Source organism: Anabrus simplex, chromosome 2 (genome assembly GCF_040414725.1).
Source record: "Anabrus simplex isolate iqAnaSimp1 chromosome 2, ASM4041472v1, whole genome shotgun sequence".
NCBI classification, from domain to species: Eukaryota; Metazoa; Arthropoda; class Insecta; order Orthoptera; family Tettigoniidae; genus Anabrus; species Anabrus simplex.
The window spans coordinates 732,727,675-732,871,853 of NC_090266.1; the positions used below are offsets into that span (position 1 = coordinate 732,727,675).

General features: G+C 40.7%; 1 protein-coding gene across 4 annotated transcripts; it reads left to right on the forward strand.

Moving 5' to 3' along the window:
- Positions 1-8,339: 8,339 nt before the first annotated feature.
- On the forward strand, positions 8,340-88,103 carry LOC136864412 (ninjurin-1). 4 transcript variants are annotated; one of them, XM_067141380.2, is made up of 3 exons: positions 8,340-8,621; positions 39,530-39,703; positions 86,655-88,103. In XM_067141380.2, exons 1-3 carry the CDS (start codon positions 8,583-8,585, stop codon positions 86,853-86,855), a joined length of 414 nt encoding a protein of 137 aa, XP_066997481.2. In that variant the 5' UTR covers positions 8,340-8,582; the 3' UTR covers positions 86,856-88,103. The 4 variants fall into 4 exon arrangements, with proteins under 4 accessions (XP_066997481.2, XP_066997479.2, XP_066997478.2 ...); XM_067141378.2 differs by lacking the exon at positions 8,340-8,621 and adding an exon at positions 34,070-34,154; XM_067141377.2 differs by lacking the exon at positions 8,340-8,621 and adding an exon at positions 34,090-34,163.
- Positions 88,104-144,179: the final 56,076 nt, after the last annotated feature.

A 144,179-nucleotide genomic window follows, 5' to 3' on the forward strand; every position in this document is an offset into this window, starting at 1 on the left:
TGGATTACAAATTATACAGGTAAGAATAAATTATAATATTAATTTAGAGGTATTTACATTAACTGAACTGATATGAATATTTATATATAGCACATATTTCATGACATAACCTCACAAACAGCGCGATCATATCGTATGTACATATGATGTAATAATAATACTAATACTAAATGGATGTAAGACTTCCTAGCTATACATACAAGCAATAATAATAACCATAATCGTTAAATAATAATAATAATAATAATAACCATAATCGTAAAAGAATAATAATAATAATAATAATAATTCGAGCTCGATATCTGCATTAGTTACCCATGGGTGATAGAATATTGTTTTCAAGTTATACCTGTTATCGCACTTGCGTCAGTTTGACAGAACAAGACATGCCACTTTTCCCACTGAAGAGGTTGGATGGGAGAATTGTGTACTAAAAACGTGCATATTATCACCGAATTTAAAATGTCGTTGATCTAACATTTTGTTTCTATGTGAATATATTGTATGTAAACACTCCACTGGTTGAAATTTTAAAAAATGCCTGGAAATACACTGCTAATTCTGGAATTATTATACGGTGTAACCAATCACCGTAAGCAAGATCAGCACATGTCTTACTCAACCAAATATTTAGATGCCAGATCTCCCTTTATTGCAATATTACCATCAATCCGGACCCCATGGAAAACTAATTGAAGACCCCTGATCTATGCTAATATTGATGTAAAGTCGCGTCGGGGGAATATCATAATGTATTTTGCTGCAAAAACCACCGTAGTGTACTAGCCCAGAAATACATATCCTAGTATATATTCGATATGCCAGCTAAATTAAGCTCTATACTTGCAATGTATGAACGTTATGCCACTTCAGCGTGTTTTTAAATTTTAGACACACTTAGCTTCTGGTACTCTGGCGTGTCTTTATTTTACCATACGTATTTCGAGCCATTATTAATAAGAGGACGCAGTAACAGAACCGCAATGTTGTTTCTTATTTTCAGTTATAATGGTAATTGGAGGGGTAAGGGTGTATTCTGCCCGAAGGCAGGTCCGAACCTCCGCAGAGGTATGCCTGAGCCGGAGTTTACGTACGGTAGGGTAGCCAGTTCCTTTCCACTCCTCCATTCCCTTACCCCCACCAACAGCGCGTGGCGACCCATCCAAATCTTGACCACGCTCAATGTTGCTTAACTTCGAAGATCTCACGGAATCCGGTGTTTGAACACGGCTACGACCGTTGGCTTATAATGGTAATTAGATATACTATACTTGCAATGTGCGTGGACGAAATGTATGCTATGTTCTAAGGAAGTGCGGGGAAATGATCGGTATATCTATAGCGATTCTCCTCACGTTTGTCTTTTCCACACTCTTGCCTTCAGTGCCTTAGTCATTCCCCAGCTGCAGTGTCCCCACCACTTTCTTCTTCACAGAGGAGTGCTCACCTGTAACTACATGGGCTTTACGGGATTCCACTGGTAGGAAGTCATACCCACACATGCAGTCATCCGGCTCGACTTTCAGTGAACATCTTGAACTGTGCAATTCCGTCAGCGAATCCCTTCTTACATCAGACATTATTTAAAAAGGTTATGACGTAGGCGATCATTGTTCAAGGGATATTAATATCAACGTCGTCAGACCACTAACCAAAGACTGAAGGTAATAAATAAATAAATAAATAAATAAATAAATAAATAAATAAATAAATAAATAAATAAATAAATAAATAAATAAATAAATGCAAGAAAAAAAGTATACATTTGTTAACTGTCATGCATCAATAAATGAAGATAATAGCAAGAACCCAAGTAAAACTGAAGAATTCTGGAGTCTTCTAGATGATGAAATGTCAAAAATTCCAAAATCAAACGTTATTATTCTACTTGGTGATTTTAATGCACAGGTAGGCAAAGAAAAAGTTTTCAGCAAAACAGTAGGGGCATATCCGGCACACAAAAGAACAAACAAAAATGGCATGAGACTAATTAATCTCTGTAAATCCTTTCACCTAAAATTAATGTCGACCTTCTTTAAGAAACTTCCAAGAAAGGCTAAAACATGGGTGTCGCCAAATCCGATGTTAGGTGAGTTTCAGCTTGACCATGTAGCTATTTCTCAAGAAAGTATTAAGGAAATTATGAATGTTAAAGTAATAAGAAGTGGGGAGTTTGACTCCGATCATTACCTCTCTAAAATTAAGCTAAAGCTTCTACCTCGCAGGAATCAAAGAAGGCCGAGAAAATTAATGAAATACAACATAGATAGGCTCAACATTACACAAGCAACTATAGAAAACTTTCAGGAAGAAATTAAAATAACTCAGCATGGCAATGGCCAGAATTATCTAAACAGATTAATAGTGCAGCGAAGAAAGTATTTGGATCAGTTAAAACTAAAAAAAAAGTATGGTGGAATAACATATGTGAGGAAGCACTTATGGAAAGAGTGAAAAAGTGGAAAAAATGGAAATGTTCCGGAAAGAATGAACACTATGAGCTATTTAAACAACAAAGAAAGGAAACAACAAGAATAATAATGCAGGTTAAAAGATCTTTTGAAAAATCGCAGCTAGTAGAAATTGAGAATAATTTTGTAAGAAATAACTCCCGAAATTTCTATCAGACCTTTAAGAATAACCTGAAAGGTTATCAATCCCGGAGCATTTGCTTCAGAGATGCAAATGGTAATATTGGCCTTAACAATGCTGAGAATTGTGAGATTCTGGCAAAACACTTCGAACACCTGCTGAACTGCCCTGAGCCAAATCATAAATTAGAATTTTCAGAAATTCAGGAAAATCTAGAAGTTGATTCACCTCCAACAGCGGAAGAAATAAAGGAAGCAATAAAAAATCTTAAAAATAACAAAGCTAGTGGGGAAGACTCCATAACAGCTGAACTTTTAAAATGGGCTGAACCAAAAATTATAGAAGATCTACAAATAATCTTTGAAAAAATTTGGGAAACAGAAAAGATCCCAGAGGATTGGAAAGTGGCTCTAATACACCCATTACACAAGAAGGGTAACAAGCAGGATGTCAACAACTACAGAGGTATATTCTCTTGCCAGTTGCTTACAAGATATTCTCAACAATACTACTAAATAGAGTAAAATCGACACTGGACAGTCAATTGGGTGAATATCGAGGTGGATTTAGAGAAGGAAGATCTTGCTCCGAACAGATTTTCAACCTGAAATCTATAATTCGACACAGATTAATAAACTCAAAAGACATAGTTGTAACATTTATTGACTTTAAAAAAGCCTTTGACTCTGTTGATAGGGAAACCCTAGATAAAGTAATCCGTGAATTTGGAGTTAAAACTAAATTGGCAAACCTAATTCGTGAAACACTTACAGACACTATCTCGAAAGTAAAATTTATGGGTGAAGTATCTCGACCTTTCAAAATAAATGCATGTGTCAGGCAGGGCGATGGTCTATCTCCCCTCCTTTTCAATTATGCCATGGAGAAAATTGTAAGAATTTGGAATGAAAAACTGAAAGAATCTAAAATATTGCCACTCATGCTGGGGAAGAAGAACAAAGGTGTTGCAATAAATTGCCTAGCATTTGCAGATGACTTTGCCATACTTTCAGAAAGCCTTACAGATGCAGCAATGCAGGTCAATCTCCTTGAAAAGACAGCCAACATGACAGGCTTGAGAATCTCTGCCGAGAAAACAAAATTTTTGACGAATATAAAAAGTGACCCAAAGTTTTTAGCAACGGATATTGGTCGAATAGAAAAGGTAAAGAAATTCAAATATTTGGGTAAGACAATTCAAGAAAATGGTTTAGAAAAATTTGCTATAGAGGAGAGGATACAAAAGATGGAAAGAGCGTACTGTATAACTAAGAATACTTACAACAAAAAGTGCTTATCAAGAAAACTTAAAATAAAGCACTACAACACAGTAGTGAAACCAGAATGCCTTTATGCCAGCGAATGTCTAGCACTGAACTACAAGCTTGATAAATTAGAAATATTAGAAAGAAGAATTATAAGGAAAATATTAGGTCCTCCAAGAACTGCAGAGTTTTGGAAATTAAGAAGTAACAATGAAATTTACCAGAACGTAGAAAACATATCAGAAACAATAAGAAAAAGGAGATTGCTATTTCTTGGACACATTTACAGAATGGATGACAATAGACTAACTAAACGAATCTTCAAGTACCTTTGGGAAAAGAAATCAACTACCACCTGGATTCAAGAAGTCAAGAAAGACCTGGAAAGGAACAACATACGAGAAGAAGAATTATTGGAAAGAAAGATTTTTAGGAAGAAAGTCTTACAAATGGAAGGATTCCAAGGGAGGAAGGAAAAGAAAACAGGCACAAAGTGGACTGAAGACAGGAAAAAGAAACACAGTGAAACAATGAAAGAATACTGGAAGAAAAGGAAAGAACAACTAAGGAGGAACAATTGAAATTGTAACGTGGTCCTTAGAAGGCCGGAACGCAAGAAGAAGAAGAAGAAGAAGAAGAAGAAGAAGAAGAAGAAATAAATAAATAAAAATTAAAATAAATAAATAAATAAATAAATAAATTAAATAAATAAATAAATTTGAGGATATTTAAATGCGTCAGTTACATGTCATTGATTCCCTGCACGTTAAAGAAAACTGCGGATGAAATTCCCTGTACCTTATTATTATTATTATTATTATTATTATTATTATTATTATTATTATTATTATTATTATTATTATTTGTGGAGTACCTGGAAGAGAGCAGTGAGTGGACCCTCTGCCGCAGACGCAGCGGAGATATAAACAGCCCTTCCCATGTAATCGGCAGCTGTTTTCATACTGGGTCACTTGTTAACTCTCGTCACCATGCTGTCAAACAGAAACTCAAGGAACTAGAGGCTAATAAAGGATTTGACTCCTATGAAGAAGTCTTCGGAGTGGATTGTGATTGATACCGTCGGTTCAGAGATATTGTAACTTTTAACAAATGTGGCTCTGAAGCGCTCATTGTGGACCCGACTATTCGTCTCGAAAACAATGATACTGAACAGTCTATTTCAGCTGAAAGAGAGAAACGGGCAATGTATGGACAATCTGAAGACTATTACTCCAAAACACTTTCTCATTTTCATGGAACTCGAAAGGATGGCGTTTATGGTCTTCTTTTCGGAGCAAGAGGAACAGTCTCAGACGCTGTTCTCAATTTCTTTTAAAAGTCTATGCTTGATGAACAGGAATTGATAGGCATTTGGGAAACCATCTTCATAAATTTATCAAAATCATCGACCACCATATCTATGGGACTTAAAATCAACTCTAGAGATCAAATATAAACCTGTTCGTAGTTGCAAACTGTAAAGCAATGTAAATATATTTTTTTAGTTTTCTATTTATTGTTAGATATTTTCCTGATCAGTAAGCAGATAACATTGTTTTCTTCAATGGAACAGCTTCATTTTATTTCTGAATAAAGTTGTTTCACCGAGCTCGATAGCTGCAGTCGCTTAAGTGCGGCCAGTATCCAGCATTCGGGCGATAGTAGGTTCGAACCCCACTATCGGCAGCCCTGAAGATGGTTTTCCGTGGTTTCCCATTTTCACACCAGGCGAATGCTGGGGCTGTAACTTAATTAAGGCCATGGCCGCTTCCTTCCCACTCCTAGCCCTTTCCTGTCCCATCGTCGCCATAAGACCTATCTGTGTCGGTGCGACGTAAAGCAACTTGCAAAAAAAAATATTGTTTCTATTATTAGTATTCAATAAGTGAATGTATGGGGTAAAGACGAGCCATGAATGATGTGGTGCTGCTTGCCATTTTAAAGGGTAAGCCAATGTGATGTGTGTCGATACGATGTAAAACAAGTAAAATAGCCAATGAGATCATTCGTCCCCTTGATGACGACTGAAGGAAAGCTTGCACCCCTCAAAATATGAGACTATTAGATGAAGGAAAAATAATAATAATAATAATAATAATAATAATAATAATAATGTGCTTTCCTCATCGAACCAGAAGGAGCTATCACATATTAATCTGTCAAGCCCGCTGAAACGTATACACAGACTGGTCCCACAAGCCATACTTTCACACTATTCCATGACAAGGACTGGCTGCATAATGTTTTACCAGCATCACTCGCGAAACTAGCAAACTTCTTCAAGTCCATGCCAGAAGATAAACTGCACTGTAAACTCCATATTTCTCCAGATATAGATCTAGCATATTTTACTTTTTTTTTTTTTTTTTTTTTTGCTAAGGGCTTTACGTCGCACCGACACAGATAGGTCTTATGGCGACGATGGGATAGGAAAGGCCTGGGAGTTGGAAGGAAGCGACCGTGGCCTTAATTAAGGTACAGCCCCAGCATTTGCCTGGTGTGAAAATGGGAAACCACGGAAAACCATTTTCAGGGCTGCCGATAGTGGGATTCGAACCTACTATCTCCCGGATGCAAGCTCACAGCCGCGCGCCTCTACGCGCACGGCTAACTCGCCCGGTAGCATATTTTACTACTAGTAGTGATATTTTTATGGGGTACAGCATTTTCTCTACTGTACATTATATCAAATCCATGCCATATCGAGCCGAATTTCTGTGTACTTCAGACTGATTTATTCGCCTTAATATATAATGTATGCTGTCATCCCAACTACCTTTATAAGAAGCGATGACTCAGCTCATGAACTTCTAATGCGTTATCAAATATCAGTTGTTCAGTAATGTCGCTATTATTGGTTGAGATCAGAAGGCAACCTTGTGTGTGCAAAAAGTATGAGAGGTTCCTTCTCACAATGGTTCCTTGATATTTATCCAAAAATCTAGCAAGTTTGTAGGGAAAAGAACTTCTGGAACACAACACTTCAAAATGCATTGATCGAGAATTCAACCACAAGCGCCTTAGTGAGAAGTCACATAAAGCTATAACGTTGCTCACTTGCTTGTTTATTAAAGTGGGTAAGCAGAGAAAACCACTTTTAATTTGAATGAGATCGAGATTTGAACTAAACTTTTATCTCAGTTCTCACCTGAGGCTCACCTCCTTAGATTTTCAAAATAATTTGAATCCATCAGACAAAAGATGTTATAGATTAGTATTATTCTCAAAATTATATTCTCGAAAATGACAGAGATTGGAATCGAAACCGCGCCAAACTAGCAGTAGCCTAATACACTCTTCTTACCCCTAGACATTTCCTTTTAGAATTTATTTTACGTCGCACCGACACATAAGTCTTATGGCGACGATATGATAGGAACGGGCTAGGAGTGGGAAGGAATTGGCCGTGGCCTTAATTATGGTACAGCCCCAGCATTTCCCTGGTGTGGAAATGGGAAACCACGTAAAAACATCTTCAGAGCTGCCGACAGTGGGGTTCGAACCCCGCTATCTCCCGGATGCAAGGTCACACCTGCGTGCCCCTAACTGCACGGCCAACTCGCCCGGTACCGCTAGACTACGTCAGCTGCAGTTTCACTCTCTGCCTGCACAAAAGTGATCTTCAAATGTCCGGTCCCTTGACTGAATGGTCAGTGTCGTGGTCTTAAGTTCAGATTGTCCCGGGTTCGATTCCTGACTAAGCCAGGCCGGGAATAATAGGCGTGTCTGATTAACTGGCTCGGAGACTGGGAGTTTGTGTTCGACATAGCTTTTCATAAATACACAACACTACGTACTACTAACTACAGCAGAAATACCCAATAGTGAATACAGCCTTCCAAATAGGGCTGGCGTCAGGAAGGGCATCCGGTCATAAAGCCGTGAGTATACAGATCCTTCTCGCGACCTCACCAGAGTGTGGGGAAATCTTTAGAAGAAAATAAGAATTTAACGTCCTTCGATGGCTATTGTTTTTATGAAATATTAGGGAATTGGAATTTCGTCTTTCTACAGCAAGGGAGCGAGGCGGAATTGTTACGTTTAAATGCCATCCGAAACCACCAACCCCAACCAGGATCAAGCCCGATATCTTGACAAGTGAAGCACCATGAATAACCGACTACGTCACCGACAAATTGCCTGGTATTACATCTGAATGAGTGGCCATTGAACCGGAGGTTTTCCGGATCCTGTACTAGACTTCGCGTGATCTAAGATAGCCTCCTTCCCCTTTTCTCCTTTTAAGGTAGTGTTCCGGGACTGTGTATCGAAAGTCCTTGCCGCCAGCTAAGATCGAACTCGCGACCTCCAGATGAGACACTCTCACTGGTCGGAGGGTGGTTCTCAAGGTCACCGGCTGATAATGACCGCCGCACTCCTCATACATAAGTTGGATATAAACAACGCGCGACTAATGTGCTTTAATTCGATGTGGGTGTCTTCTATAAACTGTCGTCCCAGTTCGTGCTGAAAGTGATCGCAGTCTGCACGCCAATCTAGTGTAGCTGTTGGAAGGAGTACTCGTGTTTCCATTGGCTCATGCTCGCTTTGTGACGTAATCTACATCGATTTCTCTCACCACATTTTTGTTCATTGTAGTTTGTTGCTAGCTCACATTCCTAGGTGAGAGTGAACAGCATGTCGTAGTTCAGTTGTTTAACTTCTCTGCTAGAAGCTGTTTGTTAACATTCTGCGGTACGCAAGGTGACGCTTCTACCATCTGCAATGTCTACGGCAGCTATTTCTCCTGAGGGCGGCAGAGGGGTAAGTGTTTGAAGAAGAGAAGATCTAAAATACCTTCAAGTTCTACAGTTAATTTTGTTTTGTGACATGGTCTTTAATCCAAGCTGAGCTTTGTGCAGCCTGTGTGTATAAAATTCTTGAAGTGGTATATGCACACAGTGGGATATAGTGTCCGATAGTGTTAAGCTCAGTTATACCGTGATGGACTTCTCACTAAGGTGCTTGCAGTTGAATTCTCGGCCAATGTATTTTGCGGCGTTCTGATCCAAAAGTTATTTTCCTTGCAAACTTGCTAGCTTTTCTGTTAAATATCAAGGGACCACAGTATTCCAGCTAAAGGATGTACATTTCGAACTTCTGATAGCGAGGACATTTATCTTTTCCTCCACCGCCCTGAGTTGAACTTCTGTTCAGCCCAGTCAGCTACCAAATGCTGAATGCAAGGAAAGTTTCTTCTGGGTAAAATAGTCGATTATATCGCCCTCATCTCCTGTTCTGGAGTTAAGAAATGTTTGAATAATAATAATAATAATAATAATAATAATAATAACAGAGTCTCCGTGGCTCAGGCGGCAGTGCGCCGGCCTCTCACCACTGAGTTCCGTGGTTCAAATACCGGTCGCTCCATGTGAGGTTTTTTCTGGACAAAGCGGAGGCGGGACATGTTTTTCTCCGGTTTTCCCTGTCATCTTTCGTTCCAGCAACACTTTCCAATATCATTTCATTTAATTTGTCATTCATTAATCATTGCCCCAGAGGAGTGCGACAGGCTTCGGCAGCCGGCACAATTCCTATCCTCGCCGCTAGATGGGGGCGTCATTCATTCCATTCCTGACCCGGTGAATGACTGGAAACAGGCCGTGGATTTTCAATACCATCATTATCACCATCATCACCACAATGCGAACATGATTAGCACAGTGCCTTTGCTGCTGGTTTTCCACCCGGACGGCCAAAATTCGAATTCCGGTGAATCTCGGGTTGGAATTTTCACTGAAAAATCGCGTTGTGTCAGGAACAACATCCAGGAGTACTAGAATTTTCTGTATAAAAATATTTTCTCTAATATTTTTCTATCTGACAAGCCTCCGTGGCTGAGGCGGCAGTGCAGTAGCCTCTCACCGCTGGATACCGTGGTTCAAATCCCGATCACCCCATGTGAGATTTGTGCTGAACAAAGTGGAGGCGAGACAGTTCTTTCTCCGGGCACTCCGGTTTTCGCTGTCATCTTTCATTCCAGCAACACCCTCCATTAACATTTCATTTCATCTCTCAGCCATTTATCATTGCCCCAGAGGAGTGCGACAGGCTTCGGCAGGTGGCAAATTTCCTATCCTCGCCGCTAGATGGGGGCTTCACTCATTCCATCCCTGACACGATCGAATGACTGGAAACAGGCTGTGGTATTTCATTTTCATTGTTCTATCTGGATCGGAAGACTAGTTTTCTCACATGGAAAAGGTGGAATCTCCCGTAAACCTATCTCAATTTCGTGGTAACACAATCTCCGATCGCTGGTAGTACAATTCATGGCTAAATTAATGTGCAAATGAACCTAAACAATACCCGCCCAAAACCGAAAATGAGCCAGGGTGGATTCAATGACCCCTGAAATACCTTACATGAGCTTAAAGGGGATAATAATAATAATAATAATAATAATAATAATAATAATAATAATAATAATAATAATAATGAAATCGTGATTAACGCAGTGACTTTGCTGCTAGTTTCTGCTCAGATTACTCTTCTAATATCAGTGATAGGATTAAAGGAGCTTGTACACTAAAAACACTATCGTGTTTCTGCTACTTGTGTTTGGAGTCGAATCTGCAACCTTGAGTACAGGAGGTGAATGCACTACCCATTCGAATCAAGATAACGTAATGCCTAACTAAGTGCACTACCCATTCGAACCCAGATAACGTAATGCCTAAGTGCACTACCCATTCGGTCCCAGATAACGTAATGCCTAAGTGCACTACCCATTCGGACCAAGATAACGCAATGCCTAACTAAGTGCACTACCCATTCGGTCCCAGATAACGTAATGCCTAAGTGCACCACCCATTCGGACCAAGATAACGTAATGCCTAACTAAGTCCACTACCCAATCGGACCAAGATAACGTAATGCCTAACTAAGTGCACTACCCAGTCGGACCTAGATAACGTAATGCCTAACTAAGTCCACTACCCATTCGGGCCAAGATAACGTAATGCCTAACTAAGTGCACTACCCATTCGGGCCAAGATAACGTAATGCCTAACTAAGTGCACTACCCATTCGGGCCAAGATAACGTAATGCCTAACTAAGTGCACTACCCATTCGGACCAAGATAACGTAATGCCTAAGTGCACTACCCATTCGGACCAAGATAACGTAATGCCTAAGTGCACTACCCCTTCGGACCAAGATAACGTAATGCCTAACTAAGTGCACTACCCATTCGGACCAAGATAACGTAATGCCTAATTTAACACAGTATGTAAGACAGTATTTACCGTCTCCCATAGCATGTATTCCCTACTACTAATACTGTAGAGATATACAGTAATGTAACATTTTCATACATTCTGTGCCATTACGCTAATACACTTCCTCCGTGTATTTTCATTGACAGTTAATAGAAACCTGCAGTTTAATTCAATCCTAGTGGTGATTCCTGGATCTTCCGACTCGTTGGCTGAGTGGCCAGCGTACTGGCCTTCGGTTCAGAGGGTAACGGGTTCGATTCCCGGCCGGATCGGGGATTTTAATCGCTTCTGATTAATTCTTCTGGCTCGGGGACTGGGTATATTTGCCTGTCCCAACACTCTTCTCATCATATTCAGACAACATATCACACTACCAACCATCACTGAAACACGCAATAGTGATTACTTCCCTCCATATAGGGTTGGTGTCAGGAAGGGCATCCTGCCGTAAAACAGGGCCAAATCTACATGTGCGACGCAGTTCACACCCGCGACCTCACAGGTGTTGAAAAAAGCGGTAGCAAAATAAGAAGCAGAAGAAGAAGAAGAGATGGTTCATGGATCGTTCTGGATGATGATGATGCTTGTTGTTTAAAGGGGCCTAACATCTAAGGTCATCGGCCCCGGATCGTTCTTGTGATGCATATGTTTTATTGTGCTAGTTGTAGTTTCAATATATTTTAATACGAACGTAATGCTCTAAATATCATTCCTATGACTTGCATGAAAATTAACCCAAGAATACCACGCCATTTTTTCTAGCCATAAATTAACAGCGGCGATCAGAGGAGATTGCATGTAACCAACAAATTAAGCCAGGTTTACGTGACATTTTACCTTTTTCATGTAAGGAAACTAGTCCCTTGACCCGGTGAGGACAATATTAGAACAAATATATCTATTAATATACAGAAAGTAGTAATACTCCTCTGTTCGCAGGGGACAAATGTTTAGAACGTTTCCCAGTAATTTCACTTATCACTTTTACTGTAATCATCTGTACACATCGACGACGCGACGATATTGTTACTGTTTCCAAAATACATATCTCTCGCAGACAACACAAATTATGGCTGTTTAGTTGATGTCATTGTACTGTACTTCTATACTACACGGCGCATCTAATGTGCTAATGTCCTCTTCCACAGTTAACTTCCTTGACTGTGACCGATAGTTTGAGTTTGCAACCCAGTATAACCTTCGTCGCTTGCGATGTTTTTACAGTTTGCTTTACGTCGCTCCCACACTGATAGTTATTATGGCGACGATGGGACAGGCAAGGCCTAGGAATGAGAAGGAAGCGTCAGTGGCCTTAATTAAGGTGCAGCCCCAGCATTTATCTGGTGAGAAAATGGAAACCACGGAAAACCATCTTCAGGGCTGCCGACAGTGGGGTTCGAACCCACTATCTCCCGAATACTGGATACTGGCCGCACATAAGCGACTGCAGATATCGAACTCGGTCAGATAGTTCTTATGGCGACGATGGGATAGGAAAGGACTAGAAGTGGAAAGGAGGCGAACGTGGCCTCATTACCTGTAAGGTACAGCCCCAGCATTCGCCTGGTGTGAAAATGGGAAACCATGGAAAACCATCTTCGGGGCTGCCAACGTTGGGGTTTCGAACTCACTATCTCACGAATGCAAGCTGATAGCTACGTGATCCAGACCGCGGAGCCACTTGCTCGGTCGCAGATTGTGAATTCCGATTGTGTTTGGGTGTATTCTTGAATACATACGATACTTTTAGTAGTCAAGTCGTTTAAGTACAGATCTGGTTGTCTGCATGAATACTTCTTGTAGTTTGGAAAATAGAACAAACCAACAAAACATTGGAAAACAACATGATAAATAAAAATGCAGTCCATACGAGTTAATAACATGTCCTTTGAGAGGCTTAGTAAATATATTATACCGCTAATGAAAATGAAAACCCACGGCTTGTTTCCAGTTTCAACCGGGCCAGGAATGAAGTGAATGAAGCCCCATCTAACGGCGAGGATAGGAATTGTGCCGGCTGCAGAATCCTGTCGCACTCCCCTGGGGTAATGATTAATGACTAACAGATGAAATGAAATGATAGTGGGGAGTATTTCTGGAATGAAAGATGACAGGGAAAACCGAAGTACCCGGAGAAAAATAAATCCCGCCTCCGCTTTGTCCAGCACAAATCTCATGTGGAGTGACCGGGATTTGAACCACGGATCCCAGCGGTGAGAGGCCGGTGTGGTGCCGCCTGAGCCACGGAGGCTCCAATAATAATAATAATAATAATAATAATAATAATAATAATAATAATAATAATAATAATAATAATAATAATAATTTTGATAAATAGACTGTGGGAGTGTGGCATATGTACTGTCACAACTAGAAGCGTTAACATTGCTGCCTCACAAAATTCATGTGGCTTGGTTGACCTGGAAGACCTCGGCTTCGATTCCCCGTCAGGAAGAAGAAAAATTTAGAAATGAGACATTCAATTCAGGAGAAGCACATAGTTCTGAAGTTCACAAAGCCTAAACCAGAAATGGGAACCAGGTTAATTGCTGTGTGTGCAGGTGACCAAACATAGATTTGGGGCTGTACCTTAATTAAGGCCACGGCCGCTTCCTTCCAACTCCTAGGCCTTTCCTATCCCTTCGTCGCCATAAGACCTATCTGTGTCGGTGCGACGTAAAGCCCCTAGCAAAAAAAAAAACAACAACATAGATTTAACCACCCTCTCCCACTTTCCACCGAGGTTCATAATAATACAAGCCTTTACTTTCCGTTCTTCCAGGGATCTCCGTGGCCTGTATAGAAGTGACCTACATCCTTAATAACGAAAAGGAAGAATAGAATACATTTTGCGTTCCTTCGAGCACTATTCATCATAAGAGAGAGAAGGAGATATCGAGGTGCCTGGATATCACCATGAAAAGGAATTCTCAACGTCCCAGTAAAATACCTGATATGGCTTCAAATGAAATTTCCTGCACTAGGTGGCAGTGGCAATAGATTATTATTATTATTATTATTATTATTATTATTATTATTATTATTATCACAATTGGCTTTACGTCGCACCGACACAAATATGTCTTACGGCTACTGGGATAGGAAAGGGCTAGGAATGGAAAGGAAGCGGACGTGGCCTTAATTAAGGTACAGTCTCAGTAAATGCCTACTGCGAAAATGGGAAACAACGTGAGAATATCTTCAGGGCTGCCGAAAGTGAGCTTCGAACCCACTGTCTCCTGAATGCAAAGCTCACAGCTGCGAGCCCCTAGCCGCAAGGCCAACTCGCTCGGTATTATTAGTAAAAGCAAAGTCATCTCCGTACAGGCCATGAAGGCCCTTGGAGGGGTAGAAGGTAAAGGCCTCCAGTATCCGTAACCTCGGCACTTCATGGGGTAGAGTGGTTAGTTCTACGCCCGGCCGCTTTGCTCCCAGGAATTAACCTGTTACTCATTTTTGGTGTAGGCTGAGTGAACCTCAGGGCCATGCGCACCTCCGGAAGTGGAAATATTCGTTTCTTAAATTTTTCGATTTCCTGACGGGGAAGGAAACCGAAGGAAACACGTGCAGTAAATGCTTCTCGTCCACCGCCGCGGTCTACTGGTTAACAGAGCAACTTACAGTCCGGCTTACCCCACTCCATGCGTTTAAGAATGTTATGTGGTGAATGTAGAAGGATGTACTGATCCTCAGGTAACACATTTGAGATGTAGGTTTTCCGTCGTCTTTCACTTCAACTCAGATGAACACCAGAATGGTACCTATCATGGCCGCTTCCTTTGTAAACCTAGCCACAGTTAATTACAAATACAGCCACTGGTACAAATGAATACACTAATTATACGGGACTTGCGATCTAGATGTCCAAAGCCCCGTACATGAAACAAAAGAATGTAAATGCTTCTTATACAAGGCATTATTTTCTTATCTGTTACTTCGTGTTGTTTCCCACGGACAGCCATTATAAGGGAGGAAGTTGCGAGGAAAATGAAGGGACACTTTTAGAACAATAGTTAGTAGCAAAGAAGTGTAGAGCTTATTTCCGGCTCGGATTTACAACGGGAAATAAAATCTCAGTTAAGCGTGAAGCCGATCGAATCACTTCCCAGAGGAGAGAATTTGAACTTTCGTAATGTGACAGAGCCTGTACAAAGAGTATTCGAGTGGTAGCAAGTCGGCTAAAATCCTCTACTTCCTTGTATTAATAAGAGTGTTCCTTAATAATAGAGTATGTAGCCTATGCCTCAAATTGTTACTGCATTAGTTTTATTTATCCAACAAAAATTAAAATCATATTCCTACTTCCGCTAGAGGACTCGGAACAGTCACAATGTATGAAGTATGGCTGATATCTACGTGAACGAAGTATCTGTACTGATGTCCGTATTTTAATTAATGCTGTTAGAATATGGATGGGGAGAGACGAGGCCTAAATGATAAATCGTACTTTGGCATTGAACTGAAGTGCGAAGTTGTAGGAATTGACTTCTGGAATGGTCAAAACTAGAAGTTTAAATTGAGCCAAAGAAATCCTCTTCCAGGATGGTCAAACGTGGAAGTTTAAACTAATTATCTTCTTATATGTGTTCCTGAGGCTGGTTACACCCTCTTCCAGAGCCTCAAACACGTTATAAATTCATGCCAGATCCGGGAATCGAATCCCAGTCAATTAGGTGGTAAGGTACTTGAACATAGCAGCAGTTATGATGAAGAATGTGACGGGTACATGATTTACACACGGAATATTCATAAACTTAATCAATTGTTTATGAACCAATTCTGGTATAATTCTCATAGCCGAGCTTACGAATTTCTGGAGCTTTGTTTCAGTGTAAGAACACAGAGGGTACTTCAAAGAATATCTGGTGATAAGCATCTAGAATAGAATGAAACCTGACGTATTTTGTTATTGTAGTTGGCCACTGAACCGTGGTCTCGTATGATAAAGCCTCTGTGTGAAAGTGTCCATAAATAGGCCTATTGTGTCGGATTCTAACCTAAGTTGATTAATTCCTATGACTCGGGTTTGGGTGAGTATGCCGTCTTCAACATTAGAATTCATCTTAGGTAGGGTCCCATCTTTGCAGACACGCGGGTTGCCTATGGGTGTCAGGCTTCTCCGGAGGCCATACGCCATTAATGTCCTTAAATATTGCATTTAAGTTTAGGATAATCGCCATAAGGCTTGCTCCTGGATTGGATGTGATCGCTGTGATATTTGGGGGAGAAATCTTAAGCACCAAAAGCATCGGATATTAGAACGAGGCAGTTTTCCGGATATATTATCTCTATAAAGGAGTTACATGCTGTGTAGTTGTAAGCTTGTATCCAGGAGATACATAATTCGAAAACTTGCATTCCCGTTTTAACATCAGATAATTATCAGAGCTGTACCTTAATTAAAGAAACAACGAAAAGCCATTATCAGGGCTGCCGACAGTGGGGTCGTAACTCACCAACTCCTAAAAGTAAGCTTTCAGCCACACGACTCATATCTCTCGGTATTACTTGTAATACGAAGCACGTTATTAAAATTGTACCGACTCTCTTCATCTCCTGACGAGTGCTCTATTTTTACATCTGTAGACGCAGGCCAGTGCAAAAGGTAGGTTTCATTGATGTCTCTGTCTTTTTACTGACGGCTATGACACTACAGTAGCTGCTGATGTCAACATGGCACTGAGTATTGGCAGTTAAAGCATGATTAGAGAGTAACGATGCTTTGAAAAGTCATACTTTAAAACCAGTGGCCAGCCCCATGGTGTAGGTTTAGCGTACCAGGCTCTTATCTGAAGGCCTTGTGTTCGATTCACAACAAGTCCATGGATTTTTATTCTGAAGTGAGGGAGTAAAATTGAGAATCTGTCTGATGTGAGAGTTAGCGGACCGGCCACGAAAAGCAAGCAATGCGGCTGAGAATATCGTCATGCTGACCACGTGGAACTCCAATATATGAAGGCCATCGAGGAGCTGGGCATCAGTCACTTCACTTGCAAATGTTTACAACAATCTGTGGGTTTACGATAGAACTTCCTGGTTCAGTTCAGAAAGCAATGGTAAATGGCTCATTACAGCACTGTTTCATAACTTAAGGTGATGCTTATCGAGGATTCATCCAGCCTACATGCTGAAGACTTAGCTAGCAAGTCGAATAATGTGGCGTTAGAGAACAGACATTCCCTTGACATCACACGTCACGACAAGATGTGTGTGGCAGAAGATATTGCAGACGTTTACTTACCACCTCAAGCTTAGCTCGTAATGTCGAACCGAGCAAGTGGCCGCGTGGTCTGGGGCACGAAGCTGTCAGCTTGCGTTCGGGAGATAGTGGGTTCGAATCTACCGTCGGCAGGCCTGAAGAGGTTTTTCAGTGGTTTCCCATTTCCAAACCAGGGAAATGCTGGGGCTGTACGTAAATTAAGGTAATGGCCGCTTCCTTCCCAGTCCTAGCCCTTGCCTATCCCATCGTCGCGGGAAGACCTATCTGTGTCGGTGCGACATAAACCAAATTCTTAAAAAAAAAAAAGGAAAACTTTAAAAATCGAAATATCGGAGAGAGCTGTAGAGACATATGGACCTTTATCTCAATAACATCCAATTTCAACTAACAATCGTGTTCATGGCAAAGTGAAACGTATTTATTTTACTTTCTTTCTTTCTTTCCTTCTTTCTTTCTTTCTTTCTTTCTTAATCTGTTTACCCTCCATAGTTGGTTATCCCTTGGACTCAGCGAGGGATCCCACCTCTACCGCCTCAAGGGCAATATCCTGGAGCGTAAGGCTTTGGGTCGGGGAAGAAACTGGGAAAAAGGACCGTTACCTCGCCCAGGCGGCCTCACCTGCTATGCTGAATAGGGGTCTTTTGGGAGAATGGGAAGATCGGAAAGGATGGACAAGGAAGAGGGAAGGAAGCGGCCGTGACCTTAAGTTAGATACCATCCCGGCATTTGCCTGGAGGAGAAGTGGGAAACCACGGAAAACCAATTTGAGGATGGCTGAGGTGGTAATCGAACCCCCTCTACTCAGGTGACCTCCCGATGCTGAGTGAACCTCGTTCCATCCCTCGTACCACTTTTCAAATTTCGTGGCAGAGGCGGGAATCAAACCCCGGCTCCAGAGGTGCAGCTAATCACACTAATCACTTCACCGGAGATGCGGTAATTATGTTAATACTTTTAATTATTTATCTGTTCTAAATAAGGAGTGGCTACAAAGATCCAGAACACGAGAAATGTAAAAATGAATAGCCAACAACCGCTATGAAAGAAGAAAATATAAATATCGATACCAAACAAAGATTTTTTTGGTTCGCGTCGTATTGAGTGTGCTAACATGAGGATGAACGTAAATGATGTCTCAGTATCCTGATTGATCCCTTCAGTGCTGTGAGATCAACGGTATAGATGGCATTCTGAGTCTGTTGTAGAAGTCGACGAAGAAGGAAGTAATCGTGCCTCTGACTCCCTCCGCTCGACAACAAAGAAGCAGCTAAACACAAGTTATGTAACAAGCACATGAATAGACATATCTGTAGGATAGCGTTGGGACTCGGCCCGGAATCGAGCCCGGGACCCTTCTGATCAAAGGTCAGTTCGCTACCCATTTAGCCATGGATGGAGCCGGACACGTTGACAATAGAGGCTGTTGTGTGAACTCCAGTACGTCATACCCCCTCGGTCTGAAATGAACTCACGCGAAATAACATGTCATGGCGTAGCGTGTACACCGAACCATTCATGACGTGTATAATCGATGTTATACCTGCATTCTGTACTAAGCGACGATCATTCAGGGAAATACGGACGGGGGGGTGGGGTTGGCAGCCAGGTAGCTATGACACAGGCTTTGGAACAAGACAGCTGAGGTTCCAATCCCATTCAATACATCTGGGATTTTTCAAATGAAAAGTCACGTCCACGTGGTTTGAAATAAACCTAAAAGTGAAGGTCCCGTGGCTATGATCAGGGTATCAACAGTCACATCGAACTACAAACCTGCGTGCTTTTGAAAAGGACAAAAAAATTCTGATGGTTTTAAAAGGATTATGAAGGACTGCTGTGAATGAACGTTTAGTTCTAGATCATGTTTCCTAATCAATACCAAGCTATCGTGGGAATTTCTGTGACCAGTACATCCTGTGCGACGTCAAAGTGGGTCAGACTGCGTGGGAGATTTCTGCTGGCATTAGGCAGTTCGTGAAATTATTCAGTTGGTAACTATAAGGTAGAAGGTAACATACCGGTCTGATTTACCTGGACGACTGTCTCGTGAATTTAAGGAGACATAAAGTTCCAAACCTGTATGACTTATTAAACAGATGCACAACTCTTTGCTCAGTAAATTCTTCCCTTCTTAATCCATTTACCCTCCAGGGTTGGTTTTTCCCTCGGACTCAGCGAGGCATCCCACCTCTACCGCCTCAAGGACAGCGTCCTAGAGCGTGAGACATTGGGTCGGGGGATACAACTGGAAAGGAGGACGCGTACCTCGCTCAGGCGGCCTCACATGCTAATACTGAACAGAGGCTTTGAGGAATGGAAGGGGGGGGGGGATTTGAAGGGATAGACAAGGGAGAAGGAAGCAAACGGTCGTGGCCTTAATTTGGGTACCATCCCGTGACTTGCCTAGAAGAGAAGTGGGAAATCACGGAAAACCACTTCGAGGATGGCTGAGGTGGAAATCGAACCCCCGTCTACTCAGCTGACCTCCCAAGGCTGAGTGGATCCCATTCCAGTCCTTGTACCACTTTTCATGTTTCGTGGCAGAGCCGGGATCGAACCCTGCTCGCCGGGCGTGGCAGCTAATCACACAAAACACTGTACGCCAGTGGCGGGCTGTTCAGAAAATACTACTGAAAAGTAGTGATGGTCAGTGACGTCTAGGATCCGAATATCTCGATGTATAGGATACGCTAGTAACAGTCTGTCACTAACGCGAGTTGTTTGAAAATACTCCTGGTGTTTATCTTAATGCGAAGGACAATTTCTTGTATATTCGACTACAGAATTAGTCTGTATGTACACTATCCTCTCCCCCCACACCCTTGTCGCCGGGCTGAGTAGCTTAGGCAACAGACCGCTGGCCTTCTGAGCCCAGCTAGCAGGCTCGACCGTGGCTCAATTAGGTGGTATTTTAATACATCAGCCTCGTGTCAGTAAATTTACTGGCACGTAAAATAACTCGTAAAGAACAAATTTCTAGAAGTCGTTAGTGGGACGTAAAATCAATATTATTATTATTATCGTCCGCCTCTGTGGTCTAATGGTTAGTGTGATTGGCTGCCATTCCCGGAGGCCCGGGTTCAGTTCCCGGCTCTACCACGAAATTTGAAAAGTGATACTAGGGCTGAAACGGGATGAACTCAGCCTCGGGAGGTCAACTGCGTACAAGGGGTTCGATTCCCACCTCAGCCATATTCGAAGTGGTTTTCCGTGGTTTCCCACTTCTCCCCCAGGCAAATGCCGGGATGGTACCTAACTTAAGGCCACGGCCACTTCCTTCCCTCTTCCTTGTCTATCCCTTCCAATCTTCCCTTCCCCCACAAGGCCCCTGTTCAGTGGTAGGTGAGGCCACCTGGGCGAGGTACTTGTCCTCCTTCCCAGTTGTATCCCCGACCTAAAGTCTCACGCTCGAGGAAGTGCCCTTGAGGCGGTTGAGGTGGCATCTCTCGCTGAGTCCGAGGGAAAAACCAACCCTGCAGGGTAAACAGGAATTATTATTATTATTATTATTATTATTATTATTATTATTATTATTATTATTTATTTCTTAATCTGTTTTACCTGGTATGCTGAGCATGGACCTAGAGGCGGGGGTGATTGTAAGAGATAGACAAGGAAGAGGGAAGGAAGCGGCCGTGGCCTTAAGTTAGGTACCATCCCGGCATTTGCCTGGATGAGACATAGGTAACCACGGAAAACCACTTCGAGAATGGCTGAGGTGGGAATGGAATCCACCTCTATTCAGTTGACCTCCCGAGGTTGAGTGGACCCCGTTCCAGCCCTCGTACCACTTTTCAAATTTCGTGGCAGAGCCGGGAATCGAACCCGGGCCTCCGGGGTTTGCAGCTAATCACGCTAACCACTACACTACAAAGGCGGGCATTATTATTATTATTATTATTATTATTATTATTATTATTATTATTATTATTATTATTATTATTATTATTATTATTATTGCTTGATTTTTCATTAATATATCTCTCCTATACTCACAATTGTTGAGAAGGCATCTTTGCTTAATCGGAGACTAGGTCGGCAGTTTGAGGCCGGATGCTTTTCGTGGTACCACGTGCTGATGTGATTGAGAATTACATTTGGTATCACCGGAATTTCTGAGGACTCAAGACGTGGATGCTACAATTCAGTGCTGACTAGCCTTTTTGGGGTGGGGGGTTGTTATACGAACTGCATCGTGTATGTGGATTGGCCCTGCCTGTAATGCACTCATTATTACGTATTTCAGTGGCGTGGTGTGGTGTTGTGTAATGTGTTGAGACTAAATAAGCAACCAGTCCCCGAGATAAACGAATTAACCAGACGCGGCTAAAATTCCCAGTTTGGTCGGAAATCGAACGTGAGACCCTATGAACAGAAGACTACAACGCTGATCATAAACGCAAGGTGCCGATCTGCTTCTTGCTTCTTTCCTTTCTTAAACAAGGTGGAGGTAACAACTGATGTGTAATGTACTTCATTTGGGTAGAAAAAATAAAGTGTAAAACAATATATTATGACCTTCGTAGATGCAATCATTGGTTATGTTGCATTTTCTTCATGATGGGACTCATGGTCAAAAGCCCCGTTTATTGACAGCATGTCTGATAACCTGTGCGGATATGACATTTTGTATTAAGTGGGAGGAAGAACTGGCCCCGTGGTGTGGGGGTAGCGTGCCTGCTTCTTACGCGGAGACCCCGGCTTCGATTCCCGGTCAGGTCAGGGATTTTTACCTGGGTCTGATGGCTGGTTCGAGGTCCACTCAGCCTATGTGATTACATATGAGGAGCTATTTGACGGTGGGATAGGGGCGCCGGTCTAGAAATGCAAGAATGGCATCCTAGAGAATTCGTTGTACCGACCACACGACACCTCATAATCTGCAGGCCTTCGAACTGGCAAGCGGTCGCTTGGTAGGCCATGGCCCTTCGGGGACGTTGAGACATGTTGGTCTTTAATTCTTTGCGGGCTAAAAATGTGAAGGAAGTGGCCATGGTCTGTACATATGTTACAAGTTAAAGTGGAAAACCACTTTCAGAACAGTCCATTTCGGTGGCACAGTCGGTGAATCGTCATTCTTCTGTTGCCAAGATTGCGGGTTGGATCCCGGCTGAGTTAAGTAAAATTTAAGCATGTTAAATATCTACGTCGGGGCATCTCTAAAAATTTATAGGGACATTAAACAAGTACGTTATTATTATTATTATCTGGAGCATACGATTATAATATTTTTTACAAATTAGCTCCACCACTAGACAATAAAATGTTTTTATTTATTTATTTATTTATTTATTTATTTATTTATTTATTTATTTATTTATTTATTTATTTTGCTAGTGGTTTAACGTCGCACTACTACATTGAAGGTTTTCGGCGACGCAAAGATGGAAAGGGCTAGGATTGAGAAGGAAGCGGTCGCGGTCTTAATTAATGTACAGCCCAAGTTTTTGCCTCGTGTGAAAATGGGAAACCATGGAAAACCAACTTCAGGGCTGTCGACAGTGGGATTTGGACCCAGCAAGCTCACAGCTACACGGCCCTAACAACACGGCCAACTCGCTGGGTTATCTATATGTATATAAAATAACATGTCCTGACTGACTGACTGACTGACTGACTGACTGACTGACTGACTGACTGACTGACTGACTCATCATCGCCGAGCCAAAACTACTGGACATAAAGAAATGAAAGTTTGGGGATATATTCATATTACAATGTAGGTGTTCACTAAGGGAGGATTTTTTGGTATTCCGTCGCAAAGGGGGTGAAAAACGGGGTGAATGTTTAAAATGAGTATATCTTTATCTCGAAAATGGAACAGTTTAAAGACGTGAAAATTGGTATTTCGAATCTCCTTTAAAAATAAAGTAATATGTTTTTTTTGTTTTCGGAAAATCTTGTTAAGGGTGGTGAAATAAAGGGAAAAGGTGGTTGAATTCCTTTTATGTGGATACTTATATCTCAAAAACTGAAGATGTTACAGACATGAAAATGTGTATTTGGAATCTTCTTTAAAAATAAAGAAACACGTATTTTTTTGTTTTCGAAAAATCCACTTAACGGGGGTAGAGTGGGTGAAGAGAGGTTAAGAAAGAGTTAACACGCATTATTTGTTGGGGGGATGAGGAAATCAACTTAAGAGGGTGTAAAAGGAGTTGAATTCTTTCTATGAGGATACAAATGAGAGGTGGACTTAAAACAATACACCCCTAAGGAGTTTTAACTGGGGGATGAGGAATGATAACAAAAATATACGTTTATATGAAACCGTTTGAATTACGAAGTTAAAATGTCAAATTATATCCCATGTGCTAAATAACAGGAGGTTTGAAACAAATTTATCCACTCAGGGAGTTAAAGGGGGGTTAAGATCCGAAAACAAATATATTAGTTCCTTCCTCCGAAACAGTTTAACGTAAGAATACAAAATTCCAAATAGCGGTATATATTTCAAATCCTAGGTGTGAAATAGGAATTTTTAGACGTACCACCGCTATAGTGTTAAATGAGGTTAGCTCCGTAAACTAAATTATTCATCCCTCCACAACCCATGGGCGTACAAAGTTGTAATTTTACGAGAAGGGTCTTCTTTTATGACCTAGGTGTAAAATAACGTATACTTCAAAATATTTTCCCCTAAGCGGTTTAGATAGTAGTTGACAATCGAAAACACAATATCCATTCTTTCGAAACCGTTTCAGGCATGAACATCACTTTTTTTATGAAGGGAGGTCTTCTATACACTTGACGTTAATACGTATTTCAAACCATTCACCTCTTAGAAAAGTATTCATTCCTCCATTACTGTTCGACGTACAAAAACAAAATTTCACAGGTTGGTCGCTTTTACGTTCTAGATGTTAAATAAGATATGGTTTAAAACACTCAAATTCTTCCGTACGGGGTTCAAGTAAGTGGTAGATTATAAAATAAATAATCATTCCCCCAAAACCGTTTGACGTACGAACTGAGGACGTACTTTACAGGCTCATCTGACAGTGGACTCTCCAAAATGTAAAATTTTGAATAATAACTTTCAGCCGTAGCGAAGCACGGCTATCTTGCTATTATTCTATAAATAACTTATAGTACATTGGAAAATTGTACTGGTCTATGAAATTTCCTAATGTGGCACGTACATCAATTTAAAAATGAAATATTAATGTTAAGGTATATTCCGATGTTCTTCACCTACTACTACGTCTACTACACCTACTCAACGCAGCTCAAGTGACTAAAGGCAGAATGACCCAAACTCGTAGGTTTACGTGACTACTGTTGCAATTATAGCAATGTGACTTATTCGCTTGCCTCTCACCAAGGCCACCTTCCTTCGATCCATGGCCAATGAATTTGAGATTTTAAAAATGAATACGTATTTCCCAAAGGTCCAGATCCCACGTTAAAATGACGATTTCAGATTAATAGGCAAGTACAACTCTTGATTTGATTTTCTTTTGTGATTCTTACTGATAAGTGTTAAGGTTCTTCTGAAAACAATTTCATTTTAAAATACCTTTCTTTCTTTCTTTCTTTCTTTCTTTCTTTCTTTCTTAATCCGTTTACCCTCCAGGGTTGGTTTCCACATCGGACTCAGCGAGCGATCCAATCTCTACCGCATCAAGGGTAGTGTCCCGGGGCGTGAGACAATGGATCGGGGGACACAACCGGGAAGGAGGACCAGTACCTCGCCCAGGTGGCCTCACCTGCTATGCTGAACAGGGGCCTTGTGGGGGATGGGATGATCAGAAGGGATAGACAAGGAAGAGGAAAGGGAGCGGCCGTGGTCTTAAGTTAGGTACCATGCCCACATTTGCTTTGAGGAGAACTGGGAAACCACAGAAAACCACTTCGAGGATGGTTGAGATGGAAATCAAACCCCCCTCCATTCAGATGACATCCCGAGGCTGAGTGGACCCTGTTCCAGCCCTCGCACCAATTTTCAAATTTCGGACACAACCGTGAATCGAAACTGGGCCCCCGGGGTGACAACTAATCACACTAACCATTACACCATATAGGCGGACCCTTGTTTTCTTTTGCTAATCGCATTTCAGAAGCATCTAACGTTGGATTAAGATTTGTCACCTTGAACCAGGAGGCTTATCTCTCCTATCTCATACCTTGAGATAATTATAAAAATACAGTTAATGTATCTCACAGAGGTACTTATTTCATATCCCACCTTCTGTTTCGAGTGTTTCATGAGAGCTGTTTTTTGGCTAATAGCTGTTTTCGGCCGTGCTGGTACAGAAAGGGGCTATGAACAGGGAAGGCTTTGACATTTCCCTGGTGTGAAAATAGGAACAACAGAAAACTATCTTCAGTGTTGTCGACAGTGTGGTTCTTTTTTCTTTGTCTGTTTACAATTTGTTTTACGTCGCACCGACATAGACAGGTCTTATGGCTACGATGGTACAGGAAAGACCTAGGAGTGGGAAGGAAGCGACCGTGGCCTTGATTAAGATACAGCCCCAGCATTTGCCTGGTGTGAAAAATAGAAACCATGGAAAACCATCTTCAGGGCTGCCGACAGTGGGGTTTGAATACGCTATCTCCGGAATGCAAGCCGATTGTTTGTGAAGCAAACCGCGTAGTCACTCACTCGATGATAGTGGGGTTCGAATCCAGCAACTCTCCCATGGAAACTTACAGCTAAACGACCCGTACCGCGTAGTCCAGTCAGGTTTATTTTTATTTCTTTCAATATTACCATCAACAGTTTCGTGTGCTAAGTACTTGTGATGTCTGCTTTATGAACTGTGTGACTCTGGTGTTCGTACTGGCATTTGTAGTGAGTTAGGTGTAAGATAGCGAAAGGCTGGCTCGGAACTGTACTTTAAATATCAACCCAGTATCCACTGGATTTTGCTAGACTCACGGTCCAGGGATTGCGAGCCTGATACTTACCAGGAGGCTCTGGGTTCGATTCCCAGCCTGGTCATGGATTTTTACCTGGATCTAACGGCTGGCACGAGGTCCACTCAGCCTCATGGAAACAAGTAAGTGAAGGGCTATCAGACGGTGAGAGCGGCCCAGGTCTAGAAAGCCAAGAATAACGGCCGAGTGGGTTCGACCTCATAATCTGCAGACTTTCAGGCTGAGAAGCTGTCTCTTGGTAAGCCGAGGCCCATCAGAGAGGTAGTACCAGGAGGGGAGGCTTCACTGGAGCTGAAGTGGAAAGCTGAAGAAAATGGCGAAGCGTGGAACTCTTTTTCGTTGTTTTCGTGAAAACGTATTTTACCACAATGTAGAACATGTTTTTGCTAGTTGCTTTACGTCGCACCGACACAGATAGGTTTTATGGCGACGATGGGACAGGAAAGGCGTAGGAATGGGAAGGAAGCGGCCGTGGCCTTAATTAAGGTACAGCCCGAGCATTTGCCTGGCGTGAAAATCGGAAACCACGGAAAACCATTTACAGGGCTGCCGACAGTGGGGTTCGAACCCACTATCTCCCGCATGCGAGCTCACAGATGTAGAATTGTAAAGCTACCACAGTATACTGTACAAAACCAAATGAAAGCGTAGACTTCGGTATTTATTCCTAGTAGAAATGGTAGAGTGCCTCTGTGGTTCAGTGGTTAATGTGATTAGCTGCCACCCCCGGAGGCCCCAGTTCGATTCCCGGCTCTGCCAAGTAATTTGAAAAGTGGTACGAGGGCTGGAACGGGGTCCACTCAGCCTCGGGAGATTAAATGAGTAGAGGGGTTCCTTTTCCCACCTTATCCATTCTCGAAATGTCTTCCGTAGTTTCTTACTTCTCCTCCAGGCAAATGCTGGGATGGTACTTACCTTAAGGCCACGGTCGCTTCCTTCCCTCCTCCTTGCCTATCCCTTCCAATCTTCCGATACCCCTACAAGACCCCTGTTCAGGATAGCAGGTAGGGCCGCCTGGGCGAGGTACCTGGTCCTCCTTCCCAGTTGTATACGCCATCCAAAAGTCCCAAGCTCGAGGACACTGCCCTTGAAGTGGTAGAGATGGGATCCCTCGCTCAGCCCAAGGGAAAAGCCAACCCTGAACGGTAAATAAGTTAAGGAAGAAAGAAAGAAAGAAAGAATTCTTGTTGAGATAACTAATATCAGATCAATATAGTCGGATATAGAACAACCCAGGAACTTTCTGCGGGTGATCAAAGACATGTGAGATCTTGCATAAATATTGAAGGTTTACAACACGCTTGTTGTTCGCAAGTTCTGTACTCATCTGTTAAATGTAGCTGTAGGCCATGGTAAAGAATTGTTTTGAAATCAAATCAGATAATAACCATGATTAATACTCAGACCACCTCCGAATTGTTGAATAGCATCATATGCTCGAAATGCAGTGCATTTCTGGCGGAAGACTTCTTCGAGCGAGTGAACGAATAAACGGGAACAACAGAGAGATGATATGACGGTCTGAGGGCGCTGGCCTTGAGAGCCGAAGCCAGCGGGTTAGATCCCGGCTCAGTCCATTGGTATTTTAAGTGACGTACGCCCCTGCCTCGCGTCAGTATCTTTACCGGCACATAAAAAATAACTTCAGAAGAATACAATTCCTATACTTCGGTATTTCCGAAAACCATAAAAGTATTTAGTGGAACGTAAAACACCTGACATTATTATTATTATTATTATTATTATTATTATTATTATTATTATTATTATTATTATTATTATTATTATTAATAAAATTGATGATGGTAATGAACACCCAGGTTACCGGACCTATTGTTATTATTATTATTACTCTTTCTTTCTTTCTTTCTTTCTTTCTTAATCCGTTACCCTCAGGGTTGGTTTATTCCTCGGACTTAACGCGGGATCTCACATCTACCGCCTCAAGGGCAGTGTCCTCATCTGCTATGGTGAACAGGGGCCATGTGGGGGACGGGAAGAATGGAAGGGATAGCAAGGAAGTGGGAAGGAAGCGGCCGTGGCCTTAAATTATGTACCATCCCGGCATTTTCCTGGAGGAGAAGTGGGAAACCACGGAAAACCACTTCTAGGATGGCTGAGGTCGGAATCGAACCCACCTCTACTCATTTGACCTCCCGAGGCTGAGTGGACCCTGTTCCAGCCCTCGTACCACTTCTCAAATTTCGTGGCTGAGCCAGGAATCGAACCCGGGCCTTCGGGAGTGGCAGCTAATCACACTAACCACTACACCACAGAGGCGAAAGTCAGAGATATTCGAAACCATGTATTTGGCAAAGGGCACGAGACGACTACGTTAGACTCTCTATATACTGTAGGTTCCTATGTTTTCGTGTTTGGATAGCAGGCACAGCTAGCACTCACGTTATGTAGATAGTGTAACCTGGAGAAAGCACGTAGAACCTCAGTCCATTTTGGGAACTGGGCCACAGAGTCAATAGTCCGTCAAGAATGAGAAGCTACACCGTTCGGAGATTAGGTGCTTGAAGTGTGTCCCCAAGAGCAGGGACACAGGGAATTGCTAATATAGGGTTCATTCATATTGCAGGGTGTTTGTTACTTACTTACTTACTTAATCTGTTTATTGTCCAGGGTTGGCTTTTCCCTCGGACTTAGCGAGGGATCCCACCTCTACCGCCTCAAGGGCAGTGTCCTGGAGCTTCAGACATCGGATCGGGGGATACAACTGGGGAGAATGATCAGTACCTCGCCCAGGCGGCCTCACCTGCTATACTGAACAGGGGCCTTGGTGGGGGATGGGAAGATTGGAAGGGATAGACAAGGAAGAGGGAAGGAAGCGGCCGTGGCCTTAAGTTAGGTACCATCCCGGCATGTGCCTGGAGGAGAAGTGGGAAACCACGGAAAACCACTTCCAGGATGGTTGAGGTGGGAATCGAACCCACCTCTACTCAGTTGACCTCCCGAGGCTGAGTGGACCCCGTTCCAGCCCTCGTACCACTTTTCAAATTTCGTGGCAGAGCCGGGAATCGAACCCGGGCCTCCGGGGGTGGCAGCTAATCACACTAACCACTACACCACAGAGGCGGACAGGGTGTTTGTTACGATACTTAAATAATCACCATTGCACAGATTACGACGACAGACTTCACAACAATTTAGGTTATCAGATCGTCTGAACACTCACAACTAGATGGGGCTGATGATCAAAAAACGTCGCAAGCCCCAAATAATAGCAATAAGAAATAGTAAAGTTGTGGGCTCTCGTCTTTCTAAGGCAGCGATTTCAGAAACACCGAGCGACTGGCTGTGTGGTTTGGATCATGCAGCTATCATCTTTCATTTGGGAGATAGAGAGTTCGAGCCCTACTGTCTCCAGCCCTGAAGATGGTTTTCCGTGGTTTTCCACTTTCACACCAGGCTGTACTTTAATTAAGGCTACGGTCGCTTCCTTCCTGTTCCTAGCCCTTTCCTCTCCCATCGTCGCCATAAGATCTAACTGCGTCGGTGCGACGTAAAGCCAATTGTAAAAAATATATGTGTTAAAGTATTGATTTCAGAAACCGCCTCTGCGTTGTAGTGGTTAGTGTGATTAGCTGTCACTCCTGGAGGCCCGGGTTCGATTCCCGGCTCTGCCACGAAATTTGAAAAGTGGTACGAGGACTGGAACGAGGTTCACTCAGCCTCAGGATGTCAACTAAGTACAGGGGGAGGGGGTCGAGTCACCTCAGCCACCCGCGAAGTGGTTTTCCATGGTTTCCCTCTCACCTTCCAAGCAAATGCGGGGATGGTATCTAACTTAAGGCCGGGGGCGCTTCTTTCCTTCCTTCTTCCTTGTCTATCCCTTCCTAACTTCCCATCTCTCCCCAAGGCCCCTGTTCAGCATAGCAAGTGAGGCCGCATGGGCGAAATACTGGTCCTGCTCCCCAGTTGTATCCCTCAACCCAAAGTCTCACGCTCCAGGACACTGCCTTTAAGGCAGTGGAGGTGGGACCCTTCGCTGATTCCGAGGGAAAAACCAACCCTGGAGGATAAAAGGGTGAAGGAAGAAAGAAAGAAAGAAAGAAAGAAAGAAAGAAAGGTTTCAGAAACAGAGGAATGTTACAAGTGAAATACGAGATAATGGACAAGAGACAACAGATGTTCTTCGATGGCGGTGAAGACGGTGGTTTCTATGTTGAGAAGCACACTGCGACTGAATATCAAACATACCCTGAAAGAATATAATGTCTGCACGTTTCTTACTTCGCAGCACACTGCTAACAATATTCTTGTGCCAGTGTCGCTTTCCACGGGTGAAACCATTCCGACTGTGGTGAAGAGCGATTGTAGGGTGCATTTCACTCTCTCACTTGAACCACAAGGGTGGGACAAGTAGCTCAGGCAGTAGAACGCCGACCTTCTGAGCTCAAGTTTGCGGGTTCGATCCCGGCTCAGTCCAGTGGCATTTGAAGGTACTCACGTAGTCAGCTTCGTTTCGGTAGTTTTATTGGCACGTAAAATAATTCTTTCGGAACAAAATTGCGACACTTCTGAGTAACCGTAAACCATAAAAGTAGTCAGTGGAATGTAAAACAAGAACTGTTATTATTATTATTATTATTATTATTATTATTATTATTATTATTATTATTATTATTAGGAGGTCTATTATTATTAGGTCTATTATTATTGAACCGTACCGGGCGAGTTGGCCGTGCGTGTAGAGGCGCGCGGCTGTGAGCTTGCATCCGGGAGATAGTAGGTTCGAATCCCACTATCGGCAGCCCTGAAAATGGTTTTCCGTGGTTTCCCATTTTCACACCAGACAAATGCTGGGGCTGTACCTTAATTAAGACCACGGCCGCTTCCTTCCAACTCCTAGGCCTTTCCTATCCCATCGTCGCCATAAGACCTATCTGTGTCGGTGCGACGTAAAGCCCCTAGCACAAAAAAAAAAAATATTGAACCGCATACTAGTATCCAAACTTTTGGTTCCTTCTTCGTATTTCAAAGGGAAAAGAACCATTATTCGAGGAGTTAAACAACTTATTTCTTACAACAGTAATAATAATAATTGTTTCGCACAAGGGCAGTAGAGGGAAAGAAGTGGGAGGGCCTAGGTTCCTGGGGAAAATGACCACCACACAAACATATTAAATTTTGAATGTATTTCGTAAATATCTTTTAAATTCCGTATTGTGTTTCTCTTTTCAAAAAACAACAAGGACGACAATAATCAACACCAGGAATAAACATTTAGATAATGTTTTAACAAGTATTTAGCAATTCAAGCTTTAGACCTTTATTAGTAACCGGGGAGAATGTGCTACCAATTCTCAAGACTTATTAGCCTCTTACCATGCTAAGACTAATATTTGGTATAGAGCAAAACCCAATTGATAGGTGCAGTATAATTTACACTGCATGGGGAGATCAAACTCCCAACCTTCAAGACCCTAAGAGCCTGGTACCCATATCAAGGCACCTTCCTAACATATTCCCAGGGGGAAACGATAAAATGTTTAAAGCTTACAAGCTTTTGCATCGTTTGACACAAGCTGCCCTTATTTTACAAGGAAGCAACCAAAACAACACTTATTTATAAGGGCGAGCTCGGCGATAATTGGTTGACTTAAATTTGAATTTAAGAACAGAAGAAATAATCCAGAGTGTGCCAACCCCTATCTATTACAATACTCCACTAAAGGGAGTTCGTTCAAAGTCCCTAGGTGGCGCCCCAAACCAAAGCAGTGACATATGTTAACGACCTTGGAAAGTATGTAGTTTTATCCAAGTTCAACTTGTCTCCGTAAGACTTCGCCATACTAAGGTGTTTAAGGTGTTGTCTACCATTAGGGAGAGACCTTAGAGTTGGCATAGTGGAATTCTATTGTACGACTCCTATGAGTAAGTTAATATAATTATGTCGAATGGCTCTACGTGCGTCACCAGATAACTGCTTCATTTTCCCATTATTGTTACAAAAAGCAGAACGTACCTACAACAATGATATTCAGTGTCAAGAATGTTTATCATTCAAAAAATGAACTACCTCGACGAGATCAAACCCTTGAACTGAGTTGGACACTTCCCCACGGATCCACCGAGGTAGCTACTTTTCTTATACTTTGATAACCCTGGAAGATTACAACAGTAAAACCTCCGTTAACTGAACCTCTGTCAACCAAAAATCGGAAACGTGTAACTGAATTTCTACCAAGAAATTTGGAAGTTTTACTACGGTATGTAATGTGTATATGATATACAGAATTTATACCTAAAGTACGGTATGCTAATATTATAGCAAAGCCATCTCCGTACAGGCCATGGAGGGGCTTCCACTATCCGTAACGTCGGCACTTGATGGGGTAGAGTGGTCAGCTCTACGCCCGGCTTCCTTTGCCCCAGGAATTAACCTGGTACTCATTTTGGGTGTAGCCAGAGTGAGCCTCAGGGCCATATGCACCTCCAGAAGTGGAGATCTCGTTTCTTACATTTTACGACTTTCTGACGGGGATTCGAACCCACGTCCTTCCGGGTGAACCGAGCACGCCTTTACGGCCTCGGCCAGGCAGCTCCTTTGCTAATATTATAACTTATTTTTAATTCCAAAGCTTAGTGGGAAAATAGATGGGAAAGGTGGAAATGTAGTTGGGACTAAGCAGTTCAAAGAAATGCGCGCGATGTCAGCATCACTTGCTATTATTTCCGCGAGCCGGCTACACCCGCCTCTTGCCTCCCACGTTAGAAGAGCATTCCTCCAAAATATCCAATAAGACAATTACGAAATCATCTCAGAATGGTAAAGGGAAGGAAGCTATGTTTGTAAGGTTTACATAACAATGGGACAAGGAAGCGACAATACCAGGGCAGTAACTCAAGAAAAGGCTGGAATAATTTCAGAAAACATTTATGAAACTGAGTTTAACCTACAGCAGTTTTAAAACGATGGATGTTACAAAAATACGTGAACAAAAACTAGTCGGATATGTCCTTAAAGAAATAGCGAATAATTAACGTTTAGGTTTGGTAATACTGTACCGTGGCTACTCTGTGCATTATATTAACCATTCTTTGAAACAAAAGTGCACGTAATTGTTTACTGTGCCTTCAATTTATGAGCTAGTTTCTAAAGTTTTAACTCTGAACATGAGTGTAGATTTATTTTCCAGAATCTTGCTTATCCGAAGTGCGATCAGCCCCTTTTATTTCGGTTAACAGAGGTTTACTGTAGCAGGAAGATTGTCGTGTGGTTCACAATCAATATAAAAGCAATGCTGTAATCACCAAAAGGAATCTGCCGCTGTAGTCTACCAGTCTCAATCAGTTCAGCTCGGGAGAACGAAATTGACAGCTTTCGAGGTCTTAATTGGTGTGCATTCAGGCTTGGGGGGGAAACGTGGGTTAAAATACCACTATTATCGGCCATCCTAGTATGGCAGCTGTATTATTCGTAATCCTGGTCATAACTAATAACAGAAGACCGCTTCAGCACCTTAGCTTCACCAGTGGTGATTGTTGGGCAAAAGAGCGTTATTATCAGCCCCATTTACACCGATATTCTGTCCGATTTCACACGGGGCCGTTGAATATGACGTCCCAAGTTACAACAATAACAACAAGGAATCCACAGAAATACAGACAAAGCCCATTCTCTCAACATGCTGCGTGTAGATAACACAACAGCGCAAGCCATTGTTCCTTGTCAATTCCAGGTGTAAATAACATAGATATAGGTTGTGATAAGAATTTTGTTCACCGTCCTTGTCCACTTATGATGGATGATAAAGACTGATGTTATAACCCTGACAATTTCTGAACTATACTCTTAGAGACAACGCCATTATTTTTTAGATAAGCAGATTGCGTTATCAGTAATTCTATTGAGAACTTGCGGTATTAAGCTATTTAGTGTAATACGGATAGTTGTCAGGAAGATGTCTTCGGCACAAGCTAACACCGGCAGCCAAGAGCCACTCTCCTCCGACTGCTGTGTAAGTGAAGTTAGTACGCATTTATTTTGTTTTGTTTAGCGGTCGATGCGTGAAACGAATTACTTATTTAATAATGGAAAAGGCAAAGAAAATTCTGAATCGTCACTAACTTTTCACTAAGGTGGCCACCATTCGAATGACAGCGAATACATGTTGAGTTTAAAAGTTTAAAAATACGTTCTGAGGTTAGGATTTCACGTAAAACTGTAGGTTCCATGACTGTATTCACGAAAAAAATACAATCAATCTCCATTGCAATTACAATTGGCTTAACATCGCACCGCCACAGATTGGTCTTATGGTGACGATGGGTTAGGAGAGGGCTAGGTTGGAAGGAAGCGCACGTGGTGTTAATTAAGGTACAGCCCCAGCATTTACCTTGTGTGAAAATGGAAAATCACGGAAAACCATCTCCAGGGCTGCTGACAGTGGGGTTATCTCCCGAATGCAAGCTCACAGCTGCCCGCCCCTAACTGGAAGGCCAACTCGCTCGGTCAGTCTGATATAATTGTTGTTGTTTCTGTTATACTCGGGACATCTTGCCCAACTACATCGATAGTTTGCTTCATAACCTACGATGCTGTAGTGTCTATACTGGTGTGTGATATTGTAATTAATGGGATATGATGAATTGTTGGTTATGAACACGCTTTGTGTGCTCTGGGTTACACGATAGAATTTTAGCGTAGTCCGTGGACATTTAAGAGTACTTGAATGTGAGTAATGTGTGTCAGTAGATTGACTAGAACGTTAATAAACCCTTTTACAAGCAAAATTTGGGTACCCGCCGTCTTATGAGACAGAGCGGTTGAGAGTATTTTTTTAACTCATAGAGTAGCTGATATGGTAGTAACGCTGATCTTCTGAGCCCATGTTGGCGAGTTTGATCTCACATCGGTCCAAAAGTACGGCAGCCTCGTGTCGGTATACTAACCGGCTCGTAAAGGTACTGTGGGTCAAACTCCCGACAATTCGGTGTTTCCGAAAACCGTAAATATAGTTAGTGAGACTTAAAATTATTATTATTATTATTATTATTATTATTATTATTATTATTATTATTATTATTATTATTATTATTATTATTATTATTTACAATAGACTTTACGTCGCACCGACACAGATAGCTCTTATGACGACTATGGGATAGGAAAAGCCTAGGTGTTGAAAGGAAGCGGCCGTGGCCTTAATTAAGGTACAGCCTGGGTTTGCCTGGTGTAAAAACAGGAAACCATGGATAACCATCTTCAGGGCTGCCAGCAGTGGAGTTCGAACCCACTATCTCCCGAATGCTAGCTCACAGCTGTGTGCTCAGATTATTATTATTATTATTATTATTATTATTATTATTATTATTATTATTATTATTATTATTATTATTATTATTATTATTATTACGAGTTTACCTGTGGAGAAGAAAGAGGTGAAAGAAGGTGTGGACTTGAATGGGTCTAACTACGACATCAAAACTGAATTGAAACTTTAAAGGGTTATATTTCTTTTCCGAAAACGAACTTAACAATCTTTTTCACTGAGTGAACATAACAACATGACAAGTACAAATAGCAATAATGAAACATGATAAGGAAGATCCAAGATAGTCAATTTTACAGATTATGGGCTTCAAGCCCCAAGTTTTACAGTTCCCGAGATACCGGATCCAGCTTACAAAAACTTAAATTAAAAACAAGGGATTATTAGTTTATGGGCAGAAATCCCCTCATTCAAGAGCACTTGCACCCAAAATACAATACCTAGCCTTCCAGAGGCACTCGTTAATCTTACAAAACTTTGAAAAAGAGCAAACAGACACTTTTTTTTTTTTTTTTTTTTTTGCTAGTTGTTTTACGTCGCACCGACACAGATAGGTCTTACGGCGACGATGGGACAGGAAAGGGCTAGGAGTGGGAAGGAAGCGGCCGTGGCCTTAATTAAGGTACAGCCCCATCATTTGCCTGGTGTGAAAATGGGAAACCACGGAAAACCATTTTCAGGGCTGCCGACAGTGGGGTTCGAACCTACTATCTCCCGAATACTGGATACTGGCCGCACTTAAGCGACTGCAGCTATCGAGCTCGGAACAGACTCTCAGTTACCTCAAAATTTACAATCTCTGGCCTCTCAAGCCACCATTTACAAAATGAACTTACTTTTACAGGGGTATTTAATACCCAACCTACTGGACCTTCATGGAAAAAGAACAGGTTAAATAACTGGCCCGAACGCAAAATGAATAGAGGCGTACACTGCGCTCCATGAAAATGAAAACGTAAAACCTTCAGGGCTCTAGGCCGATGAAACAGGGGCTATTCCCATAACAAAAGGTTGCAAAATAGCAGGCACCTCAAACCAAGATGAAGGGAAGTTCGAGAGGGTAACTCACTCTAAATCCCAATTTACAATTAAGATTTTATGAAGTTTTTACATTAGCTAAAAGAAAAGTTACGTTTTAGAAAAGTACTGTTACATACAGTAGTTAAAGATTCGGACCTTCCCCTCGGAATAATTTGCGGCTACAGCAAGAAAGATGGAATTATGTGGCCATTACCTTGTAGATGTTCTAGCTGCCGACGAAAGAGGCCGCCGCCTCCTGCTTAAACACACACACTCTTATAAAGACGACGATCAGTTGGCAAGGAAACGTGAAAATCCGCAGTTTATAAACCCTCAGGGAAGGTTCGAGATCATTCAAGACTAATCAAGACACACCCTCTTAATTTTTATTGGTTAACACAAAGTGAACAAGAAATGCGTGATTGGCTGGATTCAAAACTGGCTGAAAGAAAAGGAAGTATTGCCAACCCAAAAATAAATGAACATAGATCAGTTATGGAAAACCTAGGAATATGAAACTTCTTTAAGTTATACGTTCTTTCCCCTTGCACCAGGGTGCATGATCATAGTTTTTAGTAGGGTCATCTGTAGAAAAATCTCCAAACTTCTTGATGTATATCAAAACAAAACAAGGAGAAATTCAGTCAGTTTAGGAAACTTCACAATAACAAAATTACTTAATATTTCAGTGGAGATATTTTCTGATTAAAGTTCTAAATTGTTGTGTTATTAGTTTCACTTTTTGAGCTGTAGAGGAGTTCATTAAGGCGCTTATTTTGAATGCGCGGCGTTGAGGTGTACCCCCGGTATTATTATTATTATTATTATTATTATTATTATTATTATTATTATTATTATTATTATTATTATGTTCTCGATTGAGGTAAGCTTTTACTCTTTCTTCCGAACAGGAATAATTGTCTAATTGTCATTTCTTCTTCCATGGGATATAAATTGTGGTTTTTAAATTATGTACGTATTACGTAAAGTTTGATCAGTTGAGTGTTAATTGTTTTTGCCTTTATGCCACTTTATTAACCGATGTGGCCACAGTTTGGGGACATGAAAAGTCGAGTCAATTTGTCGGTTAGTTGTATTTCTGTTCCTCGGACAGCAGGTTCGATCTCGGCTGAGGTGGGTGGCATTTAAGAATGTTTGATTGTGACAATTCCATCACGCGGGAACATTAAAAAACTTCCGACGAGTAAAATTCCGACTCTCTAGTGTCTCTTAAAATCTACTGCAAAGGAGCGTAAATAAATAACAGAATTTTTTAAAAACTGACATTAATTATTGCAGGATTCACCATTCTGACCGCCTAGCTTGCAGCAGCAGCCAAAGTATAACACCCATTAAGGTAGCTAAGCATAGGCTTGATATTTTGCGTGGAAATTAATCTTATGCCATAAGCTATGTGGAATCTGAACCACTGGAACGTGACATTTCACCTCAAAAATCTCATTTTCAAGTAAGCAACCAAGCTTATAAGTTAACGTAGTGGCTGCAGATTTCGTGACCATACATAGCAACGGAAGTCTCATTTTCGTGTATAGTGATTCGCATCCCTCAGCTCCTACAACTAGTAGAATAGCTCAGTGGTTGCGTTGTCAACTAAGGAAACGCGTGATTTCGACTCCCACCGTCCACCTTTGGATGAGTTTTCTACACTGACAGGAAAAATTAATGGATTACTTGAATTTTCAAAGGAAGAGGAGTTTTAAATTGTGAAACATTTGTTTTGTTATTTACTTCGATTATTTTCATGAAAAAAAATCTGAGTAATGTTTTCTGCCTGTTATTGTTACCCTTGGTTACTTAGGTAATGTTTTCATGAAAATAATCTGTGTAAATAATAAAACAAATGGTTCACAATTTAACATGCTTTATCCTTTGAAAATTCAAGTGATCCATTAATTTTTCCGGTCAGTGTATTTATTTTGTCTTTCGCTTCTAAGAAAACACTGAAATTGTACCTTTCTCAAGACTATGATTATAAACTCCCTAGTTAATAACACACGCACCAATAGGGATACAAAAACAACGCAGACTGTGTTATATCGTCGTTGTCGGGACAAAACCTCCTATGTGATAACATTATTGGAGATATACTGACCCGCAGCACATACATTATGAAGAGCGAGAATGCCTTGATAATATTCACACAATATTGCACCTTAGATGACAGAACCTTACCGGCCAAAGTTCTAAGCTAAAATATTTCACATACGAGGTTTTGTCCCGGCAGCGACGATATTTCACCTTCACCCAGAGAGACTACACCGATCCAATGAACGTGCATCCCAAGCCCCTAAATGAATCAAAAATAGCCATCAGTGCTAGCCGTAGGTTGGTTAGGCCACGGGTTTATTTATGAAATTATGTTCATATCATAAAAGTTCCACATTTTACAAAGCTCCTAAAAATGTATACTGTATTTCTATTTAAAAAGATATTATGTCAGTGTTTGCATTTGCTATTGCTAATGGCTTTAACCGAGCTCGATAGCTGCAGTCGCTTAAGTGCGGCCAGTATCCAGTAATCGGGAGATAGTGGGTTCGAGTCCCACTGTCGGCAGCCCTGAAGATGGTTTTCCGTGTTTTCCCATTTTCACACCAGGCAAATAACGGGGCTGTACCTTAATTAAGGCCACGGCCGTTTCCTTCCAATTCCTAGGCCTTTCCTCTCCCATCGTCGCCATAAGACATATCTGTGTCGGTGCGACGTAAAGCAAATAGCAAAAAAAAATAAAAAATGGCTTTACGTCGCACCGACACAGATAGGTCTTATGGCGACGATGGGAGAGGAAAGGCCTACGATTTGGAAGGAAGCGGCCGTGGCCTTAATTAAGGTACAGCCCCAGCATTTGCCTGGTGTGAGTTTGCATTTGCTCGACTTGGTAAAGTACGAGAACCATTTCAAGGATGACCGATGGTGGGAATCAAACGTACTCAGCTCCTGGGTTGTATTTTAAAACAAACGAGATGACTTTTCTTCACTAAGGATGCTACTTTAAATACATATCTTCTTGTTTTCAATTGCAGAAGTCGCTGGATGCCAACCGCTATGCCACGAAGAAGACAATTGCCCAGGGCATGCTGGACATTGCCCTACTGACAGCCAATGCAAGTCAACTGAAGTACATTCTCCAGGTCGGAGAAAAACATGATTTCTACACACTCATGGTCACACTCATCACAATATCTATTGTTCTACAGGTAATTATAACCATATTATAGTGGGTATGAGGGCTGTTCAGAAAGAAAGTACCACTAACTGCTACACGACCTTATTCTTACCGCTGGTAAACGGGTTATTTCGGGCTTCTTGGAAGAGGAAATGTAAAATTTATCATGCGATTTATTCGTTAAGCAAATTTTAAGTTACTGAAAATTCTCTTAGATGTTAGTTTTGGTGAAGTTACTTATTATTTTAAATTGTACCGGTTTTACTGCTGTTCTTATGTATATGAAAGATTTCGCTGAAATGCTTTCAATCGTTTTAGGAGACGGCTGTCCTCAGTAATTGACTTCTGAAACAGGAATACATATGTCTTGTAGCCAGACAAAATATTGTTCCGAGATTATGTTGCTGAGGACGGCCTTCACCTAAAATGAGTGAAGTTTATCATCAAAAGGAGTAGTAAAATCGGCACCAATCATTATAATTGTAACCACGACTACGTAATGGCAACAACCAATTTTAAAAAGAATTCCGCGACCGATGACCTCGATGTTTGGCCACTTGAAACAACAATCACAACAACAATCATAATAATAATCATCACCTGATACTTTCCCGAACGCTACCCGTTGCTTTGTACTTACTGTAGGCCTATATGTAACTACAGCAGAATCTCGTTTATCCGTTCGATGGACTTAGCCTTAGTTAACGACTAATAGAAACAAATTCATAATACATCTAATCAATTTTGATGTTATTCGGTGCTGGTTCACTTTGCCGTCCTGCTTTTGATTGCTGTAAATATGTGCTATTATAGTAACTATGATGGTTTCGCCGAGAGAAGACAGTAGAAGGTAGACAGTTGTAAAGTTTAGCCAACAGCCTAAAAGTGCCTGCACGGGACTGGGTGGCAATGACGAGTTATCTCGCAAATATTTGACCGAAGTAGGGTGTTGTTATGGAAACAGAGGTATGTAAGCCATTCAAAAGTTTGTAGAACTTTGACTATCCTTTACCTTTGTTTACTTCCACCATTTCATTACAGCCAATAGGCCAGCGCATGCAAAGTGTTTCGCTTTAAGATAGTTCAACGAAGGTTGGAAGTGTTTAAGCTGTACGTATGACTGGTTACCTTGTTAGGTGTTCGCCGTTTATGCTGAAGGTTGTGATATGGAATTCTGCCTCAGTCAGTTGACATGAGTGTTTACATGTGGGATTTACTGACTCGTTCAAGAAAACTTCCAGCACCCAAGTGTCACATAAATTCTGTAGGAATTGAAGAGACGTTACAATTATTATTATTATTATTATTATTATTATTATTATTATTATTATTATTATTATTATTATTATTATTATTATTAATGCCAAACCCGTAGTGTAGGATTAGCGTGTCTATGTCTTACTCGGAGGTCATAGGTTCGGTCCCAAGGTCTGAATCCAAGAATGTATTCTGAAATGGGTTTTTACTCAACCTCGTGGAGTTCATAAGAGAGGCTATGGGCCTGATCAAGAATCCCATGCAAAATGGATTACAAAAACGTGCTGACTACGCGCGTTCCAGTATCAGCAGGACATCTGGTTGAGCAACACTTATCTTGGCAGGGCAAGGCTCTCAATGCGCCACAAGGGCCTAATAATAATAATAATAATAATAATAATAATAATAATAATAATAATAATAATAATAATAATAATAATAATAATAATAATTCAGAGCAGTAATGAGCAAAATTTATAAGTTCCAAATCGACGTTACTGTTGTTATCATCTTCTTTGTCTTCGTTAATGTAGGCTATTTATTCCATTAAGCAATAATTCCTTCATTTGACTGACTGAAATTAGTCACAAATGTACTTCACAATGTGCATTACAGATTTTTGTGCACATGAATATCTTTTCCTTTCGCATTCTTGTCGAACGTGGCTACACTGAAGAATATATAAACAAACACACCCCACGGTGCTACAGCCCCGATGGGCCTTGGCCTTGGCCTCCTAAGTGACTTTTGCTCAGATCTAAGGCATGCAGAATACGACGTGATGCGTGGTCAGTGCGACGAATCCTCTCTCCCGTTAAAGAATATAGAGAACAATAATTGTTGCCGTTTCCGAGAATTCATTTCCATGTAATTCCTTAGCATTCACGACCAAGCCCAAAATTTCCCAACGTTTAATGTTGTTATCTTGGGAGAGACCCTTGTTATAGTCAAATATCGTTATAACGAATTTCTGGGGACTTTTAAATTACTTTATTTGAACTGAAATATCATTAAATCGGTCAGTTAATAAATTTGCCTAGTAGAGTGAAAGTGGCCGAATATGATATTTAAGGAATGGACGTGGAAAACCAGAAGAAAGTTCTAAATACGACGTTAAAACAAGAGTCTGTTCATTCTTCAGCCCAGAGGCTGGTTGGATCCTCAAAACAGCACTACCAAGGGTTATGCAGTTGTAGAAAAACTGTAAAAACCGAGGATCGCGCCATAATGAGATGTGAAAGGCATAGGGAGGAATAAAGCAGTTTGCCATTGCTTTCCGCACTGGGCTAGAAAGTGCTATTGCAGAACGACTGCGTTATTATTACCACATTACATAACATCGAGATGTCCACCTCATAAGTGTAACGATTAGTGCTTTTAGCTGCCGTCCTCAGAGGCCAGGATTCAATTCACGTTACTGCGAGGAATTTAGGATTGGCAAGTGGGCTGATATGCGGTTAAGTCGGTACATGCAGCTCACCTGTATTAGGGCTGTGCCTGAAAAGAGCTGCACCACCTCGGAACGAGGACACCCATTTACATTATAAACATCCAGACACACTAGTCGTGCCCCCAATTTCATTAGTTCATTACTCTGCACCACCCATACCTCAGCAGCTCCCATAATGTTATAGCTGTAAGTGAGATAGCAACTTCAGTAGAAGCTACACCTTGCTCTGACCTATGCCAAGAGGTAGATGCAAAAATGCTGTATCCATAAAAAATAGTAAAAGGCGTAAAACAAAAAGAAATCCATTATTATTTTAAATTTTAAAGACATAAAGCCATTCATTTACACAGTAAGGTCGCATTGATGTTTAATTAGTAGCCATGCAATTTACATAGCTCTTTCAGAAATACTGTAATAGTTGAAGTAGCATTCTTCACTTTGAAAAAAAGAATCGGGATTTTTGTTTGTTTGTTTGTTTGTTTCTTTGTGTGTTTCTTTGTTTGTTTGTTTGTTTGTTTATGTAAATTAGGAAGATCTTACCGTTAGTGGAGTAGGGTAAGAAAACTTCAGTATACAAAAGAAATTCATTCATGAAAGTGATTTTTATCCACGTTATAGTGAGATTTTCGTAATACTGACGTTCGTACTAATTGAAATATTGTTAACATACATCCTTATGGATAAAAAGTAAAGGAATATGATGTTTATCGCTGAACTGAAATATTCTTAAAGGAGCCCTCGTAATACAAGTATGAATTCATAAAAATACTTAACTACTATGACAATTCACTCTCTCTCTCTCTCTCTCTCGTTCTCCTCAACCTGATGGTTGGTGGATAGCATGACTGTCCTCGTCCAACGACCTTCTGTCTTGAGCCAGCTGCTTGATTAGTTGATATGGACGTCGCCCTTTAATGCCATCGAGGAACCCTGCTCTTGGTCGTCCTCTTCTAGTCTTTCCTTCCAATTTCCCTTCAAGCAGTGTGGTGCACCATGATGAATGCCGGAGTAAATGACCTATCCAACTACATCTCCTTTTCGCGATCATTTTTTTTTTTGCTAGGGGCTTTACGTCGCACCGACACAGATAGGTCTTATGGCGACGATGGGATAGGAAAGGCCTAGGAGTTGGAAGGAAACGGCCGTGGCCTTAATTAAGGTACAGCCCCAGCATTTGCCTGGTGTGAAAATGGGAAACCACGGAAAACCATTTTCAGGGCTGCCGATAGTGGGATTCGAACCTACTATCTCCCGGATGCAAGCTCACAGCCGCGCACCTCTACACGCACGGCCAACTCGCCCGGTCGCGATCATTTTCTCTAGACTGGTGGTTTCTTATGTCAATTGTTAGGGCTTAAATATTAAATACACAAATTAGAGGTATCAGGTGATGAAGAATGTGAAATATTTGTCTCGGTTCTTCCTGATGAGTGGGTATACCTTCTTCTCCTTCTGTCACTTTTCTCATACCCTAGGGGGGTCGCGGGTGCGAACTGTGTAGCGCATGATATTTAGCCCTAATTTACGACTGGATACCCTTCCTGACACCAATCTTATGTGGAGGCTGGTGGTGTGGTGAGTTGTTTGCATATGAAGAGGAGTATATTGGAAAAAATACAAACAAAATTCCACGAGTCAGACGCGGTTGAAACCCCCGACCTGACCGAGAATCAAAACCGGGACGCCTCGAGTTCGAGAAATGCTAGCAGCTATTCTTTTTTTCGTTAATGGACGAGTACCAATTTTTGTTACAAAGTATGTGTTATAATATTCCACTAACTACAAAATCAAAATTTGTTCGCTTTGTAATAATAAGCCAACGGCCGTAGCCGTGTTGAAACACCGGATCCCTTGAGATCTCCGAAGTTAAGCAACATTGGGGGTGGTCAGGAGTTGGATGGGTTGCCACGCGCTGTTGGTGCGGGGTAAGGGAATGGAGGAGCGGAAAGGAACTGGCCACCCTACCGCACGTAAACTCCGGCTCAGGACACCTCTGCGGAGGTTCGGACATGCCTTCGGGCAGAATACACCCTTACCTTGTAATAATAATGTCTAATTCATAAAACATTTGTTTGAAGAACATACATAGGTGTGCTATATCTTACAATGTTAAACCACACTAATTTATTCTACGACAAATGAAAGTGATTTTTTATGAAATTGCCAGTGAAAGATACGGCAAACGTTTACAATACTATTAACTAAAGTTCATCAAAACTATTCATAGCATTAGTTTCTTTTTTGTATGTGATATTTTGTTGTAAGACGTAAACAGTTTATCACGCTCCATCTATTGTAATAACTGCAGCAGTGGTTATAAAAATAGGAGGAAAAACGAAGAATAGCCCAGCCACGAGGGACAAGTCGGGACGATAGCGAACGAGTTTATGATACAGCTTTGACTTAATCTGCGCATTTCCCATTCCACATGGACAAAAACAAAAACAGGTAAAATATAAAGGAAGAGTGGAGAAGAGAATAAAAGTAAACAACAATGGGGCAATGGTGCAGCTCAAACTCAAGACGTCCGTGTGGAAGTCAAGGAACTAGACCAGGTACTCATAAGGAATTTGCGAACATGTAAGTTATGCAGGTTAAATTTTAAGCGCCATTTTCTCGTTAATAATAATTTCTTGTGGCTATTTCTAGCAGATTGCAGCCCTTGTAGGGCAGACCCTCCGATGAGGATGGGTGGCATCTTCCATGTGTAGGTAACTAAGTCTTATTGTGTTCGAGGATAGTGTTGTGTGTGGTGTGTGAGTTGCAGGGATGTTGGGGACAGCACAAACACCCAGCCCCCGAGCCATTGGAATTAACCAATGAAGGTTAAAATCCCCGACCCGGCCGGGAATCGAACCCGGGACCCTCTGGACCAAAGACCAGCACGCTAACCATTTAGCCATAGAGCAGGATTTTATCGTTAAATACGGGTTAATGGCACAAACCCTTGGACAAGTAACTGTTTAATTTTGACGTAGATCAACCTTCTAAAGTTTGAACGAAATCAGTGATACCATAACTGTGACCTCCCCTTATTATTGCCGAGGTTACGGATGATGGAAGCTTTTGATTTTCGCTATTTGCTTTACCTAGCACCGACACAGATAAGTCTTATGGCGACGATGGGACAGGAAAGGCCTAGGAATGGGAAGGGAGCGGCTGTGGCCTTAATTTTTTTTTTTGCTAGGGGCTTTACGTCGCACCGACACGTGGCCTTAATTAAGGAACAGCCAAAGCATTTGCCTGGTGTGAAAATGGGAAACCATCTTCAGGGCTGCCGATAGTGGGATTCGAACCCACTATCTCCCGGATGCAAGCTCACAGCTGCGCGCTCCTAACCGCACGGCCAACTCGCTCGGTCTTTTGCTTTTCGCTCCCACAGGGCCTCCAATAGCTTGTACGGAAATAGCTTTGTTTTGATACATCAGACAATCGAGGATTGTTATTTACATAGACATCGTGGAGGTGTGTATTTCTTTCCTTTGGGTGAGACAGATTTTTTATTCCAATTATACTCTAAGCAGCGATAAGTTACGTGGTACTAGACACATTATTCTATTTGTAATTCTCATTTAATGTGAAAAATGAAAATGTAATATGCAAGGAAGGAATGCCATTTCAAGTCTTACCACTCATTTTTCAAAGTTCTTCATCCCAAAATACATTTGTATTTTGCCATGGATATACTAGGGCCTACCTTATTTTTTTTCACGCTCTTTCTTGTGTGGTTCGCTCTCTCAAAGGACACAAAATAAACACCGCCTTGAAAAGGAAAACCGTAATATTTCTACTCATAATGTTATGGCATGGCCATATTCATATACAACAGGGTAGGTAAAAGCTATATCCTGTATCGAACACTAAGTGAAATAACTGGATTAGATCTCAATGTCTGGTCATCAGCGCCTTCAGGAATTATCCTGAGTCACATTTCTGGTGTAGGAGCCTTACATCTCTGTAGAAATGGAAGTCTCGTTCTAATCTTGTCGATTTCCTGATGAATAATCGAACCCATGTCCTCCTAAGAAAAATGAACCTGCCTTTGCTCCCATGTTAATGTGCAAGTGGTCCTGAAATTTGTCATTGCCTTTTTGAAACTACTTGTAACTGTGTGGTGCTCGAAACACAAGAATGTAAGATTAATATATAACATTAAAAATCATTTATTTGCTCATGAAATCAAGAAGATTGGTGCATGGTCATCCAGGCTTTAGAGCTGTTGCTTATTTACTCTTCAAGTTCTGATGGATAGCAGGCCATCGAGAGAAAGAGCAAAGTCCATAAACACGTTAAAGACAGTTCACTGGTAGTCGTAAACTAAGATGAAGCATTAGAAATTAAAAGATCTCTCTAAGTAATAAACGGCACTTGACCTCGTTAGGTTAGGTTTGCAGTTATAGCGTGCTGAAGAAGGACAGCCTGACCTCTGCTCCATAAAGTGCTGACTACGTTCAAGAATAGCTTAGCTCTGAGAACTTCAATGATTTAATTGTTCAGCACGTCTTACATTGGGAACAATGTTGTTTGTAAGGTGGGTTTAAATCTAGATCAACTTATGGCTCAGGTGGTAGGGCGTATGTCCTACGCTCGAGCCTCCAAGAAACAACTATTGGATCAGATTTTCTGCCGTTTCCTCTGTTTCCCTCTTTCGCTCCACAGTCGCACCAGAGCCCGCACGTCCCATACCTTATTTCTAATTGAGGCCTCCAGATCAACCAAACCAAATCTCATGGATCAACAGCCCCAAGCCTACCAAGCGACCGCTGCTCAGCCCGAAGCCTGCAGATTACGAGGTGTCGTGTGGTCAGCAATACGAAACCTCTCGACCGTTATTCTTCGCTTCGTAGACACATCTCACCGTCACATAACGCCTCAATTGTAATCACATAGGCTGAGTGTACCTCGAACTAGCCCTCAGATCCAGGTAAAAATCCCTGACCTGGCCGGGACTTGAACTCGGGGCCTCCAGGTAAGAGGCAAGCACACTAACCCTACACCACGGGACCGGCGGCCTCCAGATTAACCGAGCACGAATTCAGCCAAACCACTTTAATATATTATTATTAACAAAATACAGCTTTTTACTAAGCACAACTCTTTAAGTTCCTTTAATATAGGCCTAATGTAATATGATATGCTGTTTTTCGGTTATCAGACTCTGGCTAGTTGGTACGTTTGGTGAACACAAATCTCTTCCTAGGCACCATAACAAAAGTTTATCGTCTATTGGCCTTATGGCCGAAGAACAACGCGTAGGTTGATTTCGACATTTTCTTCATCTACGTAACAAAAGATGATGATGGTGATGATATAGCCTACGTCACACTTCGATCAACTTTTACTCTACGAGGAAATCTTCCGACATTGCAGATTTCTCCGTGATATTCTATTACAAGTGTTACTAGGAGGCTAACCACTTAATCCACTGTAATGTACAGTAGATATAATTGGTATTACTGATACGGGGATATCCTGATCACCAGCCTCATGTACTTGATGTACTTGAAGTCGGTGGAATGTTCCTTTTTTCCTTTTTCGAGTGTTTTTGCGGTTAGTTTAACGTTGCACTAACTGAGGCAGGTTTTCGGCGACGGTATTAATAGTAATGTAAAATTGACTTCTTCCTTGCCCTACGCTTAACGTAGAGAGCTGTGTAGGTAAAGACGTGCTTAGTTCACTCCAAGTGTCTTGGGTTCGATTCACTGTCGGAAATGTCTGCTCTACAAGGTCTGCACCAGGCTAGCAATAGCCACAGGAAATTAGTTATTATATAGGTAATGTAAGAGATTTTACAATTGATATTGGTTTACTGTGAGTTTAAGAATATGCATTGTTGAATGAATGATATTTTATTCCATACTACGTCGAATTCAAATGTTTACCTTCTTCAGAGGAATGTGGAAAGTGGAACTTTATGATACTGTACTTACGACGTTCAACATAAGAACACACCATCAGAAATCTTTTTCAGTGCCTGTAATACAATTACATAGATTCTTACCCAATATCTGCGTAATGTGGGCGAGTCATGTTGACCGTTTGAATGGCGGACCCAGAACTGAGCATCATAATGTAATGTTGCCAACGGTAGGGACATGTCCCTACCCATGGGACATTCTTTGATAATTGCAGGGACTGAGGGACGGATTTCATGTAATGATAGGAAATGTAGGGATTATTTAGAACTTCATGAATGACGAATTAATCCAAATCATGGCTAGTACTAGTAATATTTAAATACTAAGTATACTGTATATTAGATGCAGAGTACAGCGAACATTTAATCATGAATGAGCATACTTCTACGTTTCGCCTATTTCTGTCACTGCCACACCTTGCTCATGAAGTGTCCTCTTTGTTTTGATGATGGGCCCTTACCCCCCGCACTCCACAATCTCAAACTTACTACAATCCCCGCGCACCACTCGAGTTCTCTGTCCTTGTCTTGGTCTAAGCCACAATGAAGTCCTCAAGGAAATGTATTTAAATTCATTTCCGTTTAATACTTACTTTTTTTCCAATGTGACAGAAATTACATTTTTAAACAAGCTGCATTCATATTTTGCCAAATATATTTGATTTGCGTAAAAATATAATTAATTTCAGAATTACGTATATAACGAGTATTCATGTGATTTAATGAATGATATCCGAAGTTTAAAATTTGTAACTGACGTCAGTTTAGTTCATTTGTGCTCCACACTCCAGAAACTAGATCATATTCTGCCTCATTCAAATGTGGAAAGAGAGATAATTATTTCTGTGTTCATTGACACCGAAACTACCATAAGGAAAGAATAATTAAGTTATCATAGAACATGTGTGATAACGGCTCAGCGCCTGTCTCTTCGTGCGGCTCCAGGACTAAATGGTTAGCGTGCTGGCCTTTGGTCACAGGGGTCCCGGGTTCGATTCCCGGCAGGGTCGGGAATTTTAACCATCATTGGTTAATTTCCTAGGCACGGGGTCTGGGTGTATGTGTTGTCTTCATCATCATCATTTCATCCTCATCACGCGCAGGTCGCCTACGGAGGTCAAATCAAAAAAGACCTGCACCTGGCGAGCCGAACCCGTCCTGGGATCTCTCGACACTAAAAGCCACACGCCATTTCACCTGTCTCTTTGCAATCAAAATAGTTATGTACAACTTCAGGAAGGCGTGACGAAATACATCTAACAGGAAGGCGTGACGAAATACATCTAATGAGTTCAAAAATATTTATACTGTGCGTGGCAAAGCAAAGGACGCTGGAATTATTGTTCATCTCCTGCCCACGTTTCTGTAGCAACGAGGTACTGTACCGTACCCAGGGGTAAATACCCTCTAGGACGATGCCTCCATTCCTGTATGAACATCCGACTAACTCAGTGTTAGGCAGAGAGTGGGTTGATCGTCATTGGGTCAGGCTAAAAGTCGAAGTTCTACACTTAAATATAAGTAAATGACAGGAAAATGGAGGTATAACTCGAATGAGAAACAATAAAATGCGGTAGGATGAGTTTATTCATAAATATCCCCGAATCATACTACTCGAAAATCAAATAATAAAATGTCATTACAAAATCTCAAAATTAAAGAAATAACTGGACATTAATAACGTTAATTGTTCAAAGAAACAAATGTGAAATGAAGTATCAAGCACAACATTCAATATTTGCATACTTTCAGAAATAATCTTCTTCTGCTTGTCCATTGTTCATGTTACATGGTAACATATGTACGCATATACTGATATATATTTATTTATTTCAGATGGAGTCACACTTGAAAATATCGCATTGATACGGGTTTGTAATTTAATTTAGAGTCGTCGCAAGATTTAACGTTAAAGGAAAATTACAATATAAAAGGAAGTTACGATGAAAAGAAACACTAAGACGCAATGGGAGATGGTATGAATTATGAAAAATACTAGTGGCATTTCCTACGTTATATTTACAATAAACAAAATAAGCAAAATAACACATCTATGTACATGGGATAAAGAGAAAAGTCTTACATACTACACAGATTCTACTTGAATCGCGGTTCACCACAAAGGATCTAGTGAGAACTAGATTGACCATCAATATAACTCAGCACTCGGGCTGTTCCCCATTAAACAACAAGACAACATATTCAAACAACATGAAACATCATAAAACACCTTGCTGTAAGAGAAAAACAGATAATTATCCATCAATATTAATGTGGAAAGCAATGGGCAACATTGCCTTCTTCTGCTGCATTTGCGCACTCAACAGCGCGATCATCCGTCACGTATTTCCTGGTGTGCTGTGAGCCGAAAGGAAATGTTGGAACTCAACACTGTACTAAGGCTTGGATTCTGTCCGCCAAGATTGTAACACGGAAATACCATCTCATTCACGCCGTCTAAGAAAACACGGCCAATATATCAGCTTGCAATGAGATATCATCTTTCGTCGTCTACATGGAAACTCACGTACTATCATATACCTTCCTAGCATGTTTCGACAATTTAACACACACCAGACTCATTGGTCTGGAATCAATTCCGTCAATTCTGATAACTAATATTCTCTCAGAAGACAATAGCAGGTACATATCCACTGCACATTATTCTTTCACTTATCAGGCATGCAATCGGCCTGCATAATCACTTTATAACTCCGCATGCATTATAACTTCTCATATCTCTTACAAATCACATCAGCCTTTTACATTATGAGACCCGGTTCGTTTCCTGTGCAAATCATTGGGCATAACAGATTCCAACCTAAATTCGAAGATCCTATTCTTTCAACGTTGTTATGCAGCTCCTTACGTACAGCTTCTGACATACCATGTGCCATGCAATTAACTGTTACTGTCTCTCTAAATGACCAAAATAAAATAACGTAGCAAGTGTTTAACTTTGAAAATTGGATGAACTTCTCAATCTAATCCTCCTAGCACTAATCTACAAGGAATGATCGGAATAAAACTAAACTAACTTATCATGCATGAATGAACAACAACTAATCCTAACAATTCCCTCATTATCCCAAGTATCTAGTCATAAATCAAAATAAAAATAAAGAGAACATGCATTCCTTTTTTATCCGTACATACAACAATATAAAAGTGAACACATGCCGTCAGGCTTACTTTACGTTAAATAAAATCCCTATTCTAAACTGCACTAGTATTTTAACATAACCCATATAACATTCCATAATTAACACATGCGCCTTATCTTGGACGACTCTCTGGATACATGGCAGCAGCTCACATCTCTGCCTTGCTGGGTGTCTACCCCATGTTGATCACTGCTTCAACACGTAGAAATACACTTCCTTCTTCCATAGGCGAAGCCATCTTCTTGCTGAAAGTTATTGAACACTGCAACACAGAAGGCTTTGGATGAATATCTCTTCACCGCTCAATTTTGCACGTCCCGAACAACCCTTTTTGTGGCAACAAACTCAGTCAAACACACTGACACATAAATACACGGTAAATTTTACACTTGAGGGTTTATGTACACAGTTTTTGAGAGCGGCACGCGGTACGAATCGAGAGTTCCTCGCGAAACGCGACGGACACGAAAATATGAGACAATGGAACGTCTCTCCTGCACTTTCTACACTGCGGCTAATTATCACCGTCTATATATTGATAGTGAACTTTGCGATAATATAATCTGCGATTAACTCTGCATCAGTTACTTTATTCAACTGCACGACTGAAACACTGTTTATTGGTCTTATTAACCATACTCTGGTAATGATATATTCACGTGCCAACTTTTAAGTACAATTCTCGGAGCACATCGAACAACGTCCACCTCACGTCAGTATCCACGATCAGAGTTACACTTCTACACTGTCCAAACTGCCCGATCGGAGTCGCACTTCTACACTCTCCAAACTACCCGATCAGAGTGACGCTCTCCAGAGCTTGGGGTGCTAAGGAAGCGTAGGTAACGCCGTTGCAACTATGGGATTCCCGCTTGTCTAGACAAACCACCAATCGGAATGCTTGCCATTTATAATGACACAATATCAATTATAACATATCAATAAAACACAGTTCAGATTACATCAAATCTCTTCCTATAATGTTTATACCGTATTCCTGATTATATTTCACTGTGGAAATCCGCCACATAACAGAATTTATCTCAAGCAACTGTACACGTTGGTCAACCTGGGATTATGACTTCGCGCTATGTAGACTCATTGTTTGCCATATCCTCACGATCTCATTGGCTGAATATTTCGCTTGGTCAGCACTTTGTACACGTGGCGAGATGTGCTAACTCCTAGTGACGCTAAGCCATTCTCACGGTCCCGAGGAAGTATTAGGCAATATCCAGCGACTTGATGGCTCCATGGACTTCCGGTCTCAGCTATCCTGCGATTCCTTACTTTACCGTATATGACTGCAATGCATATCAATAAAATTTACATATTATGGCAAATAATAATCCGAGTATCTCTTATGGGCCGGCAGGATACGGCTCAATACAGTATAACCTGTCTTAACGGACACCTCTAACCGGTGGACAACTCTCCTTGGCGGACGAATTGCGAAGTCAATGCTGAAATCCCATGTTGTGTATGAGTAATTTACCCGTCTTATACGGACAACCTCTATTACGGACACGGGCACACCATAGCCACTAGAAACTCCAATTAAATCATTTCTTAACGGACAAATGTTTTCAATATAAATTCGTGTGTGCTCTGATTTTGTACGAAAAATGCTGTACTAGTACAGTATTCAATTATAGTTTGCACAGACGGTACTTCTGAGAACTGTAGTTATAACTTGCGGGGCAGGTTGTACACCTTCTTGGAAGGCAACTCTAAGCTATGATCTCACTCGCGGCAATTCTATTATCCGAAGTGTTCAACAATGCTGGAATTCGTACTTTCACTGTCAGGTTACTTTTAAACTGGATCGTAGGCTTTTGATGTGTTAGTACGTTAGTACGCATTAACATGGCTCCGAGAAAGTGTTTAAAAGAATTTTTTTTGCTAGGGGCTTTACGTCGCGCCGACACAGATAGGTCTTATGGCGACGATGGAATAGGAAAGGCCTAGGAGTTGGAAGGAAGCGGCCGTGGCCTTAATTAAGGTACAGCCCCAGCATTTGCCTGGTGTGAAAATGGGAAACCACGGAAAACCATCTTCAGGGCTGCCGATACTGGGATTCGAACCTACTATCTCCCGGATGCAAGCTCACAGCCGCGCGCCTCAACGCGCACGGCCAACTCGCCCGGTTGTTTAAAAGAATAGACTATCACAAACGAGATAAGTGTGGTGTGCGGGAACTCTCCGAAGTGTTTAAGATTGGAAAGCCACAGACAGCAGAAATTGTGAAAGACCCACTTGGAACTAAATGCTAACGAACAGCGAATTAAATAGTTTCCAAGCTGTAGTGGAGCTCTTATTGACAAAGTAATACTAGAGTGGTTCGGTAATATAAGAAGTCAGAATGTCCCTGTGTCGGGACCAATATTACGAGCGAAAACGACAGAACTCGTGGCAGAATTACGTATCAAAGATTTAAAAACCTCGAATGGTTGGTTGGCTAGAGGAATTCATAAAGCCACATGGTATCAACTTAAGAACAATTTGCGTAGAATCATCTAGTGTTAATTTAGAGATTGTTGAAAACTGGAAAGAAACATGAGCTAACATCACAGCTGGGCACTTTCTGGGAAATATTTTAAATGCAAATGAACCTCGGTTATTTTTTCGTGCTTTGACAGACAAAACTTTGTGTTTCAACAGAAACCCTTGCCCTTGTGGAAAAGCTGCGAAGGAACGTCTTACGGTCTTGTTATGTGCAAGTATGAGTGGAGAACGGGAGAAGCCCCCCCGACCCCTTGTGGTAGGGAAAGATACATAAGTTTGGCATTGAATTGAAAGTGAACAGGAAAGCAGGCATGGCCAGAGAAATAATGACAGAATGGTTAGGACAACTGGACAGACAAATCACACGCTAGGAGAGAAAAGTGTTATTATTCCTCGATAATGCAGCGTCGTATCGTTTCCTTCCAATTAAGCTGAAAAATGTGAAGATCGTCTTTTTTCAGCCACTTGACTAAGGAGTGATTCACAACTTCAAGCTTATGCAACAGATTTTATCAGAACTTAACGGGAATGAAGGAACCCTTCAAACACTGATAAAGAGACTGAATGTTCTCCAAGCAATTTCGTGGATAACCAATACATGGAAAAATATTACAGTTTGAACAGTTCTTATCTTCTTTCTGAAAACCGGGTTTCGTGCTAGTAGCGGGAATCATGAAATGGAATCATATTTTTAACAGCATGGAAGCAACACAAGAATTAATTACTGCAGCAGGTTACAGGGTAGAAGCGAACACTTAGATAGAAATTGACTCAGATATTCCAGAATGTGAGTGTCGGGACTCGAAACCGATTCTTCAGTCAATCCAAGAGGAGGACAAAAATGAATATTCTGATGAAAGCGACGGTGAAAGTGATGCTAATGCCGACATTGAAAGAATATGGAAATGGATGTGCCGCCACTGGGCGAGTTGGCCGTGCGGTTAGAGGCGCGCGGCTGTGAGCTTGCATCCGTGAGATAGTGGGTTCTAATCCCACTGCCAGCGGTTCTGTATGAGTTGCGCCGAGTAAAATTTGCGCCGTGGAGATTCCCCGCCGGGAGTAGAAGTGGTTTGACAGCTGTCTTAAGCATCTTCTGCCTGCGCTGCACCGCAGGGGGTTATTTCCAAGTTCAAGGAATGTCTGTGAATATCTGTAGTACTGAGATTTTGAAATTAATATATAAAAAATATTATTCACTCTATCTTTTTTTTGCTAGTTGTTTTACGTCCCACCGACACAGGTAGGTCTTACGGCGACGATGGAACAGGAAAGGGCTAGGAGTGGGAAGGAAGCGGCCGTGGCCTTAATTAAGGTACAGCCCCAGCATTTGCCTGGTGTGAAAATGGGAAACCACGGAAAACCATTTTCAGGGATGCCGACAGTGGTGTTCGAACCTACTATCTCCCGAATACTGGATACTGGCCGCACTTAAACGACTGCAGCTATCGAGCTCGGTAGTCACTCTATCAATGTTGGTTTCTTGCACATTTAGAAAACCTGCATCGTATTTATATCAGCGGGTGAAATGTGTATAACTACGTAGTTTAACTTAATTTACAAACCAAGTGTGGAAACATGGAATCAGTCTTTCAGTCTTATGAAGAATATCCACAGCCTGTTTGTAGCTAACTGACAGGGTCAGGAATAGAATGAATGAAGAATGAAATACCGCTAAAGGAAGAAAATACTGCCGAATGCGAGATCTGACATGCTTTTGCGGACACAGATTAAAGGATGGCAAACGAAATGTAGCGAATTTATTGAATAAAGAATGACCAGTGAAAACGGAAAATAACTGTCTCACCCTATGTTCCCCCGACATGCACCCCTTATGAAGTGATAGGGCTCAAGAATGAACCATAGCTACCGCCAAAGAAAGGAAATTGTATGCCCTGGCGAGGCCTGTCGTATTCCCCTGGGTATAAAAGATTAATAAATGACAAATGAAATTGTTTCAAACAGCGACGCTGATATAAATATGAAGAAATCGGAAATAATATTTTGAACGCCAGCTTTGTCCAGCATAAGCGCTATCTAAAGTGATCGTAGATTTAACCCTCGGAGCAGTGATGGGAAGCGTACGTTCCATCAGCGTCATGAATGAGCTTTTTTAATCTTAACAATAACTGAAATTTACAGTTTTCCGTCGCAAATGTTCATTCTATCAGCGTTGTTTCATTCCCTGTGGAATTCCCAAACAAGACCTCTAGTTCCTAGAATGATTAATGACCACGGCGCAAGTTTTACTGATTTTAACACGGCGCAACTTTTACTCGGCGCAACTCATACGACACCCTGCCGGCAGCCCTGAAGATGGTTTTCCTGGCTTCCCATTTTCACACCAGGCAAATGCGGCAAATGCCACGGCTGCTTCCTTCCCACTCCTAGGCCTTTCTTATCCCATAATCGCCATAAGACCTATCTGTGTCGGTGCGACGTAAAGCCACTAGCAAGAAATCAGCTAGCCGCCAATCATCTCAAACAGTGAGACTCTGTCCGACTCGTTGGCTGAACGGTCAGCGTACTGGCCTTCGGTACACAGGGACCCGGGTTCGATTCCCGGCCGGTTCGGGGATTTTAACCTTAATTGGTTGATTCCAATGGCACGGGGGCTGGGTGTATGTGCTGTCTTCATCATCATTGCATCCTCATCACGACGCGCAGGTCGCCTACTGGCGTCAAATAGAAAGACCTGCACTTGGCGAGCCGAACCCGTCCTGGGATATCCCGGCACTAAAAGCCATACGACATTTCATTAGTGAGACTCTGGGCTTTGTTAAGCGACTGAAAGAATTCTATTGTACACGAAACGATGAAAAAGGTGTAAATTTGACACACGATTGAATTGCACATAGTAAAAATAAAGTATTATTGCTAAACTGAAGTGTACAAAATAAATGAATATTAAGGACTTTTCAAGTGTTAATGTTTTACTGTTGATTGTTACATACAGTATAGTACTGTATTATGTACTGTACATTAGTTTACAAGACTTATTCTCATACAGTTCATGACTTATTGTGTTCCTACTTATTTTAATGGTACCAGTTTCACATCCTCTCTCGGCCAGACACCCCCGTATAACGGACTACTTTTCCGGTCCCCAAAGTGTCCGCTATAGAGAGGTTTTACTGCATTTATTTGTTGTATATAATAGTTTGACATATTGTGAATTTAGTGTTGTGTTGACGTCTGTGCCGGCCCCGCGGTGTAGAGTGCCTCCCTCTTACCCGGAGGCCCTCGGGTTTGATTTCCGGCCAAGACAGAGATTTTTACCTGGACCTAAGGGCTGGTTCCAGGTCCACTAAGCCTACTTGAACCGGGCGAGTTGGCCGTGCGGTTAGGAGCGCGCAGCTGTGAGCTCGCATCCGGGAGATAGTGGGTTCGAACCCCACTGTCGCCAGCCCTGAAGATGGTTTTCCGTGGTTTCCCATTTTCACACCAGGCCTTAATTAAGGCCACGGCCGCTTCCTTCCCATTCCTAGGCCTTTCCTGTCCCATCGTCGCCATAAGACCTATCTGTGTCGGTGCGACGTAAAGCAACTAGCATTCATTCGTTCAAGCCAACTTGATTACAATGCAGGAGCTATCTGACGATGAGATAACGGCCCCGGTCTAAAAAGCCAAGAATAACGGCCTAGAGGAATCGTCGTGCTGACCACACGACATCTCGTAATCTGCAAGCTTTCGGACTGAGCAGTGGTCGGTTGGTAGACCAAGGCCCTTCAGGGCTTCTACCCCATGAGGTTTAGTGTTGTTTAGTAACGTTTAGTTGACTTTTGTGTGTTTAAAAACTATCCACTTCATGGCCGTATCGATATGACTATCTAACAAATAAATAAATATTTATTCACTTAATGGATACTTTTATTTGCCTTTGGCAGTTTTATAAAATCATTAATAGTATATGTCTTGACTGCTTTGCAGTCATCATCAGCTATGTTTACATAAACTTAGGTGTAAATAAGGTAAAATTATGCACAATGTTCTCGTATTAGCCTTAATATTTCCTCATGGGTAACTTAAAAAAATTGTCTATTGGGGAGGAGGTGTTGGTGAGGGGGGAATTGGATGGGTGGGGAATAATGCTCAAAAAGAGATTAATAACTTGTCCTCAACTAGAATATTGTTAAATTCTCTTTTTCCAAAAAATAAAATAAAATACAAACGTCTTTAAGTGTCCTTTTTTAGCTTCTGTTCGGAAGCGTATTTGAAAAATACTGATTAACTTTTCTCCAACTAACTACTTAAGATGTTATTGAAGTATAATTAAAACATATTCTTAACTAAAATATTAATTTAAAAAACATCATCTTTTCTAAGTCCCATTCATATTCTGCTTGAAGGCTTGTGAAAAAAGCTGATTAACTTGCTTTTCTTATTGCCAAAGGTAGATTCTTAGAATACCCTTGCATCTCTCTGTTGGGATGTGTTCAGAAGATATGTCCATAGACCATATAATTGGGCAGCTTGCAACATGATCCCTGTCTGGATTCACGTCTTTACTTCCCGCTATCTTGGGTTTGGTAAAGTAGCGATGTTAAGTTTCCCATGAGAAATTATTAAGGCTAATATGGGAGCATATGTTGTGCATACTTTTACCTTATTTACACCTAAGCTTATGTAAATACAGCTGATGATGACTGCAAAACAGACGAAACATGTACTATTATTAATTTTATAAAATTGCCAAAGGCAAATAAAAGTATCGATTAGGTGGACAAATACTTATTTGATTGTTTGATATTCTGTGTGGTTCTCACAATAGAGGAGAAGATGTTTATCTTGGAACATTATTTACGGTAATATGGAGTGGGGCGTCAGAATGGGTGGAGTTTGTTTCACGTTAAGAAACAGTACTAGGGCCGATTTAATAAGGAGGCACCAAATGACAGAATAGTGTTAGCTGTCGTTGACAACGTCCACCATACGGGATCAGTCAACGAGGGAGACAACAGGGCTCCCAAGATCCGTCACCACAAACGAGAATCGTGGATGACTTCTCCAACAGATATTACAGTCCCTAAAGCGTAGACTACGAAGAACATTGCTGAAACAAGGTTTGAACGATAGGTCTGCTCGGCGGATGTGTGTGGACTTGCATACCGCATTCAAGTTGCTCACCCTCTTACAGAAGGGGATGAGCGAGCCCGATTACAGTATTGCAGACAAGTGTTGTTAATGACGTACGAGAATCCAGATTTCTTCTGAACGACACTTTGCAGATCACCTACAGTAAATTCTCGTGGAACTCCATTCGCCCACCCTTCCTGTTCCCCGGATTTCACGGGGCATACGAGGCATGCTGAGGGAATCAGTTTTTAAGACCTACAAATATTCCCGAATTACGGGAGATGATATCGCCATCTTTTGTGTCCTTACAGCAACATTTGTTCACCGACATGTTCAATAATGTTCAGAAACGTTATAGATAATGTGTGGCACGTGATGGTACACATGTTGAACACATACAGAGTCTCCCATATAAACTCAGACCGTACGCACGGTGTTCGTACTCTGCGGTACGGCAGCTGCCTCAGCCGAATTTATGTCACGCGCGGCCGCGCTGCTTTAACCCTATAATGCCCGGCGTGACAAATTTGTCACACGACTTTCAGATGCTATCAGAAGCTATAATACAACTCTTTTATTCTTAATGCCCAGTGTAGCACATTTGTCACACAGTCGTGAACACACTCTGGTGGATATTTTCTTCAACTGTGGTCCGGGAAGAATAAAAGAGATGTATTATAGCTTCTGATAGCATCTGAAAGTAGTGTGACAAATTTGCCACGCCGGGCACTATAGGGTTAAGCATGTGTTACAGTCTAATATGAAATCTTACCTTATAAAATATACTGGAAGTGTCGTTCTTCCTGGGTTATACAGGCATGGTACCTGGTAACCACATTGTGGGTGATGCGAGTGAGTTCTGCCACTGTAATGTTTCTGATTTAATTCGTAATGTTTTCTTATGGTTCCTCCAATGTGACGGGATTTGTTCGATAAACTTTTTCTTTAATTTTACCCCACAAGTAAACATCACACACTGTTAGATCTGGAGAACGAGGGGAAAACAGACCAGCACTGATCACTCTGTCTGCAAATACTTCCGAGAGTGTAAGAAGGGAATCTTCTACTCAATTTTTTGAAACCACGCACGTTAACTGTTGGAATAACGGAGTCAAAATGTCGTCTTGGTACCTCTCTGCATTTAGGCTACTGTCGTCTCGAAAAAAAACATCTTGCACCAACAGCACACCAAACACCAATCTTCCTATCATAATGAGGGGCTTCATAGACACCATCAGGTTACTCTGCACACCAATAGCGAGAGTTATGACTGTTCACACGACCAATAAGATGAAACTGGAACTTCTACATACGAAAATACGGTGTTGCAATGATAACTGGTGACTGATGCTTGCAAGGACAAGAACAGTGCACTCGCTTCCCCTACTGGAGGTTATGTATCGGAGAGTAAAAACGCCGCTTTGACGGTCTTAGTTTATATAAGAGACCCTGCATTGCAGTAACCCAATCAAATAACACTTCAAGCCGTGTTTCGCCGCGTACGGTATAATAAAATAATAGTAAAAATTGTGCATAATAGAATGTTGATGAATAAAAACTCCTATATTCAGTTTTAATAACTAGAGGGAAATATAGGGAAATTCTTGTTTGCTTGTAGGAACACGGCTTAAAAAGGAGTTGAAGACATTTGATGATATCCATCTTAATGTTATTTAAATAAAAATAAATAATTTCAACATGGGTAGTATGAAATAAGATGTTGTACGTTACAAGGACGAAAGTGTTTCACGTACCGAGTGAGTTAGCTATGCGGTTTGAGTGACGTAGCTATGAACTTGCATTCGGGGGATAGTGGATTCGAACCCCACTGTCGGCAGCCCTGAAGATGGTTTTATCGTGGTTTTCCATTTTTACATCAGGCAAAATGCTGGGGATATACCTTAATGAAGGCCGAGATTGCTTCCTTCCCAGTACTAGCCCATTATTATCCGATGGTCGCCATAAGACCTGTTTGTGTCTGTGCGTCATAAAACAAATAGTAAAATTATTAATGCAGAATAACTATTTGAATTCCTTGCATTATCATTTCAGTTTTTTATGTATATTTACAATTCTGGTTTACGTCGCACCGACACAGATAGGTCTTATGGCAACGGGATAGGAAAGGGCTAGGAGTGGGAAGGAAGCGACCGTGGTCTTAATTAACGTGCAGCCCTTGAATTTGCCTGGTATGGAAATGGAAAACCACGGATAACCATTTTCAGAGCTGCCGATTGTGGTGTTCGAACCCACCATCTCCCGAATGCAAGCTCACAGCTACGCGACCCTAACAGCCCGGCCATCTCGCTCGGCCATCGCAAATATTCCAGGTACCTCGAATGATCGTTCCAAGTAGCTCACTTTTTAAGGTGTTAATCGTAGGTTGCTAGTTCAAATGCAATCTGAGATTTGATGTGTGTACTAACGTTATTTACTTGTCTAATATAATAATTTGATACTCATTTCTAGTTACACTGGTCCTCATATAAATTCACGAAGCTCCTAATTTAAAAAGCAAAAGTAGATGTAGGTAAAATATCGACCCGAACGAAAGAAACGGGTGCACCTAAAATGCACTCTACGTTTGGCCGTTACTGCAGGGTCGACATTTGTTCCCACACGCTATTCTTCCGCGGGAGCTCAACATTAGGGAGTGAAAGCGGGTCATGAAGCACGTCAATAGACATGAATCCATATTCATTCACTAGAGACGCTCTGATATTGAAAGGGACAGAGCTGCTGTTGAGGTGAAGACGACTGTGGAATGATGTGTGTGAAAAAGTGACTGTGGTCGTGTTCATCTCGCTGTCAATGAAGTGTTGACCGCCGAGAACAATAGGCTAGACTACAAATTCCCATGCTATTTTAATTTTATAGTCTTAACAGAAACTTAGTAGGGTGCATTTGTTCAAAGAAAATACTAGGATCGTTCCGAGACAACTTTCCCAAACTTAGTTACGTACTCAAGAAAAGGCATTGGAATAAAGCTAGGTATAAGTTACATGGTGCTGACACGTGCAACAAGTACAGCGTCGCTGAAGGCGGTGGTATTGTTAACATCGAAAATTACATTTTTTTACCTCGCACCAACGCAGATCGATCGTATGGCGACGATGGAACCGGAAAGGTCTAAGAGTGGGGAGGAAGTGACTGTAATTAAGGTACATCCCCATCATTTGTCTGGTGTAAAAATGGAAAACCACTGGAAACCATCTTCAGGGCTGCCGACTGTGGGTCCTGGAATCTGTGAAGAATGCACGGGTCAAGAAAAGTGAAACGCTCAGGTTACTACTAAATAGAACCCAGATGATTATTTTTAAACAACTATACAAACTGTGCGTTCACAGAGCTCTCACACTGTTGCCGGGTAGGAAGGAGATTATCGTATACACAAGACATTACCTACTATCTATCTCACAGAGCTTGAGACTCAACAGAAATACAGTCTAGCCATGTGTGCATAGTGCTGCTGACCTTTACGTATTTATTCGCTACTTCACGGAGTTGCGCTATTATCAGGAAAAATAATGGACACAAATGAAATGATCATTCACCAGCTCATGAAGTTGGACAATTTTTAGCAATTTACATTATGAAATAAAGAAGTTTAAAATGAATAGCCTTCCGCTACCTCATGGAGCTACGCTATTATTCGCAGTACATACATTATAAGGTAAACGCCAAAAAAATAGAAAATATTGTAATAATAATTAAAACAAGGATAACAATCAAAATAAGCACATTTAGCTCGCTGGTCTGTCTACTATTCTGTACTGAAAATCGTTTCCATTATTAATATGTTGAATATTACATTCCTCTGTACTAGTAAAGTACTGTAGATATGGAATAATTCTGGAATTAAGTTGATGGGAAACTATTTGAAAGTAGTTGGATTAATTCTTATTGGAACTCTTGATTATCATTGTTTTGAAACCGTCCAGTGGCGTTCGGTTCATTGAAAGTATGAATCGTAGGTTACCTTCTAGTTCTGTGTAAGTCTCACAAGGCAGCTACAGTGCATGCGCTCACACTGAAGCTCTACGTATATTTTTGCCTAGAAATAAGAATGGCTCCTTTCTGGTGTCTTCCTTAGTAAACTTAGTGTGGAATGAGTAACTCTGTACAGGTCATAACTTCTCTATAAATGGGAGGTAGAAACTTCAACTAACATGGTTCTACACTAGGCTATGTGAACCGAGGTGCCATGTTTCTTCCTTGCCATTCCAGTCTCGTTTCTACATGTTTTGACTTACTGACGGAGAATCAAACTTATGCCCTTCAGAGTGAACCATACAGGCCTTTATAATCTCGAATAGACAGTCTCCAGCCTGGAAATCGCAATGCTGTATTGATTCCTTGCTGGAGGTGATGATGGTGATGATGATGATGATGATGTTTGTTGTTTAAAAGGCCTAACATCTAGGTCATCGGCCCGAAGGTGATATTCACTCCCTAGCGAGATTAATTCCAATGAATGAAAACAAATGCAACAATATTACCTAATTTAAATAAAAGGAACTCCATTTAAATAATGGTAAACCAGCATATTACGTTATTAATGCAAACTATGGTGGGACGATGTGAAATAAGACTAGTTTGTATATAGACAGTATCCAATAAACGTCACCTGCACCACGAGTCTATCACACCCATTAACATGACAATTCACAACGCATATGATCCCATTACTATCAAACGTGTGTCCGTTTCACTAATAATGAGAGAGTGGTTTTTTTAGAAACATCTCCGAGTTCTAAACCCGCCGAATGCCACAGACTCAAAGACGATATTTCTTTAATTTGCTGAAAGTAGAAAACATACCTTTGGAATATTATTTCCTGCTACAGTTTGTGTATAGAATTCCGATTCCCTGCAGGTGTTCATGGGAGTGCTGTTCCTGTCCCTGAATCTCCTCAGGGACTGTCGTCTACACAGGGAGGAGTACCGTCTGTCGGCCCTCATCATCAACTACACTACCATGGGCTTGTCTGTTGTGGTCACTGCCTTGAACCTGCTCGTCAGTGCTTTTGATCCTACGCTTCCACAGCCCACTAGTGTATAGAACTAGCTGTATTGTATTATAGGTTGAAATTGTAAGATTAAACATTTTAAACGCATTTGTTCATGTAGGATGGCATTAATGGGAAGTTTCATTGAGCTTATATCCTTCGTTCATCAACTCAGCAGAAAAGCATGTTCAAGAACTACGATCAAGAAATAACGGAGAAGCATCATAACTAAATGAGTACTTGGAGTTGTTTAAGCTACAAAAAGTCCTTACATAAAAGGTTTAACTCTTCCATTTGAGTAGATACTTCGTTTGAATTAAGAGGCACACTGACTATGTTGAAAGCGGTAAGGTTCGAGATTAGAGACTGATTTCAAGAAATATTTATCGCTGAAGCGACCTCCATTAAACTATTTCCAAAGAGCAGTCGTTCCCATAGTTGTTATATCCTTGCTTCTCTGTATCTAAGCCTACTGGAGTGGTTGGTGATGGGGTTCAGTGATTGCAAAATCGAGTCAAATTTACAAAGAATTTGGCAGTACGAGCCCAGTTGTTAGTATGACGTTGCAACCCCTCTGGCCTGGATGCATGCAATGATTCGGTTGAGAAGGGTGTTATAAAGCCGTTGTTTCTTCTCCTGAGGTAAGCTGGCCCACAACTGTTGTAATTGGTCCGTGATATCCTGGATACTGTCACTGGGACGGAGTTCACGTCCGAGCTGGCCCAACAGATGTTCTATTGGGGACAGATCTGCGGATCTTGCTGGCCACGGGAGTTCCTCGACATCACGCAGACAGTCCATAGAGAAACATATCGTGAGTGGATGAGCATTTTGCTGTTGGAAAATTTGGAAAATGGCACCACGATAGTGTCGCATGAGAGGTAACACATGAGGACGCAGGATGTTCGTGATGTCCCGTTGTGCCGTCAGTGTTCCCTTAATCACTACCAGCCTTGACCTGAGGTCATACCAGATGGCTCCCCACACCATGGGTCAGGAGTAACGTCACTGTTCCTCTCCAAAACATTGGAAGAGTGGTTTCTCTTCCCAGGTCATCTGGGTTAGTGCAGAACCGAGATTCGTAGCAGAACACAAGGCGACGCCATTCATCAGCATTCCATGCTTCCCGGTCAGGCACCGCTCCAAACGCAGCCGTTTGTGTTGTGGTGTTAACAGCAGTCTACGAATGGGACGGTAATTCCCTAGTCCGGTTGCTGCTACTCTCCAACCAATGGTGCGCGATGACACAGAATGTCGCAGGGAGTCCATTATTGGTTCTCATGTAGCAGGCGCAGATATGAAGGGATTACTATGTGCTTGGTATAGAATACGGCGATCCTCCCTTGTGGTGGTCAGACGTGGTTGACCAGAAACTTGGCGACTATGCCTGCCCTCACGTCCCCATGTAGTCCAACATCGGGCAACGGGCACATCCGAATGCCTCACAAATCTGGATATTGCACGATTCGACCAGGCGGCCAAATGGAGACCCAAAATGAGGCCCTTTCAAACTCTCTCAGGTGCTGACAACGCTGTCTCCCACGAGTACGCGGCATCTCCGTGTCCTTCGCAGTGATCACTCAACATCTGACCCTGTTCACGACCCCTATATACCCTCCCAGGCCTGATAACAACACTAATGCACTTAGGCGGCCGTTCTACCTGTCACCGAGAATTGCAACCCTAATCATTTACATATCCGCCGATGATGTGTATGTGTACGAAGTTACATTGACATCTGACCATTCCTTCCAGGTGCTTCATTTTTTTGTTAGGCCGTATACGTGTTGAAGGATGCAGTTAATTTACTTCAATATGGGTTCGTGTACTCCAACCATGAAAGCCTGTAAAGGTGTGTGTGTGAAATATGTCTTGTTGCCTGCGTTATTTGGAAGTTTTTAGAGGTTTGATAATAATTAGCGGGTACTACAACACCATATTTTATAAGAATGAATTTAAAAGACTATCTAAGGTAACATAACACCAGAATACAACACTAATGTACCCGTGATCAGAGATCCAATGATTTTACAGCAGGCTCCCAGCTAAAAATTTTTTTTTCTTTCAATCCTAAAACATACGTGTTTCTTTCGCTGCTTAAAGAAATTCTTAACATATAATTTGAAATTTTGTTGGATGTTTGGACCCCCTGTGATTGGGGGCGGTATGGGCCCAGGGGCTCTTAACTTTGGAGCGTGGGTTGGCGATCAAGCGGCCCCTTAGCTCAGTTCTGGCATTGCTTGCACTTACTTGTGCCAGGCTACTCGCTTCCATCTATCCTAACCGACCTCCCTTGGTCAATTCTTGTTCTTTTTCGATCCCGACGGTATTAGAGCATTCGAGGCCTAGGGAGTCTTTCATTTTCACGCCCTTCGTGGCCCTTGTCTTTCTTTGGCCGATACGTTCATTTTTCGATGTGTCGGACCCCTTCCATTTCTTCTCTCAGGTTAGTGTTTTTTCAGAGGATGGTTGCCTAATTGTGCTTCCTCTTAAAACAATAACCACTACCACCACCAATGTTGGATGTTTGGCGGTTGTATTTATTTTTTATTGTGGAAATGGTAGTATCGCAACAAAAATAACATAATGATTTTTCTTAATGTTAGAGCATGTTAAATATTTTGGTTTCTTGACATTTACTGAATTAGGTATCGTACCCATTACTTGCGCATCAAACTGTCCACACAACCTTGCAATCTGCTTTATTGGTGCTCATAAATCCCGGCTCTACTCATTAGATTTCATCCCATGCAGTATTATTAACATAGGATAGGAATTAATATTTGATCATATGAATCCACGCGGCTCGTGATACCATGCAGGGACTTTTAGAAGTGATCATTCCTTAAGGCCTTTCTTATGATCACGTTCCTACCTTAGAAATTCAGTTTGTGCCAATTTTGTGTGAAATGACGTGGCCCTTGAATGGTCAGTGATCTCAAGACTTTGTACGAATATTATTACTATTTGTTCTATTGAAGAATGTAGGTTATATAGATCGGCTTCTTATATGCAATTCACTCGTTTGGGAATAATCGTAAAGAACAACTTGGGATTCCATGTACTCACCACGTGGAATAGGATACATTAAGGAAGTGAAGTAGTAAATAAATTTAAAAGAATATGGATCCGCCGGAGAAGAGGTCCTGACATGGGTCCCTATTGGTAGTGAACGACCGAGGAATGATAGTCATTCAAGTTACAGTACTTGATTCTACGTTTTCTCTCCTTAACGGCTGGGTTCCTCAGCGATAGGCTGAGAGCACGCATTCAGTTCATTTCATTCATTCAATCACTCACTCATTCATGAATGCTCTCTCACCACCTGGTGGCTATCCGTGACTGGGTAAGAAGGGGGTTTATTCATTCATTCATGCACGAACACAATTCAATCACGAAATCATTATTTGGCCAATTCATGTAGCCATCCATTCATTCATTCACTCATTCATTCAGTTCATTCGAAATGTATGTTGTAATTGCACGATAAATATATGAAGACCGCTGATACAAAAGTAACCACTAATACAACTTAGGGAGGATAAGATACACGTTTGTCCTAGACGATATGACTCTGTTAACGTCTAGGACAAAAATAAATGAATAAACTAAAAAACACTACAATTTAGAACTTGTGTTGAAATAGTTAATAAATTTAATTGTAATGTTTAACGTAGTAATAGATTAATATTAATAAGAAAAATAATGCATGTATCAAAACACATAAAAGCTTTTTTTTAAATGCTATTTGTTCGTGGCGTCGACCTGTGTAGATCTTTTGCCACTACTTGCACCATATGATATGAACCTGCGTGTGATTGTAATTGCGGAAGTGTAGAGTGTTCAGTGTGAGAAAATTAACATTAAGGACGACACAAACACCCAGTCCCCAGGCCAGAGATATTAATCATTTACAATTAAAAACCCCTGACCCGGCCGGGAATCGAACCCGGGGCCGACAATAAATGATCACTCCCTCCCCAATTTCAGGTGATCCGAAACAAGGGTATGGGAATATTCTGTTATATTATATTCATACTTGATTCTACCTCGAAAACCTAATTTGTTCCATAATGGATTTTTTAAATCAAGTAGTAAATATACTTTTTTCCACATATGAAAAACAAAGCAGCTCATCATCTTGTTGTGTGGAACTGGTCAACTTCTGTTGCAACGTCCTTAACAACAATCAAAACATTCTACAAGCCAAATCTGCCTTGACCGTACAATTTGCAGGATTATCGGATTCATTCTATTGATATATTGATTGCTGCTGAATTAGGAGCTGTACATTTTTTGTGCCCGCCATTTCCAGCAAGGACAAAGACGTAATTATATGCTAGCACTCACAAAGCACCAATACTTCAACAAGATGGACTACTATCAATCCTTTAGAAAAATTTCTCAAATAAATTCTTCTCTCGTGATTACATTATGTTCATACTTCTTTATGAAGACAACACTCATTAACACGCGTCTAACCCGGACTATTGAGAATATTGAAGTCAGAGTCACAAGACTACAAGACTGCAAGCCTACGTAGTAATGGTCCCCATCATAACAGTTATTAAAATCTGGTGACAGTTTTTGGTTAGCAACGCACAATATGGGGTTAAACTTCATGATGGTATGAGTGCGTGCGAAATGTGTACATTTATGAAAATAAATTTATATGCGGCAAATTATTTTAGACGTTACTGTAGATATAGAATGTATTTAGGATTCTACTGAATATTTGCTAAACGTATTTCGGGTATTGACTGAACACTCGCAAGAAGGCTTTAGAGGGTCAAAATGCGATGTACCATAACCTCTTCCCGTGTTCAAATTCTGATATTTGTTTGACCATTCAGACAGACAGTCGAGACAGATTTGTCCGTACCATACACATTACAGTACCATAGTTCAGACGGAAAGGTTGCTTACTGGGGACAAGTATCATTTAGAGATTCTAATCCCGGTTTTAGAAATATTATCTTAGGAAGGGACAGAAGAGTCCAGATTTCCTTCCAAACGTCGTGAAATATTTCACTAGAACCAGCAGCAAGCAATCATTCTCAACCTATTAATCGCCATCATCCCCTTTTGGGGAATTTTTGTTACATATATTTTGAAGTAATCCTTAGGTTGGCAGTAAACATTTTCTATTTTCGTTGCTGTCCAGAATTTGTTCAAGCTTGTTCATGAATTGATTATATAAGTGTTTGAAGCATGATAGCTGTAGAGTACTATTTGTAAGGAAAACTTGGCTCTTAAAGCTCCTTCATTTCCATGTTTTTTAAAAGCTATAATTCGTACCATTATGCCTATATACACAATCTAAACATTTTTGGATTTTATTTCTATAAATTATACCTAATAGCAATTGCTGTGTGGGTACTTGAGGTGTAATCCACTTTGGGGCCCTTGAGATATATAAGTTCTTCAAAATATGTATTTGATGCAAATTTTCCTGTCACTAAATGCCGTAAACAGTAAATTACAGGTAATAAATTGGCAGTTAATGGGTTGATATCATTAAATACTTGATGATAATACAGCATATACAATCGGGGTCGATGGTAACGTAATAATAATAATAATAATAATAATAATAATAATAATAATAATAATAGCCCTACTCCTTGCTCAATGATCAGCCAAGAGGCCTTCGGTTCAGAGTATGCCGGGTTCGATTCCCGGGCGGGTCGGGGATTTTAATCGCGTCTGATTAATTCTTCTTGGACTGGGACTGGGTATTTGTCCCAACACTCTCCTCTGCATATTCAAACAACACACCGCACGTAATAGTGATTACATCGCTCCGAATAGGGTTGCGTCAGGAAGGTCATCCGACCGTAAAACAGAGCAAATCCACATGCGAAACACTACAGACTGAGAAAAGGTGTCAGAATAATAATAATAATAATAATAATAATAATAATAATAATAATAATAATAATAATAATAATAATAATAGACGTCGGAGCGGCAGAATTTGGTCCAGACTAATGGTCCGTTACTGTTTGTTTTTCCAACCCTTGTCCCGTTTCCCTACGGGGTCGGGTATGAGGTGAGATGAATCTGTCGTGGCGGGTTTTTATGACCGGATGTCCTTTCTGACGTCAACCTCATCAGAGGAGTTTATGAGATGAAGTGAATGACGTGATATATGATAGTAGGGAGAGTGTGAAACTCGGTGCCGGCACATAGCCTACTCCTACCCTGCCGGCCAACATTCTGATGGTGAAAATTTTTTCGACCAACGGGACTCGAACCGGCTAACCTCGGTGTCAGAACGTTTTAGACGTCAGCGCCTTAACGATCATGGCCACCAGGGGGGCTACTAGTGGGCCGTTACTAATTTCTGTAAATCTACTTCAGAACATCTCCCGAATTTATGCACTGTCAAATGCCAACCGATCGCGCCGGGGCTCGATCCACAACCTTGAGCATGAAAAGTGGGTACCAAAACAACCACACTGGACAAATGGAATCTAAATCTGAATAGGACAGCATGTAATAACAAAACTGCAAACGTTATATGCAGGCCTGTACAAATGAATGTCAAAATTATCATCTTAAACCCTTCATTGCTGAATTATTTTCATTTAAGAATCCCTCACGAAGTAAGCCCATGTGTAACGCACCGATAACCAAAAATAATACTTGGACGGAACAATGGTATAAGTTCATAACTGAAAAACAGAAAGGGACTAGTAAAACGAAGACTAAACGTGAAATGATCGCTAGTTAACATGGAAATGGTAAAAGGTTGATCCCTCCTTATTCCGGAGGGCGGAAACATGGCAGAAATAATCAGAAACGTTATAAACGGTTATTTAAAGACAAATAATCCACTCCATAATTTTGGTATTTGATTATGTTAAGTATATCATTTAAGTTCACTTTCTTTGTGCTACACGAGTGGTGGTTTTTGAGAGACATTTGTAGAAAAAGCTTGATCGGGGAAAATAATACAATTAATTTATATTAGACTCACGTACATGTTTTCCCTTGAATAATACAATTTGGTAAATTGCATGAAAATATATGATCTCGAACAGTCATGTCCTTTCATGTAGAATCGAATTAAATAACTTCGTTCGTGGCTGACAGGTAACGTTCGTGAATCATGGGCAACGGCTGAGTGACCTACTAAGTAGTCTTGAGATATGGGATACCAGTTGCTATGGAATAGGACTGGGCGTCACGGACATGTTCTGAGTCGTGACCCTCCTCGTGCTCAAGTGGCTAGGACTATACAATCCACCGATGGTCCGAAACACGTTAGATGAGAGATTCTCACTGGGTTAATGAGTAAGTAGTGTAGCACCATGCTTCACAGAATTTACAAAACTATTAACATTTTAAGCAAGCCACGGACGTAAGGGAGTCGCACTTCAACTTGGCAGGCGAGGGACTCCTTGGAAATCGGTGGGGAGCTATCAATATTAATAGTGCTCGAGAGTAAAACCATCTGAGTCAACAAGTCGGGTAAGTGGAGATAAAGAGGAATAGATAGGAGATTCATAAAATATCTTTAACAGGTGTTAAAAAGTGAGGGCAGAGGGTGGGGTAGGAGTATTCATCACGAATACTATTGCACGCAACATAGTTTCTGTTAGGCACGTAAATGAATGAAGGGTGTCAGCAGATATAGTTGTTGGAGGAATTAGGAAGATAATTGCCTCAGTCTATTCGCCATGTGAGGGTGCAGATGAGGATGAAGTTGAGAAGTTTTATGACGTACTGAGTGGCATCGTATTCATGGTCAACAGCGAGGAGGGGATAGTGCTAACGGACGATTTCAATGCGAGAGTTGGGAATAGAACTGAAGTATACGAAAAGGTGTTGGGTAAATGTGGGGAAGATACGGAAGCTAATAGGAATGGGAAACGTTTACTGGACTTCTCTGCTAGTATGGGACTAGCAGTTACGAATACATTCTTTAAGCACAAGGCTATTTAGCTACACACACCAGCAGAGGGGCACGAGTTCTATAATAAGCTATATCATAACCGACTTTAAATTCAGGAAATCTGTTAGGAATGTACGTGAATACCGGGAACGTTTTCATAATACAGACCACTCTTTAATCTGTAGTGAACTATGTATTTCTAGGCCTAGGATAGGAAAAGTGAAATCTGTCAGCAGACGAATAAGGGTAGACAATCTCCAGGACGAGAAAATTGGAGAGAAGTATATGGATATGATTAGTTAAAAGTTCCAAACAACAGACAGTACGCAGGTTCAGGATATAGAAAGAGAATGGGTGTCATATGGGAAGGCTGTAGTAGAAACAGTAAGGGAATGCGTAGGAACAACTGAGTGTAAAAATGAAGGCTAACATCTTGGTGGAATGATGAAGTGGGGGCGGTTTATAAACGTGAAAAGGAGGCGTATATGAAATGGCTCCAAAGATGGACAGATGCAGGCAGGGAATTATACGTAGACGAAAGAAACAGATCAAAACATTATTTTTCAATCCAAGAAGAAGTCTTAACTCATTTATATCCTAGTAAATCACTGGGCAGATTGAAAGAATATTTTGTGAATCTTCTTTACGTAAAAGGAAATCTTTCTGGTGACGTCGCGAACAACCGAGCTTATGGGGAGGAGGACAATGATAGTGGTAAAATTACGTTTGAATAAGTGGAAAGGATGGTAAATAAACTACATTGTCATAAAGCAGCAGGAATAGATGAAATTAGGCCTGAGAGGATGAAATATAGTTTGAAGGCAGGGAAGAAATTGCTTCATAGAATAATATTAGCTGGACTTTTAGTAAGGTACCTTCTGACTGGGCGAAAGCAGTAATTGCACCTACCTATGATAAAGGGAACAGAAATGGTTGCAACAACTATCGAGGTATTACACTGATCAGCATACCAGGCAAGATGTTCACTGACATTTTTGAAAGGAAGGCGTGATCAGTGGATGAGAGTAAATTGGATGAAAACAAGTGTGGTTTAAGCTTTCAGGATCAGATTTTCAGTATGCACCTGGTAAGTGAAAATGCTACGGGAGGAATAGACAGTTATGTTTATGTTTCGTAGATTTAGAGAAGGTATAATATATTATGTCAGAGTACTGGAGGAAAAGATGTGCGCCATACTGGGGGACTATGTAATTAAGCGTAGGTTAATAAAAGCAATCAGAGGTATTTATGTTGATAATTGGGCTGCGGTGATAAATTGATGGTAGAATGAGTGCGTGGTTACTTACAAGGGTTAGACAAGGCTGTAATCTTTCACCTTTTTTGTTCATATTTTACACGGATCATCTAGTGAAGGTGTAAAGTGGTAGGGAGGGATTCAGTTAGGTGGAAATGTAGCAAGCAGTTTGGCATCTGCTAACGACTCGGTCTTAATGACTGATTGTGCTGTAAGCCTGCAGTCTAATATCTTGGAACTTTAAAATAGGTGCAATGAGTATGATATGAAAATTATCCTTTCCAAGAATAAAGCGATGTCAGTAGGAAAGTAACCTAAGAGAATCGATTGCCAAGTTTTGAATGCAATGCTAGAACAGCTAGATCATTTCAAGCATTTAGGATGTGTATTGTTCCAGTATGATAGTATGTTATAATAAGTGAGATTGAATCAAGGTGCTGTAAAGTTAATGCAGTGAGTTCGCAGTTGCGATCAACAGTATACTATAAGAAAGAAATCAGCTCCCAGGCGAAACTATCTTTATGCTACATCGGTCTGACTTCAGACCAACTTTGCTTTGCCGGAGTAGCGAGAATGATCGCTGGTACAACCAAGTGCGAACAATGGCAGGAGGGTACTCGGAATGAAGAGATAAAGGCTGAGTTAGGAATGAACTCGATTTATGAAGCTGTACACATGAACCCGCTTTCGTGTTGTAGTCATGTGAAGTGAATAGAGGAGGATAGGTTACCTAGGAGAATAACGGACTCGGTCATGAAGGGTAAGAGAAGTATAGGTAGGCCTAGACGACGATGGTTAGACTTGGCTTCTAACGCTTTAAATATAATAGATATAGAACTAAGAGTGGCTACAGAGGTTGTTACAATCAGAGGATTGTGGTGGCGTTTGGTATATTCACAGCTTCTTGCAGACTGAACGTTTGAAGGCTTAACAGTCTCTAATGAAAATGTATGTATGTATTACAGGTAAGTGAATAATGGGCACACTTTCCTACATATGGGCTTGAATAGTGTCTCATCAATATAAAGTAGAAAACGCAATGAAGTGTTACTCTGTCTACACACTCACCGCATGGGAAACATATTCCATTCAGTACTTCGTTGAACATGGGGGTAGAAGGAGGCCTCCTCAAAATTCCACACAGTTTCAGTGTTGTGTATTTCATTGTTTTTCTTGTAAAGTGTAATTTCTGGGAAGATTACCTCACTTCAGGTCCAATTTTCATCCTCCGCTTCTTTAAATAATAATTTACGAATCATTCTGATTATAAGATTTGTCCCATTGTATTAATCCAGGGTAGGAAGTACTTTAATATTGTTCTGGAGATTACATCTCCACGTTTTATTATAAATACTTCCTAAAAAGGGAATGACCATCACAAAAGGGTGGCCTTTTGCGAATTTCATATCCTAATTTAATCTCTCTGATCCATCAGGGACAGTTTTACTGCGAAATACTTCCTCCTGTCGATTGTTGTTTTAATGGACATTGCCCCCATTCCAACGTTTGGCTTTCAGGTACATCATGAAAAGCCTTCCTCTTCCTATTTGCCACTTAGCAGGGGATTCGAGAAGGGTTGTGTGAAATATATTCCACATTTAGGATTTTTTTCCTACTTCTATCAATGATTGATGAAGTGTTTTAGAATGTTTCTCTGTTCAGCATCTAGCCTGAAATAAACTTTGATTGGTTTGGGTAGAGTATAAGGGCCCTATCACACGAGGTTCCGGGACCAGAGTCTCTGTCTGACTGGGAAACCGGGGCTCTCGGTGACTCGACCAGCTTTCAGTGTGAAAAGAGAGTCGCGTAGAGATCGTTCAGGCTCCGTGAGCCTTAGCTAGTGACTTCTGCTGATTTTTCAGACATGCCAGTTCTTGGGATTCTATCTTTGGAACAACACGGAATTCGTTCTTTGATTGTTCTCAAAGAGGGAGGGGAGGTTGAAGGGACATAACGTTTTCTCTCACTTCAATGATGGATGGAACGCGAGGAAGTTGGCGCGTTGTTTCTGCTTGCTACACAACTTGCAGTAAAGAACGAAAGAGACAGGAGGAGAGTATGAGTTCATCCCGTAATTCGGTATCATCAAACAGGAGTCTTTAGGCATTAACTGCGTGTTTGTACCAAGGGTTCACGTGACTAATGTGAACACCCAGACGCTACTATTTACCTCATGCTATACTCCGTGACGAGTCACAGAGAATGGAGCGCCGGTAAGGGGCACATTTTCCCTCTAGGCCACTTGGCCCGAATCGCAGGAAGCCTAGTCTGAAGGGGTCGAAGAGGATCTTGTTTGAATATTCAAACATGCCTTGCCCGACACCCGCCGCGGCACATAAGAGACTCGGCTCTCGGAGCCTAGTGAGAAAGGGACCTGAGTGAACGATGGCATACGGAGATCCGAGAGCTATGTTTCCAGATTGTGTTTGAATATGTGTATGTTTCCTCACAGGTACTTGTGGGAGTGGTCTTCCTTGTCATTGGAGGCTTGGACATTAACGAAGATGGGGACCAGCGAGCTGCCCTCATTCTCAATGATGTCTCACTCGTCATGGTTTTCGTCATCTCTTTACTCAATGTGATCATATCAGGATTTGGCATGGAATATTCAAATAATCGACTTGAATTATTACGGGGACAATCAGATTGACATACTTGTTTTGTTTATTGAGGCTTATGGTCTCAATAAATGTACTTCTTACATCCTCACGCAATCGTTCGTATTTCTGTGGTGTCGGGCTCAATAGTAAATATCTTTCACATATAAAAACACGTGACAACGTAACTTCTTCTCCACTATAGAATCATAATCAGGTATCCTGTTGTAGTAAGACGTCATCCTCTTCATACCTAAGACAAAATGAAATAAAAAAGAAATAACTCAGCATTATAGAGGTCCTTTGTGATATATGTGTATCCCAGTATTTACAGTGAATGACAATATTTTGGGACATAGCCTGTTATTGAAACAATAACTGTGAAATGAATGCCGACATCGAGCAGGAAGGTGGGAGAAGAAATATTCTAAAATCACTGCAACCAAAAAGTATTAAAATACAACTCACACGAAGGTACATTGCGCTTATTGGCCATTTTGATATTACCGATTATCTCTCTCCAGCATGCTAATGCTCTGATGTCAGCTGACACAGGCGTGGATTTCATGAACATGGGGGTTCGCAAATGTGTTCCCATAGTCACAATTCACGTAACACAGCCACCACTAATCAAATAATTGCTGACTGTGTTGTCTACGGGTAGCAAGCCTACTTTTATCCACAGGATCCAGGTTCGATTCCAGACAAAAGCAGGATTTTTACCTCGATCACTGGACTGACTCGCGGTTCACTCAGCCTACGTGAGGTTGAGAAGCTACCTGACGGTGAGATATTCGCGCGGTCTACAAAGCCATGAGAAACGACTGAGAGAAGTCGAATGCTGACCACGCGTTAACTCGTAATCTGTCGGCCTTCGGACTGAGCAGCAGTCGCTTGGTATACCGAGGCTCGTCAGGCTTGTAGCGTCATGTAATTATTTTAACCATATACAGTAACTAGGAAGTAGAGATGCACATTGGTGTACCTATGGTCTGAAGAAGCTATGGTAATGTCCTAAGAAAGAACACTTGCAGAGATTGGAAGAAAAAGAACACTGATGGGTTCTCTTGATAAACTTTAGTATAAGATGACACTAATAGGGTGTGTTCGGTAAACATATGAAACAGGGGAAAGCACCGAAGTTGAAGAAGAGCATAATTAGTACCTAAACAGGACAGAGTAACTTGTCAGTGCCTCAGTGTTTCTAAAACTGGTCATATCGAGGAGACGAAGGCATACACTCTCATGCAATTATCAGCGGTCTAGAGGCCATATTTTAGAGACGTGAAAGACTAGATAGCAGTCTTAAAAGATAATGAAGTTCAGTGCAAGTGAAATACGAAATATGTAACACCGTTATTAACGGTGGCCACTGAAATCTTATATATATGTCACCGTGAATCTAGGCAACAAAAACCAGAATCATTTAGCTGCAGGAACTTTATAGACACTGGTACGTTTAGCCAAACTTACACTTTTGTGAGAAACCTCGATGTCTCTAATGGAGTTGACAGGCGATAGCCTTGAAAAATGAATGTCTTTTCCTCATATTTGATTCGTAATCACTGAATCTGTCTAAAATTAGGGAATATATAGGCAATCTCTCATGTAACTGTAATTAAAAATGTGAGGTTGACGATCATTCATAGTGTTCTTATCCTGTAATTGAGAACCAAATCGGTAGCCTCGTGTTTCAAGTTAAGTTCTAACTCTTGATCCTGATCTCTCTACTGTTCTATCTTGCAGTTCCTGTTACGATGTTAATTGTGACGATCAGGTCAATTGAGTTTCTTTAGGAAAAGGTACCTTTGACATCAGCTTTACACCGAGGTATGCCGGCCCCGTGGTGTAGGGGTAGCGTGCCTGCCTCTTACCCGGAGGCCCCGGGTTTGATTCCCGGCCAGGTCAGGGATTTTTACCTGGACCTGAGGGCTGGTTCGAGGTCCAATCAGCCTACGTGATTAGAATTGAGGAGCTACCTGACGGTGAGTTAGCGGCCCCTTTCTCGAAAGCTAAGAATAACGGCCGAGAGAATTCGTCGTGCTGACCACAAGAAACCTCGCAATCTGCAGGCCTTCGGGCTGAGCAGCGGTCGCTTGGTAGGCCAAGGCCCTTCAAGGGCTGTAGTGCCATGGGGTTTGGGGGTTTTCACCGAGGTGGCTATAACTGGAATCTAGGTCAATGCAAGTGAGATTTCTGAAGTGGAAATTCATGACTTAGAGGCTCTTTCGCCGAAGCGGTAAAGATGTTCTCGGTTCACCCTGATGGATGTGGATTCGATTCTCCATAATGAAGTCGAAAAATATAAAACAACGAGATTTCCAATTCCGGAGGTGCACTTGGCCCTGTGGTTCACTCACCTTTCACCAAACATGAGTACAGATTAATTCCTAGGGGCAAAGGTGGCCGGGCATAGGACAAACCACTCTACCCCCAACAAGTGATGGAGTTACTGATGGTGGAAGTCTTTACCTTCCACCCCTTCCAAGGCTTCCTTAGCCTTTACCGAGATGACTTTGCTTTGTTTTGTGTTTTCGTTTAATGCATGACTTGATAGTTTGGATCCTGCACACAACTGTGGTTGCTGTCATTAGGACTAAGTCACATAAAATCCCGAAGTTGGTTCATTTTCTTGGAAGAAGGTTAATAACCGTGCAAAGTAAATCTGTCCAAAGACCGTGAAGTTCTCTACGGGTACAACTTTCCACTATCCGTAACATGAGAGCTGGTCACCCTTACCCCCATGAAATGAGTCTGGTGTTCATTTCTGCCGGACAATGAATGAATCTGAGAAAAATGTGCCTCTTCAGATATGGAAATCTCAATTTGTTTATACTTCCTGGCACAGAATCGAACCCACTTCCTACTGGGTGAATCGAGCATATTTTTACCTCATCGGCTAGGCAGGTTGGGATACCACAAAAGACCTGGGATGCTACTCACCTCTTCAGATGCTTCCTCGACTCCATGAAATTCCTATCAATAGCAGCTTGCATAACATCCAGACGTACCAGTTGTGCGCACGCACCACCCTTACCTCAGGAGCTTCCATACTGTAACATATAGAAATGAGACTGAGATTGCGTTTTGCTCTGGCCTGTGCACAAAGACAAACAAACCCAAACCCCACGGTTCAACAGACCCGAAGGTCTATGGCCTACCAAGCGATCACTGCTCACTCCGAAGGCCTACAGATTGCGAGGTGACGCGTGGTCAGCAGGCCGAATACCTTCGGTCGCTTTTCTTGGCTTTCTTGATCGGGACCGCTATCCCACCGTCTGACAGTTCTTCAATGGTAATTACAAAGGTCGAGTGGACCTTGAACCAGCCCTCAGATTCAGGTAAAAATTACGGACCTGACCGAGAACTGAACCCGGGACATCCGGTTAATAGGCAGGCACGCTACCCCTATACCGCGTGGCCAGCGTGCGGTAGGCTGACTCTTGAACTTAACAATGATAAAATCAGAAAATGAGTATCTTAAATCAACAGTCACTACTTCTAGCATGAACAGTAACATTGCTAAAACTGTATTAGACTAACACAGCTCGTTGTCCGTGTATTGTCGGCTATATTATTTAAATTTCCTGAGGTTTCCTTCGCAACAGACATGACAAACTGTTCAGTCATTTCTCAGATATTTTTGTGTGCCTTAAAATATTCACTTCCAGGGCTCCAATTTATCACATCATGATTGTACCATGTATCGTAGTGTTTATAGTTTCTTGAAAATAATGCAATGTTTGGTGTAATTTTTGTCAGTCTGCCATTTGCTTGATCCAGTTTTTAACTATGCTGAATATTGTTTGAATAAATACTCCGTTTTAAGTCCTATAGTCATAAAGTGATTATTCGTACAGCTGTTAACACATTCAATGGTAATTTGTAATACACACCCCGTTACACGGCTTTTCTAAGACGACGTTCACACAGGGGTAACACACCACTTGAGACATTTGATCTACATCCACGCTGAATATTTATCGTTTTAAGGTCCACAAAAAGAGGAAATATGCACACTGAAGAAGCATAACAGTGGTAAAGTGTACAACTTGACTTATCACTAGATCTGAAAGTATTCTATGGTCGGTGTGGAAACCGTCTCAAATTTGAGCACTACCTCCGATCTGATTGCTGTAGGGAAAGGCAATTTACAAGATGTTCTTTCTCAATAAAGCCAAATATGTTACTGGTGTTTCTTTCTGCCATTCCGAATGAAGTGCTATTGCTGGGAATTGATCTCGTTACCCGTATTCAGGAGAGGAGAGGGCATTCCGAACTCGTTAATAGAGTGTTTAGACCTGGATGCGACAAACTGAGGCCTGCGTTCAAACAGAGTGTGGACATCCTGAATATATCTGCAGAATGTTGCATAGGATCAGAAGGAAATCATATTCGAATACACAAAGGACATGCTTCAGAGTTTTAAAACTTCAGAAATCAAATCTTTCTGGACCCATGTTGATGTAATCTATTTTTCCTTCCAACATGAAATGAGGAATGCATTATTTAAAATTTGACGCTGTATTTTTCTTACATATATGTGAACAGTGCCGGACTGAGGTGTTTGGAGACCCCGGGCTATTAAAAAATGTGGGGCCGCTTCTTCGTAACATCACGTAAGACTAGCATACTGAAGTCGTTGTAGAACTTCTTCCACTTAAATTGATGAATAGAGAAGTGTTGAAATAGACTACAATTTTTCTCTATTTTTCATGTTAATATTTCATAATTCCAAAACATATTTTACATTTGTCTCACCATCACTATCAAATCGACATAAAAAACAGAACTTACGTTTTTTGGCACCACTAGGATATTTTCTATCCATTTTACAAGAACATTACAGTTGTAACTTACGAATGGTTCAATAATCAGAGGTGAACTGGAAGTTCTCTTCCCGATGCAAAGATATAGTATAGTATGCGCATTCCACCGTGCTTCCCCTGTCCCCTCCCGCTCACTTCCTAGACTTCTTCCCCCCCTTCCCCCTCTGCCCGTACTCGCAAGCTGCCAGATTTAAACTTTCGTCAACAATAACCTTTACAGTAAATTACAGTGCGTAAGTAGCGAGGATTCGTGTCTCCGGACAGTAATTGATTCTAGCAGTGATGAAATACTAACGCGCACAGTTGATAAGGGCCGGGGCCCCTTGGCACGCGGGGCCCGGGGCTGCAACCCCTTTAGCCCCACCCCACCTAATCCGGCCCTGTATGTGAAAACTATGTTCATTTTTTACCGTCAGGACAGCACTGTCATTCCTCTTCCATATATTTGGATTTTCTTGCAATTTTCATTGTTTTCCGTTGCTTGGCTGCGACTTGGCTGTTTATTATTCTTCAGTAAATGCACCTCATAAACCACGGAACCAATCAGAAAGACTGATACATACAAATGTTTCCCCGTTACCCATATCACTCGATTACAAACATACGGGTAAATTTGTTAGAAATTGTCGTTTATATCTCAGATGTAATTTTAAAATTAAATACTGAGAATTATAATAAACAATTAAAACTGTAATTCATTGAATCTCGTTGATAAAGTCCTTGCGGGCAGGTGGTTGCAGCAATCTTGGCGGTGATCATGGCTGGTGTGAACGTCGAGTACCCTGAGAAGCAGTATTTGGCAGCCGTCCTCAACCACACTGCTCTGGGGTTCTCCATGGGCGTCATGGTTGCAGATGTAATCCGGATGAGCTTCGGTCTGGATCCTGCCGTGCCTATTACAGCCGTTATATAATTCTATGAAACAGAGATCAGAATGTTCAAGAGTGGAAGACTCAAATGGTGAAGATTTTAATTGTATAGACTTTTTTAATACGTGATGACATTTCAGAAACATCACACATTACGAAAACTATCAACGAACCGGTTTATAATGTATTTTCGCAAAATCCAGAGACTTTTAGACATTCTACCAGAAAGTGTGAGTTGTGCTCGAGAATCATTTATAAATGAAGACTGTCGCGTCTGTCTTACTCAGGGTTATAATTTAAAAATCACGGTCAGCCTTGAATATTCTATCTCTGCAATCATTGAAGATAGAGAGAAAGGACTCAACACAAATAATTTAATTTCCTTCAGATAACTGAAACTTCGGCTTTTAAATGTGATTCCACCGATAAGAAATGCACATAAGAGAGAGCATGAAATGTTCTTTTGCTAGTATATATTGTAGCTATAAGCTTGCAACATTTATTGACTTTTCCCATAATAACAATAAACAATTTCACCATGGGACTAGACGCTTAGCAACGTGCAATCATTCAGAACTATAGAGTCATACGTCTTATCATATTTATTTACATTTGCTAGCGCAAGTGCATTATACCTTTGATTTTCCTGACAAACTGAGACTTCAATGTTCAATCTAAGCGTACTGTTAGTACCCAATTTTAAAACAACTGTTCAGTAGCTAATGAAAATTACACTATCAATTGTTTTAATACTGTAAGTAAAATAATGTATTTGTTTATTTTATGTCAATATACACTTTTCTTCACCCTGTCTGCAACATTGTTCTGGAAAGTAAGACGGTGCAATAAAATAAAGTAGACTTTATATGCATAGAAAGGAAAGCATCCGTTCTGTATTATCAATGTCTTGGTCTACTTTATCCAAGCTTCAAAGTATTTAACATTTTTATACTTCACTATTTCGTTACGTATAAGGGGACATCCAATGAGTTCATTAAGGGAAACTGAGTGAAAATTGAACTGTTATCATTAAACTCTCCAGAGAAACCTTCAGTGTATTCAAATCTAACCTCATATGTAACCATGTACCAGGTGAATCAGTTGCCTCTACCAATATTTTGTTCTGCAGCCTAACAAACGTGTAAGATCGTCGTGCGGTCGGTATTTTTCTGCTTATCATCCCGTATGGTACCAATGCACTGTAAGCACATCCTGCAGACGATTCTGAACACTTATAGATCACGCCATGTGACTATAGACCGTCCAGAAATTATGACATTATGACAATCATTTTTCGTTTATCAGTCTACTGTGCAACCGTTAAGATTTCGTGTCAGAAGACCGGGTATAGCCAAACGCAAAATCAATGCATAAAGCCACGATATAGTGAAATGGAAAGCATATGAAACGGGGAAATGGAGGAGTCAAGTACTCTAAGGCATTCTTATTACAGGTCTTACTTGCAGCGGTGACTCAAAGCATGTGGTCAAAACGCTGGACTGCCAATTAATGGAACGTCGTACTTATAGTTCGAATCGCACATCAAACACATTCTCTTTATGAAGTTCCAATGCTGCACTGCTGTATGGTCAGAATGAAGTCGCTTCAGTCATTCGCCATGTATTCCACGGACGAACACGTTGACATGCTCCTTGTCAACACGGAAGCAAGAGCGTATTCGTTGCAGGCATCACCATACGTCTGAACTAGGAAAGGTATCCAGACAGGCGACATCCGACTCGAAAGACTTTCTGCGGTGTTGAAAGATGTTTACGAACAACAAGGGTAATTCAGATAATATCACCTGTCCGAGAGAAGATTGTAATGTCTGGTGAGAATGAGGAGGCTGTTCTGGACACACCTTGCAATAATCCATATACGAGTACATGGGCAATTACACAACAGGTGAACATCAGCCAGGCTCCCGCCCTACGAACACTGCATGCGCATAAATATCACTCCTACCATCCACAGCTAAACCAGGAGTTTCACGGGCAGGATTTCGAAACTCTAATGAATTTATTTCAGTAGCTGTTAGAAAATCTGGAAAATGACGCAGCATCCAAAATCGTGTTTACGGACGAATCGTGATTTAACACTAATGGTACCGTCAACCGCCACAACATGCACTATTGCAGTGCTGACAATACCCATTGGGTGGGACAACTAGCCTACCAAGTGTAATGGGGAGTGAATGTATGGTGGGTGATCGCCTGATTGGACCGTATTTCTTTGAAAGCCATTTAACAGACGTACGCTAGTTGCACTTTCTACACCAGTTCTACTGGGGGATGTGCCACTTATAGAATGTTTAAGAATGTGGCTTCAACAGAATGGAACTCCACCACATTGAAGGTTAGCCGTCCTTAACCATCTGAATGAGAAACATCCAGGAAAATGGGTAGAAAGAGGAGGATCTGTCTCTTGGCCCGCAAGGTCTCCAGATTTAACACCATTGGACTTCTTACTGTGAGGGTATTTGAAACAAACAGTTTACACCTAGGATCCAGAAAATCCCGAGGTCCTTTGACAAGTCATTGCCAAAACCTGCAGATAACAACTATACTACAGTGCACCAGAATACCCATTCAGCGTTGTAAACCAAGCAGGTCATCACTTCGAACAATTTCTAGCGTAATTCACCATTGCTATTGCCGTTTTGTTCACCACCTTACTCCTTATCCCGATTTCATCTGTTTCTGATGATATATCGGCCCTTCTTAGGGTCACATACATTTACATTCACTGAAATAATTCACGTATAGGCCTACTAAGAGGCGGTGAAAACTAAATACATGAAAAATAAAACAGTATCCCTGCCCCGGACTCGAACCTATCACATAAAATACTCGCGAACAGTAGCGTTCGGCTTGTTCTTATCAACTACGCTAAACTACACCGCAGCACAATCTGTATAGATCACAGCACATGTGATAGTTTTTAACACCATTGCAATGTCCACTTCATGTTTCACAGACGTTTTATTTACATATCAGATCATTTAGTGAGTGCACTCATAGTTTCTATTATTTAATAATAATATAGCATAAGAGTTTCCTACTTTTGCGTAGGTCGTAAATAAAAAGATATGCGTTTTGCTGTGTTTACTGTGCGTACCTGAAGGACGGGTGTTTTCAGGACGTATAAAAACTGCGGTTTGCATAAAACAATATTTTTAGGGGCAGCCGATTCACCTCGTAGCCTATATCACAGGGCCTCTCAGGGTGCATGCAGCACTGTGCACGGTGCAAAAGACGACTTCGCTTCGTTGACCAGAATGCAGACCCCCACTCCTCGATTTGGAGCAATAGCGCTGTCTTCTCTCTTTCCCTACATCCTGTCTCGCTCGCTCCCCCTGTCTCCCTCTTCCTCACTTGCTCCGTAGCGCTCCAAATCCGAGCCGAGTTGAGCCGAGCTTAGCCGAGTAGCCCAGAGACGAAGCGTTGGTCCGACCCGAGCCGAGTGAGACCGATGCACTGTGCACAGGAACTCTGCGCCGCAGTTTGCACGCATGAGATTTTGGGCGTTTGAGAGGCCCTGCTATGTCATCACATTTCGCGAGAGATGAATCTACAAACAAGTAAGTACCGGTATCCTAGGTTCACAACGTATTTTTTGAGGCCATAAATTTTCGTACGGTCACTTGTTACTATTGTTATCACTTGAAATTGTTCTTCCGACCCAGGAAAAATGGTTGGACCATAGCACATAATCCATCAACAGTGAATACGTGGAGCACATAAGCTCTCTCGTAGTCAGTAAAATGAGACCGGCCGACCACATGCTGTGTAATTTTGTTCTCGATGTGAATTATCACGTGGAAGTAAGCAGTTAGAAACATTTTTGCATTTACCTGTGAGCTTCTTCACCGACAATACAGTTTGTCCGTAAAGTCATGTTGCGGTTTCAGAGCTGTATAACTTCTAATCTAAGCACAACACAACAATGCAACCCACGCCATATTGAACTGAGTCGAGTAGGTTGTAGACCTCAACTAAGTATCAAATTCGCTCATGATCCGAACCATCTGACTGCTTCAGCTTCCGCCCAACTTGATGAAAGGAGTTGCGGACAGTGCCCACATTCTGAATCAATTCTTTAAAGAAGTTATTATGAATATTTGCTATGATTTTGAATAAAAAACAAATCAGTTATTTTAAAACAACTCATTAATTAAACGGTTGTATGGTCGGTCTACTGAGAGAATCCGTTGGCTATTAATTACTGCACCATCTTCTAAGAACTTGACATGAACAATGTGTGGAAACCGATAAGATCAACACTGATCTCTCATTACACAACAGACATGTACATAAACTTAAAAACACGAGGATGATTACTGTACTTTTGACAGGACACAAGTAGTTGTCAAGAAAGTCTGCGATCAATTTACAACAAAGTCTGGAAAAACTGTGGCCATGAATCTTACAGCGAGTAATTGTCCATTGAGTTCTTGTGCTAAATTTTGGTGCAAAACACCATTAAATGTTGAGGAAAATGTGAGAACTTTCGCACAAGCATACATAGCTTTATGCGCTAAACAATTATCTATAGTGACACTTAACATATCTAATGCATAATCCAGAGTGAGTAAGAATGTACCTCCTTGACTTATATGTAAGCTAATATGCGACTTATGTGGAAAAACTTCATTGATGTTTAAAGACATTCTAATTCTGGGAAAGAATACAAACTCAGTAAATAGCTGCTGCTATATCTTCGCTCGTATACGTTAATCATGTTTATTTTAGATCTGGTGAACAAAGGAGTTTCACCTTATATCAAGTTGATTTCACCTCTCACTAGCTAACTACAGCAACATTATTTTTCTCCGAAAAATAAATTCCTTTCTTTATTATTTGCATATTTGTTTAACATTTAAAGGCTGTTTGTGATTCACTCCAAAGTACATGCATAAGCTGTTTTCACAGCATATTTCACTATTTTCTGCAAATCATTCAAAAATATTTCTTGTATTATAAGACATTTTGTGTATTTGATTTATTTTCAGTACTTGTTTTATGCTATTAATTTTTGCCATAATTTAATTTCCGATTAATTATTCTTATTGACTACGGTATCTTATATTTTTTTGTTTTGTTCTGTTATTTATTCTGCTTTTTCTCTTTGTTTTGTCAATTGCTACCACGGCTCCAGGCCTTGCAAGGTATTCTGAATGTGATCCTGGGGTCTTCCTTCAACATCAACAAGACGACTCAACAGAAGACGGCTAACATTTGGAACAACGTTGTGCTGTCCTTGAATATAATCACAACGGTGGTGAATGTAATTATAAGCGCGTTTGATATGCGCTCAGGAAATGAAATATCATCAAACAATTCTACAAGGAATGACTGACAAAGAATATAACATCTAGTTCTCCTCCCTAATACTTTTATTTTCAAACAGACCGAAGCAGTACACGCGACACTTCTAAGGAACTCCTTTAATGATCTGTGTGAGCTTTGAAGCAGGTAAACCAGCCACACGGAAAGGAACACATTATTGTTGTTATTATTTATTTTATATACACACTTGCTTTACGTCTTACTGACTCAGATTGGTCTTATGGCGACGATGGGATGGGAAAAGGCTAGAAGTGGGTAGGAGTTGACCGTTTCCTTAATTGAGGTACAGTCCCGGCATATGCCTGGTGTGAAAATGGGAAACTATGAAAACCCATCTTCAGGGCTGCCGACAATGGTGTTCGAATCCACTACGCCCCTATTTCCCGAATGTAAGCCGTGACCAAACCACGCAGCCACATGCTTCGTATTATGGTTCATGATTATTCAGTAGTGCTTAGAGTCTGTTATAAATTTAGTGTTCGTAAATATCTCAAGTATATTATCTCGTTTGAATCACTGTCATCAAACGAAAGAGTAGTGCCAAATCATAAACAAGGAAAGGATTTTCAATAATTAATTCGGGTTGCTCAGTCTGCAGAATCGTGGAAGAATGTTCAATTTCCTGCCCTCTCTTAACTCCATAACTTTCCCTATAAGAATAAGAAGTGCGTACGGTCCTACATCAACTCACAAATGAACCAAATCATACATGAAACTGATTGGAAATAGCCGTAAACACTTCTTGATTTCTATTAAAAATCTTGTAGCTATTCACAGTGCTGCAATGCTAAACTTTTACCGACATATTTGTGTTGCTTTTGAATTCATCGAACTTAAATGTCAATTAGAAGTACATTAACATGGACGCGCATAAAACATGGCCTCAACAAGGGCGAGTTCATCTTACAAAACTCATCAGGAGGTGTAGTAAATCACTCTATCTTGAGAAAAGTTCGTGACGAGTGCCTATCCATAATCGTAACTGTTTACTTGCTTGGTTTGTCTTGAAACACATCAATGGAGAAGAAATGTTCCCTGTCATATTACTGGTGAATTCTAAACTTGTAGAATAAATTATTTCTGTTATTCACTAAGAAATTAATGCTCATGGTGCTCGATTTGCATACCATGAGGAAACGTACCTTAATTAATAGTAACTAAAATGTTAACTATATTTTACATGACTCAGACTAATCCCTGTATAAAATAAATGTGTATTTTGAATATTTATGTAAATATATGATATGTATTAACTTAGGACTAACAGAATTTCCTTATTATGTTTTTATTATATCTTTTAGAGGTAATACATCAGAATATCTTATGGCGTTACACACACATATCACGTACGCAGCGACCGTTGGAAAATATATTTTGTTTATTAATATGTTCAGTTAATCAAAGTATAACCCAAAATATCGCCTCCATAACAGATAATTCCTTCAGAAAAAAGATCAGAAGCTCAAGTAAGGGATGTTATTGCTCGTGTTGTACATTCTCCACTACTTTTATAACACCACTGTGACAAAACATTTTGTCATGTTATGAAATAACGTGAAAGTAATTGAAGTTAATTTCTGGGCTAACACTCACCGAAGTCCAACGTGTTTTATCCATGCGAAACTTCCACAGGAAATCCAGCTGTATATTTCCGTGGCTTTTAGAAATTTCACCCATTTAGCAGAAAAACTCAAGAAAATTATCTTATTTCTTCTTACATTATCCTGATTATAACATATATGGCGTTTCATGTATCAAAATTATTCACAGTGGTCAGCGAAATACTCAAACCTTTTGTACAGTACAGCAGTAGGGGCGATTAGAGGTGTGTCTGGGGGGGGGAAGTCGCCCCCCACCCACTTTGCGGCGAATAGTTAAATTTGAATTCCATTTTAGCCACCTGAAACTAGGAATTATAAGAAAGCAATTTATACAAATCCTGTTACCTTGTCACTTAATCCTTTCCTTTATTTTTTAAATTCTAAAAAATACATAGTTGAAATACACACAAAATATCATTCGGCGCAGCTAACCGATTCGTACAGCGCTACAGTTAGTAGTGGCGACTTGCGCAGTAGCGTGTAGAAAAGCGATTACTCTGTGATGGCGCACTAAAAGAGTTTTGTATATGGAGAAGTCCATGTCATGACACGGGGAGGATCGTTCACTTCGCTAGCTGCGACGAAAGTGTTTACATCGTCTCCTGGTGACTACGTTAGTGTGACAAGGCTTTATTTCGCTCCCAACAGCTCAGCAGTAGTTACCCTCTCCACTACCTCCCTTCCCCTACTTTCCCCTCCAAACTCGGAGCTTCATGGAGGTTTGTATCATCAGATAATAATCACACTTCAAGCGTGTGCTGTGAGAAAGGAACGCAGGGGCACAATTTTTGCCAAGATCTTGGACAATTTAATATGATTCACCCATTTGCCGCGTGCATTCATCAGTCTGGCAGTCTCAGTCAGTTAATATGCCTGTGTAGTTGTATCTACTGCAGTGTCTATTACTTTCTTTATGTGTTGTCAAATACAAAAAGGAATGCTTATATGCCAGTCAATGCTTAGTACTCAATTATAAACTTGAAAGATTGGAAGTACTAGAAAGAAGAATTATAAGATAAATATTAGGCCCTCTATAAACTACAGAAAGGAGGAAATTAAGAAGTAATAACGAAATTTATCAGAACAGAGAAAACATGTCTATAACAGTACGGAACAGGAGACTGCTATTTTCGGACATATTTACAGAATGGACGACAATTGATTGAGCAAAAAGATCTTCACGTATCTTTGGAAGAAAAAGTCAGCAACCACCTGGATTTAAAAGACCAAAAAAGACTTGGAAAGAAACAACATCAGAGAAGAAGAAGTAATGGAAAGGGAAATTTTCAGGAAGAAAGTTTTAAAGATGGAAGGATTCTAAGGGAGGGAGGCAAAGAAAACCGGCTAAAGGTGGTCTGAAGAAAGAAAACAGAAACATAGTGAAACAATAAAGGAATATTGGAAGAAAAGGAAGGAACAACAACAAAGGATGACGAATTGAAATTGGAACGTGGTCCCTAGTACTCCCTAACGCAAGAAGAACGAGAAGAAGAAGAGGAAGAAGAAAAAAAAGGCCTTTTATTTTATAGTCACGCCGTACTTCTCTTTAATGGTAATACATTTCTAATTGTCCCTTTGGTGAAAGTTTACTGTATAGTACTGAATCAAAATCTGAACAAACTATTATTATTACAGTTAAGTTGGTAAAAACTCTCATCTTTACTTCTCCGTCAAAATTTGCTCAGAGAGCATCAGAAACTTACCATACTGTAGCTATTTTTTTTTCAATTTGATTGTCTACCCCCACTATATATCCTGGAACCTCCGTATTGTTATCTATAAATGTTTTTGCCCCCTCACTTCGAATTCCCAATCGCCACTACTGCAGTACAGTACCGTACTGTTTAATCTGATTGCCCAGGCGTGGCAAGCTGTTTATTTTCATAGTTGCGAAAGTAATACCTCCCTTCAACAAGCTATTATTCTCAGTTTTTGAAGTATATTCGATCGATAGCAACAGCATGTATTTTTTCTGTTATCTTAGTTCGATGACTATAATAATTTCTTCTAGTTTATGTACTGGAGAATAATGATATTAGAAATCATTCCTGCTCTCCTAGAAAGGGATAGAGAATATCCAGATCATCCATAGAACAGATTTTCTATAATACCAATTGCACGAAGTGTGTAAAAATTATTCTTCATTGTTTTCATTTCTACGACATATCTTTCAAAATCCTCCTACCAGCCTTCGTTTTAAGAGAAATACCAAAATCTTTATAATAATAGTCAGTACCTGTAGTATAGGACTATGCTAATGAAAGTTTATTTAGCTTTGGTTACATAGTAACCACGTCCCAAACTGATTCATAATTGACGTGAGTTTCTAGCTACTGTAGGAACTCAGTTATTATAAACACAGTTCATTCCCAAATGTTGCTAATACCCTTACATCATAAGATTATCTAAATACACAGTCAGGTAAGAGTCATACGGTTTGCTTCATCTGTCAAAGAAGGAGATCACGCAGTCGAGCGGGGAAAAAGTAATTTAACGTAAGTATAAGTTCATCTACTGTGCGCATGCTCTTTCACCATGTCTTTTAAACTGGATTGTATAATTTGTAGAATTCGTCGGTACTATTTATTAGTGAATTAATGTCCACGAAGTGCAATTCCATGTTATAATATTTCATCAAGTTAATGTCCAATTCCTATAATTAACATATCCTTGTCCTGAATAATCGTTGCCAGTAAAGTAGAACAATTAAATTCAATAATTCTTCAAAGGATCACGAAGCGGCGAACACGGTAAGTGAACTCCTTCCAGTTCCCTACCTCTACAAGTGAAAAACTTACATTAATATTACTAATTCACAGATTCTCAGTTTTAAAAGTATATTCGATCGATAGCAGCAATGTGTACTTCTCATTCTGAAACCTTAAACACATCACAGTTGGCGAATTTACTGCCAGTGTGTTTCCAAAATCACTGCTGCCAGTCAAAATTTAATTAGGCGTAAATAAGTCCAATGAAAAAAGGTAGTGAGACAGTATAACTTATTATTAATCTAAACATTAGAGACATTCGAAATAGATTCTGGAGAAAGTACACCTAATGATATCTAGAGTGAATGGTAGACAGAGGCGAAGATATTCTTAGTGGTGAAATCGGTTCTTCGTTGACTATTATTGTTCCCAAGGTAGGTGGATTCCACCTCGGATGAGGTCGGTAGCATTTGAGGGTGTCGGCTTATCACACGTTAAATAACTTCAATGGCACAAATTTCAGACACGTTGGCGTCTGTTTAAGACTGATAACAGTTAGTCCAGAAGTTGTACGTTAACTATTATTAGTAATAAGTGTAAAAAGCTACTTAACGAACTAGTTGTATTTTCAGTGATTTCTATGAACTACGATTTTTGGTGAAGTTTAATTGGTTTAGAACCTTAAATAGCTTAAAGGATAAATCATAGAAAGAGACTGATGTAGGTAACTAAGGTTAGAAGATACATAATTAATTTCAGGAATGACTAGAAATTGCGATTTTAAAACCCTGCCATGACGAACAAGTGTGAGGACTCATCGAATTCAAGCGCGCCCCGCCAGGTAGCGCTAGAGTGGGCTATGTCCACATTACCAACCAGCTGGTGCCAGAAGAAACGTATTACTCTGTAACTGGTAAGTATATACACTGTATTTTAAAAACAATGAGAGATTGCAATTGCAATACCGAACGTTCGAATGTTCTTAGTGCAGATATTTGTGCCTGCGGTGACACCTTACCTACTGAATGCCTCCATCAGCCTCACTAGAAACAAATCAAACTCGATGAAGAAAATGTTCTTCCCGATGATGTCACCGTCCTTCTTTAAGAAATTTGCGTGCCAGATGCTCCGGTAAAAATAAATTTAGAAACAGCCTCCCAAGCCTTGGGTTGTATGCATTTAAGGGCGTGGTTGAAGAAAGGCCACTATGTGACAAGTGTATATGCAATAAATCAATGACACTCTCATCATCAGTACCAATGCAGGTCATTAGAAATCAAGACAGGGGAGGCCCTCCATACACTAAACAGTGTTCTGTGGGACTTGCGAAGTGTTTGCAAGACTTTGTTGCTGCTGTTCCGAATTTTTAAAAGTCAAATCCATCCCCCCGCAAGGGCCCTGTTCAGCATAGCAGGTAAGGCCGCCTGGGCGAGGTACTGGTCATCCTTCCCAGTTGTATTCCCCGACCCAGAGTCTGAGGCTCCAGGACACTGTCCTTGAGGCGGTAGAGGTGGGGTCCCTCGCTGAGTCCGAGGGGAAAACCGACCATGGAAGGTAAACAAATAAAGAAGGAGACTAAAAGGACTAAAAACGTGCTCCGTTACTCGTGTTACTACAAAACCCTATCGAGAAAATATCTGAAGTTGTGATGCACTGTGCAACAGTGGGGTGATTATTATGATAACTGGTAATAATAATAATAATAATAATAATAATAATAATAATAATAATAATAATAATAATAATAATAATAATAATACTTCCGGGATATCTGTGGAACAGCAGAGATGAAAGAAGGTGCCGGGATGAATGGGTCCAACTACAGAGTCAAAGTTAATTTAAAATTTTAACAAAGGCTATATTTTCCAGAAAACAATAGAAATTTGATAGCTTTTCACTTTAGGGAAATTACAAAGACATAGCAATCTAAAAACAAAACTTAGAAGGATCCAAGAATTTTAACTCTCTTAGGCTACAAGCCCCTAGTTTTACAATTTCGAGCTCCTAGCTCAACGCACAAATTTGTTCAAGGGCAGAAATTCCCTACTAACATGGAGCACCTGCTCCCACTTTACAATGTCAAGCTCCCAGAGGCCTTCTTACAACACTAGAAAAGAGCTGACACGCTCTCAGTTTTCAAGCCTATTCAAGGCAATATCAGACTTTACAATTACTTGCATCAAGGCACAACTTACATAAATGAAACGGGGGTATCTCGTACCCAACCTACTGGGCCTTAGCAGAAAAAGAACAGGTTAAGTAAATGGCCCGAAACACCAAGTTGAATGGAGGCGTGTACTTGCACTCCTAAATATGCATTCTTAAAACCTAAAAGGCACTAGGCCGATGAAACAGGGGCTATTCCCAAACTATGGAGGTGACTCGTATAAGAATAATTTAAGACATTACATAAAGGAAGAAAACCAGTTACAAAACATAGTCACCTCAAACCAATATGAAGGGGAGCTCGAGAGGGTTAAATCACTCTCTATCTCTGAATTACAGTTGCAGATTTTATGAAGTTTTTACATAAGTCGGCAGAAAATTACATTTTTAGAAAAGTAGGTTACATGGTAAAAGTTTCGGACCTTTCCCGCGGCTTAAACTGCTGAGCTAGCAAGAAATAAAGATGTCAAACGGCCATTACCTTGCTGGAGAACTATTGCCTGATGAAAGAGGCAGCTCCCGCCTCCTGCTTCACATACACACACACTTTTGATCAAATGGCCAAGAGCCGTGAAAATCCGCAGTTTATAAACCCTGGGGGAAAGTTCGAGACCTTTCATGAATAATCAAGCCACACACTCTTACTTTTATTGGCTAGCGTAAAGTTACACACCAAATCGAAGAAGAAGCCTGTGATAGGCCGAAAATTAATTACAGAAATTAGGGATTGGCTGAATTCAGAACTGGCGGAAAGAAAAGATCAATATTGCCAACCCAAAAATGAATGAACATAATTTAGTAAAGAACAAACTTATGAATACAACATTTCTTCAAATAAAGTTCCTTCACTTCGCACCAGGGTGCATGATCATAGTTTTTTTGTAGTGACCTCTATGAGAGAATGTCCAAATTTCTTGATAAACGGAAAACAAAAACAAGTTGAAATACACACAGTACTGGAAACTTCACCATCACAAAATTAAGGTAGTGACATCTTCTGAGTAAAATTTTAAGTAGGTCTAGTTCCAAGTTCATTGTTTCTCCAGTAGAGGAGTTCTATTAGGCACAACATTTAAATGTGCGGCGTAGAGGAGTACCTCCCAGTACAATAATAATAATAATAATATTAATAATAATAATAATAATAATAATAATAATAATAATAATAATAATAATAATAATAATAATAATATAATGACTGTAACTGGTAATATTTTGTATATATTTTATGTTTCTATACCGCGTTTTCTACCAGCTCCTTGCGATCCGGTTTTATGCACCCCTTCACATTTACTACAGTTCTGAAAGACATCGGTTCCTCTCCCTAAACCGGGGTAATATAACGAGATGTGTGTTTACGGGCTTGAAGAAAGCAGGATCGTGAGCGCCACTATTAATTCATTATGAGTACCTCAAATGATCCCGTAAAACGAGTACAGATACGCAGAAGTACTTTAAAACAGGAGGTTGACACACAGACCGGGAGCACGGTAATGTATAGGCTGGGAAGTGGGCACCGCAAGTAGATACTTTTGGGGGGTTCTGCGGTCGCCACCTCCACAGGCCCTCGGGAGAGGCCTCCGCCGCATTGACCTCTAGCAAGGCCATTGCTATGCTGGCGAAGACTGCATGCTTAACAACACAGAAGCTATCTTGGAGGGGCTTAACCTTACTTTTTACGCGCAAAAGAGCAAGCCTAACCTCAGAGCCGCTATCTTGGAGGGCCCTAACCTCAGTTTTACAACGAGATGCCCTTCTCGACGCCATCTTGCCAGATACCCCTTCCGACGCGGATTTTGCACAAGAGAGCATACCTAACCTTACAGTCGATATCTTGGAGGGGCCTAACCTCAGTTTTACGGCCAGAAGTCCTTCCCGACGCCATTTTCAATAGTAGGGCAATGGCAATCCTCGCGACACCATCTTAAGTAGTAGAACAATGGGGATTCGCATAAGAGAGCACACCTAACCACATGGAGGAGCCTAATCTCAGTTGTACGCCAGATGCCCTTCCCGGCGTCAATTGCACAAGATGGCGGCTATACACGGGCTCTTATGAGTCGATTGCGCAAGATAGTGGCTTCTCTTATGAGGCAGCCTATGGGCGCATGTACAAGATGTCGGCTATACATGGGCTCTTATGGAGAAAGTTGACGGCTATGGGCGTTTGCGCAAGATGACAGCTATAGATAGGCTCTTATGGAGAAAGATGCCGGCCATGGGCGTTTGCACAAGATGGCTCTTATGAGAACGCCTAGTGCTATATTGGTTACATTTAAGCCACTAGCAGTCGAACAAATTATCGGATAAACATGTAAATTGAAATTGCAGTTCGGAAATATACTATTTGAATCTGTAGGCATGGGTTATAAGCATGTAGCTCATGCGGAAAGTGAAATAAACAGTTCGCGTAGCGCTATAAGAAATACGCTGGTTACATTTAAGCCACTAGCAGTCGAACAAATTATTGGATAAACATGTAACTTGAAATTTCGGTTCGGAAATGTACTCTTTGAATCTGTTGGCATTGGTTATGAGCATGTAGCTCATGCGGAACGTGAAATAAGAAATACATTGCTTACATTTAAGCCCCCGTGCTATTATTCTGTTTTCAACTTGCAGTGATGACGTTATCATGGTTATGCATGTTTAGACTTGTTCGTTATCAAGGTCACTTACTCAAGCCTATGTAGATGGAATAAGTAGCTGTAAGGAGGCAAAGGAATGCAATAAGTACAACATTTTGAATGCAATGAATTATTTATTGACAAAATTAAAACAATATACTACAACAGTTTTCGTTTTGATGCCGACAAGGTTGCTATGCTCTTTAACAGCTTTCTGCGAAGAGGTAGCATGCTTCCGAAATTGTAATGCCTCCTGCAACATTCAAATTAAACAAAACATTTAGTGTTTATGAAATATAATATACTATATAAGTTATGCTTTACAAAGATGATAATGCAGTTCTTACCTTGTTGTTATTGATGCGGTTTGTTCCTTTTCTGAATAATCGTCATCATGTACTGAAATAAATGGAAAAGTTTAGCCTATCCATACTCTGTGTACAGTGTTCAATCCTCGGATTTGGTCCATCCAAATCATCATCACAATTTTGTCCTCGATGCTTGTAATGACGTTGATAGGTTCTGCATAAAGCTACATCGATTGACATCTCACTATGGAGAGGAAAGGTGTCCCGAAAATTATTTACGAAAGGAACAGCGTATGCAGATAAAAATCCTGGTGGTAAAAATTGAATCAGATGTTTCGGCATCTGAGATAAGGTTCCATGTTTATAGAACATCTTAATAATCCCTTACTTGTGTGAAATAAATAATATATTGCGTATTAGAATGCGAACAGTATGCACATTTCCATTTTTGTTTGTTATTAAGGCGATTGTCTGTAACCGTGTAGACTTTTTCTTCTTTCTGTTCCATAGCGTACGATGTCGAAGCACACACTAATATTGATAATAAAGAACTATTTCGTAGGAGGTGGGATTGAGCTAACCTTAGTAACTGCGAGGAGGAGGAGGAGGAGGAGGAGGAGGAGGAGGAGGAGGAGGAGGAGGAACGTAGCTGACTTGTGAGGCTGAAGAGAAGGAACACAACTCTGTCCGGGCGGAGGAGGAGGAGGAGGAGGAGGAGGAGGAGGAGGAGGAGGAGGAAGCTGTTATCTTAACAGCTGTTACATTTAAAAAAGTGTCGGGAAGGTATTATTTTACACAATAGTACGCTTACGGCGTAATTCGTCTTCTATTCCTTGAATCTCTCATACATTCACTGTGTATCCAACATCTTGATAAGCTCTTAGGAGTTGTAATCGTTCACCGAGTAAGTTAACGTCTTTACAATATCTTACATCTGCATAGGGTAACAGAGTTTTGCTAGTACGTGTAGACAGTTGATGTGTAGAAAACGGAAGAAGTTGTTTTGATGCGGTATATACTTCTGGAATGTTATTAGCAGATAAAAACTTAACACGATTTGATTGAAAAGAAGTGGTTAAAACTTCCTTTTTCTTCTACTGCTGCATCTTGCTTCTATTCTTGAGATGTTTGCAAACCTTCAGAACATGTTGTTGACTTAGAAAATAAAGTAGAATGAAAAAGCTCTGATGGAAAAGAAACGTTGTGTTCTTCTTTTTCTTCTTTATCGGTGGTATGAGGTTAGTAACAGAACATGTAGTAAGCTGAGACGATGTTATATCGTTTCGATTACGCTCCTTTATATCGCGCTTTCGACATTTAGTTAATGTTTCTATGCGTTATACTAGTAAATTATTTAAACAAATGTGTTTAGAATTTACATGTCGTGTGAGATTATCACGTCCGTTGAATATAGCAGTGGTTTCCCATTTTCACACCATGCAAATGCTGGGGCTGTACCTTAATTAAGGCCACGACCGCTTCCTTCCCACTCCTAGGCCTTTCCTATCCCATCGTCGCCATAAGACCTATCTGTGTCGATGCGACGTAAAGCCCATAGAAAAAAAATATAGTAGTACATTGTTTGCATGCATATATTTCGAAGTTATGCTTTACAGCTTTATGTCGTTGAAGATTGTCAAGTCTTGAAAAAAATCACACTACAAAGATCACACATAAACATAATATATGTTTTACAGGTAGATATGATGTACAGTTTTGCACTGCAACCGGCAAATAGCAACACCGATAAATAACAACTGCCTATCTATCTGTTAAACTACGTCTAATATGGAGGAGGAGGAGGAGGAGGAGGAACTATGCCCTGTCAGAGGAGGAGGAGGAGGAAGCTGCTATCTTTACAGCTGTTTAAAGTACACCCTCCCACACTCGGTTTGCGAAGCAAACGCTGGGATGTACCTTAACTATGGTTACGACCTTACTACCTTCATAGTAACATAATTTTGTTAAAAAGCACGTGGATTTTAAATTGCCCGCCATTACGTGCATAAGGTGGCGACAGTGAGGTTTAGCGCCGTCAAGATGGCAGCAGTGAGGTTAGCGACGTTCTGCTATTTAAACTTCCGCGCCCACCTGGTTAAAGGTGACAGCTGTTATCTTAACAGTTGCCAAAAAGCACGTGGATTTTAAATTCCGCGTCACGACGTGCATAAGGTGACAACAGTGAGGTTTAGCGCCGTGAAGATGGCAGTAGTGAGATTAGCGATGCTCTATTGTCCTGAAAAGTGAGATTAGGGTCCGTCAAGTACAGCTGTCACCTTGGCAGCTGTCAAAAAAGCACGTGGCCAAGCACGTGGCTTTGTTTACAAACAAGAGCACGTGGTCGTGACGTCACGGTCACGTGGTATGCTGCGTCAACACGCGAAGTTCAAAATCCATGCCCACGTGGTTAGAATTTGTCAAAAAGCATGTGAATTTTAAATTCCGTGTACTACAGTACGTAGTTAAGTTAGTGCACATAGGACATGCTAAGATAGTAGCTGTCATCTTAAGAACGTAGGCGCGGAATTTAAAATCTATATGCTTTTTGACAAGTTCTAACCACGTGGGCGTGGATTTTGAATTCCGCGTGCTGACGCAGCATACCACGTGACCATGACGTCACGACGACATGCAAGCCCCTCCAAGGTAGCGTCTGTGAGGTTAAGCATGAAGTCTTCGCCAGCATAGCAATAACCTAGCCAGAGGTCAATGCGGCGGAGGCCTCTCCCGAGGGCCTGTGGAGGCGTCGGACGCAGAACGCCCCAAATGTGTCTACTACCGTAGGTCAAGTGTCGCAGAAGCTCACATGGTAAAGGGGAGGGGAGGTATGTGAAAGTGGACAGTGCTCGAGGTAGGAAGTTCGAATCGCACATACTTTTTATAGCCAGTTGCCGGGGATGTGGTAAGGTTGCATACTTGATAGCTTCCGTGGACTGATTTGTTTATTTGACCCTGTAAAAGATAGTATGTATCATTGCATTGGGTATGGTGCTGGGTTGGATGAGGATGAGGAGATGATCTGTGGCCAGTTAGCTACGGTACGTCGTACATGTTCCAAGGTTCGTAGACCACAGGTAGGGTAACGTATGCCCCATTGGAACGATAACAACATGCGATGGCATGTAAGTATGTAGCTGCGCAAACTCCTCTCCTTCGAAGCAATTCACAACACAAAGTTTATTCACTGCCTCGAGTTGTATTCCAGCGACGAGTATGTGGATATGTTACTTATCTACGGAGAAGCTATACAGAATGCATACGAGGCACAACACCTCTACCAGGAATGCTATCTGGGTAGACAACAACCGACGGGCATGATATCTCGGAGTGTGGAAAGACGCCCGCGAGATACAGCATCCCTGGGAAGGACACGGAATGTTCGAAATCTTCCCGTGACGTCTGCTGACAATGAAGAGATCGTGTTTGACGCTATCCGGCGTAACCCTCATACTATCACACGGGCCTTGCACAGGAGACGAACATCAGCCGAGCGTCTGTTATGCGGATAATGCATACCCACCGGTTTTACCCGTACCATCTGCACTTGCACCAAGAGCTCCATGGTCATGATTTCGATGCCCGAGTGGCGTTCTGTCGATTGATCCTACAACATGTGGACACTGATCTTGATTTTCTAGCGACTCTCTTACTTACGGACGAACACGATTCCACAACATTGGAACCGCTAATCGACATAATATGCATTACTGGACTGTGGATAATTCCCACTGGATGCGACAGACAGCTTTTCAGGTACAGTGGGGCGTGAATGTATGGTGTGGAATCATGGGTGATCACCTCATCGGTCCCCTTTCCTTTGAGGGCCATCTGACCAGCCAACGCTATCTGCGGTTTCTCCAAGATGAACTACCAACGTTTCTGGAACAGATGCCACTCCTTGACCACTGCAGGATGTGGTTTCAACATGACGGAGCTGGTCGGCCGGGACGATCTCCATGTGACTTATCCTGATAAATGGATAGGAACGGGAAGACCTGTCCCCTGGCCTGCCAGATCGCCCGATCTTACGCCCCTGGATTTTTTCTGTGCAACCATGTAAAACAACTTGTGTATGCACAGGGGCCGGCCAGTCCTTGTCACCTTAGACAGCTCATCACCGACGCATGCCGATCCATTTCGCCAGAGATGTTGCAACGGGCCAGACGGTCCTTACAAAATCGCGCGCTGCTTAGTGTTGATCACGGAGTTCGTCAGTTCGAGCAGGTGCTGCGTTAAACGACATGGATAACTGAAATGCTGTCACAGGTTTCCTAGCCTCTATCAACCCATCACCATAACCACGGCCCTCTTCAGGGGGGAATAAACAAATCAGTCTCTTACAAATACCGGTATTAAGTATACAACCTTGTCACATCCCAGGCAACTGGTTAAAGAATATATTTGCATTGGACTTGAACCTTCTAACCCTCGAGCACTGCCAGCTATCACACCGCGCGCCAGCTATGTGAGCTACTGCGACACTTGACCTATGGCGCCCACTTCCCAGCCTATACCGGCCACAGACCTCATCTCCCCATTCTCGTCCAACCCAGCTCCATACCCAATGCAACGATACACGGTCTTTTAGAGGGTCAAATAAACAAATCAGTCGTTGGAAGCTATCTAGTATGCAACCTTACCACATCCCCGGCAACTGGCTTAACAGAAGTATTATGTGCGATTCGAACCTCCTACCTCGAGCACAATCCACTATCACAAACCTCCCCGCCCGCTTGCCACATGAGCTACTGCGACACTTGACCTAAGGGTGCCTACTTCCCAGCCTATACAGTACTGTGCTCCCGGCCTGTGCGTCCACCTCCTGTTTTAAAGTACGTGTTCTGCGTATCTGTACAGTTTTAAGGGTTCATTCGAGGTACCCATAATGAATGAATAGTGGCGCACACGATTCCTGCTGTCTTCTAGCCCGTAAACACACATCTCGTTATATTACCCCGGCTTACGGACAGGGACCAATGTCTCTCAGAATTGTAGTAAATGTGAAGGGATGCATAAAACTGGATCGCAAGCGGCTGATGAACCACCCAGTATATTACATCAGGCTCAAAACTGAAAAGTTAGTTTATGTATTTGCATTATCTTCTCATTTAGTAACATGTTAAGGTTTGTTTCTCGTTTTATATTGGTACTACGGACGAACTGTCATTTAACCAACATGCGTTCTGGGTGCGATTAGTGTTGCATCTGTAAAGTCGCTGTAAAATACATTTTCGCGTAACAGAAAAAGCAGTATATAGAAATTGAGGCGGCGGTGATAGCGACTCACCTCTGTCGAGGAGAATTAATCAGATGATATTAGAAGAGCTTGCTTATTTCTTTTCCTACTTGCTTAGTATATTTCGCGAGGTATTACATTGATCTGGAGCTACGTTACGATGCGACTACGTAAATTTTGACTTAGCTCTTGAATCCTCTACAAATGAACGTACACATCGTGACATGGCAACGAGCACATTATTCTTTACATGCCATGAAGGCTAATTTAGCGTTTTACTGAAAGTTGTTGAATTTAGCATCGTTGTATCTGTACACCTGGCCGTGTGCATAACTTATGGTAATTGAATCTGTTAGTTTCCACTACATCGGATTTCTACACAAGTCGGGAGAATAAGCCGAAATCAACTATGTCATCGAGTACCGCAAGGAAACGAGACCATTCGACTTCAACCATAAAGAGGAGTTCCCGTTACCTACTTCATTACCAACACCATACGCTTCTAAATGCCGAACGCCGTCCGCTGCCAAAGATGAATCTAACGGAGACCTGAGGACAGAGTGTTGCCGTCACACGGATTCACTCAGTCGGCGAGCACAAGTATCCCTAGGAGAGGACTGTTCGTGTGACCAACCAAACTTAGGGACATGAAAATGTGACTGGATGAACAAATACAAGTCATTATCTTATTCATGAAACATAACCTGCGCGGATAAAAGATTTAACATGAATTAATTCTTTCTGTACTATTGAGTCTTGCTTAAATTCAAATTAACACACACTTATTCCCATGACAATCTAAAATAAAAATATAAGATAATATTAACGTGTGAAGTCGTATAAATTGCGTACCAACAAAATAACAAACTTTCCACTTCTACTGGAAATATTTACAAGTTTGTAACTCTATCCATCTTCCTGAACTGAACGTAGGGTACGACTCCTTGAAATCAAAGCTTCAAGATTGATTTACAAATCTATATATATATATAAAATAACATGTCCTGACTGACTGACTGACTGACTGACTGACTGACTGACTGACTGACTGACTGACTGACTGACTGACTGATTCATCATCGCCGAGCCAAAACTACTGGACATAAAGGAATGACATTTTGAGGATACATTTATACCAGGGCGTAGGTGCTCACTAAGGAAGGATTTTCGGGTATTCCGTCGCTAAGGGGGTGAAAAGGGGGGAAATTTATAAATGAGGATATCTATATCTAAAAAACTTAAAAGTTTACTGACGTAAATCTTGGTATTTGGAATCTCCTTTAAAAATAAAGAAACACGTGGTTTTTGTTTTTGCAAAATCCCATTAAGGGGGGTGAAAAAGGGAGAAAATTGGTTGAATAACTTTTATGAGGATACTTATATCTCAAAAGCTGAAGATGTTACAGAAATTGAAAATTGGTATTTGGAATCTCCTTTAAAAATTAAGAAACACGTATTTTTTGTTTTTTGAAGAATCCAATGAATAGGGGGTGAACGGGAGTGACAAACGGTTTGGAATATAAAAAAATGTATCTAGGCCTACAATATAGCTCAGACACTTAACATGTTACAGACTTGAAAACTGGTGCATGGAATTCCCTGTAAAAGTAAAGAAAAAAAGGATGATTTATTTTCGGGAAATCCACTTAAGGGGAACTGAAAAAGGGGGTTAATTTCTAAAATGAGAATATCTATAGAACATTTCATGAACTTAACATGTTACAGACGTGAAAATTGGTATTTTTAATGTGTTTTAAAAACGAAACGTGTATTTTTCGTTTACAAAAACGCTTAAGGGAGGGAGTAAAAGGACTGAAAATGGGATTGAATTCTATTTATTAGGATAGTGATATATCAAAAACTGAAGAAGTTACACAGGTGAAAATTGGTATTTGGAGTCTCTTCTTTAAAAAAAGACATGACGTATTTCATTGTTTTCCGGAAAATCCACTTAAGGGGTGGGAATGAAGGAACTGATAAATTAGTTGACTTCTATGTATGGGGATACCTATATCACAAAAACTAAGGATGTCGCAGACGTGAAAATTGGCATCTGGAATCTCCTTTAAAAATAACGAAATATGTATTATTTCGTTTTAGGAAAATACACTTAAGGGGGTGTGAAATAATCGGAAAATTTGTTGAATATATGTATGAAGATACTTATAATTTTGAAAAACTAAAAATGTTACGGACGTGAAAATTGGTATTTGGAATCTTCTTTTTTCAATAGCGAAACACGCATTATTGGGAAAAATTAACTTGGGGGAGGGAGTGAAAAAGAAGATGAATTATTTTTGTGAGGATACGTATATCTCAAAACTGAACATGTTGCAGGCGTGATAATTGATATTAGGAAGCTCCTTTATAAGTAAAGAAAAATGTGATAATGGTTCATGATATGGGTTACTGTAGTCACGTCCTAGTTCGTGAACCACAGGCAACGGCTGAGTGGCCTAGTAAGTGGTCCTGAGAGTCGGGATACCAGTTGCTATGGAATGGGAGTGGGCATCTCGGACGTATTCTGAGTCATGGCCCTCCTTGTGCTCAGGCGGCTAGGACTATACAATTCACCGGTGGTCCATAACCCGTTAGAGGAGAGATCCTCACTTCGACTACGTGCAAGTACGGTAGCATCCTGCTTCATGAATTGACCGAGCTCAGAACATTTTAAGCAAGCCACAGACCTATGGAATTAACGGAGTCCCACTCCCATTTGACAGGCGAGGAACTCCTTTGAAACAACTTGGCGAACGAAATGGAATTTGAAGGGGAGCTAACAGTATTAATGGGGCTTATGGAAGAAAGAAAGTGGAACTGGCTGAGTCAGCAAAGAGGATGCATCTGGATGTGCTAGGAGGAAGTGCTAGTAGGGTAAGGGGAGATAACGAGGAAGAGATAGGAGATTATAAAGTGTACTTGACGGGTGTTAGAAAGGGAAGGGCAGAGTCTGGGGTAGGGCTCTGTATCAGGAATACAATTGCAAGCAACATAGTCTCTGTTAGGCACGTAAATGAGCGAATGATGTGGGTAGATTTTTCAGTTGGAGGAATTAGGTCTAGAATTGTCTCCGTGTATTCACCATGTGAGGGTGCAGATGAGGATGAATTTGACAAGTTTTATAAAGCATTGAGTGACATCGTGGTCAGGGTCAACAGCAAGGATGGAATAGTGCTAATGGGCGATTTCAATGCGAGAGTTGGGAATAGAACTGAAGGATAAGAAAGGGTGATTGGTAAATGTGGGGAAGATATGGAAGGTAATGGTAATGGGAAGCGTTTGCTGGACTTCTGTGCTAGTGTGGGTTTAGCTGTTACGAATACATTCTTCAAGCTTATCAGAAATGGCTCCAAACAAGGGCCGAGGCACACAGGGATTTGTACGTAGATGAAAGAAACAGAGCGAAACAAATAGCTGTTGAATCCAAAAAGAAGTCATGGGAAGATTTTGGTAATAACCTGGAAAGGCTAGGTCAAGCAGCAGGGAAACCTTTCTGGACAGTAATAAAGAATCTTACGAAGGGAGGGAAAAAGGAAATGAACGGTGTTTGGAGTAATTCAGGTGAACTCGTAATAGATCCCAGGGAATCACTGGAGAGATGGAGTGAATAATTTGAACATCTTCTCAATGTAAAAGGAAATCATCCTGGTGGTGTTGCGAATAGCCAAGCTCATGCGGAGGATGAAAATCATGTTGGTGAAATTACGCTTGAGGAAGTGGAAAGGATGTTAAATGAACTGCTCTGTGATAAAGCAACAGGAATAGATGAAATTAGACCTGAAATGGTGAAGTATGGTGGGAAGGCAGTGATGAAATGGCTTCATAGAGTAGTAAAATTAGCATGGAGTGTTGGTAAGGTACCTTCTGATTGGACAAAAGCAGTAACAGCACCTATCTGTAAGCAAGGGAACAGGAAGGATTGCAACAACTATCGAGGTATCTCAATGATTAGTATACCGGGCAAAGTATTAACTGGTATCTTGGAAGGGAGGGTTGCGATCAGTCGTTGAGAGGAAGTTGAATGAAAACCAGTGTGGTTTCAGACCACAGAAAGGCTGTCAGGATAAGATTTTCAGTATGCGCCAGGTAATTGAAAAATGCTACGAGAGGAAAGGGCAGTTGTGTTTATGTTTCGTAGATCTAGAGAAAGCATATGACAGGGTACCGAGGGAAAAGATGTTCGCTATACTGGGGGACTATGGAATTAAACGTAGATTGTTAAAATCAATCAAAGCCATTTATATTGACAACTGGTCTTCGGTTTGAATTGATGGTAGAATGAGTTCTTGGTTCAGGGTACTTACAGGGGTTAGACAAGGCTGTAATCTTTCACCTTTGCTGTTCGTAGTTTACATGGATCATCTGCTGAAAGGTACAAAAAGGTATAAAATGGCAGGGAGGGGTTCAGTTAGGTGGAAATGTAGTAAGCAGTTTGGCCTATGCTGACGACTTGGTCTTAATGGCAGACTGTGCCGAAAGCCTGCAGACTAATATCTTGGAACTTGAAAATAGGTGCAATGAGTATGGTATGAAAATTAGCCTCTCGAAGATTAAATTGATGTCAGTAGGTAAGAAATTCAACAGAATTGAATGTCAGATTTTGATACAAAGCTAGAACAAGTCGATAATTTCAAATATTTGGGTTGTGTATTCTCCCAGGATGGTAATATAGTAAGTGAGATTGAATCAAGGTTTCGTAAAGCTAATGCAGTGAGCTCGCAGTTGCGATCAACAGCATTCTGTAAGAAGGAAGTCAGCTCCCAGACGAAACTATCTTTACATCAGTATGTTTTCAGACCAACTCTGCTTTACGGAAGCGATAGCTGGGTGGACTCAGGATATCTTATTCACAAGTTAGAAGTAACAGACATGAAAGTAGCAAGAATGATTGCTGGTACAAACAGGTGCGAACAATGGCAGGATGGTACTCGGAATAATGAGATAAAGGCTAATTTAGGAATTATCTCGATGGATGAAGCTGTACGCATAAACCGGCTTCGGTGGTGGCGTCATGTGAGGCGAATGGAAGAGGATAGGTTACCTAGGAAAATAATGGGCTCTGTTATGGAGGGTAAGAGAAATGGAGGTAGACCAAGACGACGATGGTTAGAATCTTTTTCTAACGATTTAAAGATAAGAGGCATAGAACTAAATTAGGCCACAACACTAGTTGCAAATCGAGGATTGTGGCGACGTTTAGTAAATTCACAGAGGCTTGCAGACTGAACGCTGAAAGGCATAACAGTCTATAATGATAATGTATGTATGTATGTATGTATGTATGTATGTATGTATGTATGTATGTATGTATGTATGTATGTATGTATGTATGTATGTATGTAAATTCACTTCAGGGGGAACGGTGAAGGGAAGTGAATGGAATTGAATTCCTTTTATGGCGATACTTCTGTATCAAGAAATGAATGTTACAGGTTTCCAAATTGGTATTTAGAATCTACTTTACATACACACATTTTTGAGGGAGAGCGGGAATCAACTTAATGGGGGAGGGGGTTGGGAGGTGAAAAAGGTGTTGTATTTTTCTTTTTATGAGGATACTTATAGCGAAACCGCGGATAAATGCTAGTTATTAATAATTTAACAGAACTAGAATTATTCATCAGCAATACTTCGACAAGCACTCTTTTCTGAAGAACACATCCCGTTTAAAACAATATATTTTAAATGACACAAGACTAAGAAAACGTCTCTATCCTGACACTAAATACATATCACCTTCATCATCACAACTGAATCAATTATCCTCTATCAGTTACTTGATAATTTTGTAATTTACACTTTCATCAAGTTGATTTCAATCAATTTACATTAAGTCTACATAAGTCTCCTTAGTTTACAAAGCTGTTCGTCTTATTTAGTTCTTTTTCCGGGTTGAACGTTGTTGTTGTTTTCTCTACATTGCGTACAGTTTGCTGACGTTTCGAATACATTGCAGTATTCTTTGTCAAGGCGACTGAAATACCTCTACTCTACCCGAGGTAAACAGCCTCCCAGGCAGCAATCACAATACGAGGGTGGTTCCTGAACTTGGTCTTATATATCCTAACACTTTCTGGCTGACGTAAGCCCTTGGCTGTCTCGTGAGAATTCTGGAAAATTATGTTTTACAGACAGGTAGTGGGACTTGCCCACGCTGTTATGTAATTAGTGGTTCGTCCTGCATGTATATGTTGTGATCTGTATGTCTTAATCTATGTATGCTGGGCATCCAAGAATTGCTGATTTTATAACCTTCTTCTAAATTCATATTGTTCGGGTGTTTCTTGATTTCGATAGCCTCACGGATTTTCCTTTCCAGGAAAAAGGAGAAATGGCTACTCGCTCAATAACATCCAACGAGTCTTTAGAAAATCAGAAGAGAACAAGGGAAAGGCCGTCGTAGAAGAAAACATCGGAAAAGAAGAATTGACCCGCCCAAAAACAACGATACTTCCATACATTAGTAACACTACAGATAGGATCGGCAAGATACTGAATAAATACGGCATAACAACCATCTATAAACCACACCGGAAGCTAGCCCGTTATCTACACCAATAAAAGACACAACAGAACTACAGGCTCCTGAATTATACCACATTGAATGTAGCTGCGGAACGTGCTATGTTGGTGAAACACAACGTCTGATATCTACCCGCCTAAAAGAACACATCGTCACACCAAGAACCAAAACACAGATATTTCAGCTGTAGGTAAGGATTCGTACGAAACAAGACCAAGATCCTAGCAGCTATTCCTTTGAATAGGGAAAGGAAAATCCGTGAGGCTATCGAAATGAAGAAACGCCCGAACAATGTGAATTTAGAATAAGGTTATAAAATCAGCAATACTTGTGTCCCAGGTGGGACACGTTTTTAGCCTTTCTTCCAAAACATTTTAGGCCTTGGTGTCTCATCCTTGAAATTTATGGCTTTGTGGGAACCTATTCCAACTCTTTTTAATTTTATGTACTGTGCGACTAATGTCGCTTACTGTATCTGTGTTCCGTTCGTCCGCGGAGGCTGCCTGAGAGCGAGGCTGATCTTAGGCTCGTTCGCTGGACGACCCGCTTCTGCTGCAGCCCGCGTTGGAGCGTTCTCTCAGTTCATTGCCGGGAGCCATGATGTTTGGAAGCCTTGTGCGGCTGCTCTCCGTAAGGGCATTTACCTGTCATAAAATGCCTCCGTAATATGCATTGGATACGGGCTAAGGCCCTGATGTGTTTTATCCTTAAATTTTGATAATATTCTCATTACCTAGAGTGGACGCCTATTTCTCATACTGTGCCAGGACTATGTAAGTAATGATATTGCCACTGACGCCATGGAATAGCTTTCTCCTCATGGACAAATGTAAGTCTCGCTACCAGATGTTTAATATTCTACCTTTCTCTTCTGGAGTTGGATTTCATCGTCTCTAAAATTCTAACTAATCTTGTGGATCTCCAAGTGTTCTACGATTACCGTTTCTGGTCGACCTCCATTTGAAATGAACTTGAAAATTTAGCAACATATATTTTTAAAACTTTCAGCTGGTTTACTGTTCTGCTTAAAACGACTGTGTGTTCCAGAAAATTTTATTTTTCGTCGGCAGCTGTTTTAAGGTCTTATAGATTAATTTGTCTTGGGTTAAGTTAAAGAAGTTTAAAAAGAATTTAACTCTGTATTTAACGGTATCTCTCATAGGTTTGAGATCGCGAGATTATCTCCATGGATCGGAATCTGTTTCTGCTTTAATTTGATCTTTTCTGTCCTTCCTTCCTTTGGATGTAATTTTCTTTTATTAAACTTATGCTTGGGTAACGCTATTTCTTGTTTACATTACCATGGCAACCGTTGCCAATGGGAACTATTGTTCGGGTAATAATGAATGCTTTTTGGGGAACGATTGAAAAACTGATTGAATTGGTGACGAGCGTGTCTTTACGTTGGGAGCCGCTGACTCCTTATTGATCTCATTTATTGATTCATTATTTAATTGGTGGTTGATTTCTTTGGTGGATTGTGGTGCCTTGTGCTTTATGCCGATCTGATTTTACGTGTGGTCACTGAGTTTTGATTTGAGCTGATTGCTCTTATAATATATTATTTTATTCTAAAATTTTGCTGGGGAGTTTACCTTCTTAGCCCTATCTTGTTCTGCTTTTCCATATGTGGCGTATGTTTGGAGTTGTTCCCCGTTTCGTGTCATTAAATTTTGGGAGCGCCTTTCGGTTTTGATGTATGCTTTCTATGCGTGTTATTAATTCTAGTTGGGCTCCCGTGATCCGGTTCAGGAGAGTATCTCGCGGTCTCACTCCAACATATATTCACTTGATGTAAAAGTAATTATTCCTACAGAGAGAGTTTTTAAAAATCTTTAATATACAACAAAAATATTGTAAGCGTAAGGAGATTACTCGAGCTCCTCTGGCGAGCGGTTAAATTAGTCCATGGACATTAGTACAAATAATTAACCTGTAACTTATCGTTTTCAAGTTTTCATTTAATTTATTTCTTCGTTTAGAGGGCGTCCCTCGTTTTATAGGCATATTTGTTATTTTTATTTAGTTAATCAATTATTCACTGTTATTCATTTTCAAAGTCTATTTTATTAACCAATTTAGCACTTTAGGTAATTAATATTGTAGATTCGCGAAGGTGCACCTTTCTATTTAATGAGTTTCTCTTAGATGTCATCTGTAAACATTGGTCAGAGTAATTAAACATTTAGTTCTTTCAAGTAAAATCTTTGGGTTTTCTTTCATGTTTTCTGTTATTTACCACCGTGTAAACCTCTAGGTTACGATCCGAGTTGCCTCTGTGTTAATGGACCGTTGCTGTTTTTTGCTGAACATTGGCCTTTCATTTTAATGTTTTTCTTGGATTGTACTATCTCATATACTTGTTTACTTGTACCAGTAATTGCCGGTACGGCTGGTACAGTAATTGGTACATTTTTAATTCTTTCCCTGGCACGGTGGTAAATACTCGGAATATTGAAGGAGAAACCTATAGAAAAAGTGTACATTCATTGTCTGCTCATTTCCACGAACTTAAAGAACTTGTCCCGGACGTATTTGAAGTTTGCCTTCTCACTGAAACCTGGCTTCATGATCTAATCCCTTCGAAGACTTTCTACATACCTGGATCATGTTTACTCTGGAACGACAGAGCAGGAAAGAGGGGAGGAGTTGTGGCAGCGATAGTCAAAACCAGTTTAAAGCCTAGGATAATTGCATGTTCAGATAGTGAATACAATAGGCGATTTGAGTTCCTGCTTTTGGAAGTAATCATAGCCCATCAACAATGTGCTGCCTGTGTGGTGTACAAGCCACCTGCGATTGGAAATTTGGAGGACGTAGATAATGCATTGGTACGCGTACTCCCGCAATACGAGCATGTAATTGTCATGGGTGACTTTAACACAGACACCGGAAACAACAATGTTGAATGTCGGCAGCTTATAAACATGACTACGTCTTGCGATATGAGCATTTTGCAAACACTCCTTACACACAACACCGCCACGTCACACAAGACACATCGACTTAATGATTGTCAAGTGTACGGACAAAGTACTACAAAACGGACAGATGTCTGTACCAGGAATTTCAGCTCATGTCCGAATGTACATGTTCTACTCATTAAAAACCCGAAAGACAAAACCAAGGACTATTGCATTCAGAGATCTCTCTAAAATTGACTACAGTATGTTTACTGAAGACGCACTAGATTTTCCATGGCACCATATACTGACATTTGACGACATTGACATTAAAGTAAACATATTTAACGAATATCTGACAGCGCTCTATGATCGACACACCCCGCGAAACACTACGGGTAACATTAGCCCCAGCACCATGGCGAAACCTGGAGCTACAGGAGTAAATGGCAAGACGAGATGCCGCACACAGAAAGTTTAAGCTACAACAGACATAAGACAATTTTGACGCATTTAAACGGCTACGAAATAAAACATCGCAGGCAGTACGCCATGCTAGGATTAGACATGCACATACCCTGTTAAAACAAAATATTAGACCTGCTGTGGCTCTGAAAGAACTAAGACACATGGGAAAAGGTAAACAAAGAGACGATCATCGTATTGACTTACCCCTGGACTCCCTCAATACATATTTTAACACTCTCGGACATACCGTTGACAGAGAAAGGGAACATAAAACACTGTACAGCAATTTCAACTCCCCTGCACTTGAGGGGAAAATCTACTTTTCACATGTAACACCCTCGCAAGTTAAACAAACCATATTTAGAATAAAATCGAAGGGATGGACAACATAGGTATAACTTATTAATACAATAATTGACATAATTGTACCTAATATAACTCACATATTTAACCATTCACTAATGACTGGCACGTGTCCCTCCTTACGCAAAGCTGCCGTTGTCGTCCCACTCGCTAAAAATCACCGCCTGAAGACGTAACCAAGTATAGATCTGCGAGCATATTACCGGTCCTTTCAAAAGTCCTAGAATTAATTTTACGCCAACAAGTCTCCAATTACTTGCATACACACGATATTCTTGGCGAGCACCAGTCTGGTTTTCGACGTAACCACAGCACTAGTACTGCACTACTTAAGGTTAGAGACGACATTCGCAATGCGATGGACAAAAGACAAGTTACCATCCTAGCTCTTCTTGACTTCTCTAAGGCCTTTGACTCAGCTGTTATAGACATACTACTTTCCCAATTATTTAAACTCCAGTTCTCGACAAACAGTCTTCAGTGGATGAATTCATATCTCCGAGGTCGGCTGCAGTGTGTAAGAAATAACAATAATGAATATTCATCCTGGCGATCCGTAGAGATTGGTGTTCTACATGGGTCTCTCCTAGGACCGCTTCTATTTTCTGTCTATATCAATGATATTACGTCGTCGGTAAAACAGCTGCAGACACCACATATACGCTGACGATATACAAAGACTAAACAGTGAAATTAAATATGTCAATAGAGACCTGTAAGAAATCTTCAACTTGACTGACATGCATGGTCTTAGATTAAATAACGTAAAATCTCAAGCTATAATATCACGTCCGCTGCTTTGTTAAAAACCATAAGCAACTTCACTTTACCAAAACTCCACCTACAAAATTCACCCCATTGATTTCAGTGAATCTGTCAAAGATCTCAGTGTTATGTTAGACAAACATCTTTCTTGGAAGCAGCAGGTTACCAGCGTCTCCAGGAAAGTATTTGCGACACTTAACTCACTCAGAAGATTCCGCAACATACTTTCTCAAGTATTAAAGGAACGCCTCATTTACACTCTGGTATTACCACATTTCGACTACTGTGACGCCCTGTACAACGACCTGACTGCTATTCTTAACGAAAAACTACAACGCGCGCAAAACGCCTGTGTTCGCTATATATGTGACCTAAGTTACTTTGACCATGTTACACCTGCCTAGGTTGAATTCGGTTGGCTAAAACTCAAACAGCACCGTAATCTTCATGCTTTATGCCTTCTTCATCGAATACTCTCCTCATGCTCGCCTCCCTACCTGTACAGTCAATTTCACCACCTCTCATCCAATCACAGTTTCGGAACACGGCCAAAATCTGATACACTCATATCTATTCCACCACACCATACCACACGATACACAAACTCATTTGTTATTTCTTCGGCACGACAATGGAATACACTACCCATCTCTGTCAGAGGAGCCTCACGTGCTAGTTTTAGGCAACTTTGTCACCGATCCCTTCTAAGTAATAGATGAAGTCCTAAACTGTTATTCGTATGTTATGGAAATATTGTAGATTTAACCTTCCTCAAACTATAGACTTGATCTTGATGCGGGGTAATCACTCGTGCTTTAGCTATATACGAGTGTCCACAGTGTTACAGTTCCCCGACACATTCACAAACACTTGTCACCAAAATTTGCAAAGTACTGCCTTTGATTCTATCATTCACTACTAATCTGCATTTAGGGCAGTCGCCCAGGTGGCAGATTACCTATCTGTTGTTTTCCTAGCCTTTTCTTAAATGATTGCAAAGAAATTGGAAATTTATTGAACATCTCCCTTGGTAAGTTATTCCAATCCCTAACTCCCCTTCCTATAAACGAATATTTGCCCCAATTTGTCCTCTTGAATTCCAACTTTATCTTCATATTGTGATCTTTCCTACTTTTAAAGACACCACTCAAACTTATTCGTCTACTGATGTCCTCCCACGCCATCTCTCCACTGACAGCTCGGAACATACCACTTAGTCGAGCAGCTCGTCTCCTTTCTCTCAATTCCTCCCAACCCAAACTTTGCAACATTTTTGTAACGCTACTCTTTTGTTGGAAATCACCCAGAACAAATCGAGCTGCTTTTCTTTGGATTTTTCCAGTTCCTGAATCAAGTAATCCTGGTAAGGGTCCCATACACTGGAACCATACTCTAGTTGGGGTCTCACCAGAGACAAATATGCTTTCTCTTTACATCCTTACTACAACCCCTAAATAATCTCAATACCATGTGCAGAGATCTGTACCCTTTATTTACAATCATATTTATGTGATTACCCCAATGGAGATTTTTCCTTATATTAATACCTAGGTATTTACAATGTTGACTGATACGGCCTTGTAATAATACTCAACATGGCTTAGCTGTGTTGATACTGCTACACGGCTGAAAGCAACGGGAAACTACAGCCGTAACTACCTCCCGAGGACATGCAGCTCTCTCTGTATGAATGATGTACTGACGATGGCTTCCTCCCGGGTAAAATATTCCGGAGGTAAACTAGTCCCCCGTTCGGATCTCCGGGTGGGGACTACACGAGAAGGGGCGATCATCAGGAAGATGGATACTGACATTCTGCGAGTCGGAGCGTGGAATGTTAGAAGTTTGAATCGTTGTGGTAGGTTAGAGAATCTGAAAAGGGAGATGGATAGGCTAAAGTTAGATGTAGTTGGTATAAGTGAAGTACGTTGGCAGGAAGATCAGGATTTTTGGTCAGGCGACTATCGAATAATCAACACGAAATCAAACAGGGGAAATGCAGGAGTTGGTTTAATAATGAATAAGAAAATAGGGCAGCGGGTAACCTACTACGACCAGCATAGCGAAAGAATTATTGTCGTCAAGATAGACACCAAACCAACGCCCACCACAATAGTGCAGGTCTATATGCCTACTAGTTCAGCGGATGATGAAGAAATTGAAAGAATATATGAGGAGATAGAAGATACAATATGTAAAAGGTGATGAGAATCTAATTGTGATGGGAGACTGGAATGCAGTGGTAGGCCAAGGAAGAGAAGGTAGTACAGTAGGAGAATTTGAATTGGGACAAAGGAACGAAAGAGGAAGTCGGCTGGTTGAATTCTGCACTGATCATAATTTAGTCCTTGCCAATACTTGGTTCAAACACCACAAACGACGGTTGTATACGTGGACGAGACCTGGAGACACTGGAAGGTATCAAACAGACTTCATTGTGATTAGGCAGAGATTCAGAAACCAGATGTTGGATTGCAAAACTTTCCCAGGAGCAGACGTGGACTCTGACCACAACTTGTTGGTCATGAAATGCCATCTGAAGTTGAAGAAATTGAAGAAGGGAAAGAATGCAAAAAGATGGGATCTAGACAAGTTGAAAGAAAAGAGTGTGAGGGATTGTTTCAAGGAACATGTTGCACAAGGACTAAATGAAAAGGCTGAAGGAAACACTATAGAGGAAGAGTGGAGAGTCATGAAAAATGAAGTCAGTAGGGCTGCTGAAGAAATGTTAGGAAGGAAGAAAAGATCAACTAAGAATCAGTGGATAACTCAGGAGATACTAGACCTGATTGATGAACGACGAAAATACAAGAATGCTAGAAATGAAGAGGACAGAAAAGAATACAGGCGACTAAAGAATCAAGTGGATAGAAAGTGCAAGGCAGCTAAGGAAGAATGGCTGAAGGAGAAGTGCAAGGATGTCGAAGGCTGTATGGTCCTGGGAAAGGTAGATGCTGCATACAGGAAAATCAAGAAAACCTTTGGAGAAAGAAATCTAGCTGCATGAATATTAAGAGCTCAGATGGAAAGCCACTTCTAGGGAAAGAAGACAAAGCAGAAAGATGGCAGGAGCATATCCAACAGTTGTATCAAGGTAAAGATGTAGATAATTTGGTTCTGGAACATGAAGAGGCTGTTGATGCTGATGAAATGGGAGTCCCAATTTTGAGGTCAGAGTTTGACAGAGCTGTGAGTGACCTAAATAGGAATAAGGCACCTGGAATTGATGATATTCCCTCTGAATTACTGACTGCCTTAGGAGAAACCAGCATGGCAAGGTTATTTCATTTAGTGTGCAAGATGTATGAGACAGGAGAAGTCCCATCCGATTTTCGGCAGAATGTTGTTATACCTATTCCCAAGAAAGCCGGTGCTGACAGGTGTGAAAACTACCGCACCATTAGTTTAGTACCTCATGCCTGCAAAATTTTAACACGTATTATTTACAGAAGAATGGAAAAACAAGTTGAAGCTGAGTTGGGAGAAGATCAATTTGGCTTCAGAAGAAATGTAGGAACACGTGAAGCAATCCTGACTTTACGTCTGATCTTAGAGGATCGAATCAAGAAGGACAAGCCCACGTACATGGCATTCGTAGATCTAGAAAAGGCATTCGATAATGTTGATTGGACCAAGCTTTTTATGATTCTGAAGATGATAGGGATCAGATACCGAGAACGAAGAATTATCTACAATCTGTATAAAAATCAGTCAGCAGTGATAAGAATCGAAGGCTTTGAAAAAGAAGCAGCAATCCAGAAAGGAGTGAGGCAAGGCTGCAGTTTGTCCCCTCTCCTTTTCAATGTTTACATAGAACAGGCAGTAAGGGAAATCAAAGAGAAATTTGGAAAGGGAATCACAGTCCAAGGAGAGGAAATCAAAACCTTGAGATTTGCCGATGATATTGTTATTTTATCTGAGACTGCAGAAGATCTCGAGAAATTGCTGAATGGTATGGACGAAGTCTTGGGTAGGGAGTACAAGATGAAAATAAATAAGTCCAAAACAAAAGTAATGGAGTGCAGTCGAACGAAGGCAGGTGATGTAGGAAATATTAGATTAGGAAACGAAATCTTAAAGGAAGTAGATGAATATTGTTACTTGGGTAGTAAAATAACTAACGATGGCAGAAGTAAGGAGGACATAAAATGCAGACTAGCACAAGCAAGGAAGAGCTTTCTTAAGAAAAGAAATTTGCTCACTTCAAACATTGATATCGAAATTAGAAAGATGTTTTTGAAGACTTTCGTGTGGAGCGTGGCATTGTATGGAAGTGAAACATGGACGATAACTAGCTCAGAAAGAAAGAGAATAGAAGATTTTGAAATGTGGTGTTACAGAAGAATGCTGAAGGTGAGATGGATAGATCGAATCACGAATAAAGAGATACTGAATCGAATTGGTGAGAGGAGATCGATTTGGCTAAATTTGACGAGAAGAAGAGATAGAATGATAGGACACATCTTAAGACACCCAGGACTTGTTCAGTTAGTTTTTGAAGGAAGTGTAGGTGGTAAGAATGGTAGGGGTAGACCAAGGTATGAATATGACAAGCAGATTAGAGCAGATGTAGGATGCAATAGTTACGTAGAAATGAAAAGGTTAGCACAGGATAGGGTGGCATGGAGGGCTGCATCAAATCAGTCTATGGACTGATGACTCAAATACATTTACAATGATCCCCAAAGGGAACTTTCACCCCATCAACCCAGTAATTAAAACTCAGAGGACTTTTCCTATTTGTGAAACTCACAACCTGACTTTTATCCACGTTTATCATCATACCATTGCCTACTGTCCATCTAACTAGATTATCGAGGTCATTTTTCAGTTGCTCACAATCTTGTAACTTATTTATTACTCTGTACAGAATAACATCATCTGCGAAAAGCCTTATCTCTGATTCCACTTCTTTACACATATCATTGATATATATAAGAAAATATAAAGGTCCAATAATACTGCCTTGAGGAATTCCCCTCTTAATTCTTACAGGGACAGATAAAGCTTCACCTACTCTAATTCTCTGAGTTCTATTTTCTAGAAACAGAGCCACCCATTCAGTCACTCTTTTGTCAAATCCAATTGCACTCATTTTTGCCAGTAGTATCCCATGATCTACCCTATCAAATGCCTTAGACAGGTCAATCGCGATACAGTCCAATTGACCTCCTGAATCCAGGATATCTGCTATATCTTGCTGGAATCCTACAAGTTTGCGCTTCAGTGGAATAACCTTTCCTAAACCCAAACTGCCTTCTATCAAACCAGTTATTAATTTTGCAAACATATCTTATGTAATCAGAAAGAATGCTTTCCCAGAGCTTACAATGCATGTCAAACTGACTGGCCTGTAATTTTCAGCTTTATGTCTATCACCCTTTCCTTTATATACAGGGTCTAATATAGCAACTCTCCATTCATTTGGTAAAGTTCCTTCATGCAAACAATAATCAAACAAGTACTTCAGATACGGTATTATATCCCAACCCATTGTCTTTAGTATATCCCCCGAAACCTTATCAATTCCAGCTGCTTTTCTAGTTTTCAACTTTTGTATCTTACTTCAAATGCCATTGCTGTCATAGGTAAATGTTAATACTTCTTTAGTATTAGTCACCTCCTCAATCTGGACATTATCCTTGTAACCAACAATATTTACATTCTGCTGACTGATACTTCTGCCTTTTGAAGATCCTCGCATACACACTCCCCTTGTTCATTAATGATTCCTGGAATGTCCTTCTTGGAACCTGTTTCTGCCTTAAAGGACCTATACATACTCTTCCATTTTTCACTAAAATTAGTGTGGCCACCAATTATGCTTGCCATCATGTTATCCTTAGCTGACTTCTTTGCTAGATTTAATTTCCTAGTAAGTTCCTTCAGTTTCTCCTTACTTCCACAGCCATTTCTATAGTAATTTCCACGTAAGGAAATACCCCAGAAAGTAAATATCGCCACCCGATGCTCTTCTTTTCTCTTCTTTGTAATGGCTGATCACTGCTGCCAACCTGCCTGGTTACATATTAAAATCACCAGACATAACCATAACAAACTAACCTCAATGTAGGAAACACCGATAATCAATGTTTCCCTACCCTAGTAAATGATAAAAGATAAGATCAAATAAATCAAGATAATTATGAATATCTCGTCGATTTCCACGCTCAATGAGGAATTAAGGAAATAAACACACTTTCTCACTCAAATTATCCGTCTTTATTTTGATATACACTAGGCGTACTATAACCATATTCTTGACAAGAGGGGCGTGTTAAACGATGCAATTTATTTAATAAGTCTTTGCAGTGTGATTTTAGAAAGTTCCAGACATCCAATGACTTCCCTTTCTTTTGCGCGAACATTTCCTTCTCTCTTCAACACCGGTAACCAGTAAGGAGAGAAATTATTGGGCATATTTTCAGCCTGCAGGCTGGTTATATCTTCAAGCTTATCAGGAAACATATAGGAATACTAATGTGCCAAGCTCCGTGAACGGAAATTAGGTCAGGTTTCAAGTTCACTGCGGATTTGAAAATAATAATGTTATAAGTTCTACTGCCAAAATTTCGTCCCGCAAGAGTTATTTCGTGTACCGGTAGATCTAGACATGAGACTGACGTACTTGAGCACTGTAATCATTTCACGCAAACAATGTTAATAAATGCATTATCCGAACATGCCACAATTCTACTTACTTGGTATTAGCCAAATAGATTTACAATCCCACAGAAAAAGAAAATATGCTTTAAATATTCTCGCAAATGTATCACTAGTGACTTTAACGGCGATGCGGTGGCAACACGCAATTCATGCTAGAACAGTGATTGAACGTTGCCAACGTGCCAGATTAACGGTTAATGTAAGACGTCGTATCGGCAAGTAGGGTCCCTAAACTGTATGGTTACCGACACTGAAAAAGACCTGCAAAATACCCAACAGCAAGAAAAGTAACTATAAATCGATACCTTAATATTACAGGGGAGAAAGGGTAAGGTTGCACCCTTAGGGTACGTCCTTACACGGAGAGGACTATATTTCTTTCCAACCTGCACCTCCTTCTTAGTATCTTGACTTCTCTATTATAATATAGTGGATCTTTACCAATCCTTACCACCTTTAAAGGTACAAACCTATTTTCACATTCCTCAACAATTGCTTTAAACCCATCCTAGAGTCTGTTTACATTTTTATTTACCGTTTTCCACCGATCATAGTTACTAAAAACTCCCTCATGCCTGTTTTATCAGCCATATATTACTGCCTAACAGTCCTAATTTTAATCTCTTCCTTTCTTGCACATTTATTTAGGCAGACAACATATTGTTTGAAATATGCCAATAAACTTCACTTGACACTTGCAGATATAAATTAATGAATGCCACTTCAAAATGTTAACGTTGAAAATGCGGATAGCATTGATTTAAGAAATGAAGTATTAATGGAACACAGTTTATGGTTATTTACTACTGATAAACTGTTAAACTAAACACAGTTCACTTTCTATACACTGTCCGTGGTTACTTGCTTCAACGTAAAAGTAATACTGTCGCACTTGACACACAAAAAAGTGACATTAAAGAGTTTATCTGTACGACACTGCTAATAGCGATGCAATAAATAATAACTAGTCAGTCACTCTTAGCATAGTGAGTCTCCTAAAATAACAAAGTCACTGAAGAATATTTAGAAGCAATTATGTACAATTATGTGCAGAAATCTGTTCGAAGCCAGTTAAGATTAACACCGTAATGTTTTATCAGTTTAAGTCGCTAGTATTTAATAGTACGGTTGGCACAGTCTATCGTACTCAAAGTTTATCACTAGTTAAGGTGCACTCAAGTGTTGAATGACAAGATATACGCAAATACTTGCATTATAACGATGAGATATCTCAAACGCATTCAAATATCAGAGTTACTGAAATAATAAATAATGTTCTAACACTTGCACAGCAACGAAAAATAATTTAAACACTTCACTGGGTTTTTGAACGAAGAAACATTAAGTTCCACAGTTCGATAATTACACTAATTTCAATTCTCAGCGTGAGAATTTACAAGTCACGTATTACAATCACCACGTCGTCATTTGACCTTACTTTCCGATGGACAGAATAACACTGTCTGATCAGGCAGAGCCCTTGCCGAAGAATATCTGTCTATCGCTGAGTAGCCCCATATTTTATACTGTCAAGGCCTAAACGTCATATGCTAACGTGATTATTTCAAAGTGGATATACTCGAAAATCCCACGATGGATTTTCTTGAGATTTGACCACAGATTTTCTTGTGATTGGCTACAGAATGGCGTATTGCCCAAGAGGATACGACCATTATTTAAAAAGTTTTGTAAATTTCGGAATCGAAAATTCTCGAATGCATGACTCATGGATTCCAGATGCACCCAGTTCTCACCATGAGGTAGGTTGACGAGTTGGGCGGGCTAGACTGACTTGCTCCTGCATCTAGGTCACGCATAGCTGTTCGCTCGCTCGCTGCCTCGTCCTGGCAGATGTAAACACAGCGAGCTTGGAGTTCTCGGCGCGCGTGATAATTATACGACATTGCTCTTAATAAATACGGCATGCACCGTGCGTTCCTGCTACAATACACACATACATACATCTTCAGCATAGACTGTTATATCTGTCAGCGTTGAGTCTACATGTCTCTGAGAATTTAATGATCGTCAACATAATTCGGTATTTGTAACTAGCTCTGCAGCTTCGTTTAGTTCTATATATCTTATCTTTAAATAGTTAGAAACTGAGTCTTACCATAATCGTCTTGGTCTCTCTCTACTTCTCTTTCCCTCCATAACAGCCTATTAATCTCCTAGGTAATCTGTCCTCCCCCATTTGGCTCACATTACCCCACCACCGTAGCCGATTTATGCGTACAGCTTCATCTATCGAGTTCATTCGTAACTTATTCTTTATCTCCTCATTCCGAGTATCCTCCTGTCATTGTTCCCACCTATTTGTACCAGCAATCGTTCTCACTACTTCCATGTCTGTTACTTCTAACTTATGAATGGGATGCCCTCATGCTTTAAGAGATTCTCGAGATTTTGGCTATTTGTCTTGAGACTCTCATGCGAGAGAAATTCCCATCCCTACTGCACACAGCTTGGCAATACCGAGGTGTGTGCTGGCGGGAATGGTGCCTAATTAGCAGTGCTGTTGGCTTTTGGACGCTGAGTGTTGCATTGTCTTGAGTGCGAGATTTTTGCCGACGTCGTTTTTTGAATATATTTAATTCTATCGGAAGTGTATTATCTCCATATGTTAGGAAATGGCAAGTGCTAAAACAAAGTTGTTCATAGGGAAGGGGGAGAGTTAGTACACAATGTAATTGCTTTTTTTTATTTAGAAAAGGGTGCGTTTTCCTTTAAGCTTGCCTTTCTTTCCAGAAAGTAAACAAGCTTCAGTGGCAACAGGAACATCAGACAAATTTATTAAGAAAATCAGAAGGGAGGTGATAACGGCTTAGGATATTTGGGATGAAGTTATCCATCTGGTTAAAAACGGTGTAGTGAATAAGAAAATCGTACTTAATGATACGGGTAAGTGCATCATCAGACGGAGCAAGGAGATCTGCAGTTTAAAAATATCAAATTTGTTGTTCTGTATTGATATCAATCTTATTTTTTACCGCCTTTCCCACACTTGTGGGGTCGCGGGTGCGAACCGTGTCGCACATGCGGATTTGGCTCTGTTTTACGGTCGGATGCCTTTCCTGACGCCGACCCTATATGGAGGGATGTAATCACTATTGAGTGTTTCTGTGGTGGTTGGTAGTGTAGTGTGTTGTATGTATATGAAGAGGAAAGTGTTGGGATAAACACAAACATCCAGTCGCCGAGCCAGAAGAACTAATCAGGCGCGATTATAATCCCCGTCCCGGCTGGGAATAGAACCCGGGACCCTCTAAACCGAAGGCCTCAACGCTGATCATTCAGCCAAGGAGTCGTACTCCGTATTGACACCAATAACCATTGGTATTGAATGAGGTGGAACCAGAATCATTTCCTTTCGAGGCTGCGGTATTACAAGAAGAGTCGCAAACATCTGAGGTAAGTATTACATTCAATAGGCTCTAAATTTAAGAAGTGTCTGAACGAGAGGAAAGAAACCACTTTGTGCTTAAGAGATCGGTATTTCCAAGAACTTTAGCAGAGAATGACAAGAGATCTGCCATATTTTTGGACGAAACGTATATCCTTGCATCATATACTGTAAAGAAGTTTTGGTAGGACGATTAAACAGATGGTTTTCTGACTTGGGACAGTGTAGGTCAGAAGTAGATCATATGCAGGTACGGTAGTGAGAAAGGGCATGTACCATGTCGACTGTGCATGTTCAAATCAAAAACTAAATCTGATTACCATGGTGAAATGAAGGACTGTAACTTCATCACTTGACTTAAAACAGCTGGTACCGAACTTATGGGATAATTTATCATAGTGGTGGACAATGTGTTGTACCATACCCATCAGATTAATAAAGAACCTACAACATCTGGTAGGAAATACGAATCAATAGACCTGGCTAATGACTAATTGGAGTTTTTTGAAGCAACTAATTGCTGACAAAATCATGTTCCAGTTACTCAAGGATAAAGCGCACATCATCACAGACTCTTTTGCAACAGTTACAAGTGAAGAATAGAAGACTGAGTGTGACCACGTTCACAAGTTAATTGCTGATAACTGGAAGAGGAATGGATAACTCGAAGAACTGATACATGTTAGTAGTGGCAGTTGTAGCGATTCAAACACTGAACATGACAGTTCGGTGCACAATGATATATCATGAATAGGGTAATAGTACGGTACCTACCACTGGCCAGTGCTATTCTACAGGCAACTCAACTGCATTGTGAGATCACTTCTGAACTGGATATTCCTTATTTCATATGGTGGGTTAGAATCACTGCTTTTTTATTTGAAGTGTATATGTACAGTACATTATTCTTGTAGTGTTAACAGCTGGCTATGGCTGCAGCGCTTCACTATGTCAGCAACGGCGCATTCACAGCATCCTCTCTCATACTCCTCCTGCTCTATTACACCAGCTGATGGAACTAGCACTTAATCGCTTAGCTTCATGGGTATTCCTTCAACTTTTGCTATACATGGCGGTAGCCAATTTCACGTCATGGAAACCACTTTCGGGGAAATACCCAGGTGATTTCTCCGTGCCTGCTAAATCCTATGCGGCTGGCGAGATGTGTATCCAGTTCATCTGCCTTTGAAGTCAGTCCCCCACCCTTAACATAGAGTGATGAGTAGGCTTACATTTGTTTTTTCCGTAAAGGTGCTCATAAAATGTACAGTTAGATGCCTCGTAATCAAACGGGATGAAATTTCCTCCACGCAAAGGAGTTCTACCACTCTATGTCAGGGAGTCAGATTATTTTACACTACCCGACACTCGGTGTAGAGTTGCTGACAGTAAGGTCTATTCCGTTTCCATAGCAATATACCCATCTCGTCCTGTGCGTATAAAATAGTTAAGATATTTAAAACAAGTTATCAAAATTAATCAAATATATGATAAGGCCTCAAAAGAAGATTAATATATAGAATGGCATTTTGTACTCTGCGGTCAGGTTGGTAAACAATCACTACCGGATGGGTAGCCTATGTGCTGTTGGCTAGAGAAGGAGCAGAAAGCAACTGGCGACCCCACCGCGAGTAAACTCCAACTGAGGATGCCTCTGTTCTAGGTGGGAGTATAGGTTGGGATGCCTAAAGCACTTGTAATGTCAGAAAGTACTGTAGCAATACGACACACATTAGGTTAAATTCACCCCAGATAAGAGAAATTTAGCAATTGTTGTTAGTTTCCCAAATCATTCACCTGGTCAATATTGTGAACAGTGCTACGAATAAAACCCTGTCCGTTTTATTATTCTAATGTATTTCAAAATAACCCAATAAATGCATACACAGATACACAATTTTCTTCCACAATAAATGAACACGCTAACTAATTGCTGCCTATTTACAAGTCCCTCACAGCAAGACTCTAGCTGGACAGTCTTTACCTGAAAAATGCTCTCTAGTCCTTATTGACGGGCCTTTCACTTGCGCTCGCAAGTCAGTCACCTTATACAGTAGCTGTGAGCCGGTGGCTAGGTTTGAACGCAGGGCTACGGTCCACACAATACACAATGACCGACCTCTGGTTCATCTCCAGAGAAATTCCGCAGTCACATGCAATGAACAGCTACACAGCAACTGTTTAACAGTGTTAAACAGCAAGACAATACGACCATTAACACTGTTCACGGTAGCTGCTCCAGGCGCTGACTCTACAACGGTCCTCAGTCCACAAAAGCATACACACAGTACTCCGTCCCGTACCTGACAATATCCTGACTCCAGTGGAACAATAAAAAATGAAATGGCGTATGGCTTTTAGTGCCGGGAGTGTCCGAGGGCAAGTTCGGCTCGCCGGATGCAGGTCTTTTGATTTGACGTCCGTAGACGATCCGCGCGTCGTGATGAGGATGAAATGATGATGAAGACGACACGTACACCTAGCCTCCGTGCCAGCGGAATTAAGCAATTATGGTTAAAATTCCCGACCCTGGCGGGAACCGAACCGGGGACCCCTGTGACCAAAGGCCAGCACGCTAACCATTTAGCCATGGAGCCGGACAGTGGAACAACAGCCGTCTTCAGTCCTGCTGCTCACTCAGCATTCGAGTACAACCACAACTCCTTCTTCAGACCCTGGTGGGTCCCCAGCAACAGCCAACACCTCTGCCATCTTCAGCCCAGCAACCTAACCCCAATACACTCAGTCCAACACTGACTGACTGTTCGCGGCTAGCCTCCTTTCTACAGTATATCTCGAGTGATGTGTACCAGAAAGTTCGCGATGTGACTAGAGGCAAAACATTCTCGTTGTATATCACAGAAACTCACTGGGGAACCAACCAATGAGAACAATGTGCAGAAAGTGCGTCCCAGCCCTCCAGGCCAGCTGGGAGATCCCCAGTAGTCTGACTTCTGACTCACTAGCCAATTCCACGAGATAGCCTACTGAAAGGGTCTACCACAGGGCTGGCACGAAACAATATTGATGCACTTCATTGTATAATTCAGGGTAATTACTGGAGGGGCAATATTAACATGACCAGGGTCATGTGGAATGGTGAACAACTACTTATGCAAACATTCCTATAAGTTATATTAACAATATTCACAAAAAACAGTAAAAACAGAACAATAATAAAACTTGTTTCTCAAAATATTTTCTGAATGAATCTTATGTACCGGTACGGAGTTTTATATAATATTAAAAAATGAACAGAAAAATAGAACTTGATTCATAAACACATATTTTGAAGGAATGCCTTAGATGTGGAGCTATCAAAAATAACCACAAGTAAACAGAAAACGAAGAACGTGCTTCGCCAATACATCTTCTGAATAAATGTCCAACTTTGTTTATTCACCTTCTCCATTCCATTGTTCGATGCCCTTCTGAATGGTCAGCTGTTGAGAGCGCTATTGCACTATTGTAGTGATAAAGTAGTTAAAAAATTGAAATAGTTCAATTTTTTTGTGTGTAATCCATTTAGTGCTATTTATATACCGGTGTTTACTGCTTGATGGTAGAAATTGGGAGTAATGACATTTATTTGAAGTTTATATCAAGTAGTTCAGTTGGTGTTCAGTAGATTACGTTTTCTAGGTTAAGTGGGCTAGCTACTGTATGTGTACGTACTTTGTTTCGAATTTAGATTTAGGAAATAATTTAGGTAATGATATTAACTTACCGTGTTTTTTTTTTAAATATTGTATCTCTAGGTTCGTTGGTATAATACTTACAAAGACAGATTATCAAAAGGAGTTGTAACTTCCGTAGCTTTCACATTCGAGCAGACAATCGACCCGGTATTTCGTATAAACTATTCAAACTATCGCGAAGGTAATAATTTATTCAACTAATTACAGTATCACAATACGGCTGTAAACTTCGATTTAAAACAAGAAGTTATAGAGAAGACACGGTATTTCACTCTACAATTACTTAACAGTCTTTGGATTGTTGAGATTGTTTGCAGCCAGTGTTGCCAACTTATATTTTCAAGATCCGCTAAAACTACCAAAATCCGCCAAAATTCCGCCAAGAAATCCAATCTCAAATAATGAGCAATAAAATGAGTACGGTAATAATAATAATAATAATAATAATAATAATAATAATAATAATAATAATAATAATAAATGTCTGCACTCACCTGATCTGTGAGTTTCACTGGGATTAACCCCCTGTCTGTGAGCCAGCGAGCTAAAACTTGTAGGCGTTTTAGTGCCGGGTGCAAACTAGGTGAATCCCCTACCTCAAGGGCCACATACAAAACACGCCAGTTCATTAAACAGTCTTCCTTCATAGCATAAATATAAATGCTACTCTCTTACAGTTCACAGTTCACAGTTCAATTATCTGTTGTCATTCGTCAACTAACAGAAAAGTACCCTTTCCCCACGCATTACAAATTTATGATACCATGATCTCATAACATCTAATCCAAATACTGTAACATGTTTTCCTCATGTGACTGCTAGCTCCTGATAAGAAATACGGACTAGCTTGGAGACAGACTGGAATACAAATTTTAAAAAATGTAAAATGAATAAAACACTAAATTCCGCTACCGGTACAATAAGTCTAGATTTCCGCCAAAAAGTCCGCTGTCCGCTAAATGATATATTTCTCCGCCGACAGTCTTCTAAATCCGCGAAATTTGGCGGGAAATTCGCTAAGTTGGCAACACTGTTTGCAGCATTCCGACGAGATCAGTTGAGTACTGTATTTCACATTACCAACCTGCCTAACTGCATATGCAGTTACCGAGATTGGGATGTCAACCATTTATTCTTTCAGTGTCCGGTACCTATATTCTTCCGGTCGTCAAATACTTTTTTTTTTTGCTATTGTCTTATGGCGACAATGGGACAGGAAAGGCCTAGGAGTTGGAAGGAAGTGACCGTGGCCTTAATTAAGGTACAGCCCCAGCATTTTCCTGGTGTGAAAATGGGAAATCAGGGAAAACCATTTTCAGGTCTGCTGACAGTGGGATTCGAACCCATTATCTCCCGCATTTGCCTGGTGTGAAAATGTGAAACAACGGAAAACCATCTTCAGGGCTGCTTCAGGGCTAATAATAATCGGCGTAGAGTTTGTAGAATATAGTACGGCAAAGCAGTATTTTAGTGTAGCAGAATATTAATTACCGGTACCTTATTGTCCGGTGATCCTAGTGTACTATCCAGTAGGTGTAAAAAGAGGGATGAGAAGGTAAGGCGGGAATTGTAGAAGATAGGTGGTCTAATGTTTTAAGGAAAAGGAGAGTAGTTGAGTAAATAAAAAATAATTAGTGCCGGTACCGTGAGCCGGCCCCACCTGGACCTGCGGGCTGGTTAGAGGTCCACTCAGCCTACGTGATTAGAATTGAGGAGCTATCTGACGGTGAGATAGCGGCTCCGGTCTAGAAAGCCAAGAATAATGGCCGAGAGGATTCGTCGTGCTGACCACACGACATCTCGTAATATGCAGACCTTCGGGCAGAGCAGCGGTCGCTTGGTAAGCCAAGGCCCTTCAAAGGCTGTAGTGCCATGGGGGTTTGGTTTGGTTTTTAGTACCGGTACCGTAAATAATAAGAATTATTGTAGTGCATTGTAGTATATTATTAGAAATTAGCTTGCTTATCCTATCATTGTAACGTATTTTCATTTTTCCGTAATGAATGGTTAAGGCGTGCAAATGTAGGAACTGTGGGTGTGGCCAGGTATTAAGTGGTATGAGGGAGGAGTTGGAGAGTTTGTAGAATTTAGTACAACAAAGTAGTATTGTAGTGCACCAGTACATTAATTACCTTATTGTCGTGTGATCCTTGTGTACTATCCAGTAGGTAAAAGAGGGATAGGAAGGTAAGGCGTGAATTGTAGAAGATAGGTGGTCTAATGTTTTAAGCGGAAGGAGTGTAGTTGAGTAAATAAATACAAAAATCAGCTAATTACTGTATTCCGATAATTTGTAGTTCTAAGTCCCCGGTATACGTTGTACTTTGCACCTTCGTATTCATCGAGTAAAGTTTAATAAGTTAATGAAATTCCTATATCCCAATAATATTGCAATTCAAGTCCCTGGCGTAGTTTTGACAGAAGGACTTTTTTTTTTTCCTTTTGAGAAATTATTTTGAAGGGCAATTTTAGTCTTCATCCCGCGTAGTAGGGAAAATATAAGTAATCCACCAGCTGTAAAAACCATATAACCACATTTCAGTTGATAATTTTAGTGTAGATACGGTTTATTAGATAGTATCTTGCCTGCTATATTCGTGTATATCGTTGTGTGTGTATCTATTAGAGCAGGGGTTTCCAAATGGCGGCCCGCGGGCGCATGTGGCCCGCGAAGCTATTTCTGGCGGCCCGCGAGGACTTTATGTATGTATTTTAAGAAATGTGAAGAAAAATTTACGAAAAATATTTGATAGCTCGTTCAAAAATGTATTAATTGCTATATCCTGTGTAGACCAAAGTCAGAACTAATTCATTCTTAAATATTATCTCCTATTTTTTTGTATTCACTTCTGCTGAATAGATTCTTTGATTTAGTAAAATGAAAATCGAAGCTTCACTGGAAAATGAGCCCTCACAGATACCAGTTCTAGGTCTTAACAATTATAAAAATGGCCTTGGGATCCATACCAATTCTTGAACTACATGCCAATCTCACTGTGTCCTTTTTATTCAACGTACCATGCAATGAATACCAAGAAATACTTTAAAAGCCATTGGTGTAAGAAGCGGTTTCATTTCTTAGTTCTTCTCCCATTGGCAGTATTGTCTGGTACACAGTGAACATTTTCAGGGAAGTACATTGTTGGAATTTTTGCACTGTGCCCTTCACACTACTCCCACTAAATTGTCCTTTTGTTTTAACTACATTATTCATTTTAGTTCGTCTTTCGTTTTACCTGTTTTCATTTGTCAAATATTAATTCAAATGAACTGACATTCCTGGGAGCTCTTCTTCCTAATTCAATCGTCCTGGGTATAATAATGATTATTCTTAATGTCACTCTTTTATGCAACTATAAAATAGTGTTTTAAGCAATTAAAGTTATTAAACCTGCCTTTCAATTTCATATTATTTTGTATAGTTGTACCTCCGTCCTGTTTGCGGAATTTTACGAAAATTGGCCTATTATTGAAGTGCTGCCCGCAGTCAAGCTTCAGGTTTCCAATGTGGCCCTTGGGTTCTTACTAATTGGAAACCCCTGTATTAGAGCATAGTAGGATGAAATAGAAATAATGAACTGTAACCACATTTAACTTTGTTGATAATCTTTGAATAGTTCTTGAGAATTTTAAACTTGTAATTTTCACTCCTGTTTGTGCTTAGTAATAACGTATTGTAATTGGATACGTCTGAACATCGTCTAAGAAGTATTGTAGTGTATTGTAATATATTATTAGAAATTAGTGTGCTTATCCTATTATTGTAAAATATTTGTGTAGTATAGTAGAAGTATCTGTAGAAACCCTCTTACTAGAATTCTGTTGTAGTAATTAAGATAGAATTAACTGCAGTTAGAATTGTGTAATTCATTTGTAATCCTTTCGTTATTCAGTAACTAACGCCAGTTTTTATCCTGTTAAGGTGTTGTAGGATAAGAATATAGCACGATAGAGTAGTATTTTAGTGTAGCAGTATATTAATTACCTTATTGTCGTGTGATCCTTGTGTACTATCATAGACAATATTTCTTTCCTTTCATTCTTTTACACAGAATAAGTTATTTTATTATTACTTTTCTTTGCATTTCTCTGTAAAGAATGGCTAAGGAGTGCTAGTGTAGGAACTGTGGGTGTGGACAGGCATTAAGGAGTATGAGGGAGGATTTGGAGAGTTTGAGGGAGATAATTAGGATTCTCTCAAAAGACAAGAATGAAGGTAGGCCTCCCTCAAACAAGATACAGGATCCAGTAGGTGTAAAAGAGGGATGGGAAGGTGAGGCAGGAATTGTAGAAGATAGGTGGTCTAATGTTTTAAGGGGAAGGAGATTGCAGGACAAGGGCTCTATTCAGGATCAGAATTCAGGACAGGTGTCTGTCAGAAACCGGTACAAGTCACTGCCAGCAGAACAAAAGAGGGAAGATGAGAAACAGGGAACTGTTGTTGAGAAGTGTGGAAGTAGGAGGAAGGGAAATGTAGGAAAGGGAAATGTAGAATAGAGGATAGGAAAAGACAGGTGGATCAGAGTCATGGGAGGGAGTAAAGGGAGGAAGAAGTTGCTTCTGAAGCTGTCAGGAAACATAGTTCTGACCACGAGTGGAGGGGATCAAATGAAGTGGGCAGGGTTGAGGCTCTGGTAACGGGGAATTCCATTGTTAGACATGTGGGGAAAGTGTATGGAGAAAAGGGAACCAGAGTAGAGTGTTATCCAGGAATTAGGTTGAGGCAAATGTTGAGGAAAGTAGAAGGGAAGGAGGAGGGAAAGAAGAAGGTGGAAGTGTTTCACGTTGATACCAACAATGTAAGGCAAGCAGGTATAAGTACCAACATAGTTGGGAATGTGTGGGATCTGGTAAATGCAGCAGGGGTGAAGTTTAAGGAAGTGGAGGTAGTTATCAGTGGAATACTCTGTAGATGGGATAGTGACTGGAAGGTGATTGGGGATTTAAATGAGACTATGGAGTGAATATGTGGGAAACTGGGAGTGAGATTTCTAAATCATAATGGGTGTGTAGGAGATAGGGATCAGCACTAAGATGGTCTTTATTTAAACCATAATGGTACTCATGAGTTAGCAAATTTGTTTAGAGGGGTTATAGGGAAGCACATTTAGGAAAACAGGGTGATCTAGGGAGCAGTGATAAGGGTACAGGGATCAGGAAGTCAAGTAAGGATGACAAAAGAATGTTAGTGTTGAACTGTAGAAGTATCGTAAAGAAAGGAATAGAATTAAGTAATTTAATAGATATATTCTTATCAGATATTGGAATAGGAGTTGAATCATGGCTGAGAAATGATATAATGGATGGAGAAATTTTCTCACGGAACTGGAGTATGTATCGTAGAGATAGAGGAGGAATGGTAGGAGGGAGAGTATTCATTCTGGTGAAAGAAGAATTTGTAAGCTACGAAAAAGTTAAAGATGAGAAACATGAAATTCTTGGTGTAAGCCTCATTTCTCAAGATAACAGGTAACTTGAAGTCTTTGGAGTGTACAGATCGGGAAGGGGTAGCACTGGCGCTAATTCAGAATTATTTGATAAGATAATCAGCTATGTGGAAAATGGTGTGGAATGGAATGTGCTTGTAGCGGGGATCTAAATTTACCAGATGTCCATTGGGAAGGTAATGCGAACAACAGGAAGCATGACCAACAAATGGCAAATAAGTTAATATGGGAAGAGAAGCTGAGTCAGAAAATGATGGACCCAACTGGAGAGAAGAATATTCTGGATGTGGTGCTGGTAAAACCAGATGAACTGTATAGAGAAACCAAAGTAACAGATGTATTAATGAGCAAAAGGCTGTTTTTATTGTAGTTAAAAATAAAAGTGATAGAAAGAAAGGTCTTAAAAGTAGGACTGTTAGGCTGTACCATATAGCAGATAAAACAGGCATTATGTGGATTTTAAAAAATAAATATGATTGATGGAAAAGAGTAAATAAATATATAAACAGACTCTGAGATGGGTTTAAAGCAATTGCTGAGAAATGTGAAAACAGGTTTGTAACTTGAAATGTGGTAAGGAATGATAAAGACCCACTATATTATAAGAGAGAAGTAAAGAGTCTAAGAAGAAGATGCAGATTGGAAAGAAATAGAGTTAAAAATGGCTGTGGAATTAAGGAAAAATTGAGGGAACTTAAAAGGAAATTGAATCTAGCAAAAAAAGTCTGCTAAGGATAACATGATGGCAAACATAATTGTCAGTCATACAAGTTTTTGGTGAAACATGGAAGGGTATGTATAGGTGCTTTAAGACAGAAACAAGTTCTAAGAAGGACATTCCAGGAATCATTAATGAACAAGGTAGTGTGTATGTTAGGCTCTTCAAAAGGCAGAAGTGTTCAGGTCTGCAGTATGCAAAGATTGTCATTTACAGGGATAATGTCCATTTAGAGGAGGTCACTTATACTAAAGAAGTATTAAAATTTACCTAAGATAACAATGACATTTACAATAAGGTACAAAATTTGAAAACTGGAAAAGCAGCTGGAATTGATAAGATTTCTGGGGATATACAAAAGACAATGGTTTGGGATATAGTGACATATCTGAAGTACTTATTTGATTATTGCTTGCATGAAAAAGATATACCAAATGAATGGAGAGTTGCTATAGTAGCCCCTGTGTATAAAGGAAAGGGTGGTAGACATAAAGCTGATAATTACAGGCCAATCAGTTTGACATGCATTGCAAGTAAGCATTGGGAAAGCATTCTTTCTGATTATATTCTACATGTTTGTAAAATTAATAACTGGTTCGGTAGAAGGCAGTTCACTTTTAGGAAAGGTTATTCCACTGAAGCTCAACTTGTAGGATTCCAGCAAGATATAGCAGATATCTTGGGTTCAGGAGGCCAAATGGATTGTATTGCGATTGACCTGTCTAAGGCATTTGATAGGGTGGATCATGGGAGACTCCTGGCAAAAATGAGTGCAATAAGACTTGACAAAAGAGTGACTGAATGGGTGATTATATTTGTAGAAAACAGATCTCAGAGAATTACAGTAGGCAAAGCTTTATCTGACCCTGTAATAATTAAGAGAGGAATTCTTCATGGCAGCATTATGGGACCTTTATGTTTTCTTATATCTATAAATGATAGGAGTAAGGAAGTGGAATCAGAGATAAGGCTTTTTGTGGATGATGTTATTCTATATAATGTAATAAATAAGTTACAAATTTGTGAGCAACTGCAGAATGACCTCAGTAATGTTGTGAGATGGACAGTACAATATCGTATGATGATAAACGGGGTTAAAAGTCAGGTTGTGAGTTTTGCAAATAGGAAGAGTCCTCTCAGTTTTAATTACTGTGTTGATAGGGTGAAAGTTCCTAATGGGAAAGATTGTAAGTACCCAGGAAACATCTTCATTGGGGTAATCACATAAATGTGATTGTATTTTTTTTTTTTTTTTTTGCTAGTTGCTTTATGTCGCACCGACACAGATATGCCTTATGGCGATGATGAGATAGGAAAGGCCTAGGAATGGGAAGGAAGCAGCTGTGGCCTTAATTAAGGTACAGCCCCAGCATTTGCCTGGTGTGAAAATGTGAAACCACAGAAAACCATCTTCAGGTCTGCCAACAGTGGGGTTCGAACCCACTATCTCCCAATTACTGGATACTGGCCACACTTAAGCGACTGTGCCATTTACCAACTGATGAGCCCAACTTGGTACACTGGGGTGAAACGCTGAAAACCAGGAATGAGTTAGCTGGAAAATTTATAATGTCCAATAACGGACCAACTATGTTGGTATTATAAACACTATGTTCTGAGCTGTCAATGGAGAGATGGTGTGGAATGACGTTCGTAGATGAGTTTGCGCATTGTCTTTAAAAGTAAGAAGGATCACAATATGAAGATAACATTGGAATTCAAGAGGACAAATTGGGGCAAATATTTGTTTATAGGAAGGGCAGTTAGGGATTGGAGTAACTTACCGCAGGAGAGGTTCAATAAATTTCCAATTTCTTTGCAATTATTTTAGAAAAGGCTAGGCAAACAACAGATAGGGAATCTACCACCTGGGCAACTGCCCTAAATGCAGATCAGTAGTGATTGTTTGATCTAACGCATTAGCAGCCTCCTTGTGTGTATGCAGAAGGCTCAATTAATTTAATCTCTGCTGTCCTGTAATTGTATGCAAATAAATCTTAAGTCTTTATGGCCTGAGAGAGACATCTTATCTGTGGAAGTTGTCATGGGAATGTCAATGCTATTTTCACAAGCATGAACCGTCCTGAGAGCAAACCCTTTAAGAGAACTACTTTCTTGAAGTGATTGTTTATGTCCTTCTGAGTTCTCAGTTATTCTTCACTCATTCATCAGTGATGCCTGAAACATTCCTCTGTCAAGTAAAGGATGATTAAAGTCTACATGATCTTCATAGAATTGAAAATTTTTGTCTTTGTTGGCACATCACCCAAGTGGAAACTGCTTGACTTCAGGCAAGAATTGGTAAGATGATGTGTCAAAAGGAGAAGTCAAACAATTAACAACGTTATCTATGATTGCAAAGACCTGTACCTTTGTTCAACTGAATCAGACTGCTCTGCTGAATTATTTTAGAATCACCATACCATTTGGGGATCTTTCTCTTTCTAGGCAAAGTGGGTGATTTAACATCTGAAGATTTGATTTCTCTTGCTGTCGATCAGATTTCTTGAAAATTTTCTCTACAATATTGAATGCTTGCTTTCAGGGTCATAAGCAATCTATGATGCTCTTTTAAATTAAGCAATTTCTTTTGCAGAGCACAATTTGTGGAGTCTATCCGCCCAAATAATTTCACAAGAACAGTTAGAGTAAAGAAAAATTCAAAGGAATTCATCAGCCTTAAAAATGAAGCAGCTCTAGAAACTGACTCTGTTGAATCACTGTCTGCAACAGAACTAAAAAGCAGTCAATGCTGTATAATTGTAAAGGGCAGAAGAAGGTGAATAGTATCTGACTGTCCACCTTGTAGAACACAGTGGTTGTGGATTAGGTGTTTCATCGCATTTGACTGGTTGACAAAATACTAAATGCTGGTTCACCGGGGTTGCATAACTCTCTCGGAACACGAAGCCATCAGGGGGCCACACCTGTCCCTGTAGGCTCCCCATTCCATCTCATTCTCCACTGCCATCATCGTGGTCATCCTGAAATAAAAACCTGGAAGAGAGCTAGCACTGAAAAGTGCTTCCTGACAATATTGGCAGTGCATACTGAAAAGTACACACAGTAGACAATGCTCTCTTGTAAGATCTACAAACAAGTAAAATTGCCCGAATAGTACTTGGAAAGTATAAATAGCCTGGCGAGGAGAGTAAGTCAACAGGAAGCACGTACGTCCTCTCGCTGTGACTGCCAAGTTCGTCCTCAGGTCCAGAAGCAAAGAGCGTGTCTGTTTTATACACTGGAAAATGGGCAGGGCTAGAAAGGCAACTCAGAAGATACCAGTTAAAGAAAGAACTATGAGTTGAAAGCAGTACATAAATATGCTTAAATATAAAATATGTGATATGACTACAGTGGTTTAGAATTTTGAATAAGGGTTAAACTAGTAAAGAGCAAAGAAAATAAATGACATCAAAATGATATAGAAAACGACGTCATAGTACCCAGGAAGCTAAACCAATGAAAATCAAAACATGGAAAGACCAAGAATGGAGCAAATTACAAGTGAACAGTGAGTCAAACGCTATGCCAAAGTGCAGACATGAGAGCAGATATAAGCAAATTAGTGAATATTGAAGGAATAATGTTAAGATGTCAAATTTCAAGGTACTGTCGCATCAATAAACTCCAACATTAGTAACTAGGAACTAAGTATAAAGAAATTACAGTAGTAGATAAGAACATAAACTTTTTTGCAGGTATGCAAACAAGGTATATTATGAACACCATCAATGTAAAATATATTACACAATTGTAATATTCTGAGAATCATTATTTGAATCATCAGTCCACAGCCTAGTTTGATTCAGCTCTATACTAATTTTATCTCTATGTAATTACTGGCTTCCTACTTCTAATCTGTAATTTGTCATGTTGAGAGAAATATGTCCGCTGGGTTCAGCTTCTCTACCACAACACTACAAGGTCTGTCCTCGGTGGAGCTGACGCCATAGCACCTTTTGACATTTGAGTGAAGGTTCATCAAGGATCCACCCCGTCACCACTCCTGTTCATTCTGTACATGGTCACAGTAAACACAGACCTGCATACGCCCCATCCACAGACCCTTTTCCATACAGATTATATTATGTTGGATAGTGGCTCACAAAACAGACTTAATGAATTGGTTACCCAGTGGAAAACAAGGCTGCAAACATTTTGATTGCAGCTAAACCTCACAAAAACAGAGTACTTGAGGTGTAGAATGCAGACAAATGGGACAATATTGGTCAACGAAATTCCAGTACTGAAGACATTCGCATTCCCTTACCTTGGCTCCTGTGCAACAGCTTAGGGTGACACATTTATAGATGCTCAAGCATGAGTTAACGCCGCCTGGTTGACGTGGTACCCTTTGTAACTACAAGATGTCCCACTGTGTCTCAAATCGAAGATCTATTGCACAGTCGTTCACCCAATGATACTGTATCGGGGTGGAATGTTGGCCGGTGACAAAGAAACATGAGCAGATCCTACATGTAAAGGAGATGCGCATGTTTAGATGGACACTGGAAGTCTGCAACTAGATCTCACTAAGAACCGACCTCACTAAGAACTAAGAGGTCAGGATATTCTTAGAGTTGCCCACATTCCTGACAAAATGAGAGAGGGAAAATGGAGGTGGTATGGTCACGTGCCCAGAGTTGACAGCCTACTTAAAACCAAATGTATTGGAATGTGTACTTTTCAAACCCCTCCCAAACTTTCATTTCACAGGCCTGCAGTTTACAAAGGTCTCTGCCATATGTGAGTATGGGAATAAGATATGATTTATACAAGGATATCTTGCTTTGTAGGAATACCTTCTTGTCCCACATCAGGGGATATATGAGGTTATAGAATTTAGACCCATTGGCCTGTTGTACTCCCCAAGTGGCCGCAAACCATTCTGAATGATCATCACCGATTCTGATGCAACTGTAGCATTTATTGTATAACATTTTGAAGGGTATTCTGCTATGGCTAGTTGTTATAGGCTTCCCCAAATGACATCTCTTGGAACACTGTCATAAGTCTTTTCCAAATCCAAGAAGACCACAAATAGATTTTTCACCTGTACTTCTCCATGAGCATCCACAAAGCAAAGATCAGGTCTACAGCACTCAGCACTCCTGAGAGGTCTAGACCCATGTTGTCCTTCCTCTCATATAGGTTCTAATATGGTTCAGAGTCTAGCGTTGATAATCTTATCCATAATCTTTAAACCATGGGACAGAAGTGTAATACCTATGTAGTTCTCACAATTTCAAAGGATTCCTTTTTATATATTATAAAAATGACTCCCTTGGTCCAATCTTTACACACCACAGTACACTGAGAATTCAATACATCCATTGGATGCCAGTTGGTCCTCCTGCTTACTTACTTACTTACTTACTTACTTACTTACTTACTTACTTACTTACTTACTTACTTACTTACTTACTTACTTACTTACTTACTTACTTACTTACTTACTTATCATATGACTTTAAGTGCTGGAAGTTTCCGAGGACATGTCTGGCCCATGGGTACCTGTGCATCTGCATGTGGGATGATGAGACAGGGAGAGGGTGAAATGTGGTGTCAGCACATAGCCTGCTCCTGTTGAATAACACCAAGACATCTGCTCAAAGCTTTATGTCCCCATCTGAAGAACAAATTACCATCACAGCGCCATATGTCCTCCCTACATATAAACACTGCAGCAAGGTTTGGAATTGAATTCAGGCTTTTGGCATGCAATCTACTGATTATAAATTGTATACCTCTCATACCCTGCTGGCTGACATTCTGATGGTGAATTTTTAATTCAACCAATGGGACTCGAACCGGCTAACCACAGTGTCAGTCCTTTATAGATTTGATGCCTTAACAATCATGGTCACCAGGTGGGCTGTCCTGCTCCTTTGACCATATCAGCTCTTACTTCATCCATTCCAGCTGATTTACCACTCTTCATCTGGTGCAGTGCTCTTTCTACCTCATTCCAGGTAATCAGTACATCATTTCCAGTTATTCCTGACCAATCACCAGGTTCTGAGTTTAGAAATCCATTTAAAAGCTTATCAAAATATACTTTCATGACATTTCTGATGTCTTGCACATGCCTGGCTATCTGTCCATCAGCAGTCTCTATAGCTCCAATGTCTTCCTTATCATTTCTCTTACTTCTCACAATGCCATATAGAGTCTTCCTTCAGTTTGTGTATAAATTCATCCCAGTATCTTTCCTTTTCCTCACAAACAATTCATTTGACCTGTCACTTTCTGTCTCTGTACTCTTATTCAAGTTTCTTCATTGTGTCTTCAGTTACTGAGTTGCTCCTGAGTTTAGCTCTATCCTTGTCACTCCTGGCTGCATTTCTTTTCTGTATTGCCCCCTTTACATGGTTGTTCCACTGTAAACTTCCCTTTAGATTCACTCTTGTGTTTGTTTTACCATATAGCTCGACAGCACTGCTTACTAAAGTGTCCAATGTTGTTTTAGTCTTCATTACCACTTTTGGTTTGGACACTGGTATTTTATTTTTTATCGTCTCTTGAAAATTTTGCTTGTTATCCCATTCTTCTAGTTTCCAGTCTTTAATCTTAGGTTTCCTTCTCCTAGTTATAAATTGCATTACTTTAAATCCAGTGAGATCAGCCACAAGAAGCTGATGATCACTTTCAAGACATTCACTAGGAAAGAGTTTGATGTCTCGCACTTTAGCTCCACTCCCTATGTCTCTAATATCATCTATCAGAGATTATCATTTGCCATCCCAGCTGTATCTTGTCACCTTATGACTTTCTTTCTTCTGGAACCATGTATTTTTGACTAAGTGTTTGTTTCTCAAGCACAGGTCAAGTAAAATTTCTCCTTCCATACCCAAATGGTCTCATGGTTGCCTCGTATCATGTTCTTTCTATTTCTAACTGGGCATTATAGTCATATATTTTTATGAAGTTTGCCTCATCAATGTTGTCTTTCAACTGCTGTAGGAAATTTATCTTTTCTTCTTCGCAGCAGCCTTTGTGAGGAGCGCAGACCTGAACAATTGTAAGGTATTCTTCATTTAAAGAAACCATTACTTTAATTATTCCTGCATGAATATAGGTGATATTAGAAATACAGTCAATGTCCTGGTGTAGGACTATCCCTCACCATTCCTTGCTCTTGTCTTATTTTCACTCTAATAAAATTTATAGTCATTATGTAATGCTTTTGTGTCACAACCCTTCCATTTTGTTTCAATGAACTTGGAATTTTATCGAATATTTAAAAACATTTGCTAGTAATCCATTATATTTTCCTCTTCTGCTGACTTGCTAGACCTACCACAGTTGAGGAATTTTCTATCAGGGTGAACTCCCCTCTACTTCTTCTACGAGGTAACAGATTAATTTAGTGTACTCTTATTAATCCCTGAGTAATGGGCTGCCTCTTCTGTCATCTCCCCTGTACCGAAGTTCATCTTCTCCACTGATGATACCATTGAGGTCTTCACTCATAACCGTGAGCTGGAACCCTACCAGATGCTAAACACTGGGTCAGAGTGATCTGGGACTGATGTGGGCAGGATTGCAACACCCTTTAGTAAAGCTGCCTCAAAGAGGGTCTCTACGTGCTACCCATAATTCTATTACTCTGTGAAGCAGTTCACCATTTCAGGTCTAATTTCATCTATTCTTGCTGCTTTATGGCAATGGAGTTTATTTACCATTGCTCCCCCCTGAGCCAGAGATACCGCCCTTACCGGAGCTTCCAGACTTCCAGCCAGCATCTCATCGCCCGACGCACTACAACTCAGTTGCCGTGCCTACAGCCCCTGCAGTGCCCTACCAAGATACCCCTTTAGGTTGATTTGCAGAATCTATCACTACTAATGGTGTTAATTTACCTAAGCCTTTGACGGCACCACCAGTGTTCATTCCGACTAAGACATCAGATCTCATGGATACAGTGATACAGGATTTAGTGCAAAGTGATATTCTCAGTGAACAGCCCATCCGCTATTTCTTGTAAGTAAGCCTGATGGTTCGGCTCGAATTATTCATGATCTAAGCCAGTGGACGGAACATTATCAAATTCCAAAGTTTTCCCTTTTATCACCAGTACAGGCTTTGCACCGTATTCCCTGATTTGCAAAGATGATCAAAATTGATCTTAAATCAGGCTTCTTTCACCTTAAAATCAAGTCAACGCAAAGAAATTTTTATGGTGTGTATTATCGCGGGAAGCACTATGCCTTCACTCGGTTGCCCATTGGCCATACCCTTGCGCCCTCCATTATGCAACCCTGGGCGCAAGCGGTTTTGGATATCATCTGTGACCAGTTTCAAGTGAGTGCGATTGCATATTTAGATGATTGGTTAATATATGGTGCCGACATTCACGTCAAGGACATCCTTTTGTACTTGGATCTTGTACTTGGAATAACAATCAACAGGAGCAAGTCCATCTTGCGGCCCACGACCTGTCTAGTTTACCATCTTTTCCACTTCCTTAAGCATAATTTCACTAACCCTTTATATTCTGAAACTGCCTACTGTATATTGTCTGGAACATTTCACTAATCATATCCATGTACTTCTGTCTACAGTAATTTCCTTGTCCTGGAGATTCTCTGCCCTTGTTCATCTGCAGACAATATTTCACTTTCTCTATTCTAGGCATACAGATACTTAGTTCACTACCAGTTCACATGGGGGAAATGGTCTCTTGAAAAAATGACAAATTTTAAATTTACAGAAATGTAAATTTTTTTTACAAGTTGCTTTACGTTGCACCGACACAGATAGGTCTTATGGCAACAACGGGACAGGAAAGGGCTGGGAGTGGGAAGGAAGCAGCCATGGCCTTAATTAAGGTACAGCCCCACTATTTGCCTGGTGTAAAGTGGGAAACCACAGAAAACCATCTTCAGGGCTGCCGACAGTGTGGTTCAAACCCACTATCTACCGAATACTGGACACTGGCCGCACTTAAGCGACTGCAGCTATCGAGCTCGGTAAAAAACCAAAGGAGAGAGAGGATGATATGATAATGTACAATATACAAATTGTAATGAACGTACAATTTACATAACAACAGGACACAAAATGTGGCATTACAAAATGAAATGACAAAATAAGGACATAATATGCAAAACCCGCCAAGTCCAATTTCTGACATTTTTGAGCTGTATATGCCATTATGTGCACAATGAAGAATTCTTTGGTTATAGTCTATTACTCATAAGCAAAACCCGACATTTTGTGTTATAGATGCATGTAGAAATTTGCCGTTTCAAGCAATAACCACCAAGTCCATCGGGTCTTGGCAAGCAATAACCACCAAGTCCACAGGAGCCATTGAAACTGCTCCTCCATCTTACGTGACATAGTTCATGTCTTTACTCTGTATAGGTTTCATTTCAGAGCAGTTTGTCAGTTCGTAAGATCACACAAATTTGTTTAAATTATCACGAAATATATTAATAGCATGGAAGATTGTTCTGGTAAAATAACTCCATGTGATCCAGGGAGAGGTTGGAAGCGAAAAGTGTATCCTAGCAACCAGAAACGTGAGAGAGAAAAGAAGATAAGTTATGTATATTTAGATGTTTAGGCTATGACATTTTATATTCTACGTTAGTACTACTTTGAGTCAAAGCTATAAAATGAAACCACCGTTCTGACAATAATGTTTATTATTGTTACAGATATTCTGCAAAATCATTGATGCTTTATCCAACTTGCAATCATGCTGGGAAGCCATGTCAAGCCATTATTCTTGAGTTTACATTTTTTAAAAGCTTTTCATTATTGAAATATGTCATTGTTAATGCAAAACACTTTATTGCAGAGACTTAACTTCTCATTCATCTACATGACAGAATTTTGAATTGATGATTACTACCATGTTCCAACCAAAACCCTCCAAGTCCAAAATAAAATCCACATTTACATCGAAAATCATAAGTATACATTTATTTTTCGTTGCGCACATTATTCCCAAACCCCTTACATATCACTTGTCCAATACACGCATGATAAATACAAATAGTAAAGCAGAGGCACGTTTTTCTCAATTTCTGAAAATTTTGTCAATGTGGACTTGGCGGCTTTTGCATATTATGTCCTCAAATGTAGGCCTGTCAATGGTTCAGCATAAATGGCAAGAGTTACATTCTTCTGTTAACAGCACCAACAACTTGGCTTTGAAGAGGTGAGGGAGAAAGAGAGAGTATGGGTGTGCAAATCATCCCAGCCCCACACCCCAGAAGAAAGCAGCAGAAAGCGTGTTGATAACAAATAATGATATTTGCTTTACATCTCACTAACTACTTTTACGGTGTTGAGAGATACAGAGGTGCCGGAATTTTGTCCTGCAGGAGTTCTTTTACATGCCAGTAAATCTACTGACATGAGGCTGGCGTATTTGAGCACCTTCAAATACTACTGGACTGAGCCAGGATCAAACCTGCCAAGTTGGGGTCAGAAGGCCAGCACCTCAACCATGTGAGCCACTCAGCCCAGCGAAAGCATGTTGAATGACAGGAGAAATACCACCTTAATGTAAGAAATGTAGCAAGCTAACTTCATTATTAACTGTGCTTCATGATTCTGGCAACACAGTTTGGGAGAAAATACATTAAACTGGAATGTACGTGGTTACAAGCACATGGCCGATGATAGCCGGTTTTAATTCAGGGCTGCTAAATCGGTTTGAAGCAAAGCAAGCACTGTTGCTGATGGGGCATCAAACCGCTGCAGTAACACTAACCACTATACCAGACGCCGATCAATTAGTACCTAAACCAGTGTAAATTTAATTTTACAAGCACGAATAGACTTGAGTTTTAGAAAATATCAGTTGTGAGGATGCCTTAATCCCTAAACAGATTTTCAGAACACTGCTCCACTCATAACATAATACGCTATGTAAAAGGGACTAACCATAACACATCATAGCATCTCACTGCTCATTCTTCCCTTGCTACAGCCCTACGATATTTACTGTTTCTAGGGACTGACAACTTATTCCTGGCATGGTGACTTTAAAAATGTTTAACTCAGTCACTACTGATCTGCATTTAGGACAGACTTCTTATCAAAGTGACCATGGATTGCAGTACCTGCAAGATTATTGTTTCTACATGTATATTGTTGCACTAACAACTGATGTTTCTTCAACAAAGGGAAAGGAGATGGCCTGTACTGGGGAGGTAGTGACCATAGCCTTAATCAAGGTACATGTTGTGAAAATGGGGAACCATTTTTAGAAGTGCCAATGGTGAGCCTCGAACCTACCTTCTCCCAAAAGAAGGAGTACCAGTACTTCAGATTTTCGAAGTGGACATTTAACATCTCTTTTGGATCAGATTCTACGTAAAATTGTTGGTCCCATGTCTTATGATCACAAGGTTTAGAATCATCATTAAAACAGCAAGCTCGCCTGCTTCTATTATGAATTTTTTTTTAATGCTCACGATGTTAATGGCTAACACGGCTCAAGATTTACTACAGAATATAGATAAATAAAATACACTGACTGAGAGAGCAAATGCAACACCATGGAGGAGTGGTTCGAAAGGGATGAAAGTTGGGGAAAAAACAGAGACGGCACAGACGAATAATTGATGTTTATTTCAAACCGATATGCAGGTTACACAATGCGCACGGCATCGACTCAGTAGGATGTAGGACCACCGCGAGCGGCGATGCACGCAGAAACACGTCGAGGTACAGAGTCAATAAGAGTGCGGATGGTGTCCTGAGGGAT

What these genes read in the sequence shown, in the direction of transcription:
- LOC136864412 (XM_067141377.2), top strand. Translation starts at nt 34,098, where the DNA reads ATGTCTTCGGCACAAGCTAACACCGGCAGCCAAGAGCCACTCTCCTCC. An exon ending in CCGACTGCTGTGTAAGTGAA is followed by an intron (nt 34,164 to 39,529) that starts GTTAGTACGCAT and finishes TTTCAATTGCAG; the next exon opens with AAGTCGCTGGATGCCAACCG. An exon ending in CAATATCTATTGTTCTACAG is followed by an intron (nt 39,704 to 86,654) that starts GTAATTATAACC and finishes CCACGGCTCCAG; the next exon opens with GCCTTGCAAGGTATTCTGAA.